The 121,896-nt window shown below is 37.0% G+C and overlaps 6 protein-coding genes and 1 non-coding gene across 12 annotated transcripts; 3 read left to right on the forward strand and 4 right to left on the reverse strand.

Annotated features, from left to right (window-relative positions):
- Positions 1-38,357: 38,357 nt before the first annotated feature.
- On the reverse strand, positions 38,358-42,256 carry LOC114469816 (zinc finger protein OZF-like). Its single transcript, XM_028457640.1, has 2 exons — positions 41,819-42,256; positions 38,358-40,226 (listed from the first exon to the last, which is right to left on the reverse strand). The coding sequence occupies exons 1-2, from the start codon at positions 41,997-41,999 to the stop codon at positions 39,016-39,018; spliced, it is 1,392 nt and encodes a 463-aa protein (XP_028313441.1). The 5' UTR covers positions 42,000-42,256; the 3' UTR covers positions 38,358-39,015.
- A 474-nt stretch (positions 42,257-42,730) lies between these two features.
- Positions 42,731-42,802, reverse strand: trnam-cau (transfer RNA methionine (anticodon CAU)). The gene has a single exon. It is a non-coding gene; the product is annotated as a tRNA-Met (tRNA).
- Positions 42,803-43,415: 613 nt separating this feature from the next.
- Positions 43,416-46,020, reverse strand: LOC114469818 (zinc finger protein 529-like). Its single transcript, XM_028457641.1, has 2 exons — positions 45,807-46,020; positions 43,416-44,417 (listed from the first exon to the last, which is right to left on the reverse strand). Exons 1-2 carry the CDS (start codon positions 45,958-45,960, stop codon positions 43,609-43,611), a joined length of 963 nt encoding a protein of 320 aa, XP_028313442.1. The 5' UTR covers positions 45,961-46,020; the 3' UTR covers positions 43,416-43,608.
- A 1,505-nt stretch (positions 46,021-47,525) lies between these two features.
- cenatac (centrosomal AT-AC splicing factor) lies at positions 47,526-56,950 on the forward strand. Its single transcript, XM_028457618.1, has 11 exons — positions 47,526-47,717; positions 49,021-49,187; positions 50,099-50,197; positions 50,278-50,344; positions 52,440-52,502; positions 52,788-52,855; positions 52,955-53,063; positions 53,141-53,171; positions 54,796-54,897; positions 55,165-55,297; positions 56,650-56,950. The coding sequence occupies exons 1-11, from the start codon at positions 47,601-47,603 to the stop codon at positions 56,741-56,743; spliced, it is 1,050 nt and encodes a 349-aa protein (XP_028313419.1). The 5' UTR covers positions 47,526-47,600; the 3' UTR covers positions 56,744-56,950.
- Positions 56,951-59,040: 2,090 nt separating this feature from the next.
- Positions 59,041-86,373, forward strand: atosb (atos homolog b). Of its 3 annotated transcripts, none has more exons than XM_028457757.1 (10): positions 59,041-59,364; positions 77,540-77,740; positions 77,835-78,047; positions 78,492-79,840; positions 81,361-81,419; positions 82,863-82,953; positions 83,496-83,654; positions 84,055-84,123; positions 85,006-85,211; positions 85,562-86,373. In XM_028457757.1, the coding sequence occupies exons 4-10, from the start codon at positions 78,665-78,667 to the stop codon at positions 85,713-85,715; spliced, it is 1,914 nt and encodes a 637-aa protein (XP_028313558.1). In that variant the 5' UTR covers positions 59,041-59,364; positions 77,540-77,740; positions 77,835-78,047; positions 78,492-78,664; the 3' UTR covers positions 85,716-86,373. The 3 variants fall into 3 exon arrangements, with proteins under 3 accessions (XP_028313558.1, XP_028313556.1, XP_028313557.1); XM_028457755.1 differs by having other exon boundaries at positions 77,540-77,726; XM_028457756.1 differs by lacking the exon at positions 59,041-59,364 and adding an exon at positions 72,496-73,493 and having other exon boundaries at positions 77,540-77,726.
- Positions 86,374-87,330: 957 nt separating this feature from the next.
- naaladl1 (N-acetylated alpha-linked acidic dipeptidase like 1) lies at positions 87,331-102,486 on the reverse strand. Its single transcript, XM_028458614.1, has 19 exons — positions 102,287-102,486; positions 102,009-102,181; positions 99,339-99,460; positions 96,135-96,254; positions 94,815-95,007; positions 94,639-94,732; positions 94,459-94,563; positions 93,084-93,169; positions 92,886-93,005; positions 91,716-91,801; positions 91,423-91,486; positions 91,211-91,278; positions 90,995-91,086; positions 90,097-90,190; positions 89,836-89,917; positions 89,127-89,300; positions 88,913-89,000; positions 88,725-88,817; positions 87,331-87,673 (listed from the first exon to the last, which is right to left on the reverse strand). Exons 1-19 carry the CDS (start codon positions 102,484-102,486, stop codon positions 87,496-87,498), a joined length of 2,232 nt encoding a protein of 743 aa, XP_028314415.1. The 3' UTR covers positions 87,331-87,495.
- A 1,189-nt stretch (positions 102,487-103,675) lies between these two features.
- On the forward strand, positions 103,676-121,549 carry LOC114469735 (protein transport protein Sec24C). Of its 4 annotated transcripts, XM_028457512.1 has the most exons (22): positions 103,714-103,756; positions 103,876-103,946; positions 104,188-104,839; positions 106,512-106,570; positions 107,231-107,284; positions 109,770-109,881; positions 109,994-110,121; positions 111,114-111,249; positions 112,716-112,825; positions 114,326-114,438; positions 114,532-114,714; positions 115,296-115,392; positions 115,486-115,590; positions 116,693-116,860; positions 116,990-117,086; positions 117,169-117,317; positions 117,422-117,560; positions 119,089-119,210; positions 119,380-119,559; positions 119,668-119,838; positions 120,989-121,078; positions 121,252-121,549. In XM_028457512.1, the coding sequence occupies exons 3-22, from the start codon at positions 104,266-104,268 to the stop codon at positions 121,390-121,392; spliced, it is 2,928 nt and encodes a 975-aa protein (XP_028313313.1). In that variant the 5' UTR covers positions 103,714-103,756; positions 103,876-103,946; positions 104,188-104,265; the 3' UTR covers positions 121,393-121,549. The 4 variants fall into 4 exon arrangements, with proteins under 4 accessions (XP_028313311.1, XP_028313313.1, XP_028313312.1 ...); XM_028457510.1 differs by lacking the exon at positions 103,876-103,946 and having other exon boundaries at positions 103,676-103,756; XM_028457511.1 differs by lacking the exon at positions 103,714-103,756 and having other exon boundaries at positions 103,763-103,946.
- The last annotated feature ends 347 nt before the right edge of the window (positions 121,550-121,896 follow it).

The raw sequence follows: 121,896 nt of genomic DNA on the forward strand, positions 1-121,896 counted from the left end.
ACATTTTTGGTGGCTGTAATTTGGGTGCATCACTAGTTGTGATCCGTAAAAATTGATAGCTCGTCATCTTGGAGGACTCTTTCTTGGGATAAAAAATCCATTTTTATTTTGGACACCAACTTTGGTGCTATTTCACCACTCACCAACATTGAAAATCCTTTACATGAGGCCATTGTAGCTTGCCTCTGTATCTTATAATCATTTCCCAAAATATCGCATCGTATCATTATCGCGAGTCCATTATCGTCAATTGTATTGTATCGTGAACTCAGTGTATCGCATTATAAAAGTAACTGATGCTAAATGGAGCAGAGTAAAGTTTTTTTTATGTTTCTAAACTACAAAAACTCTCAGTAAACACAACGTAAATGGTTCCATCAGGAGTCTCGGACTAGACATGAGTTATGGGGGCACTAATGTGCAGGCTGTTTCACTTTTATCACCTCAATTATAGTTACAAACATGACGCCGGCATAAGTGCCTGTTTGAATTTTCACTGGTCAGATGGGAGAGGCATGGAGAGAAGACGGCTACGGAGGCAAACGTACGCTCAGCGCTTTATGAAGAGCCTATCCACCCAGCAGGAGACGTTTTATTAGTGGTGTTTAAATGACCAGCTTGTTAAACATCAAGCGGCAGGCGGGCAACCCGGCAGCTGAGGCCTCAGGATTTGCTGCGTTGCTACATCGCTGGCTATTTTCACCCTCTTCTCAGCTTTATTTGACATGCTAGTGTGAAGACAGGCTTGTTTCTAGACACAATAATCACTTTCAAATTGAACAGAAGTTCTTACTTATGAGTGAGGGTTGGGTCTGGGGGGCTTCCTGGGTTTAAAGGATTTCTGTGATGTCACGGGTAGGAAAATAGGCTGGGAAAAAGGAGTCAAACCAACAAAGAGTCTTGACTGTAGAAGCCAGGGGACATCAACACTGTCGACATATAACTGCACATTTAAGTGCAAAAGTAGAAGTAATGGGAAATTTAAGTTTAGCAAAAAACTTGGCGGACATGCTTAAAAGAATTTCTTTTGTTTTTCTTTTTTCGGTTTTTTGAGAAATGACTTTTCATTGTGTGAAGTTTATGGAGACACAGGGAAATGATTGATCCCTGGAGACCCCTGAACTGTAGCTTTGAAACCAAAAAAACTCAACTCTTTGAAGAAAATGATGCAGATGGGAAAACTAGAAGATGGGAGTAACCTTTAGATGTTAGTCGCTTTCTACAATTTTTTTTTTTTTTTTTTTTGCATAGTTCTATATTTCCTTTGACTTTTTTCATTGATGTTGCTTTGTATTAGATAAGCAAATATTACTTTCAACTTTACAAGCATTATTATTATTGTTATTAAATATTTTTGTTATTTTTATTAATTTCATTTTTGTTTTAATAATTTTTAATAATGCATTTTTTTTTTTAATTTAGATCCCCAGTTGCTGTACTTCAAAAGCAGTAGCTGTTTTTCCTGGGCTCCACATCACAGACTATACAGTATCTGCATGACAGTTCCTAAGCACAACAAAAATAAGATATAACACAAAAACCAAAGCATACACAATATGTAACATTAACCAAAATACACACAACATAGAAATACAAAAATTCAAGTAAACGAATAATTGATTTTTTTTAAAAACAACAACAATGCAGTTAAATCTGCTTAAAAGGTTGCCACTATCTGTATACATCCTTTTAAAATACATCTTCCACTATTCTATATAACCTGATTTACAGAAAAAATATTTCCCCAAAAGATAACTTATATATGTTTTTAGTCAAAAAACAAACACATTACATACGTTAACCTCATAATCCACTTACATCTCTCCAAATAAAGCCCTGCTACTCTAATGGACACACTGCCTGAAGGCTGACGGCCCATGTTTGCACTGAACACAAAGGACAGGGCTGCTGCTTGTCAGTTACTGCTACGTTATCACCATTTTCCATGTCATGTTTTTTCTTTAATAGAGACAAATATTTGTCTTCATTTGACTTAGAGGTAAAGATAAGGAGAAGCTAGACGGCTTTTTATCCAAGTTCTCACTCAGATAAATCACATTGTCATTGATAAAACCCACAATTTAAACCTAGAGTATAAACATAAAGGGGTTGAAGCGAGATATCGAAATGTTAGGTTTAAACAAATTAGAGTCATATAGTTCAAAATAATCTTTGGTATGATGTATGGAAATGACCTCAAAGGGTTTGTGACACTTTTATCAACGTAACCCTCCACTTGTGGATTAGTGTGTAAATCCACCCTTGTTCAGGTTCATCCAAATGGTCTGGAAGATAAGCATGTAAAATAAATAGAGTCAAGAATAACCATTGTAGCAAATGTATATCTGTGTGTTATAGACTGTCCAGGGAAAACAGTTTCTGCTTTGGGGGGGTAAAGAAACTGTCAGGGGGCCCTCAGTTTGTGTTAAGTTAATCTTATTTTATCCACCTTTATAAAGCAAACACTACTGTATTACTTGATCATGCTAATCCTTTCAAACTAGTGTTTATACAAAGACAGCTCACATTACACCTCCATCTTTCTTAAATCCCAAAACAAACATTTTAGTTTTTCTCTTCCTCAGTTTCTTCTTCTGTTGTTTTTCTGCTGCATATGGATCATTTTATGACTACTGTATGTTTTTTTATTATGTTGAGTTTTCTCATGGGATGATGGGTTCCTGTCAACCATTCCCATCAATGTTATTCCTTTTGTCTGCACATGTTGTCAAAGGTTTACACTGGTGCATTTCTTTTTGCGACAGCTAAGCATGTTTCATTCTTGAAAATTTAAAATAAATAAATACATTCATTATATTGCTTAGTTGTAACCATCACCAGCCCTCCCCAAGGAAGCGTAAGCTAAACTTTATAACAGGGGAACATTTAAAAAGAGGGGCTAGTGTTACACCATAGTGAAAGGGGAAAACAAGGGAGAGGGAGCTTGGGGGGAAATTATACCTGTGTGACTTTGGAGTCCAATGAATTTGACTTATTTAACGCCTCAAAGGAATAAAGACGGGGAAATCTGATTCTCTTCAGATGAGTTTGAGGGGTTCATGGCCTCTTACTGACTCCTGGGGCCCTATGTATTTGCATAGTCCGCTTATAGACAGAAACGTACACGACTCTGCCCTTGTTATCTAGTTGCTCTGTGAACTTGTTAAGAAGGCAGCAGAATACGCTTCTTAAAAGCAGAAAATTGGGTCTTAGTTTTTCTTTTTTTTTCCCTTTATGAAAAGAATTTGAAATGTGATATTGGATAATTCTGAATGATGGTTGGTGATTGGCAATTTGGTTTTCCAGCAAATGTATAAAATAATACATTGTTACATCTATATTTTCATATGTGATGCATACCGTACCTGTTATAAACCTTAAAGAACCCATTTTAAGCTAAATCAACTTTTCTGTGCTTTAAACATCATAAAGTGCTATTTGGGCTTCATACACATTATACAATGAAAAAAGTCTTTTTTTTCATTGATTCCATCAATTGTTAGTCAGAGGGTGATTAGCTCCTTTCTTACTGCAGGGTGAGCACAAACACCTCGCTACAATTTGATGACGCGTTCCCACTTTGATGACGAATTTGATGCAGCACTGAGCTGGTGAAGCCACGCCTCCAGGAAGCTCTCTGCCGTGATTGACATGTAAACAGACACGCCCACAAAGGTGAGCATTTCAGCGTCCTTCGCACAGTGCTATGTATGTATTTTCTACAGTCTATGTATGTACCGGTGAACGCCCCGCCCCCACGCTCTGTCTCGTGTTTATAAAGCAGCATGAGCTCGGCTACGGAGTGGGTGGGAGGAGGGCGGGCCGTCCTCTGGCCCTACGTCACCGTGCCGGGAGGAGGAAGTCACTGTCCCATCTATAGAAAACGCCCACTCAAGAATATGCATAAGTAGGCCGCAAATCAGGCCATTTGTGTTGAGTTGCTCGGAAAGTGACTTTTCAGAGGCTAAAACTCTGGAAAACAGGTGAGTTTGGGAAAATAAACCTCAAATACTATGTTTTTGGGGTTCTTAGAACAAATAGAGATGGGTGAAAAATAGCATGATATATGGGACCTTTAAAAAAAGACACACACATTGAATATCTAACATTAAAAACAAATCATACTCTTGTTGTAAGTGAACTAATAATATGCAGAATGTAAAGATTTATTTTTTTGTATATCTAGTCAAACTTTGCATTGGTTGATAAGATAAAGCCAAATAAGTTCCTGAAAGTAAAGCGACCCATTTATACAACTGTGTTTGTAGCAGGCTGAGAACCTGTTCTATGTAACAGATGCATCTTGATGTCTTTTTTCCTCTGTAATGACGTTTAAATGACTTCTTGCTACGAAAGCTTTAAGACGTGTATTTACACGCTGAAGAGTTTGGCATGAGCACCACCCAAGCTTCTGCTCCGGCAGATTGATTATATACAATCTGGAAATGCCTTCAACTGACATCAATTCATGCAGCAGAGCCACACGCACCATGTGTGAGTGTTCTGGTACTGTAAATATTTCCTTAGCTGTGTGTTTCTCGGCCGCCCTCCGTGCCAGTGCTTACATTTTGACAGGGTGGGCTCGGCTTGATGTACACAGAGGTGGCCCATGTTATAAAGGAGGACAGAGACTGCTGAGGATCATTTGTCAGTTAGAGACACAAGGACTTTGTAGGTGAAGACACTGGACATCTTTATCTTACTTTTATATTCCTGGAGATTGAATTATGGGTACTACTTCCTGTTAGCTAGGGCAGTGGTTATCAAACTCTTGGCTCAAATACCCCATTTTTTCTTATTTATGAATCCAAGTACCCCCTAAAAACAACTACAGAGCATAATGATGGAATGATCTCATTTTATAAATAATTGAAAAGAAATAGTATTTAGTGCAGTGGTTCCCTACCTTTTTTGGATCGTGACCCCATTTGGATATCAAGAATTTCTTGCGACCCCAAAGGCATTTTTTTTGAGAATTAGTTTTTGATCATTTTTGAGCTGAGATTTTTTTTTTTTTACTACGTTTTAGTTGAACTAGATTTATATTTCACAAAGTAAACATAGAAAAACAGTTGTTTAAGATTGTTTTCATTAAAAAAAAAAAAAAATGTTTTAAATACACACAGGGTCCTGACCCCAAGGTTGAAAAACACAGATTTAGTGGCTCCTGAATAGATTGCTTTATATAGTTTTTATCATTAGCCTGACACTTTATTTGTTCATTTTCCACTCTCTCCCTCTCTCTCAAGTACCCCCTGTAGTGGTATCATGTACCCCCTGTCAGTGTCCAATCCTTTCACAGGCCTGATCGTTACTCGCAATCTTTACGACAGAGCTCCTTTGGATGATGGTGATATTTGAATGTAAACCGACCATACAACATTTTGTTGAATATTTTAATAGTACACATGTAAATATGTGACTGTTTTGTGGGGTTTTTAACTGTTGGCTTAAAAAAAAAAAAGGATAAAAACACAATTCCCCAAATTGACCATTAAAAAGCAATCGGAGAATAAAATAAAAACCAAACGAAATCAGAATTCACTCAAAACATAAATTTCTAATTGTTTTTAAATAACACGTGAAAGGATTGGGCACTGACACCCCCGTTTGAGAAACACTGAGCTAAAGTGAGCATACATCCGGTTTTACCCGGACATGTCCTCCTTTCAGGTCTTCTCCAGATTGTCCGGCTGGATTTTACAAACTCATCAAAATGTCCGGGTTTCCCCAAGGACCCTGAACGCATCTCGGGGAACACGTTAATTTCAAGGCAGTGGCTATCCGTACAGTTGCCGTATCAGTATACCGACATTCTATCCGTATGCAGCACCCCTCATTGGCCAGTTTAGGTCACGTGACTAAGACTAAACCTATCCCTAAGAAGCTACGTATGTGTAGTTTGGTAAACGTACCTATAGCACCAAGGGTTGTCCTTACGGCAACCGTACAAATAGACACTTTCTAATTTCAATGACCGTAACTCCACTAATATTTGGTCTATTGGAGAAATTTCACCAGTTTCTGAAAGCTAAGAAGTTGCTCTTTACAGCCATTACCATGTCATTACAGTAATTTTACTCACACATGACAGAATCTTTAAAGATGTTGCTTTGTTTTGACAAAATCGTCACACACGAGAAAGAGAGGCTAAAGTCTAAGATGGATTCAAAGAGATGAAATACTGGTGGATTTAATTAAAAAATAACCCTCCTGAATGATAAAACCTCCATGACGGTTCAGAGAGGATTTTTTTTTTCTCTTCTTTTTACTTCTAGAAGATGTTTTTCATTGTTTCAATGTTTGAGAAATGTTAAAAAGGTATAAACGACATTTTTCAAGGACAGATTATTATGATGCATAATAAATGTGTTTGACTGTCGTCATTTTTGAAAATCTTTCTCATAAATAGAGAAAATCATTTTTAAATCTTATGGACAATAACAGCTACCATATTGTATTTTGCCGTTATAAGGTAAATTAAAAACAAGGTTGAGTAATTTGAGTATGCCAAGGTTTTGAACAACAAAATATGGTCACCCTATGTTAGCAAGTAGCGCATTAATAATGACAAATTAAATTGTGATGCTATTTGCATTATATTGCTGTTTTAATCTATTTTTATGACATGGACAGAAAGATGCATACCTTTACATCTCGTTAGAAGATGACTTTGGATAATATTATATTCACACCTAACCTGCTGTTGTAGATCAGGTAGCCAAAGAAAAGCCTGATCTAAATGGTTATTCCTGCTGTTTAAAGTTGTTAACAATAACACTTTACGTTATAGTGGCTCTTGAATATGCACGACTCAATCATTGCTGCTAAATTGTCGGCTTTTACAACAGTTATGTCTGGTCTGCACTCCAGGAATGTACCACATTAGATCAGCATCAGTGCTTTCAATCTTGGAGAATAGTTAATTACTTTTCCGTGACAGTAGAAAGCACATATGCACTAGATGTTACCTCTGCCAAGGAGATTATATTTTCACCTGCGTTTATTTGTTTTTTGGCAGGATTACGTCAAAACTACTTAACTGATTTTGATCAAATTTGACCAAAGATAGACATTACATCATGGAAGATTCCATTTGATTTTGGAGAGGTTCCAGATCACTATACAGATAATAGATCAGTTTGAATAATTGAAAAAAAACGTATTATCTCTCATCATTGATGAGATTATAAACATTCATATCTCAGTTTGTCATTGATCGATCTTTATGAACTTTGACTCAGTTATGTCGGATTTGTTGCACAATTGCCCAATGGAGTGTCATTCATTTTTGAACAAATATGTTTGTGTGTCCAACTCTGTGTTATAACTAGGGACTGAAATCGAGTGTTTCAATTGCTTGGAATCGTTTGACAACTTTGCAAACGATTGCTATTGATTCTAGTGCGCACAAATGACGTTTCCCTGCACGGTGCATAGCGACGTCATTCACCAGCACAGCCAACTGGTGAATGACGGTGAAAGTTGTTACAGTTCACAAGAAAGGATGACAACAGGGCAACTTGCAACACTAGTAAAGTGGATATTTCATCAAAGTATGCAGAATTATTTGCACACTTAGCAGAACGCTTTTTCAATCTGCTCCGGAGTAGATAGATAGAAGCTTTATTGTCATTGTACTGATAAAACAATACAACAAAACTAGCTGCCACTGCCTATTATGGTAGCGCTGTTTGCCTCATTGTAAAACCTGCTATTACTAACTTAACATTAAATGAATGCCTTCTTATATATTTCATTTAGATGATTGTGACAAAGGACAGAGTTTGACTTGCTCGGAGACTAGCGGTACTCGCTCCAGTTCACGTCATCTGCCTCTAGCTTCTCCTTTCACCAGAGCAGGAAAGCGTAAAATGACACAGGCCAAGAGAGAGAGATATCACCAAGAACTGAGAGACCAGCTGTGTTTGAAATCGCATGCTAAAATACTACTCATACTCAGTCTGACGTCAATATTAGTATGTAGTATGTACACGTTAGATAGTATGAGAAGATTGAATATGCGAAAAAATACCCAGATGCATACTATATCTGGACATTTTAGAAGTATGCACAGTTGGTAAACTAGTCATACTCAACTGTACCATGTTGCATTGCGAGCGCAACGTAAAATAGTCCTGGGACCGGCTTCAAGCTAAAAATCAAACATCCCCCTTTTCAAAACAAAAGCATCTCTTCTTCATTTTTTAAATAGGGCTCTTGTTTTTGAAGTTAATCGGAAGTTTTGTCAGTAGCACAATGTTGGGTCTCGGAAAATCTCAGAAATGTCGCATGAAATGTGTTTCTGTGAGTTTTATGGATCAAATGAGCACTTGTTGATATTCTACTTGGTCACTTTCACTTTCTTTAGTTAAAATGTTTTCAGAACTTTCAAAGGTGGAGAATCAACGTAGATATTTAGCCTCAGTGTGCTTCAGGTTTTAGTCAATGTAGGTTTGAAATGCGTCTTGGGAAACTTTGAAGTATACTTCAGTGGGAACGCTCATCATCATAATCACACTCGTAGTATATACTCATTGAGTTTGTTGTGTATGGTACGGAATGTGCCATTTCCAACACAGCAACTGACTAAATTTGTGTGCTAATTCACCTGTTTGATCTCCTTTTTTCCTTAATAAGAATTAATAAGAGAATCGATAAAGAGACGAATTGTTGAGCAGAATCAAAATTGGAATTGGTAAATTCTTATAAATTCCCATCCCTCGATATAACCCAGAAAAAGTGTATCATCCTGTGTTTGTGGGATGGATGGATGGATGAAATCACCTATGTTTTCTTTGTACTTAATCAAATATTAGAAATAAAATACAAGGAAATTCTCTCTGCAAAAACACAGTTTACATGACTATCAGAGTAAATTATGATTTGGTAGCATTAGACTTGTTTTTGTGTTGAAATACTGTTGTGTTAATGTCTACCTCTGTAAGTTAGTTCACCCTGTGATGCTCTATGCTACTGCGTGTATACCATGCCCTGAGTAAACTGGGATTGGCTGTAATATTGAACAAATATTTTCTTTGCCAAGGCTTTCCACAAATATGCCTTCCACAAAAAGAATAATTTATCTTCTTAGTTTTTTCCCCTTCAGACTTAGTCGTTCCACTTCTTTTTTTTTTTATCATCAGAAAAGTGTAATAAAAACAGTTTACTATGCTAGTCTTGAAAATAATGAGCAGCCATAACATTAGTTGGATAGAGAAATAGATTTCTCACAATAAATAATTAGATGCTCTGGCTTTGCTGAAGGGAAAATATGATGTTGCTGTGTTGGAATGTCTCCTCCGTGTCCTGCCAAATGTGAGCTGGAAACACTTAGTAGGGAACCTGTGTGTACTAGGAACTGCTAATAATTTGCTTAAGGGAGCCCACATCTGGTTGGATGACTGAGACCAGGGTTAAGAGCGTTGAATCTGGGCTGTTCCTCCATCCCAGTTGCAGGCTGAGAATAGAGGCCTAATGTTAAACAATATCTTAACTACAGGAAAGAGGCCTGTTATCATATTAGAACAATTTGCCTTGGCTGACAACCAGACTGAAATTCTTCCTTGTTTACTATTTTTTGAGTAGGGCTTATGGTTTATGGACATTTAAATCTCAGCGCTGCAACTGCCTTCCTTGCCTTCACTCAGCTGTTTATTTTTAGTTTTAGGGCCAGAAAGTAAAGCAAATAGACTGAACAAGTGTGAAAAAAGGCAAGTTTGTTTACACAGCGATCAGCTTTGTTCAAGAGCTTAGATGTTAATCCAAAGAGTTCCCTATTGCTTAATAGGTTCCTGCTTTTTAGGAAACAGGAGCCAAACACAGAAATGTGTAAAAGAAAACACACAATGTGTCTAAAATGATACAAAACGTTTTAAACAGACATTTTCAAAGTTTTTTAAGCAGGGGTCACCAATTTTTCTGAAACCATGAGCGACTTCAAAGTTACTGAATAATCTGAAGGGCTACCAGTTTGATCTACACTGAAATCTCACAGTTTCACCTGAATTAGAGGGAAAAATAATGAAGGATGACTAGCATCATCTTGAAAAGTTAGGAAATACTTAAGTTTCAACATGCAACACTTTATTTTTAAACAACCACTTCTGAAACATTTCATAGGAAATCATAATTATAACTACTTTGAACTAATAGAAACATGTTTTTACAATTTAACAATCATGTAGTTTATTTATATATATAACTCTCCTTTTGGGTTTTTAAAACATCCCGATCTAAATACCAAATCTGAAGCATCTTTACCAAAATCCTATATACTTAAACACATTTGTAACAATGTTTCTGTGAAAATAAACGATTAAAGATGGTTAATTTAATACAAAATCTATATAAAGTCCAACAGTATTTTTACTAAAGCACTGACTACATCTGTTTTTGTCTTTGTGAGAATGGCCATGTTTACATGGGAGCTTTAATTCTTCCTTAATTCAGAATAAAATTTAAATCCTCTTTAAACTGACCATGTAAACACTTAATTCCTAATGCAAATGTAATTCCGTATAAAACCTTAATCCGAATTAAATAATTCCTCTATCTTGTAATCGTTTAATTCTGCTTTAAGTTAATTCCGGTCGTTCTGCGCATGCTCGGCCAGTCACGATGACGCGAGGTGATGACATAATCCAAAATGGCGGCCCGGAGTAGAGCCGAGGCTATTTATTTAATAAGAGCCTTAGAAGATATGGATATTATGAAAAGAGTGGATGGGTGGAAACATAAACGTACAATCACTTATTAACTCAACTCAAACAAAGTCATCTCAGAGCGCTTTACAAAATATAAAGTCTGTAGAAAGAAAGAACCCAACAAGATTCACATGAACAAGCATTTAGCTTCACACACGCACATCAACAAACAGAACAGGCTTCATCAGACGGGTGATACTAAAACCCGGGGACGGAGTAAATGCACCTCAGTACGGTATTCAGAGGCTGTAATATCACCAAATGTATTATTGTACCGGTGGTTAGAGATCTTTACCAGGGAGCAAATATTTATTTCTGGTTATTGTTTTCCAGAGTGTTTACTGGGCTTTATTTACCAGTGATTAGTTCCTATCTCCTTCTCCTGTTCCGCGGACCAAAGTGAAACATTATGTTATTGTCGAGCTGCTGCTTCAAAACTAAAATCAAAATAAAAGTGAAAACAGTTCCCATGTGTGGTCTTCTATGTTGTAGCCGACACTAAAACGTTTGTTTTGTGTTTTTTCCCGATAGACGTGATGACGTCACGTTCGACCCGTGTCCAATCAGAACCCTTCCTAGACCTAAAGAGGAGTTGAATAAAGCCGAATAAACCTGTTTATCACGTAAACCTCAATTCGGAACTACTATTTCCATGTAAGTACAAAGCAGAAGACTTTAATTCAGAATAACTAATTCCGAATTAAAAAAAACATCATGTAACCGTGGCCATTGAAGCAAATAAATCATATTTTAGACAGTGCTCATTGGTGAATTAACAGAGAAAGTGGGAAAGTGTTTGTTTTAGCATGTGTCACTCGTGTTCTCCAAACACATTACAACCCCTGCCGACAAAGCATTGTCACTTATGTAACCAACTCTCTGACAGCAGTTTGACTTCTTATGACTTTTCAAATCTCCTTTGAAAAACCGACTCAGTCCAAAATGAAGCCCCTCGCTGGAAACCAGCAAGAAACATCAAGTCGAAGCACTTTTATTTTGGCAGAGAACCTCGACCCTGCACTGATGGAGTCACTGCTTTGGTTCTTGCATCAGGGTGTACTTTTCCATCAGAAAGGGGGTGAACCACATCCACATGAATTGCTGCATATTTGAGGTTATTAAAACAGGGGCTTAGTGGCCTCTGCTGGCACGTTGATCCCCGGTTCTGCATATGATAAAGTTTTAGGGTCCCGGCAGAGTGCGGCACCTTTGTTACTGCAGCAGACCCTCTGAGAAAGACTAAATGTAGGAAGAAAAGAACAGCTGGGACCAATTAACCCAAAACCCTGCATGTTGGTTTTTCAAAAACAAAAGGAAAGCTACTTCACATATGAGATGTATCTATTAGCTTTAATCTTATTTTTCTTCCACACACTGCTTGTTTTATACGGTTTTTTGCCAAAAAAGAACAAAAGAAAAACAGTTGTAGGGTTATACAGGGTAAAAAAAAAATGAATAGATAAATAAAATGGAGCAAGCACAATATTTAAAAACAATTAAAATTAAAATAACGTAAAACGGCAACTTCCCCATCACCTTCATTAAGTCATGCAATGTAATTCAATTCAATTTTAGTTAGTGAGTTAAAATGTTCCATTATATACATTATGAATTAATAAAGTGTTGTTTAACCAACACCTATGTTATCAGAGTCGCCTGCTAGCACCGCATGCTAACCTGTCAGCCCAGTTTATGGAGGATTGTGAAACTCTGACGTAAATGAATTAATCTATAAGCGTGTGTGCCAATGATTTGTCAATTTTATTTTATTTTTGTGCAGCCTGGAAAGAATTTCAAACAGACGTATTTAAATAGGAGCTTATTTCTCTAACCCTAAACCCCAGCCCTAATCCTAACCAACCCCTTAATATTAGCTGTACCACATCATCTCCTAAAACTTAAGTCAGTGGTCTTTCACACCAGCAGCAGGCAATCGATTCCCAGCTAGATGTTTTTTTTTTTTTCCATCTGATGCATATTTTTAATCTAAGAAGTCGTTCAAAGCAGCACAAAAAAATGATGAAATTGTTTTAAATTGCACGAAACAATTGAATAACAAGTTTCACAATCCCCCGTTTCTCACATGAGGGTACGCGGTGGCACTACAGAGGGTACGTGAGAGAGAAAGAAAAATGAACAAATGAAAGCATTAAAAACATGGGGTTTTATAATGTTTATTTTTAGTTAAAAATAATGATCACACTGAATATTACCAGCAACTCACAAAACAACAACAAAAATACAAAATAAGAGAAAAATAAGCTGAATACACAAAGAACAGGCAAAATACACAAAATGACATCAAAAACACACACGATAAGAGAGAAAAATACTTTTACCAGCAACACACAAAATGACAACAAAGACGCACTAAATGAGAGAAAAATGCACAAGATTACTACGAAATATACAACAAAAACACAGAAACGTACAAAACGACACCAAAAACACACACACTGAGATAGAATGTTTTAAATAATACCAACAACACACAAAAACGACAACAAAAACACACAAAATAAGAGAAAAATATGATACTGAATAATAACAAGAAAAGACAAACAACAACAAAACACGTGAAATGACACAAAAAACACTCAAAATGATGATAAAATTACCTTGATTATAACATGAACTGAAAACACAAGAGTCAGTCTTGGTCTCACTCCAGGAGGGGGATGACCGGAAATTATAAAAACTATAGAAATAAATCTATTCAGGAGGCACTAAATACTGTTTCATTCCATTTATTTACAAAATGAGATTCTTTAGAGTGTGTGTTATCAATCATCTATTCCATCATTATGCACATAGAAAAATGTTGCAGTCGGACATGGAGGGGGGGGGTACGTGCAGTCAAAAGTATGAAAAAGGGGGTAGTTGAGCCAAAAAAGTTTGAGAACCACTGCTGTACAGGATAAGAAGGTAAAGGAGATGGAAAAAAATAATGATTTCAATTAAACATACTTAAGAGATAATTTTAAGAAAGGAAAAGATTAGGTTTTAATATTAAGACTTGACACTTTGTAACTTTTAAAAGCGACACTATTTGTGTACCATTTAATTTTTGAAGTTCATCTAGAATATTAAATAAAATTTGAATGTAAGACTACTACCATACTTGCACCACTTAGATACACTAACAGCTCCAAACTAAACCAGATTCACACTGGATCCCACTCATAATGGGAACCGATGATGGGGAAATCTACTATAAAACATAGAAGCAAAAGTGAGCATTGATGCGGCTGTTTGTCTTTCGTGTTTCTCTGGCAACCTCAGAAGGATATAATTAATGTCTCTGAACAACAGAAAACAGATGTTATTACGTTCATAAAGAGAATAGCCTTTGATTTTTTTTTCCTTTTCTGTTACTCACAAACTTTTGGCTTCAGGCACAGCTACATGCCTCTTACTTTTAAAACCATCTCTGGGCTCAGCATTCTTTCATACTCAAGGTTAACCTGAAAGAAACACGGTTAAACTACAAATAACGCAATGTTCACGGTAATTAGACCAAACAAACATAATGAATTTAGTGCAGAGTCAAAGTCTTTTATTACAGACAGACAGAGACAAAGAGGAGGTATCACATCACACACAGCTCAGTCTTTCATTAGAATACCTTCTTTGTAAAACAGAACACAGGAGATCGTCTACAAAGTCTTTCTTTTGCTCTCAGCTGCTGAGATATTAACACATGTTGGACTATTGGTTGGAAACACTGAACCTTAACAAATACAATTACAAATTAAACATAATTCCAAAATTTCAATTGTAAATTATGAACATTCTGAAAAAGTTTACTTTTAAAGATGTAACATTTTAAATTAAAAATTGAAGACTTCCTGTTTAATTTAGGTTGTAGGTTCAAAATAGATTTTTGCTAGTCACGGTCCAATGCATATGCTGTACTTACCGAATGCCGTCTTGCTAGTTCAAACCACTGGAAAGTTGCAAATGCTAGATGGAGCTGAGTTCCGAAAAAAAAACTATACATTAATTTTTTTCATCAACCTATATCCCTCCTGCTAAATTTCATGAAATTCCACTCCTGGGAAAGGCCTCAAAAATTCATGTAAAGTGGTGGTAAAATAATAATAATAAGAAAAACAATAGGGCATTCACACCACATTTGATGTTCAGGCCCTAATTAAACATAAATCCAAAATTTCAGGTGGAAATTATGAACACTAGGAGAAGTTTGCTTTTAAAGACGCTGTGGTTTGGCCAAAAATTTAAAGGGGCAGTATTATGAAAAAATCCCTTTATAATGGTTTTGCTACAGTGATATACATTCCTTTAGCCTCATTCAGAGGGCCAAACTTGATAAAGATCTGTTTCCTCCCTCCCTTGTTAATCCACATCCACTACATTTTGTAAAAAGTCAGCTCCAAACAGGTGAGTCGATATTTCTCGCTACTTTACGCCACGTAGTGGAAACTCCTCCTCCTGACAATCCTGGCTCCTCCTACCTTATAAGAATGTGAGCTCCTCCCTCTCAAACTAGCTCACAGCTGAAACAAACACTGCGGTTTAACATATATACAATATATATTGTCCTTTATTGTCATATATGTAAAGATACGTACACAAAATGTGTTCTCTGCATTTCACCCCTCCCTGAGGAGCAGTAGGCAGCCACGGAGTAGCACCCGGAGCAGTTCCAGTTTTAGTGTCCATTATACCGCCTTGCTTTGCCTTTGAGATGATCTGATGTTTACGATGCAATGGTTGGACAAAACAATGGACTATCACCTTGAATGGACTATTCCTGTAATAAGTAGTGAAGAGGATGACAAGAAAGCAACGTAGCAGCTCCGGTGAGTGTTTGAAGCAGCTGAAAAAGCCGATGCTGCTGCCGCATACACACCCTGAAACAGTGTTTGTCTGACTCACAATCTCAATAGCCTAATAGATATCCATGTGTTTTACTGTAATGTGCAGTTTTTGGCTGACAACAATAACAAGAGTGTGTGGATACAAAAGAAAATTGCTAGTGATCAGCTGTGTGAACACGCCTACTGTGGGCGCGGCAAATGGCTGTCCCGGTGTGTTGATGTGTGTTTTTTCCAAGTCAAATTCCTAGTATTGTTCTAAATTGTACCTGGCTAATAAAGCATTCTGATTCTGATTTTGATTCATGAATATGCATAAGTAGGCCCCAAAACAGCCCGTTTTTAGAACTGCTCAAAAAGTTACTTTTCAGAGGCTAAAACTCTGGAAAACAGGCGAGTTTGGGAAAAATAAACCTCAAATACTATGTTGTTGGGGTTCCTCAGAACAAATGGAGATGGGTGAAAAATAGCATAATACTGGACCTGTTGAATTTAGGTTGTAGGTCCAAAGAACATTTTTGCTAGTCATAGTCCAGTGCATAAAAACTGCATGTACCTACACAATGCCATCCAGCTAGTTTAAACCACTGGGAAGCTACAAATGCCTGCCCCGAATTCACATTAAAAAAACTAGACATTGAATTTTTCACCAACCTATACACTCCTGCCAAATTTCAAGAAATCTAATAGAAGACAAAGAAGAAGAATGACTTTGTAGTAGGAGAAGAATTACTAGTAGCCGTAGAAGAAGAAGAACTTGTAGTAGTAGTAGTAGAAGAAGTAGAAGAAAAATCCATTCGAAAACAATAGGGCCTTTGGTGCTCGGGCCCAAACAATGGCTGAATTTAATAGAATAGTAGTTTGTTCCTACACAGTTTTCCATTAAATAAGAAATACAAGATTTATGCTCATTAATCAAGTTTTCATCCATATTTACACGTGTGTATTGCTCTGAATCAGATCAATGCTATTGTGACTGATAACATCTGTGAGAAAGTGGCAGTCGTCTTTCTTGTTGAGCTTTTGGTCATTGTGCCTAACATGATGACTCACTTTTTTAATGAGCGAACTCAACAGGTCTTTGAGGCTTACAATTAAATTTAATGAGAGGGATGGTGTTGTAAATTCATGACTTACGGTAACAAATCCTCGTGCACCAGCCCATTCCTATGAGATCATTGCATGCCAACTGGGAAAAGTGTATTATCACATTTGTGTGGGAGATGGTGGAAGCAGAAATCCAGTCCTGTTCTTGCATTACAAAAACATAACATATCCTACACCCAACTGTTAAGTCTCCTTTTAAAACAGTCGTATTTTCCTTCAGGCAAGTTCAGGTAAAAGTCCACATAGGACGAATCAGCATGTTTTTGTCTGCAGGCCTATCTTTAACATCTAAAGGGAACCTAAAGCAGGGGGCTGTACCCAAATCTACAGAGTCTTGTCGGAGTTCATTTCCCCCAAACCTTTCCCTCTCGATGAATTCCAGATGTTTGGGAGACGAAAGTGAATATAAAGGGGTGGAGGGGTGCTCGCAATTGGTTTTGAGCTGCTCTTTTTTTGTACAGTATGTTTAAGAAGGTATGTATGTTGCCTACCTAAAAAAAAAAAAACTGCGCCCCCCTGCACATGGCAGCATTCCAAGTCTCTGTAGAGACATTTTGTCCTTAATCTCTAAAACATGTACCCAAACTGAGCATTGAGTTGCTAAACCAGTTAAATCTTTGTGTTTTGTTTGTTTTTTGTTCTGTGCAACAAATGCATAGTTTGTGACCAATCTGTACGACTCAGTGCTGATCCAATGTTTTCTATCGGAAGTGATGAAGCCCTGACACGCTGCTCTTAAAGATAGAGCAGAGGACGCCTGAAGTTCTGATAGTAGGACATGTAAAGGAGGTGTTTCTCATCAAGTAACTGTGTGTGGTCCGAGGGGATAAAGTCAAGACAGGAAGAAAATAGGCCGCTCTCTATTTTCCTTAAATATCAAATCCTTCTTGTCAGTGGGTAAAAAAGAAAAAGAGAGGAAAAAAGCCTAAATTTAGGGTTCCACTTGAACTCTGATGGGAAGAATGATATAAAACAAAAGCAGTCAGAAAGAGCGCACACCTCAGCTAAATGCCAAATATCCTTTTTGTAGATATTTGCAGATTTCTTTAAAGGCTTGTAAGATATTTCTATTCACGTTAATAACCAGGTCCAAATTTATAGGCAGGCACCGCCAGTTTTTGCCAAATCTCAATTCCAGATCTGATCCTGATGAAACTCGTTGGGGTGATTGAGGAACCAACCTAAAAGAACAGAGAAATTTCATGAAGATCAGTCAATTACAAAGTGAGATAAAAATTTTGCCATTGTTTCTGAAACAGATCCACAACCAACAGAGGTGTAAAGATTACTGATATATCCGACTCAAGTATTGTTACTTGATTGAAATTGTACTCAAGTACAAGTAAGTCATACATAAAACACTCAAGTGCAAGTAAGAAGTAGCTCTCTTGATTTGTACTCAAAGTAAAACTTACTAGTTACTTCATGTGATGCATTTAATTGTTGTCTGGTCATTTCATTTCTTTATGTTTCCCAATGTCTGTTGATCATTTCAAAACGTAAAATAATTATTTACTGAGTAATGGTTGGGTGTAGAAATGTATCTAATTACAAGTACGCATAAAAGCAACTGAATTAACGTAACGTGACTACTTTCACCTCTGACAATCAATATATGTATCTGGATCCCCACCAAAATATGATGGTGTCTTCCATGGAGTATGGTCTGTCTTTGGTTAAAAAAAATTAAAAAATCTGCTGAGATTTGACATAATAAGGTTTGACAAAGTCCTGCTAACAAACAAACAAGTAAATAAATAAATGTCCATAAAAATATGACCTCCTTGGTGGAGGTAAAAATGCGTCAACTGCAGCTTTTTTTTTTTAGTCTGAGAGCAGTTGTAAGGGATAGCCTCCTCTTAATCATTACTAAGCATATTCTTGGGTTTGGCTGCTTGCTGTTGCTGACTGGAGGTATAAATGTTTCACCACGGATTCCTCAAGGTATCCCTCAAACCGCTTCTAGCACCACTAAGCTCAAACAAGCCTGCAAATCATGGTCATGTGCTCGCCACAGTCACTCGGCTAAACTCACTCTCCACTTAGGACTGCAGACTCATTGTTTGCTTTCCTTCCTGTTAGCGGCACACGTTGGCTACCGCGCATGACATTGGCAACAGCTGGCGGGGCCCAGAAAAAATAAACTGGATGGTGATGATGCTGTCCGCAGAAGCTAAATATTGACTTAGCGACCTTTAATCAGATTTACACACATGACAGAATGGAAATAAACAGCGACATTGGACCGCATTGCCTCCGTCGACCCCTCCCACCACAACACAGGAGCCCCAGCTCACTGACGCCTAGGGCTCACTAGACTTACTCAAATGATCTGGTAATGACAGCTTGCCGGGGGTTGGAATCAGAAAACGGGAGATTGTGTCGTGATGTATAATTATTCATCTTACAGTCCTGCCTCCTTCTAGCTATAAAAGCATTCTTTGGCATGGACCCCTGAATAAGTCTTTTATGATTTTCACAGATGTTTCACACTCTCGCAAAAAGGATAAAAACACATTGTTGTTACGATATAATTAAACTAAGTGGTCACTTAGATCGACCTCGGCATATTCAATGTACTCGATGTCTTCTTATATCTACCTTAAATAAATACGTTGTTATCATCAATAAGGTTGAAATAAGTGGTGACTCAAGTCAATCACCTTTATTATGCATTTTAACAATGTTTCTTTGAAATATATCTGATATAAACCTTCTTAAAATCTCTCAATCATTAAAACGATAACAAACATAGCCTCCACGACATTAAAACTATAACAAAAAAATCAAGGCTTACGCCACTGTTTCTCAAATGGGGTACATGATGAATCTACAGGGGATACTTGAGACTGAGAGAGAGGAAAATTACAAATAAAAGCATAAATATATGGGGTTTTATGTTTAGTTGAAAACGATAATCATACTAAATATTACCAGCAACTCACAAAACGACAACAAAAACACACAACACAAGAGAAACACATACTGAATATTAAAAAACAATAACAAAATGCACAAAATTACACCAAAAATAAACTAATAGAGAAAAATACTATTACCACCGACACAAAATGACAACAAATGAGAGAAAACTTCACAAGATATTTCCAAAATGCACAAAAATAACAGAGAAACATACAAAAAGACATACAGTAAGAAACAACCAAACGACACCAAAAAAACACACAGACAGAGAAATATTTAAACAATACCAACAACACACAAAAATGACGACAAAAACACACAAAGTAAGAGAAAAGTATACTGAATAATAAAAAGAACAGACGAACAACAACAAAATACGCAAAATGACACCAAAAACACACAACATGACACAAAAAAAACACACAAAATGATGGAAATGATTTTGATTAGAACATGAACTGAAGGCAGGAAATAACTGTAAATGATAAAAATGATGGAAATAAATCCAAATAGGAAATACGGTTTCATTTGACTTCTTTATAAAATGCGATTCTTTAAAATGTGTGTTTATTATCACTCATTCATTCCATCACTTTGCCCTATAGTTATTTTTTCACAAAATTCTGAGCAAAAGTCTGACAACAGGGGGTACTTGGATTCAAAAATCTCAGTACATGACAATGGTCTTTTCAATTAAAGGGGACAAATCATGCTAAATCCACTTTTTTAGCCCCTAAATGCATTTTGTTGTATATTTACAGTGATTAGAAGCACAGAAAAAATCTAATTTGTCTCTTCAGGTGCTCCGTAAATATCTTTATATTCTGTTTTGGTCATATTTTTCATTCTGTTTCGATTTTTCCATTCTCTATTACGTTTTTTTGAACTATTACATCACAGTATTTGCAGCGGAACTGCCAAATTAGGACATCGCCTCAAGGCCCAACACTTCGAGCAATCCGCCATTTTTATTTCTCGCTGCGATTTTGTAGTCCAAGCTCAAGGATGCCGAAGTTACGAGAGGAGAAATCAAAATGTTCAGTTGTTGGATGTAGAAACCCACACGCTTCATTACACCGTCTCCCAGCATCAGAACCTTTTCGAAGTGCCTGGTTGAGTTTTATTTTTTACGGAAATGTACCCACATCTGTGGGTAAGCTCATTTTTGTGTGCGTGAAGCACTTCAAGGATGACTGCTTCAGCAACCTCCGCCAGTATAAAGAAGGATTTGCCGAAAGACTTTGTCTGATTGAGGGTTCAATTCCTTCTATCTTTGAAGACGACAAACATAGCACTTCGGTAAACTGTAAATAACGCTAAAAAGTGTGACGATAAGACGTCCCTGTCATTGTTTTGTTAGCATTAGCAGCTGCACCGTCTTCAGACTTCATATGTTAGCGCTGTGTGCTCGTTTTAGATCCTTGATGATATGGCCTACGTGATTTAATTTAAGTCTAAAGTTTTCATAAGTCATTTCATTTTGCCGTTTTTGTCTTTGAAAAGACTGTATTAAAATGCATTTCGTGACGTTAGCTTGGCGCTAGCGTTAGCTTGGTGCTTGTGTTAGCTCACTTGTTAGGGTTCTGCAGGTTCATCGTCTTCATTTTCATCTCACTCCGCTGGGTCCGACTCTGGCTCAAACATGTAAGGCTGGATGGACAAGTATTCCGTTGTTGACATTTTGTAAATAACCTCTGAATAAAAAGTTTATGTGCCGCTACATAGCCGTATCGCTTCTATCAAACTACAAAAATGGCCGAGCAGGGTGGAGTTGAACCGAGTGTCACCTGAAGAGGGGGCGGGGTATGGAGTGTCTCATTTGCATTTAAAGAGACCGCACCAAAACGAGTTGCTCTCAGAAGCACATCAGAAAAGGGGTAGAAAAGGGGCCTGTGGAGCTATAATAATGAGGAATTCAGACCCAAGCATTGCAGTTCTGCTCTATATAGACCACAACTGTATGATTTATATCTAAAAAGAAAGGCTTTAAACCATGTCCCCTTTAATGTGTTCCCGAGATGCGTTCGAAATCCCTGGGAAATCCGGTCAATTTCATGAATTTGTAAAATATCCCCCAAACAAGCCGTGAAAAGAGGACATGTCCGTGTGAAACCGGACGTATGGCCACCCTAATTAAACAAACACTTTCTTTAAAGATCCTCTGATTCACATTTAGTTTAAAATAATAAAAAAAGTGCCTGCTTAAGAGACAAACCTTCCCCCTCATCTGTTTATTAGATCAATGTGTATCGCATCATCTGTGAGACGTGAATGGAAAAAAAGTTCAATAAATTAAGGCTCCAAACATCAGACCTTCATGTGGTTGGAATCTGGATTAAACAATGCCTGTAAATCAGACACATCTGGGGGGCAATAAATTGCTTCTGTAACTTTTGGCTCATCCTGGACCTGATTCACATCCACAAGAATTCACAAGTGGCTAAAGTAGAAGGAGGGAACACTTGGAAAGGAAGATTATCTCGCACAGGTCTTTGCTGGTACGCAAAAATCTTAGTGCGATTTGGGAAAGAACACATAATTAAATGATTGTGAGTTTAAGAAATAATAATAAAACAAAATAATAACAGTATTTACAAATGGTAAATGATATGTCATGTCTGTTTATTGCATTATTAGTCTCCGTAATCCCAAAAATATAAACCACAACTAAAGATCATGAAGGGTCGCAGGCAGTGCCTCTGCCTCCTCCTAGGGGGCAGAATAAGACACGTCATTCCGAGGTTTACATCCTTAAAATCACAAAATGTAGGGCATGATGGAACCCCTACTGTATTTTACAGCTGCTAAGATACCATCAAATATAATATAACTTGAATGTCTCAATAACGAATCTGGATTGAGAACTATTTAAAAAGAAAAACACATGCTTTTGTTGAGTTGAACTATTTAGTTGTGCATTTTGGGGGATTTTGTCTAAACCCTTTTAAATACTTTCTTTAAAATGTTAAACTAACACACAGTTCTCAAAATCTAATTCCAAAAGAATGTTTTCAAACTGGCCTTTTTTTTTTCTTTAACCTCTTCATAAACTGTAATTGTTTAGTTTTTTTAAATGTGGTTTTTATTTTCTTTGGCAATATTTTATACACATAAATGAAAAATGTGGTTTTCTCAGCCGTTTTTTGTGTCACTGAAAAACAGATGCTTTTTATAGTATCAAGTTTGTTTACTTCTTTCTTACACTTCTTTTCTGGGGGTATTGTTTTGTTATGAAAATAATAATGCATGAAGTTGATTCAGTGGAAGAACGAGAACTAGTATTGCAACATCGTGGAATGACTAGTGTTTGTAAATTTGACAGCCTTCTGTTTGCAAAAATGGAAAACAACTGTAAATGCAGAAGAATGCATTTTACAAAATGTGACTGTATTACCAGCATTAGAATTTAAAATAACAGATTATGGTCATAGTCTGAGCTAATGAAAGTGTGTGTGTCGGTTTGTATGCAACTTTTGTGGAAATTTTTAATTTAGGCTGTACTGTATACAGTATGTGTTGGTTTTTTATATATAATAGGTATGATATTCATCAGTGCCTCTTCTCCAAAGTAATTTTTCCAACTAGAAGACTAAACCAAGTTATTCAAAGTTACACCCATCACGACAGTTTTTTGAACGAGCCTCAGGTACGACTGCTAATTTTTGTTTGGTTTAAACTGAACTAAAAGTGTTACAGCTTTTCTTCTCTGGTGAAACATAAACAAACCTATCTAAAGTGTTGTTTGTGACTTCTGCAGGATGTGGTAATCGTCAGATGCCTCGATAAAGCGTCATCACTGACCGATCTCTTCCGCAGCCATCTGGAAGGTTCACAATTTGGCCCATTAGTTCTCCTTCACTGCACATATTTGGCATCACAACACAGCAGAGGAGATAACGGCTCATGTGAAGCTGAAGGTAATCGCGGAGCCTTGACTGAGCTCCTGCCATTAGGAGTCTGATATGTTGGCTAAAGTACACACTGGTGGTTGGCGACGAGCTTTTATTCTGGCTAATTTCTGCTGGTCAGCGGACGGGCTGGTAGATTGTCGGCAGATCAAGATGGCAGAAAACACACCCTGGTTATTCCTTTGAAGAAACACATTAGGCAAAGGAAAGTTTTTCAAGCAAAACATACTGTACTTCCCAAACACTCCCATCTGTTGTTTTATCTCTTTATTCCGTCATTTGGAATCACAGATGGTTACATGCTCAAATATTACCAATCATTTAAATAACTGCTACTCCCTCAATTAAGACAAAATGCCATTTGGTGATGAGTTATAACTCAAGATATATTTGCATTATTTTGGTAGCACTTCCCATTAGTGTGTAGAGGCAGCTGTAGGACACCAGAGGCGTCCGACAGACGTTGTAAATCTTCGTCGGCTCGCACACTGTTTGCCTGGTGACAGTTCTTCAAAGAGAAGCTGTTTAGTTTGTCCAGCTGTTTAAAGCTCTGCTGGTAAATGAGGCACTTTTTATGTGTCATTGAACTCCTCTAATGTAATGAACAGAATGTGGAACATGTGGGCTGTTTCAATTATTTCCTAAAGATGTTGAAATAGTCTGAATTTCAGCTTAGAAAGTGTTTGACGCACTTCATATTTTCCTTCTCCGGTCATTTCATTCTTCTAAATTCCATTGCGCTCGAGTCCGAAAGAAGACCAAGACTGGTCTTGATTACTACAATAGAGCTCACTGAACATTTCTCTAGAAGTGTATTTTAAAAGTTTGGCAATAGTGTTGGATGAGAAGGCCCGGTTCAAACTCTGATTCATGCTAAAGATGTTCGGCCAGCTTGAGATCAGTTCGTCCTTACCTAAACAATTCATCCATCTTTATAAATGAAACCAAAGAAAAACCAGAGAGTTACGAGAATTCAAGGTGGGTCGAAATGAATCATCATACTTAGTATTACAAACACCACGCTCAAAACTATTGCCAACGCTGGATCGGCTTTAGAAGTGTCATCACTCAAGAGTTTATTCACTATAAAAAAATCTTATCTAATATTAATATTAATATATATAATATATAATAACATATTATAACGTGGATGGCTGTTCATCATAGGAATGGGATCCACACAAGGTTCCTGCTGCTTAACAGAAGGTTTTCCTTGCCGCCATGATGAATTCATGTTGGGTGTGGGATACATATGTATGTGTATATACGTATATATGCATATGTGTGTATCCATAAAATGAAGAGTCCGTCCTTAAGACTGCTCTACTGTAAAGTGCCTTGAGATACCATTGGTTATGATTTGGCGCTATACAAATAAAGATTGATTGATTGATTGATTGATTAGTTTAAAGGGGCGGTGTTATGAAAAAAACCCTTTATAATGGTTTTGCTACAGTGATGTACATCCCTTTAGCCTCATTCAGAGGGCCAAACTTGGAAAAGTTCTGTTTCAGCTCCAAAATGGGCAAGTTGGATTGACGTCAGCGAGCGGGGAAAATCCTCTGGAGCAGTTCCATTTTTAGTACCCGTTATATCACCTTTGACTTGATCTGATGTGTTTGTGACCCAATGTGATTCAGCGGTTGGACAAAACAAATGATTTTCACCTTAAATTGACTATTCCTGTGGTTAGGAGAGGAGAGGAGGAGAAAGTGATTTAGCAGCTCTGGTGAGTCAGTGTTTGAAGCAGCAGCGGCAGCAGCTGACTGACTCCACTGCTGCTGCCGCTTACACACAATGAAACAGTGTTTGTCTGACTCACAATCACAATAGCCACTTAAATAGCCATGTGTTTTACTGTAATGTGCAGTTTTTTGGTTGAAAACAGTGTGTGGATAGCAAAATAATATCGCTTTGGTGATCACTGATCTCCTTTGCGGAGGCAAGAAGTCAGCGTCTGCAGACACGCCTACTCATGAATATGCGTAAGTGGGCCAAAAACAGCCCGTTTTTAGAACTGCTCAGAAAGTCACTTTTCAGAGGTTTGGGAAAGTTTGGGAAAATAAACCTCAAATACTATGTTGTTGGGGTTCTTAGAACAAATGGAGATGGGTGAAAAATAGCATAATACTGCCCCTTTAAAGTCCTTCTCACAGTGGAAAAAGATTTTGAACTGTATGTATTACCAAAAGCCCTATGAACATTTAAACTTAATTTAACAATAATTACTTTGCAATCAAGGTGATTCAAGACCGATTAATCCAAATCGACTCTCTTTCCAAACTGGGAGTGCCGTCAGAAATCCAATTATGTCCGAGACTAAAGTTGTTGTTTGTTCTTCTGCTTTCTCCATGGCAGTGAGAGTATGCCAACAAGGTTCCCATTGTAAAGGAACAGACGTTCTTTGTGCGTACAGCCTCTTGCTGCTGTGTTTCCATAGCCCTGCACACCTCACCCTCTAAATCATACAATATCGTTGAATTACAATGACATGTGGTGGACAGGTTTTCCACTTTCTCAGATGTTTCTGTCTAATTCTGAGTGACAAGTTTCGTCTTGGCCATAAAATCCAAGCCTGATTCCAATTACACTTGACGTACTGAGTTAAAGATGATGCGTTTTGAGCCTTATTAGGTTTCAACAAGATTCTTGGTAAAAGCAAGAAAAAGAAACAAAGGAGTGTATTTTAATGTGTTTAATGTGTCAAAGCTAAATTTCGTCAACAAAGGTTATGTTAAGTTTGTATTGGGTTTGTTTGGTAAAATAACTTCACCAAGAGTACATATGATTATTACAACCACACAACAAACAAAAACGTGTTGAGGATTTGCTAGAAAACTTGACTTCAAAAAAGCAATAAGCACATGCAGTTTGTCTCGATCACATGTGTCAAACTCATGGCCCAGGGGCCAAATCCGGCCCTGTGGAGCATCTAATTCAGCCTGTAGGAGAAAGTGAAAATGACAGAGAAAACATGAATCATTGTGTAAATGAAACTCAACAATATTTGCAGGGACTCAAAGTTTCCCCGGTGCATGTATTCCATGACTGCAGTCATTTATAATGTTAAACAGTGTTAAAAACTCAAAATTACAAAAAGATGCTTCAATTTTCCTCAAATTATGACATTTCTCTCAATTAATTAGAAATTTCTCACAAAATCTAGGAAATGTAAAGTGAAGATCCTGTTGGGACTGATATCTATCACTTATTGCTTGGATATTGTTGGTTTCTTATATTTTTTTTTGTATTTTATGTATACTAAGTATACATAAAATGGATACGAAGTGAAAACTAGAGCACAATAATGTTGAAATTACTCATTTTTCAGTATAAAATCTGTGACCCACTTGAGATCAAACTCCTCTGTGTTTGGCCCCTGAACTAAAATGAGTTTGATACCCCTGGTTTAGGTATTAGTGTTGTCATACTCAAGACCAATCTTGGTCTCAAGACCACATTTTGAAGGTCTTGGTCTTGTTTTTGTCTCAGACTGGCGAGGCTCAGGATTTTCTGTCAAGACCAGTAGAGACCAGCACTGATCTGCTTTTCTTCAACTTCATTAATGAGATTATAAGGAGAAGCACTTGGAACTGTTCCTGATTAATATATGTTGTAATTTGACTTGAAATATTTAGCGTTAGCTCTCTAATTGTTCAGCCTTCATGGAAATCTTTCCAGTGTCTTATGTGTCGACACCTGCAAAAACTCTGACATCAGTCCTTCTTTTACTAGTCAGAAATACTTCTGAACATTTACTTTAAGCCTCATTCACCCGACAAATAAACACCTTGTTATGAGATATTTAAAATAATTCTGGACTTATCAGTGGCTTTTAAACAAATACAAGGATTTACTTTTTGCAAGAACTTTTAAGATTTGACTCGGTCTCGACTCCCATTAGTGTTGGTCTTGTCTTGGTCTCAGTGCATTCTGGTCTTGGGCAAGACTTTGTCTCGGATAGTGTGGCAGGACTAGGTAATGCATCGGTTAGACTGGATAAAAAGCAAATGTTATGTGTTCTCAGGAATGGTTTAAACCCTCACTTAGGTACAGTGCATAGAGAACTGAAAATACATAAACATTTGAAGGTTGAGGGTTGGCCACTCTGCATCTCAATGTGATGGATTCAAACCAGATGATGACTTTTTCTTGCATGGAGCTTGGCTGTTCTCAGAAAGCATGTCTGGTTTTTTTTTTTTTTCCAGGTGCTCTGGATTACTCAGATTTAAAAAACGTATGCATTTGTGTCATTGGATATATAAGACAATCCATATGGTGCTACAGTCGGAAAAACAAAGTCCACATTCTGGTCCAAAGCAACTTTTTGCTGCTTGATCTGAAGCCTAAATTCTGACCAACTAAGAAAAAGATTGTAAAATGAATTGAGCATTGTGTGGAAAACGTAAACACTGCGTCTTAGTTTGTCCAGATATAATAAATCCTATAAGAAAGAAAGGCCATGAGCGGATTGCAAAATGCACCAAAAGACAAAATGTGGGTTTTTTTTTTTTTTGGCACACATAATCCACATGGTTTAACATTTTGGTGGAACAGACTGTTCACTTGTGCTTTTATTTCCTCCTTTTCATTCTCCCAGCAGCTCTCCTTTCACTCCTACCTCCCCTCGGCTCCCTTCGCTTGTCAGAAACGTGTCTGTGGTTCTGTGGGATCCTCCCACACAAACATTCACGTTGTACCGACAGCAGACTGCCAAAACCCCTTAATTTGTCACTTCCCCCAAGTCAGTGAATGTTTTGTGGCTTGAAAGGTGCGAGCAAAGGTAGTTAGAGGCAAAACCTCATGCAATGTAGAGCCAGTGATGGGAGATGTGTGGTTGATGGTCTGGACTGGATCTCAGGTGTGTTGAAAAGTAGAAACCACCAGACAGCGAATGAAAAAAACAGCAATGACATTAGACTTCACTGTTAGTTTTACTGTCATTTAATTAAGCTGTAATGATTGGATTATATCCATGGGCCACATTTATTAACATTCATGTCAGCATCTATTAGAATAATCATCTAAGCATTATTACAGTATAAAAATGGTTTGTGTGTTTTTGAGGTATTTTTTTCTATATAAGTTAAGATTTCTCTCTCATTTTGTGTCTTTCTGTTGTTGTTTTTGTACTTTTGGAGTCGTTTTGTTTTTCTGCTATTGTTTTGTGTATTTTACTGTCATGTTGTGTGTTAGGGTCATTTTTCTCTTAATGTGTACTTTTGGAGTCGTGTATTTTTAGAGTGATTATGTGTATTTCTGCTTCCGTTTTCTGTTTTGTTGTCGTTTTGTATATATTTGTCATTTTGTGTGTTTTTGGAGACATTTCATTTATTTTTGCTATTGCTTTGTGTTTATCATTTTGTGTGTTTTGAGGCCATTTTGTGTTTTTCTGTTTTAGTTTTTTGTATTTCTCCTGTCATTTTGTGTCTTTTTATTTTTGTGTATTTTTTGTTATCATTTAGTGTATTGTATTTCTTGGGGGTCATGTTTTCTATTTAATTTGTCATTTCTCTTTAATTGAATGTGGTTTTGGAGTCACTTTGTGTATTTCTGTTTTATTTTTTTGTATTTCTCTTGTCGCTTTGTGTACTTTTTGTCATTTTGTGTGTTTTTGGAGTCATTTGGCGTATTTTTCTGCAATTTTGTATTTTTGTGGGGTTCGTTTTGTGTGTGTTGTTGTTGTTGTTGTTGCATTTTTGGAGTCATTTTGTGCAATATTTTGGAGCCGCAAAAAATTTGATTGCGAGTCACCCGTGCATGGCCCCTAGGGCCCCAGTTGTCCATATCTGCATGAATTCCACCAGTATAAACAGTATACACTCTTACGCAGCTTTCCTACCCAGGTTTCACTCAGTGAGACGGAGACAAAAAGATGCAGCCAAACACTCAGTTAATCCATTTATTAATGCTACTGTGTATTTGTTAATCTATACAAAGACAGAATTCAAACAGTTTAGCGAGTCAAGTGTCAGTGATTTCATGGTCTGCTTAGTGTGGGTAAAGAACTAAACAGACCTTACACACACACACACACACAGATGGGACATGATTGCCTTTGTCATTTCTGTGAACTCGCGAGCAGATGTTTAGAGCCAATCCTACGCATTCCACACACAAACGCTCCTTCGCTCCTCATAATAAATAGTCTGTTTTTCAATACAGCTTGTGTTCGACAGATGCTCGAAGCAACAGATGAGAGACAGGAACACAGACAGAAACACACGCACAGATGGAATATTCCCGTCAACTGATGATTCTTCAGATTCAATGGAATTAGATGAAAGTACGTGAAGCATGACTAAGAAAATAATTGGGATTTATTAATCACTGCATGTTAGGAAAAAGTTAGTGAGATGGAAGAGAGCTTCATTTGGGCAGTTTGGAGTGTTGACATCATTTTGTTGAGCTAAAAAAAAAAACAAATAAAAGATAAAGATAACCTTTATTAGTCCCACAAAGGGGACATTTGTAGAGTTTCAGCAGCAGATAAATAAAACCGCATAGTAGAATTTTAAAAAATGGGTAAAAAAAATGAAGATATATACACACATGGGCCACAAATGTTTCTATTCACAAAGTTTTCCATTACAGTATTTATTAACCATTAAAATATCCCTATATTTTTACTTTTCTACATCCCTGACAGTGGTATAAAGCAGGGGGTTTGAAACTCATTTAAGTTTAGCAGCCACTTCAGGCCCAGTTCAGTTTTAAGTGGGCCAAACTATTAAAATATTTATATTAAATAGTAATGTTATTATTGCCTTCATTTTTGACATATCACTGCATCTAAATTTGCTAATTTGAAAGAGAAAATGAGAGGAAAAACAGGAATTATGCAGTAAAATTCTAAATAGTAAAGTTATAGATGTTTGTGCATTTCCACTTTGTTTTTAAATAGATTATTTTCTCATGCTTAAGTAGTAATTTACATTGATTAATGTCAATGTGTGCACAATTATGGTATAATTCTTGTTTTCTTATATATATATATATATATATATATATATATATTTTTTTATATCAAACTCAATATTGCAGTATAGATAGATAGATAGATTATCCTTTATTCTATCCCACAGTGGGGAAATTAACATATTACAGCAGCCAAAGACACAAAAAGCAAGCAAAAATGCTAAATACAAATAAGGTAAATTAAGGAAAAAATTAAATAAATGATAGGTATATCGATAGAGTTTTTGAGAAAAATCATCCTGGGGGCTGAATTGGATGTTCAGGTGGGCCTGATTTGACCCACGATCCTTGAGTTTGACACAAAGTCAAGGATGGATTTCATCCAATAATAGCATGAAAGAAATATGGATTGAACTGATGGAACAATCATCAGCCATGACACTCCCTACGACCCTATAATTCATGAGTTGAGTTCCAGTTAAAGGTTAGGAAGTTTGTCTGGATTTCAACCATTTTTAAACTGAAGATTTACTGTTACTGTAAATTAGAATCTCAAAAAAAGACAATAACACATCTTCTCTAATGCATTAATTGAAAAATGATCATCCCTAAAATCCCATTTTAGTACAAATATGCAACAAGAATGGTAAAAATATGAACATGTTTCCATCCTGAATCCATATTCCTTATGGGAAAAGCCAAAGGTATCCCATAATATTCACTCCCCATTACACGAGGCCCAAGGTCAAACCAGAACACAGAAAAAGCCCAGAAGCCTCCTGCAGATATCCTGAGAATGCCGAATGTGGCGAACAAATGAAGACGCAGCTGCTCTGATCTGAGAGTTCCCAGTCTCTGAGGAACGTGAAGTTATGGGGCCGCTCACACACGACTGTGTTTGCTTAGTCTCTGACACGGAAAGAAAACCAGAACCCAAGATGGAAGGAAAAAAGAGAGATACCAGGAATGGGGGATGGAGATCTTCGTTTGAACAAAGACTCCTGCTGAAGAAAGATAAAACACTACCTAATATGAGACAAATTAAATTACAACGTTTGACCACCTCTCTAGTGTAAAATATTCTGGGTAGATGCAAATCCTGATGATTTTTTTGCATTAAAAATGTATTAAAAACCATCCAAAATTCATACTGTAGACCCGAACGTTCCAAGTGATTAAATAAATGTAGTAGTTTATACTCAAAGTGATAGAAAAAGTTCTACTAACTTAATTGTGTCGAGTTGGTGTAACATATTCTTCCTTTTTTGAGCAACTTTAACTAATAAACAAATATGGTTCCATTCATGTCAAAAATTATCAGTAAACTTTACTTAAAAACTTAAATACAACTTAATAGAATTGAGTAATTTCATGCTATGAATGATAACGTCCCATTATTTCAAAATAAACTTTAATCATATCACACTTTAATTGAACTGTTATCAAAAAATACAAGTAGCCAGTCATCCAACCTTTAAAGTTCTGAAAAATGTTGACTTTTAAGTGAATCAACTTGAAAAATTGAGGGAATTGATTGATTTTTTTTTTTTAGTTTTGGTAACTTATTTGGCTTTAAAGTGTCATGTAACCAACATCTAATCTTGTCTTTTGAAACCAAAGGGTACAAATGGATATTTAACTTTTTGGAAAAATACCATCAAACTTGTGGCGTTTGTTCCCATTTTATTAAAGTAATACAAATATGATCGAAGAGGGAAGGAAGTATGGAAAACTGGAAAATTCAACAACATTTTCTCCCTTTGACCCCAAGCTTTCATGGCTTGTACACTGTAGTTTTGTAGTTGCATATTTGTCTTGTATTTCCATGCATATGTACTGTAATCTTGATTATTCATGAAGTCATTTGTCCTAAAGAAAGTCATTTTTCTGTCGTATTTAGAAGTAATTCTGATAAATTATCAGAATCAGATGCGTGTTCATTTCAACCTCGGCCATCATACCTGGCTCTGCAATGGATGGACAAACTAACTTTTCAAAAACATCCATAGGTGCAAATGAACGTTGCCTTGAAATAAAGATAAACTTGAAGTACTTGATATCTGAGACATTACAACATGTGTCAAACTCAAGGCCTGGGGGCCAAATCCGGCCCTTTAGAACATCAAATATGCCCTGCTCAAAAGTAAAAATGATAGAAAAAACTTTTATTGTTGTATTGCTTTATTGTTGTATTGTTTTACGTAAACTTGATGTGTGTTTTTATCACCTCGCTTCATAGTGTCAAATGTTTCCCTTTGAATTTTTACTGTTAATTTATTTTGTCTATTTTGGTGTTTGTTGTTGCTGTCTCTGGTGCATATTGGTGTATTTTTCCACAAATATTCCAATGTGGTTTCCTTTCACCGCAAATGGCAAAAAAATGTAACTTGATATCTTAGTCCCTCCAAATACACAAATTTAATAAAATCAGTTTTGTAGTTCTTATATCACATGACAGCAGTCATTTTTTTTTTTTTTTTTTTTTAATCTCAAATTGTTGAAAGATTTCTAAATATTTCCGAAATCTGGCATATTTTTTGCTAATTATTCAAAGTAATGTTCCCAAATTCCCAAAATCGGGGACATTTAAGTGAAGATCCTTCAGGGACTGATATACTCACATACAAACCCTTTCCAGGAATCAAGGTCCAAAGATTTGGAGGGAGACGGCTGAGGAACAGAACAGAGCATTGCACCTCAAATCATAACTGACTGGATATTTCACACTGGACCTCATACATCTTGGGTTCTGTTCCTTAGCCGTCTTCCTCCAAACCCTTGGACCTTGATTCCTGAATGAAAGACACACTTTACTTTGATCAGAAAAGAGGACCATGGACCACTGGCCAACAGTCCAGTCCTTCTCCTCCTCTTTTTTCTGCAAAAACTGAAAAGTAAATGGTGATTTCTTCACAGTATTCTAATTTTTTGAATTCCTGTTTTTGTGGGTTTTATGAGCTGGAAACCCAAATTATGTCAAAATAAACAAATAAAAACTTGAAATTGTTCAAATTGTGGGCCCTGAATCTATAATCTATGAAAGTTTAACTTTTTGAATGGAATTATGAAAATTAAACATATTTTCCATGATATTCTAATTTTTTGGAAAGGGTCTGTACTTTATATATCATTTGCACAGAGCACATTCATGTTGAATTTGCTCTTATTCCCACTTAAAATGTGTGGCCCACTTAAGCTTAAACTGGTCCGTATTTGGCCCCTGAACCAAAATGAGTTTGACAACCTTGCATTAAAACATCTTTTTAAAAATAATCCACAAAAAAAAAAACTGTTTATTGAGAACTTTAGTAGGACTGGAGCGAATCCTTAAAGAACATAGATCTAAGGTCAATAGATTAGATCATAATCACATGAATGGGTTATATTTGGCCCAAAGCTTTTTGTGCTCATTGTTAAAAAACACAAATGAGTGATGGAACTTCAATGGAGGCTTTAAAGAACCAAACAGTGACTTGGAGGATAAACCAATAATGTTGTAAAAGCTGTGTGTGGCCACACACACACACACACACACACACTAGGTGCTTTCTCTTTGAAGGCCAACCTTTGGTCAGTGCTGTGAGGGGGATTTACAGGTTCTCCTGCTCACTTTTCCCACAGCTGCTCCAACACTATGTGCTGGTGACAGCCTGAAGCACATTACTGATAAAACATCCCATAAATACCTGGAATACCACCTCCAAGCACTCACTTTAAACGTGTTAATATGGTTTATTTCAGTTCAGTTACCTTTATTACAACTGGTTGATGTGACCATGAATAAATCTGTTATTTATAACTTTAATTATCTTCATTTTTTTTTTTGCTAAAGTTCAATATAAAGATTGTTTTATTTTATAGATGTTTAAGGGAAACAAAGGTTCATTATACATTAGGATAGCGCCCTCTGTTGGATGTTAGAAGTATTGACACCAAGAGAAATGAAATAAGATCCTTGGTCAGTGACGTCATACTCTTTTTTTCTCTGGGGCCAAAAACAGAGAAGTTTGATCTCAAGTGGGCCACACATTATATGTGACAGGTGTCAGTCCCTGCTGGATCTTCACCAGAGTAATTACAATTACAAGTACTGTTACTTGATTGAAATTGTATTCAAATACAACTACAAGTAATGTAAGTTATACATAAAATACTCAAGTACAAGTAAAAAGTACATTAAACCAGTTAAAGTGATTTAGTGTGGATTAAACTTGGCACCAGTTGTGCCAAGTTAGACGGAATTAAACCAAATCCAATAAAATAAACCAGATAAAACCAAATGAAGGCGAATTGGACCAAATTAGATATTTATTAGATGTTTATATCAGTAGAGCTAGTAGTGTAAAATATGCATGAGTGAAGATATTGTGGGTGTTGTCAGTAGGGGTGTAAAAAAAAATAATAAAATCGATTTCACGATATATCACGATAATTTTTTGGGTGCCAATTATAAATTGATTTTTTTATTTAAAAAAATCGATTATTATTTTATTTTTTAATCAATATTTGTGTGTATTGTGTGCAATATTGCAGTGATTACAATGCTTTCAATGTGTTGCAATGGTTATTTCATGCACTTTATTTTATGATGACAGTGTGTAATACCTGTAATATGTATGTATGCAGACATTTTATTTTCATATAATTTGTTCAGATCTGTCTTTAAACTGTTACAATTATTTTTTCTTATTTTTGTGCATCGTCAGTAACGCAGAGTGATTTATCCTTAATGTTCTCACTTACAGTTGTTACAATGCCGTCATTATGTTGTCATGGTTACTTTGAGACTTCTACACAGTAGTTTCAGTGAAAGGAAACTTGTTGCACTTTATTTTATGATGGCAGTGTGTAACACTGTATTTTCTTTTTTTCAGTGAAAATGAGCAAAAACACTAATAATAAATAATAAATAGGATGTTTTGAAGCAAATAGTTTTGACTCAGTTTGTCCTCTGAATGATCAATATCTTCTGATGAACATATACAGCAACTTGATTCTTCATCTCTACATTTAATTTTGATATTAACTGGGTAGAATATATCGCGATAATATCGTATTGCGACTCAAGTGTCGTGATAAGTGTCGTATTGCAACATCCTTGCCAATCCTCATTTTTGGTAATAAAGCGTGATATGGTTCCCTTACATACAGTAAACATATCATGTATAAACTTAAAAAGGTAGAGACCAAATCTTGCACATTCGGAGCTTCATTTATTCTTAACAAAGGCATCTGTAAAAAATAAAAGGTTTGTCAAAATGTACAATTATTTTTTCAATAAAATATTACCAGTAAATTCAATTCAAAATAAAGACATTCTCAAGCTTTAAGTATAGTTACATTTATAAACTCTTATAATAACAGTGCCATGCCAAATGTGCCATGTGGGTAACAACGTAATAGGTAGAAACCCCGCCCCCACCTGAACCCAAGAAAGTGGGTGGGTGTTGGTCAGAAATGGCACGACTATGGATTACGTTCATATCAAACATCATTTAGAACAATAACCAATCTGAGCATTAGTACAGGGAAGAACAAAGCATCTATGTGTTTTATGTTGTCATTTTGTGTATTTTTGTCATAATTTTGTTTGTTTCTCTATTTGATTAATTTTGTATATTTTTGTTATTTTGAAGTCATGCTTTGTATGTCAGTTGTTTTCTGTTATGTCATTGAATTTCTTATGTTGTCTTTTTGTGTGTTTTTGTTGTTCTTATGAATATTTTATCATCATTTTGTATGGGTTTTTTTTTTATTGTTTTTTGCAGTGATTTTCTGCAGTAACTTTGGGGGCCCCGCACAAAATTAATCCGAGGGCTAGATGTGGCCCCAGGGGCTCCAGGGGCATGTCAGTCAGTTTGCATCCAACACAAACCATGAATATTTCCTTCCTACCAGATTTACACCTGCTGCTTTATATGCAAATACTTTTTAAACATAAGATTTACAAAAATCCCACAACCTGTTAAAATAAAAGCTAATGCATAATTTCTTACACAAAAAACAAACAAACATAGCCTGAGCGAAGTTAGGGTCTCCAATTTGCTGCGCTGGCAACCATCAAATTACAAGGCAACTTTACGGTTTATAAAACTATAAAAACGTAATGACCTGCTGCGGCTTTATGGTTTTCAAAGTTAGGTTCCCTTGGAATAGCTAAATACCTTTCTGTTAATTTGTTTCTTTTTTTTCCCTAAACCTTTGATTTGACCGCTGCGGTGAGATAAATGTTTATAAATCACAGGGTTTTGCAGGAGAAACACTTTCCCAGTGCACACAAGTGTGGTTTGCATGTGGAGCGTGTGCCAAAGCTTCAGCCAATGCCAATCATCAGTGAGAGCCTGTGAAACCCATGATGGATTTCACAGACATGCTTTTTTTCAACATGGGGTTTCTTAACAAATCCATTTAAGCCTTTATGTAGTGGGGTTAAATATACAGCAATGGTTTATCTTGTATTGGTCCATTTTGGGCCCAGTGGGCTTTACTGGAAAGTATGATACAGTATATATAATAAGGCAGAATTTCCCATTGGTATAGTCCTCCTTTATAAAGACATTAATGGTCAGGTGACTATATTTGAGCACTTTGAAGGTTTTAAAAATAATCTCTTGCAGCCGTTTAAAAATGATCAAAGAGTTGTTGCCACTGCAAATTAGCATTAATCTACTTTTCAGACACAATCTGAAAAAAATGTGACCAGAATTCTTCTAGAAAGAATTTATTCCTTTATGCAACAGTAAATCCAACTGGTTCAGCCATACTGGAATTTGTTACTTTTGTTTTATTTGTTCACTTTTAATCCTTATTCAATATAGTCATTGTTTTGCTTTCTTGTTTTTACTTTTACTTACTAATAATGTTTGCATCTTTTTTTTTTTTTTTTTAAGTTTTTCTTAACTTCTGTTAATAATGATAATCTTCACTTGGAGCCACTAAAACAATTTACCATTAAAGAAAGTAATATCTCTCAAAGGATTTCTAATTCTGATGAAATCTCAGAATTTTATTATTTTTTTGTGAAATGAGAACTGGCACAAAAACTAACAAATATGTTAACAAATAAAGCAAAAACTGTTTGGTTTTTTTTTAAACCATATAATTAGTTCTTAAATTATTTTTTATATTGTCTCCCTCATAGCATTTTTTTAATGCCATTTTGATGTTTTACAACAAGTTCATGTATTTTTATATAATAAATGTATATATATTTTAAAATTTAGAATTAAAAAAAATATTGTGAAAATAAATGTGTGGGCATAAAATGTCAAAATGGCCGCAAAAAAAAAAAAAAAAAAAAATGTAGGCACTTTTGTTATAAGGGTAAAGATAAACAGATTTTTGAGCAATCCAACATTTTGCCATCCCATCCAGCTATGGACATTGAAAAGCATACATTTGAGTATAATGCAAGTAGAATCAAACTAAATTGGATCAACAAATATTTTCAGATATTAAAATATTACTGTTTTTTTACTGTTTTACTATGTTCAAATAAAAAAAACTAGTTTTTCGATCAATAATAACGTCGTAATATTGCATTTTCCTACCAAATAAGTCTTAAAACTATTCCCATCGGTGACAGAACTGCCATGCAATGTACCTCAATTAATTTGCATTTATTAACAAATTCATTATTATTTAATATATTATTAATTTAAGGACATTTTGACACCATTTAATCGACCACATGAGTCATGTAAGATATTAAGATAATACTCCTCATTGAGACAAAGTGATGGAAAGAAAAGACACAACAATAACCCATAAAAAACTGGTCAATCAGTCGATTTGTGGATGGTTTGTTGTGTTTATTTGTCATTAAATAAACTGACATTTCTATTCTATTATTAAATTAAACAAAAACAAATCAAGAGAATCTTTGTATGACTTTCTCCATCAGTCCTTACTTGTTCATTGCATTCTTTCATACTCTGTAAGGACAAGAAGACAGATACAAATTTGTTTAGATTTAATAGTTCTATAGAAAAACATGTCGACTAACTCACAGTTCCCCTAAAAAAGCAGCTACACTAAAAAAAACAAAAACAAAAAAACACCTAAATTACAGTTCAAATTTGCACTCAATCTGTGGAAGTCATTTTTACCCAAAAACCATCGCACATGAACTTGACAGATGCAAGTATAAAATGAAAATAATAAATAAAATCAAGTTTGAAAAACGCATTTACCCTCTATTATTGTTAATATTCAGTAAGAAACCACCAACCTGCAAAGCATTCTGGGAAAGTTTAACACCACTCAGTTTTTTTTTGCTTCAAAATTACTTTAAAAATGTGAGTAAAAATAGATCAATTTAACCCACATTTAGTCATTTTACTCAGTTGTCATTTTACAGTTACATGAAAACTGAGTGAATTACAGTATAATTTTGTAGCCAAAGTAATAATAATTACTACACCTATACTACTTAATGAGTTTTTATAGTGAGTTTCAGGGACCTACACACACCTTCCATCTAATTGATCCTTTATCGAAAGCTTTTGAGGCTGATTTTCTATTATCCTGGTTGGAACATGCCATGAACCTCAAGGAAAATCTTATAATCACAACAATTTCTTAATAACTAAAACATGTTTTGAATAGTTTTCCTCACACACAGTTGGTCACGTGGGTTTGTGATGTGTGTGTCATTCTGTGCACACTCAGTGACGTGCTGTTAGAAAAACTCTTTCCACACTCGTTACACTTATACGGTCGTTCTCCTGTGTGGATTCTGGTGTGCGTCTTCAATGAGAACTTGAGAGCAAATCTTTTCCCACACCACATACACATGTACGGTTTCTCCCCCGTGTGTGTGAGCAGGTGGTTTTTCAGCGAGGTGTGGTATGGGAACTCCTGGCTGCAGTATTTGCAGCGGTACGGCTTTTCTCCGGTGTGACTGCGTAGGTGGCGCCGCAGGTCGGCGTTGCGGCTGAAGCTTTTCCCACACGTGGAGCAAACGTGCGGCTTCTCGTCGCTGTGGGTTTTCATGTGCGTGAACCGGTTTGAGGAACAGGCGAACGTTTTCCCGCACACTCCGCAGGTGAACGGTTTGGAGCCGGTGTGAGTGCGGTAGTGCCTGGTCAGGTCGGCGCCGCGGATGAATCCTTTCCCGCAGATCGTGCAGACGTGCGGTCTCTCATCGCTGTGGGTCTTCATGTGCGTTTCGCAGTTCGACGAACAATTGAAAGTCTTCCCGCAGACGTCGCACGCGAACGGCCTCAACCCCGTGTGTGTGATCATGTGCCTCTTCACCAGCTCCTTGGTGGAGAAGCTTTTCCCGCACGTGTCGCAGTTAAATGGCTTCTCGCCGCCGTGGCTCCACATGTGAATTTGGCAAGTCGTGAAATCTGGAAAGGTCTCGGCACAATAAGAACATTGGACATGTTCGTTCTCCTCGCCTTGGTCCATGCTTGTTGTGATCTCTCTGCTTACGCTCTCCTCCTTTAATCGTTCATTCTTTTCAAAGTTGTTAGAAAAGTCGTCTTCACAATAATCCTCCACCTGAACAGATTCAGCTTTGATGACGACTAGTGACACGTTTCCTGCAGGGTCGTCTTTCGTCGTGCACACTAGGCTTCTCACAAAGGGGGACTGATCCTTCCCATGGTCGCTTTTCTGCATGTTAGGCTCAGACACAAGCTCCTCCTCCTTCTCCTCACCAATGCTGAGCTGCACTTTTTGATCTACGATCAGATTAATATTTGGCTCACACTGGATCCCGGTGGACTTTGTCTGAAGAAATGTGTTTGGTTGCTGCGGTTGTTGGAGCTGCTGCCATGACTGCCCATCCAGCTGCTCCTCATCACCAGCAAATATCTCTAAACAGAAAATAAATCAAACATTTTGGGATTATTTGATGACTTCAGCTAAGGCAGTGCAATTAATCAAAATGTAATTATGATTTCATTTAACGATTACAAAAATAATAATCAAGAAAAAATGATTATTTGTATATATTGTAACACTTAACTTGAAGTTTTATACATAAGGTTGGCATTGCTCTGTCATTAGCATGAATAAGGTGTCAAATTATGACACCTTTGGAGCTATGTTGGCATTTTTTGGGTTCGGTGGAGGGATTTAGTGGGGTTAAGGTGTTAGGGTAACGAACGACACTTAATGACAGCATTCATGACACTTTATTCATGCTAATGACAGGTGTCATGTCAATATAATGACAGCCTTTATGTATAAAACTTAGAGTAAAATGTGACCTTTTTCTTTTTTCCAATTATACATGTTTTATTTGCTAAAAAAAAAAAAAGACTTCCACTATTTAGGATATCTACAAAGAATAAAGCTTGACACACACGAGAAAACATTTATTAACACCAACTTTGTTGTTTAACGCATTACACGCATATGCAAGTTCCTCCGTCCCACCCCTCTTAAAGCTAAAAAAGCCCTGCAGGCCAACACGAGGAAAATTGTTGTTGTGAACATACTTGGTTTTAGTGTTTAAATTATTTAAATGATTAAATGACATTTTTGGTTGACAAGTTATGCTGATTTCAATTATGACTAAATTAATCGTGTTATTTTATCGAGCAGCCCTAACTTCAGCAAAGTACAAGCAAGTATATAAAGCAATGTGTCTTTCCAAAGCACCTTATAGGGTCCGATAATTTCCACATTAACAGAATCGCGGACAGAATCATTAAAAATCGACCAAAAAAAAAAAAAAAAAAAAGAAATTCACTGTTAAACTCAAAGTGACATAATGTAAAATGAGCAGTCAGAATAATTCAAGCCAGTGCAACTTGTATTTACCTTTCTTATTTTTTTTGTTTCCTCACAGAACTTGAAAACCAATATATTCTGAAAACGTTGATGAATTATTTCTAAAAAATAATAATAATAATAATAATAATAATAATAATAATAATAGTAATAATAATAATAGTAATAATAACAATAATAATAATAATGTATAGGGTCCTAATCTTACAACAAAGCAGGATACAGTACAATACAACCAATAGACTAGAAAGGTTAACTATGGACTCAAAATCAAGTTAAAACAGGCGGAAACCTCACAAATTCAAAAAAAAAGTAAAAGCAGAAAAAAAATTTAAAAATATTTCAAGCTATTTTTTACACATAATGGGAAGAAACTTTATAGTTTAGGAGCCACAGCAATATAATCCACAGACTTGATTTGAATAGCACTGATCTATTTTTAAAACTAAAATAAACACATTTTGGCAGCAAAATTTACTTTGAAAATTACAATTTTATTCAACTAGCTTTATTCAACTGGGTTTTCTTTAAACTGTTCGAATAAATAAACGAATGCATGTTGTATCATTATTATTGGCCAGGAGAATAAAATCATAGTTTCTGATCACTTTAAACAAAAAAATAATAATAATTTCTTTAAATATGTTTTAAAATAATTGGCATGGCAAACCTGTTCTTTGTGGTTGTATGTGAGACTCAGGCTTTAATAAGCCGATGCTCAGCAGTCTCTGTTGTCGGTTGATTTCCTCTTCGTATCGAAGCACAGTTTGTTCAAAAAGTCTGAATATTTCCTCACCAGCAGCTGTGAGTCGCTCATTCACAAACTCTTTGAAAAACTGAGATTGAGTCATTTTATTCCAGTGTTTAAATAAAATAAGGACGCGTATGGTGTCTAAACTCCAACTACGGAACAATGCGAGGCTACCCGGAAGTGCACGAGCTTTGGTCCGTCTGTGTTTACTGTCCGGAGAGTACGGAAGCGTTTTGCATTCACTAATTTTTTTTAAATAAATCAGTTTTTCTGAATAATCCTTTTTTTCGGGGCTATTTTTTCTTGTGTTTTTCGGATATTTTTCCCCTGTTTTTCGGACTATTTTTTTTCTGAGTTTAGAGGGCATTTGAAACAACCGATGCATTTATTTATTTATTGAGAGCAAACAACTTTCAACTTGGTGTAAGACACTGGGAAATAGTTCTATCTTTAAGCCATATATTGATGGCATTACAATTAGACTCATACTACTTTGGATATTACTCCGAAAAACAGGGAAAAACAGAAAAGAAAATATTAGAACAGAAGAAAAAAATTACTCTGAAAAACATAAGAAACATTTTCTGTCCGAAAAACAGAAAAAAAGAGCGCCAAAAAACAAAACAAGAAAAAGTATTATTTGTTATTCAGAAAGAAAAAAAAATCTTACCAGTGAAAGCAATACGCTTCCGTGGAATTTAGAAGAAGAAAAAAACTGTTGGCCGAATATACACCAAAAACGAATAATTCGGACGCACAAAATAATATTTATGACTAAAACAAAAAGAGAAATCGTGTTTCTTTGTAAAAGTGCAAACGATGAAAAACGTTTAGCAGAGGATGGTTTCGATCCATCGACCTCTGGGTTATGGGCCCAGCACGCTTCCGCTGCGCCACTCTGCTCCCTGTTTGAAATTGGTGCAACATTTGATTATAAGGAAAATAATAATCATATTACTATATGACATTTGAGACCGTAATGTTTTACTAAAATTGAGATACTAACATAGATAGTTGACTTATTAAAACATTTTTTTCCCGTTTTCTTATTTTTGACATATACTAGCCAAGGATGGTAATTTACTGCCCCCTGCTTTTCATTGAGCATTATTGACTGGGCAAGTTTTCCAATTTTGCTCCCTCTCGTAAATAAATATAATTTGCATCAGAATTCCAGTTTTTGACACTGTTTACATGATTACTTTTAATTTAGTTTAACAGAAATATCTGCTAATTGTAGAAAAATATTGCCGTTACAATTAGTTTATTGTTGAGACAAGATATTCTCATGAAAAGAACAGATGACACTATTATTTAATAGTCATGCTCAGTTTTATTAGGCACTTTTACTTCTCATCCTCTTGATTTTGTGACCAAAATTTCATGTAATTTAGAATTATTTTGAGGGATTGTTCTAAATTTGGCCAATATTTAGAAAATTTGAGAGGTTTTTCACACATTGTGATTACAAATAACTTCAATCATGTGATATAGGCATGGAAAAAGTGCAGGCCCCTGAAAAATATTGTAGAGTTTCATTAAATTTGTGAATTTGAGATATCTACAACTGGATCATTTGGTCATTCACATATTGAATCATGATTTCTTTGCTATTTTCACTTTCTCCTGTGGACCATATTGGATGCACTAAAGAGCCGGATTTGGCCCCCGAGCCTTGAGTTTGACACGTGCATGATATATTGTTTCTTTTACACTGGTGTAAGAGCTTCTCTGTGTGTTCGAATGTGTGCTGATAAGTTGCTTCGCGATCGAAACACCTTTCCACACCGATCGCACGAATAAGGCTTTTCACCTGTATGAATTCTGGTGTGTTTCTTTAAATCCTGCACCAGACCAAAAGCTTTCCCACACGTTTTACACTGGTACGGCTTTTCCCCAGTGTGTATCCGCATGTGGCGCTTCAGAATGGAAACGTCTTTGAAGCTTTTCCCACATGTGGTGCAGGTGTACGGTGTCTCACCAGTGTGCGTTCTCATGTGGATCGACAGTCCAGAATGAGTTCTGAGACACTTCCCACACGTTTTACAGACGTACGGCTTCTCACCAGTGTGGATTCTCATGTGCGTCATCAAGTTAAACTTAGAGGTAAAAACTTTATTGCAAGTTTGGCATTTTAAGGATTTTGCGTCAGTGCAAATTTTGGGTTTATCTGGATTTCTTTTACCTGATACCTTATTACAAAGATTTTGGTTTTGGAAGTTTTTCTGTGCTACTCCAGAGTATTTAACTGATGTGTTGCCTTGTGAGTTCAATTCTGTTGCATTCTGAGACTGATCAGGCTTTAAGGTATACATAATATCTTCCCTCGGGGGACTTTTATCATATGAATAAGTCAGCATGTCGTTATCAGTTTCTAAGTTTTCATTCAGGCGGATGCTGAGATCTTCTTCTTCTTCTTTAATCCTTGGAGGCTCAGAGTCGTGTGTGTTTACACATGAGCTGCTCCCCTGGTGACAGAGTTCCTCCTCCTGGTGAAAGTCCTCTGTCTGCTGCAGCTCTAGAGTAGAAGCAAAAAGAATATAAAGTAATAAAGCAGTGAAAGCAAGTAAAAAACAAGTCCTAAAATTAGGAATATATGACTTAAAATAAGCTAAATAATCTGCCAAAAGAACAGGAAAAATAGGCTTACCAGGATTTTTTTTTAAAACAAGTAAAAAAAAAAAACTTATATTGCCTTAATTTAAAGTATTGTAGCACAATCAAAAACACGCACTTCCCTTTTTTTGAGGCAGTGTGCTGGATCAAAAAGTCCAAAGATTCTAAGAAAAAAGGTCCGCACAACTGCGTGGTTAGCTCCCAATTTCAGTTTTAATTTACATAAAAAAACCGTGACATGTCTGATGAAGGGCGGTCAGCCCGAAACGTCATGGTTTTTTGGTGTAAATTAAAACTGAAATTGGGAGCTAACCACGCAGTTGTGCTGACCTTTTTTCTTAGCATCTTAATTTAAGATACATCATCTTATTTAGATTTCCCCCAAAATATCTAATTGCCTCTGCCAACCTACCTCAAATTAAAGTTACTTAATTTAAATGTGTTATTTTATTTTATTTTTATTTTTAACTTGCATAAATGTTACAAAAAGATTGCACTATATATGTATGGCAATTGTTGACAACATATGCAGGAGGGAGGTTGGGGTTATAGCAACAAACCACGATTAAAAAACATGTCAATTAATTTATAGTATTTTTGACCAGATTTACTGCAATAGTTGGGAAATTTGTGATATTTACTTTTCTCGTAAAATTATAACATCAACGTTAAATCTAAAAGTTAGTTATTGTATGATCTAAATCTAAATACTAAATGTTAAATCTAAATGTGACGGGTGAAACTAAATATTTAGCAATTATACAAATTCACCGGAAGTGCCAAAATAAAAGCTCATTGACGCTATATATTTATATAAACTTGTATTTATCTGTATCATATTTACATATTTGTATTATATTTTCTTGGAGGTTTGCACTAGCATTTAATCCCTATTTAATTAAAAGTATTTTATTTAATTTTATTATTTAGTTTTCTTTTCCAAGTTTTAGAGTTTCTTCTTTTCATTCTAAATATTCTGAAACATCTGTAAAAAAAAAGAATAATAATTAAAATGAAATTAAAAAAAAGAAGCGATTCCCAACTGCGATAAATAAAGTATATCTGATTCTGATACTGAAAGGTTTCATATGACGAGATAAACACAGTTTGAGTGTTTTTAGGTAGTTTTGGGGGTCAGAATAATACTTTATTACTATGATATTAATTGTGTTACAGTATGAAGGGGTTAGGTTATTTGGGGCTAAATTTAAGGTTAGGTTAGCAGTATTTTAGAATTAATGATGGGATGTATTTTTGAGCATTTTAGTGGCTACAGACTGTGATTTCTTACCTTCATGTTTCCAAACACCGTCCATCAGTGAGCGCTGGCGTCTGATCTCCTCTTCATACTGAACCACAGTTTTCTCAAACACTCGGAAGATTTCCTCCGCAGCAACAGTTAGCCTCTCGCTGACAAACTCTCTGAAATAGTGGGATAAATACATTTTAGCGTGATTTACGAGTAGGAGTGAGAATATTTCGTGTCAACGATAGGAGCATCTTCTTCTGTGGTGAGTCAGACTAGACGCTTCATCAGGAACATGGCTGCCCTCTGCCGGTGGAGAATGATATCTTACTCTCTGTTAGCTCTAATTTAGCATTCTCTTTACTCTCAATGTCAGAACTACGTCGGCTACGTTGTCCGTGCAGTGATTTAATCGAGTTAAAGCAAAAACATTTATTTAGGACATCTTTATTCACTTTTGAGGGAAAATACACATTTCCAACAGGGATTTGTTTACTCTTATCTCGTGGCCATACCTTCAGTAAATACTAGAGTTGGGACAATACACTGAGTTCACGATACAATAGACGATAATGGGCTGACGATACAATATCATATTTTATTGAAAAGGAAAAAAAGACAAAAAAGAAAAAAAATGCTGTTGGAAAACTAACCACGCTTTTAATTGACTATAACTCTGGACACACATAGGTCTACTTGTATTTGTGTTGTATAAGTTGAATTGACTCAAACTTACTCAGGGTATGACTTTTTCAACTCAATTTGAATATAACAAAAAATTAATTAAAAAAAAACATAATTAATCTGGTGTCGCAAACATTAATCAGATGTTAAATGATTCAGTCTTCCATTATTATTGACAAACAGGTTTGGATTTTGGGCTTAAAGCAGTTTAATGTCCAACTCAACACTCATTGGCTAAAACTGTCCCCTCAGAGCATCCCACTCAGCCTATGGGCTTAATTAAAAACTAAAGAGAAATTATGAATCAGATTCTCACTTCTTAAACAGAGATGTAGTCCCCCTCATGAAACCACATGCCAGCGGTTTGGGGTCTGCCTATTAATTAATAAAAATACAAATAAAAAATCTGGTGCATCAATAGCAAAAGCATAAGCATGTCGCTAAGCAAAATACTTAAATACATATTTTAATCTCAAATATTAAGAAAAATTAAAACTTTGGCCTGAATAAATTAAAAAAGTTGAATTAAACTGAATACAATTTTAATATTTCATACGGGGGCAAAAAATCCTTGTTTTCTTTATGCTTTGATTTGCAGCAATCTGTTGCACAACGAATAAAAATGTTCTCACAGACACTTTATTGGCTTTTAGAAATAATAGGAATATATATATATGTATATTTTAATTCTCTCTGAATTTTGTTTTATGAAAGAGAACTTGTAAACACCAAAGGCATCTATTTACTTTATTATTTCATCTGTCAAATTGTGTTGTATAAAAAAATAAAATAATAATAATAATAATAATAATAATAATAATAATAATAATAATAATAATACAATTACATTAGTTGTTTTTTGTGTGCGAAAATATGTATTAAAAAAAACATTTTACTTAATTAATCTGAATCTGCAATTTTTATTTATTTATTTAGAAGTTGGATAATTCCTCAGATTTACCGCAAACTTGTTAACATAATGATCAAAATTTTCCCAATGTACCGCATCCTTTTTGCAGTGCACTACTTCTCCAGTACGGTAGGTGGCGCTATATCCAGCTACTCTTTGTTAATGTAAGAACAGAAAAAGACAGATGAAAGCTAACAGTGAATAGCTTAGCTTCAGCGAGTGTTAAACCCTCATAAAGTGTCTTAATGGGAGCTTTTTACTGTTCAGTTTGTAGACAGACAACTTTTACAGGCAAGGGACATATTTTCGGGAAAAGCCATCAGAGTAGACTCAGAGTGGTTCTGCTCAAATTTCTGGAAAAGGTAAAACATTATTTGTATTTCCCGTCGTGTTCGACCATCCAAGCTCAGCCACATTTATTATCTATCTGTGAACTGAGATATTTAGTTTTATACATTTACGCCTTCGTACTTACATGTACTCACCGAGAACTATTTTGGATTTTTGATATGGTTTCGTTATCATTTCTGTCCACACGTTGCCATTTAAAAACAAGGAAGTGTCTATTGATACGGAAACAACAACAAATAAAACCACATTAACAAAATATACAAAGACGGAATCAAAACTGACTAAATAAGCAACATTTTCAAGGAAAACGGAACAGATTATATAAAGCTATAATCTAAATAATACAGAGGTCACTCAAAAGTCAAATTTACAGTAATTTGGGACTTTTTAAAAGCAGGTTTGGATTGGACTAATTTTACATTGATTAAAAAATATTTACAAAATGTGGGGGAAATGGTGTCGTTTTTAAATATTTACATTTCTGAATAAAAAAAAAAAATGTGCTAAAACATAAATTAAGTTGAAAACAATTTTAATTTGACAAAACTCAAGAAAAAGAATAATCCTGTAATGAAATCCAAAACAATTTTGTGTGCTCATATGAAAAATAAATGCTCAACAGTCACGCTATGGATTTCACAAAAAGAATAATTACTCAAATCAATATTTATATTATAATACAGAAAGTATTACACAGGCAGATTATATTTAATAATTTAAAATGTATTTATTTCACCTTTGGAGCTACAGCAAACACAAAGATCTTGTCTGAATTTATTTAATAATTTATTTTCATCAAAATCCTTTTTTTTTTTTTTTCAAAGAAGCCGAAAAATATCTGGCTTCCTAATGAATTTCCCTTTTTTAAATTTTGGAAAATGAACATTTATATAAAGTAAACAAGGCTATTCAAGTGCGATGCAGTGACTGTCCTTCCACTGTTCTCACAATATGTGCCGAAAATGCATATTTTAGATCCTTTTATATTGTTTTAGATAACAAACCCAATCAAATTTATTCCTAAATTTATCTCTACTTCACACAAACACAGAATTTGGGTTTTTTGATGACAACATGAAAAAAAAAGTTGTTAAATAGCTTGCACTGAGCTAAAAAAAAAAAACCCGATATAGTCCACAGAAAAGATTATCATTATGTAGTATTTATCATCATATTCTAGTGGGGAAAAAAAAACACAGAGAAATGACCATCATTAGAAGGTACCAACATTAAATATTTAATATCATGTAGTTGGCCTTTAAAGCTTTTACTTTGTTTGAAGTTCATTTTTAATATATTCTTTCATATCTACAGGTAAAAGAAGCCCGTCGCACATTGAAGAAACCAGAAGTAGAGAAGTTTGATCCCATCAAACACAATCAGACATTCTGGTGTTACTGCTGCAGCTGTGAAATCCAAAGAAACGTCACAGATGGAAACATGACTGTCCTTTACGGAGGGCTGCTGGAACACATGGCCACGTAAGATTTATTTAATTACTTTTAAGTCAACGGTGCAGATATTATTATTATTATTATTATCAACGTATATAAATGTGAGCATTAAAGCATGTTAGTGGATTACCCCCTGCTTAACTAGTAGATTAAGGGATAAATAGCAGATAACGGATAAGGATATGCTCACGTTACTGGATAAAGTAACACACACCGTTAATCTCCAGGTTCAATTATATTAATTCCATTTCATCCAACGATGTGGAATTAGAGAAAGTATGTTTGAAATAAATAAATAGAATAAAATACTTTTAAACTTAATTTATTTTTGTTGTAGTAAATTAAATTAATGAATTAAATATAACTTTAGGACATATGATTGTACAGTGATGAGTGAAAAATGAGGAATTGATTTTTGGAGTTCAAGCTTGGATGATAAATTTAACGTTAAACAACAACAATGAAGAAAGCTATTTTTGTGATATTGCTATGAATTTATACTGCTGCTGCATTTTTGAGATTTCTAAACAGCAAGCTTAGGCAAAAAGGTAACTTATGGATTTAATTTTTTAAGGTTTGAGTTTCTCCTAGCTGTAAATATCATGTATAAACTCAGCTAATTATGATCATGGTGGAGGGAAAGGGAAGTTAGAAGCCCTAAGTGAGATAGAAAGCACACAGAAGTTTCAACAATGTTGAAAATATTGTCAATAATGCAGTTATTGACACCAAATTACCAAAAATTCCGGTGATGTCATTTGATTTGAATAGGCTGCCAGTGACTTCCGGGGTACAAATTCAGTCTTGCATGAATCACGTGATAGTGAAGGGTTTTGGACTTCCGCTGTCACAACTCTCTCTCTATACGGCTCTGGTTAGAAGTATTTCCAGTGCTCCTTGGTTATTGATTTTTGAATTTTTTTGTTTTACATTTTCAGTGCAGACCACAGAAAAAACACGCACAAGTTCTGGTGGGAAAATAAGGCTCATCCTAAGATCAGAGACAAGTTCATCGTTGCAGAAGAGGAAACAGAAAAGTAAGTCTGACGTGACAGTTAGAAACATTTTCAAAACTTGTAAACTTTTGTTTAAATGAACTATTTATATTTTTCTCAAGATTTAAAGCTGAGGTGTCAAAAGTGCTGGAATCATTTGTGGAAAAGGAGGATGACTACATCAAAGAGGTAAAAGAACACCAAATGTTTGTTGTTTTTTCAACTGAAGCATTTGTGAAGAACTTACTGCTCTTATGCATAAAAACTAATTTATCTCTTAAAAGGTTTTTTAAATAATGCAGTACATATTTGAATATTTAGACATGCTTGCTCAACTGTTTAATGCTCAGGTGTTATTTACTCATTTCATACAAGAAACATATATAAAGTTTAGTTATTTCAAGAGAATTAGTTGTGTTTTAAACTGTCTGAAGCAAACCCAAGCAGCTGATCTGACAGCTGCATTGTCTTGTGTACATGACTGGCTTAGGGATTTATGTCTCCTGTTGAACACCAAAAAAATGGATTGCATGTATTTCTCAAAACGTTACACCAAAAAAAAGTCGATCAAATGTTTTTCTTAATGGTATGGAACTGGATCTTGTCCAGGAATTCAAGTATCTTGGGGTTATCTATGATCCAACACTGTCGTTCAAAAGTCACCTAAAAAGTCGCATTATTTAATATAATAATAGGAATTTCCGTCACATTCGGAACAACCTGAATTTAAACGCTTTAAACATATTTTTATTCCTTGATAATTTCTCATATTGATTACTGCCTAACTAGGTCACTTGCGTACCCCATAACACTTAAAACCATAGAAACTGATTAAACTTAAAAGAGCATGTCTAATTTACAAGGTCCTGCATTCCCTCGCTCCCTCGCCTGTAAAGGAGTTTATTAAACATAAAGAATATTCTGAAAGGTCAACACGAGCCACCACCAGAGGGGACATGGTGATACCTCATAGACGTATTACCTTTGGCCGAACTGTACTATCTGTTCAAGGTGGAAACCTGTGGAATAGTCTACCAATAACACTGAGAGAATGCCCAACATTCGGCTCTTTTAAAGCTCAAATGAAAAACTGGTTCTGGTCAAATCAAATCTGTTCTCACTCATAGCAACACTGGGTTGAGTGCAATAGTAGAGCGATGTGTGCAATAGTAGGGTATGTGCAATAGTGAGTAGACTGCAATAGTGAGTAGTGTCTGGTTTGTGAATATGTTTTTTTTTTTTTTTTTGTATGAATGAAATGAAGTAACCTCATGTGTGGCATTATGAACTTTTGGTATTTGTGTGTTGTTTACTGTCTTAACAGATGGAAATTAGCCACTGGCTACAATCTGGTGTGTTTACATTCATGTATTTTTTTATTCATCTATGTCCATTAACATGCACTGTCCTGGTCACATAAATAAATAAATAAAACCCTCATTAGGCTGAAAAATGTAAACTAAATGGACAAAGTGTGGGGAGACATTAGCTGTTTAATACATTCTTAGAACTAAAAGGCTAGTGATCTCAAATGCCAAAATAAAATGCATAGGACATTTTTTTTTTTTTAAGGAAACAGATGTAGATTATTTGAACACATTCTGAAACATTCTACTAAGTATCAGAGTAACTGAAGTAACTGTGAATTTCCTCTCTGGCGGGCTTTTCTTTTGAAAGCACGTTTTCGAAATGTTTAGGATTTCTATGGATGAAGCACAATAAAGATTTGCATGAAATCCTGCACAGCCATGTGATTAAGTAGCGCAAGAGTTTGAACAAGATTAGGAGTGAAATTTAAGTTAAATTCTTCACAGTTTGCCATATTCACTAGCTAGACATTTAGTCAGCTGTTTTGTGGTGAAAAATATCATTTAAATGCATGATACTGTCCCAAAACACGCATGCTTGGTATTTCTGTTATATTGGGGCCTGATTTTTTAAATGGAGAGAAATATCAGGTTAAAATTGCTTTTTTCGGTCAGTATGTTCAGATAGCCGTTGCATCCATCTCTCTCCAAATTAGGGGAGGTATTTTATTTTTGAAAGAAACTTTTATTTTGACAGGCATGCTGTGAAATACATATATAGATTTTTGTTTTTAAAAAGATTATACATGTGTGTTTTGTTGGTTGAATTAAAAAAAATGTGGGTTGTGATTTCATGACCGAGTCCCAGGGTAAGCCCAGTTGAGAACCCCTGATTTAAGCGATGGAAAAGATCAAGTTTCGTGAACAACTTTCCTAATTGTTTTCTTCTTTTTTTTCTTTCTTGTGCTTGACGACAGGCTGCCGATCACATCCGAGCGCAGGAAAAGCACCGTCAGGAGGTTCTGCAGTCTCTATCAGAGGTTTGTTTTCCATGGAAGCTGTAGCAGTATCCATCACTGTGGCTTTGAACTTCATTTTTTATGTACAATTCCAACAATGCAGGTTTAGAGTAATCCAATAGAAATCCGTGGGTTATGTAACAGGGATGACTGCTGAGACCATGTGTGTTGGTTTAGGAGCTAAGTAAGGTTTAAATGTTACGCTATTGTAGTGTTTAATGGTGATAACAGTGAAAGCTTAGCTGGACATGGTTAGATGTTTCTTCCTCTGTGAAACCCTGTTGGCGTTTCCTGAATCAATGTCAGCATGAAGCAGTGCTGGAGAGATTAAATGGAGGCAACACCATTGCTACATCAGTGGAGGATTCTTCAAGGTAGGAAATACTAATCTTTTAATGACGTGTGTCATCAATGGAACTGGAGGTAAATTGTGGTTTGTTTGGGTGGTGGTGGTGTTGTCATCCTGAGAGCAGCACTCCATTTATGACCCAAGAAACTAATCAGAGGGCAGGAAGCAGCTTCATCAGCAGGGCAAGTGAAGGACCGTGGACTGCAGCAGGCTTGACTTTCATTGGTTACCAGGTGGGCTTATTACAGCTTGTGATAATAACTTAGGAAATTCATTCTGTAATACTTAAACAAGCTTTCTTCTGTCACAGGATTCATCAAGCAGTGGAAATGTTCATACAGGTATACTGTTTTGACTTTGTGTTATGATGATGAATGATATGATAATGCATGGTTCTTGCTGATGTTGTGATGTCGAAACACAGCGTAGGGGGGCTTTTCTGTTGTTGTTTTTTTTTTAATTGGTACCGTTGTAATAATTGTTGCACACTTGGACACAAAAGGGACTTCCAGGCGTGCACGGGTTTAAACTCTCTTTTTAATCTGCATAGCCGTGAAACACATTCATCAGTGGCACCTTCTATTTACTAATGGCGATTTGCTCAGATACCTTCCCCTGATGACCCGAGGACCCCTGCAGCCACACTTTGTAACCGTAATTACTGTCCAATACAAACAGTGCTTCAAATTGTACGTAACATGTAACGACACATCAAGCTGCTCGCAACTGATCGTTCCACATCCGGGCGCACCATAGACTGTAAAAAGAATGGACGATGCACGCTCACGGGGAACTGAAGCTTTTTTTTTTAGAGCTCCCCCTGCTGACTGGCTGCATTATAGGCCATAAGCCCCGCCTCCTCAATATTAACAGATGGGATGTTGGTCAAACTGTAAAGTTAAAATACTCATCACATAATTTTTTTTCAAACTTAAACTCTGCTGTGATCATTTGTTATCACCCTACATTGTGTTCAAATGCAAATTTTTCTGTGAAGTTTGTTTTAAATAAGTTATTTGAGGTTGAAAAACAGGTTTTGACATCATATATGACTGATTGACAGCCGATGATTGGGCAGTACGCAAAATGGGCGGGGCGTGCTACTAGTGCTCCTCCCGCCGGACCCTGCTGCGCAGACTCTGATTCCAAATTACATAAAAATTGCAAGATGGAAGCGCCCCTACGCACCGTATTTTGTCTTCAAGAACATTGAGTGGGAACAGCTACAGTGCACGCCCACTGGGGCGCACGAATGTAAATAATGTCAGGTTAAAACGGGTTTCGACTTAAAGAGACATAGACTTTATTTGGGTCGAACGGGTTCGGGTCCTGTTCTGTCGAGCTCGGACCTGGTTAGGTCTTGTTTTTTCGGCCCAATTAAAGTTTTACTGTGTGCATTCTCCGCTTTGTAACCCATAATTACCATCAAATATATACGGTGAGCTTCATAATCTAAGAAAAACGACCAGCAAAATTAAACAATAGAAAAATATTTAATGAATGAGTTGGGGGTGTCTCCATAACATTCCCAGTATAACTGTGGGTCCCACAGAACACCCAATTTAAATGTGAAAAAATGGGCAAATGAGCTGCTATTGTGTAGCACTTTGGGACTACATTGGTGGTAGCTCTGTATAAATCAAGTTCATTTATCAATTCAGCAAAAAATGTTTTGGCTTTAAAGTAAGGTTGCAACAAAGTTCTAAAAAAAATGTATCTTTACTTCACAAAATGCAGTGTTTTAGATGGTTCTAAATTTCAAAATTCTCTGGGTGCAATGCCCCCGGAACCCCCTACAACACTCGGGCCAACGGTGCTCGCTCGCTCGCCACACAATCTCTCTACTCTGTGAAAAATTATAGGTGAGAACTCTGTAATGGATGAATGTACTGCATATGTATAGATATATCGGTTTAAATTGTAAAAATTAGTATAAGTAAATATTTAACATTAATGTGTTTCAAGGTGCTGTTCCTCCATGGCTGCAGGAAGATCCTGGAGAGGGAACTTCCAACTCTGCGGCACAGGCTGAGATCGGCCCATCTCTCCAAGACTTCCTCAGACAGAGTAATCCATTCATTTACTGCTTTTACCTGCCAATCATAATAAAGGGCATGTGTGTTGGAGCCAGTCTTTAAACAGGGCAACAAGCCAAGACACAACTGGATGGCTGGGCGGAGCTAACTTTCGGACAAGCATAAATGCGTCATTTAACGATTCCAAACTGTGTAACATACAGACTCACAGAAGATAATGTGTTTAAGTCTTGCTGTACTTATCAAGTAATCTTTTATGTAAAGTCTGGTTTTTTTTGCCCGTTTTGTGTTTAACCAGAGGCGCAGGAGAAGCTGAAGAAGCTTCCTCCTAACAGAGTCGGGGCCAAATTTGATCACAGCTCTCACACAGACGCCAACTGGCTCCCTTCCTTTGGTCGAGTGTGGAACAGTGGCCGACGCTGGCAGTCCAGGTGAGTCAATACAACTCCTGTTGACTCGTGTCAAATTAAGTTCAACACCATGCAAGATCCTTTTCTAATATCAGCATATAAATATGTCGTCAAAGGCTAATAAGTGTGGAAAGCTGTTCATCAGTGATGTCAACCATAGTTAAGTTACTACTGCTCAAACTTGGTGCACATGTACTCATGATACTTTTAAAACTCGTTTAAAAATCCTTTTATATGCTGTGGCTTTTAAACCGGACTGAGAACAGGCATTTCTGTATTTTTTATTTATTTGATCTCATTTCCTTTACTTACTTACTTATGACCTCTGTACAGCACTTTGGTCAATGTCTGTTGTTGTAAAATGTGCTCTATAAATAAAATTGACTTTACAATTTTGTTACAATGATAATAATGGCTTAGATTTATATAGCTGTCATACTGGTGGTGGTAGGCTACAATGTAGCCACAGCTGTCCATACTGACGTGGCTGCCATTTCGCGCCTACGGCCCTCTGAACATTCATGCACAATTCATACCCATTCATATGAGGCAATGTGGGTAAAGTGCTTTGCCCAAGGACACAACGACAATGACTTGATTAGAGCGGGATTTTAACCCCCAATGACCCACTCTACCACTGAGCCATGGTCGCCCCATGTTATTGGTAGTATAAGGAGACTTGAAATATGTTACCAGTAAGAACTCAAAGATTTACGAGTACCTAGTACTAGTAAAGTGTTTTTAGTGTACTATTATAGCTAAAAGATTCACCACTATTACTAGTAGGAGGGATTATAACCAAATCCAGCTCTCTGATTGGTTGTAATGTCTACGAAAGCCAATGGCAAGCCTGAACTAGCTTTTCACAGCCCCCTGATTACAATATAAAACTTACGAGTGACATGTTTTGCTTCTTTTGTACAAGTGACACATTTCTTTTTCACTCGTCACACTTTTAAAATTACGAGTAAAATGGATTTGCGCACTAGTGAACCAAAATTGAGTACATGTACTCCAAATTTGAGCTTAACTGTGTTTGATTTTAAATTTATACTCAAAAGGCTTTCCATAAATAAGCTCACATTTGTTAGGAAATATATAGTATAAAGGCGCTTAAGAGTGCAAATATAACACATTTATTTAGTTGAAGTATTTAAATGCTATAAATAAAGATTCATTTTAAAAAAACAACCCATTTGTATTCTGCTATGGTGCTGTATGTTGCATTTGAAAAGTAATGTACCTTCATTTAGTTATCTATAATGCTGAAGTGCCAGATTTTCTAGAGTTTCTGATGGGGTTTTTTTATTTCCACCCATCTTAGTAATCTTTGCTCATCTCTTTGTGTGAATGTAATTTTCTCCCTTGTCTAGGCATCAATTCAGACAAGAAGAAGGACAGAAGAGCAGACAGAAGAAGAAGAGGGAGCACAGCACTGAAGGCTCAAAGAAAGCTAAATTTAACTAACAATTGTGTTCTTTTGACACTTGACTGACAATTCTGTGTGAGGATGAATTCTCCTTGAATTTGTTTGGAGTTGAAAAACGTATGAATCAGTCAGTAACATTGTAAATTGATGTTAATGTTTTTTTTTTTTTTAAATGTTTTTTATTGTTTTGCATTAAGAGAATTTGTGTAACGCAGACATTTGAGCAACTCTGTTACTTTGTACTTATCAATCTGCACTATTTAAACATTATGTGAATCAGAAGTTTGAATCTATTCTTGGATTTGGTGCTTACTTTTTTTTTCTTCCCACACTGAAAAAAACAAGTATTTTAGGTGAAAGTTCTAAATTGATCAGAGGAGGGAGTGTGTTTTTATACGCTTTATTAATAGGTAAATGCAGTACTGCAGCTTCATATGATTTTTCTTATCAATAAATCAATTTCTTTTTTTTTTTTAGTTGGATGTGATCCAAATAAATGATTATTTAACTAGGTAGCGAACATGATATTGTGGTATGAAAATAACATGTAAATTACAATTTAACCAAAAATAATCTGGAACCAGAAGAGACTATTTATACAGTATAAAGGGAAGGACATATCTATAAAATGAACAATAGTAAGAACAGGGCACTTTGTGATTATCTTGATGCTAACACTAAGTAGCAACATGGTAAATGGAACGGGCGTCTGTATTATACATTTCTATCAACTTTCAAATCTTCATTTGTTTCCTGAAAAGTTTAACTTCCCTTATGGGAAGACTAACCTTTTTCAGTGAAGCTTCAAGTAATTCCTGTTTCCACCATACATTTAGCTAGGGTAATGCTGGGTATGACCAAAAATACACATTATATACAATATAAACCAACACATTAATCAGCCTACAAAGATATTCTGGAATAACCAGAAAGAACACTGAACTTTCTCATCCAACAACAGTGTCTGACATAACAAAGCACTTCAGAATATTTTTTTTTTTTAAATCCCATAAACAATATACTGGGAAAACTCTTAGCAAAAATAAGACACCTTAAATGCAGAGGGTGGTCTGAATTTCAGGCAAACCCAACTGATTAAGTTAGTAAAGTGCAGGTTTTGTTTAAAAGGCATTATGTCCCATTATGTTGAGCGTAAAAATGGTAGCCCCTTTCAAATACACAGGTTCATTGTGTAGTAAGTGCATTACTCCCCTTCCCAATGGAGTGTATCAAGTAGGGGTGGGACGTTATATCATGCAACAAGATATCGCAATATTAAAATTCTATTGTTGATAGTACAGAAGCGGTATTGCGATAAAGGGGAAGTTGAAGCATACCTTTTAGTCTGGTCTGTATGAGGAAGAATTATACAAATTTATCTACAACCATCATATTTGGCATACTAGTAGTTTTTGACCTGCTGAATTCAAATCTGCAAGGAGCTGGAGATAATTCCCAATAGGGTCGCCATGTTGGACACGTCAAAATGTTGCACCCAAAAACAGGTTTTTATGTTACTAGCTAACCAAAAGTCCATAATTAAAATCAAAAACACTTTTCTAAAGTTTTGGACCTCAGGGATTCTAAATATGATGCCTAATTGATAGTAGGCAGTACTGGCATCACCATATTGGAAATTCCAATATGGCCACCTGTGAATATTTATCGTTGAACATTTACGACCAAAAATATCTTTGATTTTACAATAAAATAAAAGCATTAATTTTTTCCTCCAATCAAAAAAATATGTCTTGTGTCGTGAGCGTGAGCCCAGTATCGTGAACTTTATCATCCCACCTCTAATATGTAGGTTTCAGTCTGCTTCAGGTAAATGGGCGTGGGGCTCAGAGCAGCTGCCATGGAGAGATAGAAGATGCAGATGAGCTATTATTAGATCTGACAACATGGCTATGGGGAACTCAGTAAGAAAACATTTAAAAAGATGCTGAAAACAAAAAAATACAAATGTCAAAAATCCTAAATCAGTTTAATGGTGTGTTTTATTTTCATTATTGGGAAGTTTTTCCTTCACATTTCAGTGGATTTCTTGTACAATGTGAATAGATGTGGTGAATGTCATAAGCTACAGCACAAAAGCCATCCTTCACTGAAGCCTGGGAGGGGACAAAATACACGTGTACTGGGAGGAGCCAAGGCTAATCTATTAGCCAATAAGAGTGGCGAATCGTTGAATAAATCTGCATGCTTCTACAGGGACGTCCGTTCTAAACGTTGATTGGCTACGTGAAAGGAAGCCGACCAATCGGGTAAATGACAGGAGCTCAGCTGGAAGCGTAGCCCCGCCTTTTTTTTTACATGTACCAGCAAACCCCGGAAATGCTGGCACTTAAAGCGACAGAGGAGGAATTTGAGGCGAAGGTTGGAACAACGAAAACAGCTGCGAGAAAAAAAAAAGAAAGAGAGAGAGTCAAAGAAAGGAAAGGACGGTGTCCAGTCAACCTTCGAGCGAGATTGGAGACACGACAGAGAGGAAGAACTGAGCTGAAAGTGTCCTGGTGTGATTTTTAACAAACAACGACTTTATGTAGCTAGAAACTGTTAACGCAGCAGCGATAAGGTAAAGGCCAAACCAGTAAACGGAAGGGACGCGTCACCTCTCTCTGTGCTTTACTTCACAACGAGCATCTTTATTTTCCAGGTAAGCATGGTCGTCTTTTGTAATCACATCTGCTATACTGACAACCTTTGTCTAGTTGATAGTATCTTCGACATATTTAATTTTTCCTCTTAAAAATATGGGTGCATCATTACGTTTTACACTTGTAGACTTGTTATTTCCCAATAATGACTGTCTGTGGCTGATGAAACGTAAAAAAAAAAATCCATGCTGATCCAGCTATGGAGCTGACAGCAGCTTGCAGGGTGTACAGGGGGCGTTCCCTTTGCTTTGTCTGCTTCCCTCATGTCTGCACTGATGGAAGACAAAGTGATCGGAGATTAGAATGCCATAATCAATCGCCAAGGCACATATTTTACAGTTATTCAAGTGCATTTCCCTCATAACTGTCCTCCTGGGATGGTGCATATTATGTGTGCTATGAAGGAAGGAGGGGTCAAACAGCCCCCTGTGTGTGTGTGTGTGTGTGTGTGTGTGTGTGTGTGTGTGTGTGTGTGTGTGTGTGTGTGTGTGTGTGTGTGTGTGTGTGTGTGTGTGTGTGTGTGTGTGTGTGTGTGGATTCATGTCATTGTAGCTCAGTGGGTGGAGTGTGCTGATGATCACTGTAGAGAGGATGGCTAGGGATGGTATTGTTCTCATAGATTGGATGTGGGACTAGTTGCATTGCATCATGGACACCCACTGCCATGTATGGATTTCACATTCAGAGTATGTTATAATTACTCTGTTACCATGTTCATCTGCAGTGCACTGACACCCTATTGTGTTGAGGATGACATTGACACACATAAAGCACACGTGGATCTTGTCTCCTACTGCACCCCCCACCCCCACCCCTTACAGCACATGTCCAAGTGGGAATCCACCAGCTGTCTCACATGTATGCAAATACCTGCATTGCACAGTGCACATCATCTATATGTATTCATTCACACTGCAGCATCCATCTTTGAATCATCTTCTTTTTTCCACTTCTCTCGTGCTTGTTCATGCATTGAATGCTCTGACCCCCACCATCTCTCTGTGTGAGTCTGGGAGAAAGCAGTGGGCTTTGTCCTCAGCTGAGTGTGACGTCATAAGGCTTTTCTGTAACCAACCTGGAAAGAGAGGCCCTTAACTGTTCAGCAGCATAGCAGGTCTGGCTTTAGATCCACACACATGAAATACTGATTCAGAGCATTCACAGCTAAAGGGATGGAAGGAGAGACTGAGCTGCTCAGAAATAGCTTTTCTTTTCTAATAGAAAGTGGCTGAGGAGTTTGGTTTAAAAAAAAGTGTAATAAACAGTGTTATCATTAATTAAAAGGTATTAATACGTAAGTATTAAACCTAAAGTTGGATAGAAATAACTTTTGTGTATACTCTCTTTAGACACGGGCGCTATACAAAACCTATACCCAATGGTGGTTATATAGATTAAAGATACCCATATTACACACAACCTGTGCACACATTATATTAGGGCTGGACGATATGGACCAAAACTCATATCTCAATATGTTTTTCTCAAAATGGAAATATACGCTATGAATAACGAAATTTTTAATTAAAAAAAACTTCTGGGTTAAATTTGCTGATGCAAAACACTACAAAGGCACATTTATTAACAACCAGTGGCACTATATGTGCCATTTTTGGCTTTTTCTTCTATATGGGACAGCTGTGTGAGTGAGTTCTGTAGTGTGGCTTGTTTAGGGGAAAGTCTGGGTTAACATGCACTGAGTCAGTAAACTATCTAACTGAGCTTTTCATGCTGTTCTGAGTAGATGCAAAAGCAGCGACTCCTAAAACAAGTATTTTAATACAAAATAAGCTATAAAAAATATATAGGTGATATATATCTTGAATCTCGATATATAGCCCAGCCCTACATTGTATATAGTATATACATACAAAATAGTATTTTGAAACATATCCCCCCCCCACCCCTTCAAAAAGGTCTCTGAGAGGCTCTTGACATCTGCTCATAGAATATCCATGTCAAATTACAGCCCAGTTCAATGAGTATTAACAGAGGATTTGTCATTTGAAGAATGGGGCCCCCGTGCCCACGTAATGGGCCCCATTCATGTATTGGTATGTATCAATGATTCGGTACCACCAACTGTCGCAATATTTGACTGACAAATAATTGAGAAAATTACTTTAATGGAAATTGCCAAAAAAAAGGGGGTGGCCCCCTAATCGAATTGTGCAAGGCATAATCAGAATCTACGTTGAATTACCTTTGAAACCATATATCACACGACTATGTTCCCATTAATTTGGAAATTACCAGAAACAAGGGGTGGGCCCCCGGGCTCCAGTTTAGAAAAAAAAGGACTCAGAGCATTTCGTCATATTCATACCAAACTGCATACCGATCTAACGAGAACTAATGGAGGAGTAGTAGAATGGTATGTGTCAATGATTCGGTATCATCAACCGTCGTAATATTTGACTCGCAATAAATGAGAAATGGACTTTCTTTTATTTTACTTAAATCGAGCTCCGAGTGTTGATTTCAGCCCGATCCGTTCATGAATAACAGAGGAGAAGCGATTTTAACAAGTGCACACTACCAGAAGACGAACAACAACAAAGTGAGTGGTGTTTTGAGTCCGGTAGTCCAGCCTGAAAAAAAGCTAAAGTTGGCTTCTCTTACCGTATCTGCAATTCATAATTATAATAATTTCTACTTCATCTGCTCATTTGTGACAAGCCTATTTTTAAGGCAAATGAATACACCTCCACTGCCACATGTCGTCCCACTTTGTGTGATCTGGAGTAGGGATTCTCATCCGTACCTGGCACTTGATTAGTGTGTGTTGTATGAAGTGGGGGTGGCTTTGAAAGGCCTCAATTTGATGAAGGCTTGATGTAAGCTCTCCAATGGCTCTCTGCAGGATTTGATGTCAGAGATTACAGATGATTATGTAGGTTAGGTCTCTGTACTCAACACTGCTCATAGGCACTATATTGATCCCGCCATGTGTATTAGTAACTGTATGTGCCAGCACATGTTACTATTATTATGAGAACAAAATTACCTCTCCTGATTGCAGAGCAATTTAAACATGAAAGATAGTAGTACAGTACAGTAGATGTGCTGGCACATCAATGACAGTGAATCTGCATGCTTCTACACTTGTTTAAAAAGCAGCTTGCAAAATGGTGCCAAGTCACCCACATGGACCAGGATGTCTTTGATTAAAATGTTGTTTTCCTTGATCTTTTTGATAGAAAAAAAATCAATTGTGTCTTTAATTCAAAGGATTGCTGCAGAACAACGTATGCACTGGGGCTTAATATCTATATCGGGGTTGGGGTCAATTACATTATTCAGGTACAATTACGTTTTCAATTACCCACGTACAATTACAGTTACCAGCATTTTTCCAATTACAATAAATTATAATTATATTTTTATCCTCAGAAAGTCAATTACAATTATGTTTTCAATTACAAAAGTTCAATTACAATTAATCACAATTACTGAGCATGAAATAAATTCCCTAATAAAAGTTAGCCTTCCTCTTGTGTTAGCTTTCTGTTAGCATATTTTATGATAACGGGTCCTTAATCAGCTGCAAAATACACTAAAAACTAAAATACCCCTCGATTTAAATTTTTTTTTTAAATGGTAAAATGTAGGAAAGCTGGATATGAAACGCATTTTAATAATTGGTAAGCAAAATATGTGTAGAACTGTACATAGAACTGTAACATGGTTCCCAGTTTTGCGTTAAATCATAATTGACAATTTTAATAGAATCTTCGTACCAATTACAATTTAATTATGATTACAAAAGCAACATCATTTTTCATTTGCAATTATTATGCCATAAATGTAAATAATTATCAATTTTGCGATTACAATTATAAATGACCCCAACCCTGATCTATATACCATTGACTTTTTCATACCTCATTTGTCCAATTCAGATAACCCGGTACTCTTTAGAATTGTTCTTTTTCAAATAAAATTAAACGCATACAAATAAATGATCACAAATATTGTGGTTTTATATTTAGCTGTAAAGGTCAGGTGATTGAATTAACAGTCTGTATCTATAATAAGACTATCTGCCAATTCTTATTGACAAACAGGAACACTTCTGTATTTCCTGTCTATTTGTGCTTGGTAATTCTCACTCATTATTACTCAAGCCAGGAAAAGCTATCCGAATCATGGAGGGTTGGAGTCTTGGGTGATTTATCATAAAATATTTAACAGAGGTTTATCTCTATTTTAATGACTTTCACGGATGCAAAAGCTGTTTGGTTAGACCTCTTGTGAGTACCAATTCTTATTCCTCTGTCAAATTAAACAGGTTGGTCATACTTTGAGCTGATTGCCACTTTAAAGATGCTTTAAAGTAGTGTACTAATTGATTATTTGCTATTACGAGTGATAGAAACTGTTGAAAGGAATGGAAAAAAGGTGTTTCATGAGTCATCAGATACTTGATATTTAATAGGAAAAACTTCTTGTTGTTTCAATTGTTCATGGAAGTTAAAAGCACTTCTTCATGGAAATGTATTCCTTAAAAATACCCATAACACACTGGCACAAAGTGACAGTGAGGATATTGTATATTTCATCTTTACTGTAACCAAGCTGACAACAGCAGTTCAGAGAGGAAGAAGGGAAGAATGGCCAAACCTCGAGGCCACCTGCTGAATAAATCAGTGTGGTTTGACATTACACCCTGACAAGTAAAGCACGGTTAGATCCACTTTTATCTCTGGCTTGAACAAACTTTGCTAGCACTGCTTGTACATGCACATGTATACGTGTCATTGGTAGAATAGTGGGAACACCAGGTTATTGCTTTACTCATCTCGACTCAGTTGACAATGAAGAAGAAGAAGAAGAAGAATCTTCTGGATCTGATTTGGTGTGAAATGTTTGGTTTTGTTTGTAACTTGGATGAATACATGCATTATTATCACATGTAGGCTAGTGGTAGTTGGTTTGTTAGACACGACTTAACAGAAATGACTGGATTTGGGTTTAAGTTTTAATTAGACATTTTGGAAAATGTAGGTCAAAGCAGAGTTTTCTGAAACATGCTCAAGAAACTGACACTGCTTACTTCTCATTCTGTTGTGTATTGTAATCTAAACTCATACCAACCCTGAGGCTGGGCTAGGGTTTAGTGGGGCCACACCATCTGTTCTGGGGCACCCTTTTCTTATTGTTCACTGAGGGTAGATTTTCACAGGCACTACTCGATTGAATACTTTGGGGAGTTATGCTGAGAGGAACCATCAACTGAACCAAGATGCAAGAATAAGATTGCTGAAAGTCCTCTGATACCTATTCATATTTTCTTTTTTTAATAATTCCATTGATGCTATTTTATCCATTATATATTAGATTTACTTGAGGGAAGTTGTCGGACATCAAAGAAATCACAATGAACCAGACTTGTGTACCTCGCCGAGATTTCCTCCTTGCTATTCTACTCAATCTTCCCCCTCTTGTTTATTAATATGTGCAATTTATTTCACCCCCTCCCTCACCACCGGACCCTTCCATCTTTCATCTAAAATTCTACTTTCTGTATTGTTTGCCACACCTCTCCATTTCATAGGGTTTCAATGACAAGCCTGCGTCTTTGTATGCTTCATTTGTCACATAAATTGACTTCCCCTCAGAAAGATGGACGGTAGTCTTTAGGATTAACAAAACGCAAGTAATGACTTTTAGTTAGTGAACCAGAATATAAATGAAGTTTGGTTTTTTTTTTTTTTTTTTTTTTTGCATTGATATCTGCATTTTGGATACCTGGAAGAGCGGATGGAAGTCTGTTTTTTTCTGGCTATTTATCTTGTTTCAATGACTGTCAAGTGGACACATCCTTTTCTATCAATATAAAAATGCAAGATTTTTTGGGATTTCAGTTGTAAAAAAAAATTGCCACCACAGTGTGAGTGAGTAAGGGAGTAGTTTTATAGATTCCATTAAATGGTAAATGGTAAATGGACTTGATTTTATATAGCGCTTTATCCCCACACTGAAGCAGTCTCAAAGTGCTTTACATATCAGCTCATTCACCCAATCACTCTCACATTCACACACCAGTGGGACAGGACTGCCATGCAAGGCGCTAGTCGACCATTGGGAGCAACTAAGGTCCGTGGGATCCTTAGTGTGGAGCTACAGAGTCTCAGCGGCTCTGTCTCCACCCTCTCCTCTGCACACACCCAACACAGCATAACGTGGATGGCTGTTCATCATAGGAATGGGATCCACACAAGGTTCCTGCTGCTTAACAGAAGGTTTTCCTTGCCGCCATGATGAATTCATGTTGGGTGTGGGATACATATGTATGTGTATATACGTATATATGCATATGTGTGTATCCATAAAATGAAGAGTCCGTCCTTAAGACTGCTCTACTGTAAAGTGCCTTGAGATACCATTGGTTATGATTTGGCGCTATACAAATAAAGATTGATTGATTGATTGATTGAACTTAGGGTTCAGTGTCTTGCCCAAGGACACTTCGACACATAGTCAGGTACTGGGATCGAACTCCCAACCTCTCGATCAGAAGACGACCCACTACCACCTGAGCCATGGTCGCATTAGAGCCAAACAAGTCTTTCTTTTTTTCCCAAGCAGAAGAGTCCTTTTTTAATTTGTGTCTTCATGACACACACACACACACACACACACACACACACACACACACACACACACACACACACACACACACACACACACACACACACACACGTTCATTGCTTGTTTGGTCATTCTCTATCTCGACTGTATGTTTAATTTAGTGTTGCAATAGTTTACACTAGGGTTTGGGTCAGATGCAGGACGTTAAGTCCTTGTATAGATCGTAAGAGGCGAATGGATGTGTGTTTGTGGGATTGACCTCGGGGATTAACCCTTGTCAGACCTCTTTGTGTTCTTCATTCTGAAATACCTCCAAGAGGTTTGTGGATGAGACGCTTCATTATCCGGCATCATTTATGCTGTTGAATTGAATTGATCATTTGCTGTGAAGACTATTGAGAAAGTGTTTCGCTCTGGTCCATCACACAGACATGTGAATGAGCTCTAAATACGATTGTGATATTCAATTTTTTTACCTTTAGTAAGCATGAGGCAGGGTAATTAAATAATTTACAGCAGTGTTCTCATGACTCATTGGAAAGAATTTGGCAAAACCATCCAACAGCAAATTACTGTGTTGTATTTTGCTTGTAGTACTACTCTGACCTATTAATGTGGAGAGGTTTATTCTACCAGTCAATAGGGAGGCCGAAGTAACTGATGTTCATCGATACTACAAATAAGAAATACTGCCACTTTTTCTTTTTTCTCAATACAAATGTAGATTTTTACTTGCCACGCCTGATGAGAATGATCAGCCATTGATTGGATAATCACTGATTTACTTAATTTTACTTACTTTAATTATTTAGTTTTCTGTTTCAAGATTTCCCCAATTCTGTTGCAGTCGAACCATAACACGCTTCAGATTTTGAAAGAGATTGTGTCATATGTTTCTATAGACATTCAGTCACCTGTTTTCCGCTGAAAAATAGCATTTAAATGCGTGATATTGTCCTAAATCATGCATGTGGGGCATTTCCGTGCCATGCCAAACAAAAAGAAACTGGTGAGATTGCTTTTTTTTGTTTCAGAACATGAATTCGGTTTTTTTCCCCACGATCACGGAAAGTAATAAATAATAATAGAAATGATTGGATTTCTATAGTGCTTCAAGGAGACTAAAAGTGCTTCACAGAAACCATTATTCATTCACACCAATCATACAGGTGGTGGTAAGCTACATTGTAGCCATAGCTGCCCTGGGGTATACTGACAGAAGCGTGGCTGCCATTTTGCATTTCGGCCCTTCTGACCACCACCAACATGCGTGTACAATTCATACCCATTCATTCGAGGAAATGTGGGTAAAGTGCCTTGCCCAAGGACACAGTCAATAGCTGGGTTTCCATTAGAGTATTTTGCCAAATAATGTTTTCTCGGAGAGCAGTGGTCCTGACCATGTACGTCACGTCCTGTGACGTTTATTTGTGGAAAAAGTGTCTCCATAGCACTTTTGCGACACATTTCAATATCAAAGCGCCTGAAATACCTACTCATGAAAGCGTAAAATCTTGTTTGAGATATTTGAGTGTTTTTCGAAATTCAGGTGTTTCCATTACCAGTTTTTATTGCACTATTGACATTTTGCGCATTTCCGAAAGGAAATGGAAATGCAGCTACAGACTTGGATACAGCGGGACTCGAACCTCCAACCCTTCAGTTATTGGACAACCCACTCTACCACCAACCTATTACATATCAAGCAAGACAGCAAAGAGCCATTTCCTTAATAATGTCATTTTCCAGAATACACCTTCAGTGACTACTGTCAGATCAGCACTAAATCATCACCATGCTGAGCGAAACTCCAAACACATGAATAAAAAGATTGGTTTAACCTGAACAAAGCGGAATGAGGAAATGTAAATTAAAGGAGAGCTTGTGAAAAAGATGTAGTGCCTTAGCTGAAGAGAGTGAGAAATAATTGTAATATATGCAGCATGAAAAGAGAAATGCCTGGAGGTACATAGAGTAACAGACATGCAGTATAGTCTGTTCTCCTTGAATAGGCAACATATTTGTTTGGAACATTCCATCCTCAGAGCTGGCCGGGCTTGTCACCAAGACTCTGGGTGCCATATTCCTCCCCATCTCTGCATTTTGTCTTCCTGCAGCACTCCCAAGTGTATGAATCACTGCTTAATATAGCTCCTCTCTACTATTTTATTCTGCCCCATGGTCAAAGTTGAAGTAAATGGGATTGTGTTAAACCTTTTAAACTGAGATTTATGTATAAAAAAAAAAAAAGGTTGAGGAGGAAACTAATAACTGTTATGGGGTGAAATCTAAAATTATAAAGAGCTTAGACAAATTGTACATATAATTAGTGGAGCACTGGCCATGTAATGAATGATTGATTTGGTGAAACATCCAAAATGTGATGATAGAGCCTCAGTATACAAGGATTATCCTGAAACTTTGTCCTTTTCAGATGTAACTGAAAAAAGAAAATGACAACCAGCCTCATAAAAATGGTGCTTTATTTAAATCAATTTAGAGTTGTAGCAAATATTAATATGCCTTATTCTACTAAGTATTTTAATATATTATGTAAGACCTTTTTTATGCACACAATGCACTGCAGCACTAAAGTTAAATTCTTACACTTGAGTGTCGTCTACTCAGTTTGCTGAGCTTTTTTTTGCCATCACACAGCTGGTCAAACATAGAAGGAGAGAGATCCACACTCAATAGTATTTTTGTACATCAGAAATATAAATACACTGAAGCCATACTCGGTGGGGAATCCTTGCGTTTTGATGTGGGGGAAGTCATATACTGCATTCTAGCTGAAATTGCAACCATGTGTGGTTTTATTTTGAAATCCCAATAACAGAAGAACAGTGGAATGCGCAGGGCACAAAGAGTTAAGAGTGTCAAAGTAATTTCAGCTCTGAGGCTATGTATAGGGTCCAGTCTGATCTGAAGTGAGATAGAACAGGAAAAACTCTGCATATTGTCTTTATGTGGTGTTCACAAACACTTTTTGTTATACTGGGTGCAATGGTCCTTCCATCCTGAGAGTAGTCAATACATTATGTATTCAGAATATGGATGGAGCCCTGACGGGAGCATACGGAAGGGGGAGGAGGGGCTGGACCTTAGAGCTAGCTCAAATCTTGCTTGCTTCCAACATTGCATTCTACACCTTTTAGAAATAATAATAAACAGATGGTACACGTGGTCAAGTCACAACCTGTCAGACTATGGGATGCAATGGTCCATGTCCAAATTAAAATAAATGTATTTGCTTTGAGAGATTAACCTTACTGAGCAGCCAGGTAACAAAAAGTTGGAGCCTCTGCATAAACCTTCATAACGTCAACGCCTGATCTCAAACCGAAATAATGACGTTCTGACAAAACTAATCAGTAACACTGTACTTGAAGTTTTATACGTGAGCCTAACGCTGTCATTATCTGTCATTAGCATGAATAAGGTGTCATGAAGGCTGTCATTTGCCATATTATGACCTTTTGCTAAATTATGACACCTTTGGAGCTATGTTGGTATTTTTTTGGTTAGGTGGAGGGATCTAGTCGGGTTAGGTAGGGTTAGGGTTAGAGTAACGAATGACTTTTATTAACAGCCTTCATGACACCTAATTAATGCTAATGACCAGTGCCATGTCATAATAATGACAGCGTAATGTCAGCGTTATGTATAAAACTTAAAGTAAAGTGTTACCATCTAATCCAACTACCGTTTACACATTAAGTTTAACATCCAACATTTGCCTTTTTCTGTATTGCATTCATAGGCAAACGAGGTGTCAGCAAAACATGTCTGCGAATATGTGCATTTCTCCCTGGTAGAGTCAGAACTACGCCCACTAGAGACAAAACACACAATCGCGGTGCAAAAAAAGTGCTCATTTTATGCAAAATGTGGCACCAAAGGACATATTTTATCCTCCCCGAGTCTGAATATGTGGTTTGTTTTCAGCTAGGGGCCGAATTGCGCACGCTGGAGGATGCGGAAGTTTGGTGTGCTTCAGCAGCAGGGTTGGGTTTATGCTAATGATGGCTCCGTTAGGTAATGCGGCTATGATTTCTTACCCGTCCATTAAATCCTGAACACACAGAAATTTGAAACAGTTTGTGAAGCCGAGCTCCACATATTAAATTATAAATGGTTGAATGGATTTTTACATGTTTTAAGGAATACATTTATCACCTATTTAATGTGTGTAAAGCAAATTCAGCCATTTCCTTCTTAACAGTCTTTAAAGTCCCAACACCCCCATCCCACCCCTAGAACTAAAAATCAAAATAAATTACTTTTCTCAAGTTGTTTGTTTAGATCGGTGCAGTGAGCTCCTGAATCCAAGCCCTTGACTTTTCAAACTAAATGCTATGACTGTTTTGGTGCTGATGAGTGAAAAATCCTTCCTCCTCCACACCCAACATTCAGAAAACACAGCTGGTGTCACTTTGAGAGGCCTAAAAAAAAAAAAACAGATATGGGTGAGGCTGTGTTGACACATCGTGGCTAAGAATCGTACCCTTTCGTTGTCATACAGATATCAAAACAAACACCTCCATGTGCCCCAGTCAAGACTGCATCCATGTGAGTGTGTGAAAGAATGCAGCAGCATGTGCTTGTGTGCGTTTCAATGCAATTCTCCTCAGCTGCACGCACACACACAGCTCTTGAATGAGGAGGGTTTTCATAGAGAGGGACACACCTCTTCTTCCCTTTTATGGAAGGAAAATGCTAGCTTTTAAAGGGACAGAGTTGTATTATGTGTGTTTTCTTTTGCATGCATATTTGAACTCCAATACAGGGCTACTTGCCTGCCATGGCTTGGATATTTTTGTGAGAAGTATCGGCAGAGCATTTTGAACAACAGGAGCTTTGCTTAATTTCCATATCATCCTGGCAGCTTGTTAAACTGTCATTCTCAGTTCCTCCTTCCACCGCTCTATTTCCACAGCTCTATATTTGGAGGTATGTAGGCAAAGATATGTCTTGTTTTTCAAGCCTGCTTTCTGCTCTCAAACGCTCTTCTCACATACCTGTAAAACAAGGTTCTTGTGATGCTTACTGCTTCTGTCTGCAAGTTTCTCATGATGAGTATGTTTATGGTTGATTTATATACATATTAGATTTGAATAAAGCCGAATGCATCATGACATTTGTTCTTCATAAAGCAGGGGTATCAAACTCATTTTAGTTCAAGGGCCACATATGACCTAGTTTGACCTCAAGTGGGCCGGACGTGGAGAAAAATCCACGTTTTTGTGAAGTAAAAAAGCACAAAATCCAGAATGTCTAATGCGTATAAATTCTTTGCAACTAATTTTCTAGAAATTTGCCAGAATTCTTTGGGATAAATTGGGGGAATTTCCCAGCTTTTAAAACCCCATCATATTTTATCTACAACATATTTGGTATGGTAATTTACAAAAAGTCCTGTTTTTGCAGTAATTTCTACTTGGAACAAAATTTTCCTGCGAACCCGACTAGATGATCTGGTGGGCCTTGAGTTTGACATGTATACAGAATGTATACAGAATTCTGTGAATCATAAATAGCCACAGAATTTGTTGGATCAACTAATAGTTGAAAATCGAGCAGGCGATAAACATCAGAGTCACAAGATAACAGTGACTGAAACATAAAAAGACGGGGGAGCTGCCAGCCATGTTATCTCACATGTCTCAACCAGCACACAGCTGATAACTACTCCGAGACCCTGTATGAGAAAACACCCCAAGCAGACAGGTATGCATGTGTGACGCTCTGACAGGAAGCCCAAGTTGTGCTAAAAATGTGCTAAATATGTGTTTTTGACAGCTTTGACTTTAGGCTTTGTGTAACTGTGTAACAGCTGGGGTGAGACGCCAACTACTTACATGAGTGTCAAGCTGTGTGTACTTGACCCACACTGTTCTGAATCTGAAATAGTTCCTTGCGATGTCAACATGCTACTCCTTATTAGCTCACAGAAACCAAAATACTTCTAGCTGGGGAACTGCCTCTGCTGCTTTGCTGATAAACCTCTTCCCTCTTTATCTGATGCCCGCCACATTAAAGCCCTCTGCCTTTGTGCTTGTGTACATTTAACCCTTTATTATCCTTAAATATTATGAACACAATCTGACCCCAAGGATATTTGCTTCCATAAAATGTTTTTTTTTTTTATTTATTTTTTTTTTATTGTTGACCAAGTTTTTGTTGAGTTTGTTGAAATTAGGACACACACACACACACACACACACACACACACACACACACACACACACACACACACACACACACACACACACACACACACACACAAAATAGTATCAACTATGCACCTGTAGGTGTGGGGATGTAAGGTCACACACAGAGAGAATTTTTTCCATCTAAAACAGCTTGGGGTCAAATTGACCCCAGAGGAACACCAATGGATGCAATCCGTGTCCAGCACATTGAAAAAATATCGTCATGATAATTTTATGTCTAATCAATTGTACCCATCAAATTAGGAAAAGTCATGAAATATGAAGCAAAAAAATTTACTTATTATTTTTTGAATGATAAACATTGAATAGGGTGAAATTGACCCCAAGGATAATAAGAGGGTTAATGCTACACAGACTGCCTCTCTGTGTGGTTGTGTGTGTGTGTGCGTGTATGTGTTTGTGTGTGTGAGAAGGCGACACACTGAAAAAAAGAAGAGGGTAAAAAGCACCGAAGAATTGATCTTGTTCAAAGTCTGAGTACATTTTGGATGTGAGTTGAGAGCAGTTTGAGGACGGCACAATTTTCTAAAGCTCTGGTAAACAGGACAAGTAAGAGCAGGTGGGCGGGCTTTAAAGTCCTCGGTGCTTCCTCAAAGCAGTCAGAGCTCCAACCACTCCTGCTGAGCCCCCTTTTCCTCCAGCCAATCAGTCGGCACCATTCACTCACACACACACACACATTTTCGTTCTGTTCACTGCTGAGCGAGCAAAGCACGCCTAGCTCTATCAGCTGAGAGGAAACCAACACACATACATGCCAACAGACAGAGCGAGAGCAGAAGAGAACGCTTCAGAAAGGGGGGGCCTGAGCGGAGAGTGGATGGATGAAGTGAGGAGAGGCTGTGAAAGCGGAGGAATGGAAGGAGAGGGAGAACTATAGCATATGAAGGGTCTTTTGTGTCCAAAATACTTTGGAGGTGCTCAAAGAAGGGGGAAGGGGAAAGGCAGAGAGAGAGAGGGAGGGAAGGAGCGAGACTAATGGGGGCAGAGTTTGTTGATGAGCTTTTGATTTGTGCATGACAAGAGGGTGGAGAGCAAGACGGGAAGAGAAGCGAAGAGATTGTTCGAGTGTAGGGTAGGGTGGACACCCTGAAACAACAAGCAAAGGGGACGCAGCCCAGCTGAACTCTGTTCTCTCAACGCTACCTATTCAGGAGGAAGGAAGCAGGGAGAGGCAACAAGTTGAGGGTGTGGAGAGAGCCAATGTAGAGAGAAACAGTGGAGGAGAGAAGGCAGCCATCATCCATACAATCCTCTGACTAAAGAGGGATCGACGTAAACTTTGTCTTACTCGGAGGGTGAGTGTGACAACTATCAAACAGTGTGTGCTAACGTTGCTCCTGTTGATCAGCGTCATGTTGTCAGCTGGCCTCAGATGACTCACTGTTTCCTAAAATGGTTAGACAGATAAGCAGGCCAACGCACAGACAAGAGAGACGCAGTGCAGCCAGAAAGAGACCCTGTGTCAAACAGCATTCTCAGCAACTATGTCACTGAGCCAGCTTAGTTTAGACTGCCATTACCCCCCCCCCCCCCCCCCCCCCCTGCTTCCCAGCCGCTAATGGACTGACACCCTGTAGCTCCAAGGGTTATTGGATCCAATCGGGATAACTTTTACCGTGAACACTTCCTGATTTCTATAGCTGTACTTTTCTGGGGAAAAAAGTCATTCAATCAGCTGATGCCGCATGCATTTGTGCACTAGCCCTCATGTGGTCATTTGCAGAGCAACTTTTTGTGTTCATGTCCGCTTGCATGGCTTTATCAGCCTCCAGGCACGGTACAGGCACCAGGAGGAGCTCGGGTGGAAACCTGTTAAAACCTGAGATCGTCGAGTGCCTTTGGGAGGCTGCTAACTTGGCTGGAATGAGGACATGGAAGGGCAAAGGGAGCTGCAAATGTTGCTAAAGAGGCTAATTTAAAATGACAAAGTCAAAGATTGAAACTTTTACATCCCTAACAGGGTGTTGTCGTGCTACAAATGCCCTGTTAGCTATTGAATTGCTAATAAGCCAGCATGGTTTGATGGCACATTCTTTTGTGTTGCGTTCCAGATCAACTAGGTCTGTGATGCAGCTTGTGCAGTTATACAAACCTGCTCGAGGGATGAGGGTCCAATCTGGCCCTAAAAAAGATTTTATAATTTTTGAGAACCACAAATGCAAAATTGCAAAAAGTGTTAATAAACTATCAGGAGAAATTAAAATTTACTTCAATTGCCACAGGTCTACACCTCCTTGTGCAAGGGAAAACCACCAAAGCATTGGCATTCGTCCCATCACTACTGTTTTCCAGAGCACTAGAGACATTTTCTCTGGGCTCATAAATCAAATTTCTCTTTGTGAAAAAAGTCTGGTTTTGGATGGAGAATAGTACTTCCCTTAAAGTTGAGTTGGATATGGTGAGGTCTTAATTTTTAGGGCCTAGCTTGGCTTATACAAGGTCCTTAAAGACTTTACTTAAAGGTAGTAATATGACAAGATTTTCAAGCTATTTTTGATTAAATCTAAACACAACGCAGGCAGTCAGCGGAAATAGGCGAACATACTGATACAGTAGTTGTCATGGTTTAAATACACACAGCTGTGAATGAACCAGCTGTATTCCACCAAGATATTCAGTCTTAAAGGATTATCTTTCCTTAAACGTTTAAAATCTGTATTTTTTTGTTTTGTTTTGGTTGTGTTCCTGAGTGTCTTTATTTTTTTTACTGTTACTTTTTCAAAGGCGAGATTTTTTTTTTTTTTTTTTAAACAATAGAGAAAAAATATTGTTTATCTGAACGTAATCCACTTTGTGCATCTGTCGTGTCTGCACTCGTGTGAGACCTTCAGCTGCAGTGCCGACTATACAAAGGGCAAACTGCAGGATTCTTTCTGAGGATGGATACTGGCTGTCAACTCGGCACCAGAACACCTCCATAGATCGAACTAAGGACCTGTTTGTATAGGTCAGAGCCAGAAGCAGCACAGGCGTTGACTTGTTTCTGTAGACGTTTGTGTGTCAAAGTGTGCTTTTTTTCTCTCACACATGCAACTTTTTGGAGTCCACATGGAACTACATGCGTTTTATGTTTACTATGTTTTTGCCTAAATCTAAGAACAGTGGTCTGTTCAGTCGCTTCAGAGCAGTGTATTTGCTTTTACACTTTTATGCCACTTCTTTCTTCTGATGAAATCAACACCCTTGTGCATCTCGATGAGGAATGGGTCATGTGACCTAAAGACAAGTGGTCTTTGACCTCCTGTCAGTCTTTGTGACCCAATGAGGTCTAGTGTGGACTGTTGTGATTTTGTATGAATGCAGAGGTTTTGTCACACACCTTTGCTTCTTTTTTTAATGGTTCAAATGAGATCAGTTTCCTTCTTCCTTTTCAGTACAGAACAGCTTTGAGTATTTTTGGGATTTTTTTTCTCATAGAAACCACTTTACTAAGCAGGGCTATGGAGAAAATGTTTTTATTAGCTGACGTCTCCATTTTGTGCATCTTAACTGAGAGAACATGAAACCTTTGTATCTTTCTTAAAAGCAATGAACACTACAGGTCAGCCGTGACTCTTGGAGTGCAACATACTTCTCTTCTAGTCACACTTTCTTCAAGGTTTTTGGTCTTATTCGAAATGTTTAGTTTTTCCTCATCGTTTCCAGCCTCCATCTCTTAAAAGAGTAACTAAGCCCCAGGTTTAGCGGGTAAATCATGCACAGTCTATACTATAAAATCTGCAGAGAACAATCTGTTATGCTAACTAGCTACTCAGTACTCACCATACTATACCCCTCTATTGGAATATCTCTCAATCCAACCTACTTGCCAGAGATTGCAGAGTCCACAGATTGGTAGTTTTTATAGGAGGGGTGGGGCTAACAGTGGTGGTCCGTGATGTAAGAAGCCACCAAAACATTATAAACCACCTTTCTTAGCCAATGGCAAAATTAAATTGTAATTGCGGGGTTTCATCCCATAGAGGGCAGTCACACACACTCTTACATTTTTATGAACAAATACGGCAAATTTATATTTGAAATAAATACAATGTGCAGTTGCATTAAAAAGATGGACGCACCAGATTTAGCACTATGCTAAACAGGGGTGGGAACCTCTGGGTACCTCACGATACGATTATCTATGACAAGAAAAATTAAGTGAAAGAATTAAATTTTCATTTTATATCTCTGAAAGACAATAAATTGAAAAAGTGTCATGAAGAGTGACACTATTTTAATGCAACATTTCTGTAAATAAGTGTCTCCATTGTTGTTTTCTGTAAGCAATAAATAGGGTCTTTCTTACCAGTGACACCATTATAGTGCAATATTCCAATAAACAATATATTGGTTCCTTCAACAAATAGTGACAACATTTCTGTGAAGACCTACCTGCACATATGAGTGAAAAAGCAGAAAAGGTTTTAAAAAAAAAAAAAATTTACAAAAAAAATTGATACTTAGCGTGAGCATATCGGTAATCGATCGTGCAAATAAATGTTGCGATATATCGCGGTATCGAGATATCGTCACACTCCTAATGCTAAATTCCATCTGTAAAAAACACTTTGACTAAAATGTCAAGAGTCAATCGACAACACTAGTTCATACATAAATACATCTGTTTTCAGTAGAAAAAAGTAGTTTAGTTGAACTTTAATATTTCCTTTAGGTTGCCAGAAATATTTGTCTCCTGTGATAGAGTTGGTAGTCTTCCAATTAGGGGGAGGGAAATTAGATCATGTCCTCTGCCTGACCATGTGTTGAATAGTTCTTGGGGCACAAAACCAAGCTGCCTAGTATGTATTACACAGTACTACTGTAATGTGGAGATGTGCTAGAGAAAAGCCATTTTGCGGCATTAATATTCATTGATTAATTAATTCAAGAGGAGCATCTTTGCTGATTGCCCCCACCTCCACCCTCCTCCTCCTCTCGTTTTCTCTCTCCAGCTCTGTCTGTCTTTCTTCCTCTTTGTAGATAGGCACAAAAGAGCTGTTATCCTGGGGCTACTGGTTGCCACAGTAATGGCTCACAGCAAGTTCCCTCATCTCACCCCACATTCCCAAATCCTGGTCCAAGTGGGTTGGGAAACAGCCTGTTTCTTTTGCCGTTGCACTACCATTATTGCGAGTTAGCTCCGGGAGTCACCGCTCTACGATTGAGCATTACTTCCAGTAAAGTGCAGGTCTAGTGCACTTAATCAGCACTTATAGTTCATTTGAATAGTTGTTTTCTTTACGACAACAATCCAACAATAAGAAGTCGGTCCATGCAAATATCTTCTGCATCAAACAACAAAAATCGAGAAAGTGACTCACTGATTGCTTGTCTCATGGAAGTATTTGTTCCTTTTCAGGCATTTTTGGTGGAATGTTCCTGCCATGATGTCAGAACTATGCCGCACCTCACGCCCAGGTGATCAGGGAGGGCGTGCCTGGCTATCAGCCAATCAGAGAGGGATCCCCAACAGGGAAATTACCAATACTGGTATAGAGTTGTTTCTCCTCCAGAAGCTGCTGCATCGCTGACTCACGTCTACTTTGGTAGGTTCAAATCTGTATGTCCTTCCTTCCCTTCCTTGCACACTTACTTAAACTACTGTATCTTTACAATGGGTGTAGTTTAATATTTTTTTGCTTTACTTCCCACAGGTTTTAGAGATCCTGCCCATCTTCCCCATTCCCGCTCCCTCAGGAATCCCTCGCTGTTTTGTGTTCCTGTCTTGGGATGTTGGCATACTGTCACGGCAGCTGCCATGGGCATGAAAGGGTTCCTTCCGTAGGATATTTTAGATACAGCTTTCAGATGTTGTGCCAGACCCAACTGGTATATGCGGGGAGTGTTCAACAAGGAAGGGCACAGAGGTACGAACTGTTTGCGTGCATCGTCCTGTGCATAATAAGTATTAAGCCATTCAAGCTTTTGACTGATGCACCGTGTCAATTTATAGTATCACATTACAAAGTTCAAATAGAGTTGTCTTAAAACTGTTTTTTTATTGTGCTAATGCAGTCGAAAAGAGGATTTTTTTTTTTCCCTCCGTTACTGAGTAGATATGTTTCCCATTAAATGAGAATTTTGCATTTTGTCAAGGTTGTTTTCAAATAACCCTCTATGATCTATTTTAAAGGTATCAGTTTATCTCATCAGACAATTGATTTCATTAGGGCCCGTGTGAATGGGCCCTTCTTGTGTGGACTTTGAAACAGACTTTGAGTAAAGGGTCTCTGATTGCAAGTAAATTCTGGTTCAGTTTGAATGCAACTTGAGAAAAATGTGTCTAAATGTCTCTCATTTCGTATATTTAGGTGCTGTATGGCAGAACTTCCCTAATCACACAGACTTCACTACCGGAGGAGGAAACAGAGGACACCCAATCCTTGTGAAAGACCTTGCTCTTCCTCTGGGCACTTGTGAGGGACTGCTAACCTTTTCTTTGCACAAAAGCTAGTTAGGACTCTATCCCTTCAGCAGTGAAAACATGCGGCACATTCATGTGGAATTAGCCCACAAAAAGGCTCCACTGGACCTTCCAGCACAGGAGGGGGACCTTCCCCCTTCCACGTCCCCAACACAGGGACTCGAACCTGGGGCCATGCCAGGGACACCTAAGCACTATAGCCAGGAGGAGTTGAGGCTCCAAAAAGTCTACCAGCTTTCAATTTTCTCCCAATTGGGAGGATTTTCTACCTCCACCACAGAATCTCACACCGAAGCCCAACAGAGACCAGTTCGCTTTGGTGTTAAAAGGGGTTTAGAGGAGCCTCAGTTGACTCCGAAGCGTCCCCACTTGGGGGATCCCTCGGACAGGGACATTTTCAAGGGAGGGGTGTTGTGTGGGCCAGCCCCAGCTCAAGGTGTTGGGATGGGGTTAGCTGTTGGTCCAGGTGGGCCAAACCCTTTATATTCGTGCATACAGATGGAGCACAGAGACTCAGAGGGAGGACTGTCACCAAGATCTCCACCCCTCTCCCCTAATAATAATAATAATTCCCGACGCCCAGCTCAGCACAATCATGACAGGCCCATTCCTGATGTCTTTGCCCCTCTCTCACCAAAATCACCCCCCATGTGTGACCCACATGGGTATCCCTGTGAAATGAGCCATTCCCTCGGAGGCTCGGCCAGAAGCGAGTCACTCAATAGTGGACGCACACCAACGCACTCAACAGGAAGTCCTGGACATGACTGCTTCAGCAATGGTTCTTCTGGGGGCCAACCCAGTCCACACTTGTATGAAATGCCCACATATGAAACTCCCAGCCCTACCAGTCCTCCAGGCCCTTTCTCCCCACCACACCACACAGAGCTGCAAGAACCAGGAGAAGCCACAGAATGGGACGTGGGACTGGAATCCTCCCCGCCCGAGAGAAGCGCTACCCAGACTGCCTCCTCCTCTTTCTCAAAGAGTCCAACGTCCTGTGAGAAAACTCCCAGCACAAACGGCCATCGTCTGTTTACAGGAGGCCACTGGCCGGCCAAAAAGAGGTTGTTGTCCCCGAGCGACACCGGGGAGTCCTGCTCAGACGACGAGGGGCCGTCTACTTCTAAGAGAAGCAGGTTGTCACTCCTGGCTCCAGGACTTGGCCCTGCTTCATGTCGTAGCACTGACTCTAAAGCTGCTCCCTACTGGAACCACCTGCTTCCTTCTGCTAAGGTTAGCCCACATACCTTTGCTTTTGTCAATAAATACCTTGAAGTCATTAACAAAACATCTGTTCAGCATTTTGATCAATCTATGGTTTAACAAACTAATGAAGCAAAACTAACAAGCACGTTATTATAATTCAGAAAAACAAAGTTTCCATCTGTTCCATTTTAGTTAAATAAAATCTGACATAGAAGATAAGCAGCAGTGTAGGGCTGCTCTATTATGGCCAAAATGATAATCACCATTATTTTTTTACCAATATTGTAATCACAATTTGACAATTTATCATATTAGGGAAAAATTTGTGTTTTATTGCACTACTTTTAAACAAACTATATGTGTACAGTTCACAGTACAAAATTAAGCTTTAAAATTGAATTATAATTGAAAAAGATCATTAAAATAAAACAAGAATTAAAAATGTACTAAAGGCTAATTGAATAAATACACTAGTACAGAGTGCAAAGCCCATATTTTAAATATTGCAGACGATCAGGTTATTTTAATCATGGCAACCAAAATGGTGATCACAATTAAAATTTGATTAATTGTGCAGCTCTACAGCAGTGTAATTTAAACAAAAAGTGTTTAGGAGGATGAATAAAAGACAAAAGAATGAAATGTCAACTAGCTTGTAATAATCATGCTACACGGGAACAGGCAGAGCAGCTCCAGAAGGAAGCTCATTGTGATGTCGGGCCCATTGTTTTCCCAGTGTGCTTTTGCTATGTCTTTCATACACACACACACACACACACACACACACACACACACACACACACACACACACACACACACACACAGAGAGAGACACACATGTGCTTACACCTCGCTGTAAATTTGTTCTGGAAGTGAATTAGTCATTTTTTGTGTCAAAAGGCTAGAAAGTGCTTTGGGTTGGGAAAAAATGTTGTTGGTTGCATAGGTTTAATTTAAGGTGAGACTATTATGTTTAGTGTTTAGGATAATTGTAAAGCAAGAGATAGGTAGAGGACAAAGGAAAAGAAAACATTTTGATTAGTGAGTGAAGTGAGAATTAAAAGTATGACACTGAGGAACTCTGGTTTGGCTTGGGATCGAGACACCAAACTGTTCTGCATTAGTTAGACAAAGTTCACGGATTAGTAGACAAGCTAACAAATTAGTGCCTGGGTGAGTAGCTCTCACTGAGAATCAGTTGGTGACAGTTGACTATGACTAAAGGGTTTGCTGCTAGCAAATGGCTAACAGGTAACCTAACATTGGCTGGTAATGACAGTGGATTTGTCTACACTTTGAAAAGTCTGGAAATGGGGAATCTTGTTCCCTATGACAGAGCATCAGATAGCCCCTGTTCAGTAAGTAAAAACATCTCCAAGCATGCTTTGTGCAGTGTTAAAAAAAAAAAAAACACTCAAACACTAAGGTGTCTTCTGAGAGTTATAGCTTCTTTAACATATCACATTTGTTTCTGCATTTACATGTCAGTTTCTTTAGATGGCTCAATGAATATCCTAAAAAACCATGAATTGTGTCACTTTTTCTAGACTGCTGCAGACTGCACGAGATCCGGGCGGCGACTTAAGAACGGGCTGCGTCTAAAAAGGTTGGTTATCCATAAGATTTGTGTTTTAAGATGTGATTAAGAATAAAATAAAGCTGAATTTTAGTGCCAACTTGAAATTCTTAGTCATAAAAATCTATAGCTGTGGACATTATGATCAGAGACATTTCTTGCTCTATGCCACATATGTCAAACTCAAGGCCCGGAGGCCAAATCTGACCCTTGAGAGCATCCACTTCGGCCCACAGGAGACAGTAAATTTGACAAAGATAAATAATCCAGTTGTAGATATCTCAAATTCACCTATTTAACAATACTCTGTAATATTTTTAGGGTCTTGCAGTTTTCCTTTGTTTATATCGCCTGAATGCAGTCATTTTTAATTACAAATTGTGGAAATTACTCTCAATTTTTCCAGAAATTTTGCAATTTCTTTCAAACGATTGCACAAAATTTCTTTAAATTGCACAAAAATTGGTTACAAAATCAAGAATTTTTGAAGTGGCAATTTGGTAGGGACTAGAATGGAAAAACTAAGGCACAAATGATGTTTAAAAAAAAAAAAAAAATTCCCGCATAAAATCTGTGGCCCACTTTCACATCCCTGCTCTATGCAGACTATGTGGGTGCATAGGCCTCTGCAGCCAGCAGGGGGCACTCACACCACAGCATTCATTAGTTTCCTTGTTGTTGAAATCATAGGCTTTTGCTGATTTTTCTTAATCTTGCTTTTTTTCTGCCTAAACTGTCAGACTTTGTTCTACATTATACAGAGAAACTGATCTAATATGGTACAAAGGGCTTTGCAGTGTCACATGTGGAATCATTAAACACGGAACGTGATGTGAAATTGTCATTTGTGCCAAAAGATCGGAGTAACGTGAGATTTACCATTTGAGAGTGGCTTGGGAGCTATGTCTCAGATATGTGAGGGATGTCAATTTTGGAACGCATCATCAGTAGTGTTGCTTTGAATCAGTCCCTAGGAAATGTCTGTTTTTTCATTCATTTAAGTAAGTAATGGATTTTAGACTCATTTGTATCAGTAAGGAGAGCTCATTTTGCTTATCAAAGTGTCAACATTTTTTTTTACAACAGTGCATTTTAGTGCAAGATCCAGCATTTATTACATTCATTATTGCACACATTTTACAGATTTGTCCATTTATGCTCCTCAGAGCTTGAAAAATAGAGGCTGTCTGTGCATTTTCCTGAGTGCTGCCAAAGAGCTATAAATTACTCTGAATGTGGGGATTATTACCACACTTCACTCGCTCAGACAAACTTAGGAAATTCAGTTAGAGGAGAGTAGGTGGTAATGAGAGGAGGTTTATTTTGCATCTACATTAAAAGGCTTTTTATTCTCCTATTTTCAAATTCGTAGTCCAACCACTTTGGGGAAAATGATTATCTGCTCAGACAGATTTAGTGTAATCATAAACACTCATCATTTGCCTCCGTGTGTTTGTTTGTGGTTGTGTTCAGTCGGCTGCGCAGTGGTCGTCAGACAGACACCAGCCGCTCCACTCGTTCCAGCTCGTCCTCCATCAGCAGATCGCTGCTCGGTAACTTTGAGGTATGCAGTTTTTAAACATTATGCTGTGAAAATGAGCTCATTATTTTTCATTTTAATTTCTTTATTCTAATATGTATCTTACTTTTTATTCAAATATTTAGCGTGGTTGGTTTCTTAGAATAGCAATTTCATTTATCTACGTATAATCCCACTTTTATCATCTTAGAAATACATCTCATTATGTTTGTTTTAGCACATTGTTTGTTTGATTGAATTATGTAATAAAAGGTTAATTTGCATTCTCGATTCCTCTGATTTATTACGGCTGTGATGATGGCGTAGATTGCTGTTTGAATTCACTTTTTCCTGGTTGCAAATTAATGGGTTTAGTCTAAAAACTTTTTCCTTTCTCCTGTCAAAAAGGAGTGGCACCCTGGCATCTTTTTAAGTAATATTAATAATCATAATTAATATCATCATTCATATAACCCATTATTAATAACTCATCCTAGTACAAAAGTGTCAGGTGGAACTGAAGAGGAGCTATTGAGCTTCCTTTAAAAATAATATATATATATATATATCTTTATTTATAACCACAGGAATCCATTCTGAAGGGACGGTTCTCCCCATCCGGCCGGATCGAAGGCTTCACGGCAGAGATCGGCGCCAGCGGCTCTTACTGCCCTCAACATGTCACCTTACCTGTGCAGGTTACGTACTACGACATCTCGGAGCACAGCGCGCCCTCTCCCTTCCTGGTCAGTCTGTGTGTGTGAGATACAAATGCATTATGACATACGTTCTTTGTGTTAAAGCACTTTTTAGTCTCACCCCTCATGTTGACTCTGAACTGTTATGTATAAATAAGAGGGTCTGCATTCTTGTTTCTAATCTCTTTGAACTGACTCCTCGTACAGATAATATGACTCATCATGGTTGTTTTTGTAATAAGTAATAACAATGTGTCCAATGGAGCAAAAAAAGAGATTTTTCCTTGATGGAGGGAATGTAATCACAAGACGGAAATACTAGCATTGCTTTGTTTATTTGGTCCTGAAATATTCTAGAAAGCTGATTTTATTATAAAAGTTTGTGGAATCTAACAGAGTAATTGTAGAAGTTGCTGATAGTGTTGACTGTTCTCCACTTTCCTCATAGGGAGTGATTTCCCTCGAGCCTCTTGGAAAGAAAGGATACAGCATACCCAAAGCAGGGACCATTCAAGTGGTAAGTTGATTGATTTCTTCTCAGGAATTTCTTTTGTTTGTTTTTTTTTTTTGCATTCTTGCAACTATTAAGACCACGTTATGTCTCTGCCTGATGTAATGTAGGGTCTAGCATTAGCAGCTGTTACAGAGAGCATGTTCTGAAGCCTTTTTTTTTTTTAAATGTAGTGGGCCTTTATATTGTACTTATATTATACTTGTATATTGGAGCACATTGAACCACATGGCAAATGCATGTTTATGAATAAGCCTTGATAATGTCCCTGCTATTATCTTATACAAAGTCACTGGTTACGCCAAACACTATCAATCTAACTTACTTTAACTTGTTTTTCTTACTCACATCACATCAACATTACTGACTAAATGTTTGTCAGATAATAAACAATTTCCACTTACCTAAAGACGTGATGTTGTTTTTTAATTATTATAACAGTGTTGTGATCTCCAATGTGGGGTCACCTGGAGTTTAAATGGAGCCACCCGAAAGTTCTGAAAAATTATAATAGCTTTTTGATATCTTTAAGTATTATTCTTTTTTTTAATGAAACAACTGTATTTCTTTCACTGTGTGAAATATAAATTTAGTTAAACTAAAATGCAGTAATAAAAAAATAATCTGAGCTCGAAAAAAAAAAAAAAATGTTTTTGGAGTCGTCAAAAATTCTTGATCAAAATGGATCACGATCCAAAAACGTTTGGGAAGCACTGCATTATAGATAATCCCTGCTCAAAATGTCATGTTTGAGCAATAAATGCCTCTTGTAGGGATGACAACTTTTTCATTTCCGATATGATACCGATATTGTTTTAATGTGACGGATTCATCTTTGCTTCTGTTTTCTTGATTAACTGGGTTTGGGCGTTTGATTTTCATTCTCAGACCTTATTTAATCCCAACAAAACTGTGGTGAAGATGTTCCTGGTGACCTACAACTTCGGGGACATGCCCGTCAATCACATAACCTTCCTGCGCCACCGCATCTTTCTGATGCCAGTGGAGGAGGCGCTGGAGGGAAAAGGTGGTGCGTCTTCAGGGATTGGACTATCGGATCGAAAGAAGATTCTTTGCTACCTAATACATCTCAGGTAAAGCTTCAGGCTCATTTCCTCTTTAAAATCAGATGTGTATTTGTAAGGTCACATGTTTAATACCTTCTGTTTATACATTTAAAGAGCATACGTCTTTAGTTGTTTTTCCTGTAACCACCCAAATAATATAAATAATAAAAGCTATATTTAAAAAATTTGGCCTGTAGAAAATATCTTCTTGGTTTCCAGTCTTTAAACTGGATACAATAATGGGTAAAATCAGTAATCTTATTGCATTTGATGGTTGGTAATGAGTGTCCACATGTAGTGTGACACGTTCCCACATACTACCATACACAATACTGTCACATCATGTTTTGCTAACAAGGGTTTGGGTCCTTTCTCAGATTCCAGAGCTCCAAATCTGGGAAGATCTACTTGCACAACGATATCCGGCTGCTATTCTCCCGTAAACCCATCGAAGTGGACACAGGGATCCCATATGAGTTGAAATCTTTCACCGAGGTGCCAAGAAACCCCAAGTACTCCTCCCGCTTGTGACCCCCTGACCTGATGCCAATGCAGCTCCCCTCCAATGCTTCCTGGGGGAGGGGCCAGAATAACTCAATAAATGATGATAAAACTTGATCACATCAACCTTCTGTGACCGTCACACAGGAAAATAAATTGTAATTGGTGCAAAACAAAAAAAAAAAGTATACTTGTGAAAACATATTTGAAAACAGAGTGGTAATACACTCTTCTCATCCAAAAAAAAAAAAAAAACACTCGTGGTGGCATCGCTCTGGGTTCAATGTTAACATGCATGCCTTGTGACATAAAAACACCTGAATATTTCTCTAGTACCGAGTCACACTGTCCTTCATTCTGCCTGCACCTCCAACTGCCTCATTAAACCCAGATTTGAACAAGTAGAAGTCACATTAACCCCAAAAAAATAAATAAATGAGGCGATGGCGATGAGGACTAGATGTTTTACAGTATACGGTCAAATTTGGTCTCTTTTCTCATTGCAAAACCATATGACCGAATCCAGGTTTGCAGTCTCTGTCTTCTCTATTTTCACTTTACTGCAGTATAAACCACTGTGCACAAAAACAACACGGGAACCCCTATGAAAAGCATATGTAGCCAGACTGAGGGACACTGTGCTGTTTTCATTCTCTTTCTTTCAAAGTTTCTTTTATTAGATTCTGTTGAAAAAAAAAAAGAGCCTCATGTTTTAATCAGAAAATTGACAAAAAAAACAGAAAAAAAACAATGCAATATGTAGAATTTTTTTTTTTTTAATTTATCTTTTTCGCAAATGTCTTAAAAAGCAATATGCTGCACAAAGTAGGAGTGTGTTTTTTCCAGTCGGACAAGCTTTCTCATCCGAGAGGCGAGTGAAGATGGGGAAGGGCGAGTTAGGGGTGGGAGGGTATTTAATATGATGTTGGGGCGGGTGGGGAGGGGGGGAAAGTATGTATATTTAAAAGAATAAACTCTGCGACTGGTACAACCTGGTTGTTGGTTTTCACTGGTCTGGTCTGGCCTGGCCTCGCCTCGCCTCGGACACTGAATTTGTGTTTTCACACTGCATTACTAATGATTGCTTGGCTGAGTAGGTATTTCCCAGCTAAGATAAAAGAGATGATCAATACTTATTTACATACTGCTGTCTTCTAATAGAACAAAGATAATAAAAAGTGATAATTTGTTAAAAATTAATTTAAAAAATCCATCTGACATAATTTTATGCAAACAGTCGTTCGTAAAGTTGACACTCATAAGAATAGCGTCTGTGTTTTAATAAAAAAAACTGACTCATTGGTTGATTTGATGTCTTGTTTCGCCCTTTCACACAAATAACTAAATATTACCTCTGATTTGATTAAGTGTTTAGGGCCGATCCAGTCATCCTGTCTTTTTTATTCAATTTTCATATTAGTAATTTTGCCAGGTTAATGAGTGAAAACAATGATACAAACTAAAGTTTAAATAACAATAAATATGAGGCTTCAGGAAACCTAACAAACATATGTTCAGCTTTTATTTATATATAACTGTTCATTATTGTCTGAATAAATGAAACCTTAACAAATAAATAAATAAAAATCTTGCTGGAATCAAACCTGTGCATGTAGGATTATAAAAAAAAAAAAAAGTCAAACCACAACTTTGGATTTTTTTATTTAAAATAAATGTGATGCACTTTTTATTTCCTCATTAGCAAATACACAATATACATATTATTGTATTTTTTTTTTTCTTCTATCAAATCTTAACATCTATTGCTGTAATATATTATTATAGGTGTGTCGTAGGTGCTGTATTTCCCTCATATGACATTTTCCAGCATCCCAGCAGCACCATCAATGGCCTGACTCAGCATGGACATATGGTGGTGCACCTTTTCCCAGTCACCAGTCTGTCCTGAAGAGTCGGCTTTAGCAAAGGCGTCGGCTAGGCCCGGAAAAGTTCCCACATTAGCGCTGCTCGAAGCCCAAATCACATGCCTGCACAAACAAACATGGAGGAAAAAAATAGTGGACATTTGATGTATCAACATATATATCATAAGCCATACCCTTGTTGGCATAGAAACTTCATGTAAATCACCTACATACAGGGGTGTCAAACTCATTTTATTTCAGGGGCCAAATACAGAGCAGTTTAATCATTGTGCCCTAGTTTATGCTTCTATGTATACGTAAAATACTAAATATGTAAGAAACTAACAATATTCCAGCAATAAGTGACACATCAGTTCCAACAGGATCTTCAATTCAAAATTTACTAGATTTCGTGACCAATTTCTATTTAATTAGGGGAATGTTATGTAATAATTTGAGGAAAATTGAAGGATTTTGTAAGAAATTTAAAGATTCTCAACAGTTTGACTTTAAAAATGTCTGCAATCATGCATTATACAGTAAACACCTGTGAGCCCCTGCAAATATTGTTGAGTTTAATTTACGAAATTATTCATGTTTTCTCTGTCTTTACTTTCTCCTGCGGGCCGAATTGGACGGTCTAAAGGGACAGGTTTGGCCCCTGGGCTTTGAGTTTGTTTGACACCTGTGACCTACTGTACAATATCCAAGCAATTAATGACAGGTATCAGTGCTGTATCTTCTCTTCAACCTTCCTTAATTTTGTGATCATTGTTTGTGTAGTCTAGGGCAATTTTTTGTGATTTTTTTTTTTTTTTTTTTTCTTTAATAAGAAATTTTAGGATTTCAGAAGAGTGGAGCATCTTTTTTGTACAATTAGATTGTGTTTAAAAATGACGGTGATCTTGTGACATAAGGATGGGAAAACAGTATGTCTCTGCAAATACTGTGGAGTTTCAATGAATTTATGAGCTTTAATGGACTGAGGTATTTACATCTAACTTTGACCCTTATTGGGCCTTCATTTTGACATGTGCCCCAGTTAGAATCCAGAGGATGTTTCTGTAACTTTGCTGGAAAAGCAACGTAATCCCTTCATTGCAATACCAAAGAAGACAACAATGACTGACAGTTTAAGTTAGGAGAGAAAAAACTAAAGTCTGGTGCTCCTCACCTGTAAGCGTATTTATCTGGGAAGGCCAGAGGGTTTAAAAAGGCTCGATCCAGCAACATGAGCTGATCGTTGATCCTTCGTACCTTTAGTGGCCTGTGAGAGAAGATGAACAATGAATGAAAGCTCATGGTTATGTACGGTAAAGAATAGATGTAAAATAATGTGATTATAAATGAAGGAGTGTATACGTCTCATTTTTCAGGTCTGAACTGAGGATTTCTTCGTCCAGTCGTTTGGCTGCTCTGCGAAAGTTGGTGGCGGCATTTTTTAGCGGCTCTGAAATACAACACGGTAAATGTAAACGTCAAAAAGCTTTTGTCCTGTCGGACTGTGGCAACTCTGGTGAAAAACACAAGAAGCCAAAGGAACTAAAAGTGGATTTAAACTCTAGCAGACTTCTACCCATTGAGATGTTCCTGCTGCTCAGTTTCTCCTGGTACAGATCCACTGCTTTGTTCAGGTAGTCCTCCAGACTCTCAGCGTAGTCACTGCAGTTCAAAGGCAGCACCAAACTGTCAGCCAATCGGATCAGGACATTCCCTGCTGTCCTGGCAACAGCCTGGTGGCTGAAGAATCCTGGGATCAGGAGAGAGTTCTGATTAGAATGCATGTGGGACCTGTACTGCGTAGCTGAATTTCCTCTCATCGCGCCAACTTTCGGTAATTATTTTGTGTGTCCTGTACTATGACGTTGGCTAACTTCTTACTGGGGTAAATCACCATGGTAACTTAGGCTGGATGACTAACCTGGTTGGGACCCTTAACAGTGTCGTCAGCTTCCTGCCTGCATTCCGTCCTTCCTTCATTCCTGATTTTTCTGCCGCAACAGTGTTGTTTTTGATCTGAATTATGGATTTTAATTATTCATATTTTGAAAGAATTATTCCTTAATTGTGACGTAAGTTGCTCTACAGAGTTTGTTCGTGATTGTGATTGGTCTGACGCTGTAATTTCCACAGGTGTCACCCGCCTTAACGTGTTTATATCCAGCTTCGTAGGACAGGGGCTCTGGCTGAGAATGTTTGGATAGGTGAAGCCTGGATATACTTATCCAGCTTTGTAGTACAGGCCTGTAAATAGAACACACAGGATGACTAGCAGTACTGCTCACCTGGATCAATGAAGTTCGAGGCATAGTGAAAGGTGTCGTACGCTGTGTGGTAGGCAGGATAGATCCGAGCGTTTGTTTTACTCTGAGGAAACAAATGAGAAGTTTGAGCTGAGGAAAATCATTGGAAAATAAAACAACATTTTTTTATTTTTTTTCCAAGCTCATTTAGATTGAAAAAAAAAAAAAAAAAACGTTGAAAATGTAAACTTTTGTCACATGCACTGTAAGTTATACAATCAGAAGCAGCTTTTCTGTAATTACCCTGTCGTATGTGTATGACAGGTCCATTGAGGCGATGCCCAGGTAGTGGACAAATGGAGCGTAGTCACTTCCTGCTCCTGACAGATATCCTACCCTATTACACAGACATAAGGACAAAAATAAGGAGGGAGCACATTGGGACTGCTTTCTGTTTAAAAAAGGATGAAAAAAAAGTAGATTCATTTCTAGTGATCTCGTCATTTTGAAAAATAATATATGCTTCTTTTTTTTTTAAATATGTTGGTTTATTTGTAACATATGAGGCATAGTAAAGCAAACTGCATTTGTATAGCGCATTTCATACACAAGGCAATTTAATGTGCTTCACATGATTAGAAAACAAACTGATAATTATTTATTTAAATATTCAGAATAAGATGATAATCAAATCTAAATGCATAAGATTTAATGTCATTATTATTATTTCCCCAAGAAGGTAATATTTTTAGCTGCATTTATTGTTTATTGTTGTTTGGCTGGTAGCACTGGATTCTGTACTTAAAAGATTTTTACAGACTTTTGACCAAAGATAGATCTTACACTATGGAGGATTCCAGAACATTTTGGAGGGGATCTGGAACATTATATTGATTTTGGATAATTAAAAATCCCTATATTGCTCATTATTGGTGAAATTTAAAAAAAGCATATCTTTATTCCTAATTGACCGAACTTTATGAAATTTGACTCGGTTATGTTGGGTTGGTTCCTCAATTATCCCACCTCGTTTCATTGAGATCAGATTTGGATTTTGCATTTCATCGGGATTTTTTGGAAAAAATGGGGGTACGCATACCTTTGTATTGTTATTAATGGGGATAGAATTTTTTTCCAAGCGTAAAGTGTTGGTATCATGGAAGATTATTTGTCGCTCTGACTGCGTTCATTAGTGCGTTACCTTGGAATGACTCCATGGGTGGGACTTGTTCTGTTGCTGAATTGAACCCAGTTGTCGTATACAGATGTGGAGTCCAGTCCAGGTGCGCTGACCTAGAAAACAGATGCATTTCTTCATTTGGTGTTATGAGGACAATATTCTTGTTTGTACTGATAATCTAATCAACTCATTAGTTAACTTTTCTATATGTAGCTCGCTATAACATTAGGAGTTTACCTGTCTGGTGGCTGTAAATAGGATGTTCTGTAAGGACGGCATAGCAGAAGCCCTTAGCGTAGCATTAGCTGAAGAGATAAATGCATGTATTTGTCATCATGATTAACTCGTAAATCATAGTAGAAAAATCATATTTTGTTCCAATTGAATGCTATTGATTGGCTTTATTTTTAAGGTGGATTAAGAAAGTGAAGGAACTCAAGGCTTCTTACCAAAAACAGCAATGTCCACGTTTATGTAAGCGATAGTCCTCTCACTGAGCATGGTGAAGTATTGCTGGGAGAGAGAGTGAAAATTACCGAAAGAACATTTTTTTTATGTCTGTAAGAAACAGCACTGTTACAATTTAAGTTTCTGAAATAGTCACACAAAAGATAAACTAAATATGTTCTTTTGTATGCTGAAAGAACTCACCACTGAGTTTGGTTCTGAATGCATACACACACACACACACACACACACACACACACATGTAAAAAATGACTTTTAAAAAATGTAAACAAACCTCTGTGTATTCTGCAGACCCGATCAGACCAAACTCCTCCGCTCCCCAGCTCCCAAAAATAATAGACCTTCGAGGCCTCCACTTGCCTGCAGCGGAGAGATGCAAGAACCAGAATCCATCACCAGGGGTGGACTGGGACAAACATTCAGACCTGGCATTTTTTTTTTTTTTTTTTCTTTTCTAAAGGATTTTTTTGGCTCTAGTGGCCTTTATATGACAGTTGCTTGACAGGAAAGGGGTCAGAGAGAGCAGGGAATGACACGCAGGAAAGGGTCCCAGGCCGGGAATCGAACCTGGACCCGCTGCAGGTGAGGAACTATAGCCTCTGTACATGGGGCGGGCGCTCAACCCACTGACCTAAACACCGCCCCAAGACCTGGCATTTTATGTCCAGACCAGTTCACCACATTTTCAAAGGACAACATGTAGAAGCCATTATTTAATCAGTGATGCTCAACATGGGGCTTTTTTTGTTATCATTTTCATTATAATTCTTCCAGAAAACCTTAAAAGGGGGACATTTTTAACCCCTTTTTACCTATTTCCTTTGGCCATTTTACAACTTCCTTGGTCCCATTTTTGCCCCTTTTCAAAAAGTTCTGACACCTTTTTCAGACTTTAGCTTCCTTTTGCCAATAAATACCTCTTTTTTCCCCTTATTTTTTGTCCATTTTTGCAAGTTTAATTTGACACTTTTGTCCAATTTTTGTCCTCCTTAATTTTTTTTGGGCAACTTTTCATCCAAATAAGCAAACTTTGCCCAACAAATACCACTTATTTCCCTTTTTCTCTTCATTTTGTCTCTTATTTTCCACATTTTTGCACTTTGTAGCTATTGTTTGCCACGTTTTGCTAATCAAAGCTACCCTTTGCCATTAAATACCACTTAGTTCCTCTTTATTTGCCCATTTTTTTTTGCCCACTCTTGACTGCTTTTGGCCCATTTCAGTCACTTTACACTCTTTTCTTGCCATGTTTTTGCCACTTTTGGACCATTTTTGGCCATCTGTTACCATGTCTGCCATCACTTGCTCTTTGAAAAAGTAGCGGGGTCGACGGCCCACTGGGATGATTGCCCGGTGTGCCAGATGGCCAGTCCACAACTGGACATCACCAGTGTAGTGAAAATAACCAGACAGACATTTCATCAGAGCTAGAGGTTCTCCTCACCCTCCTTCACCATCTTGCCCAGCACCCTGGACAGTTCTAACATGACCGACGTCCCACTGCTTGGGTCGATGGCACCGTGAACCCAGCTGTCCCTGTGGTTCCCATAGATCACATATCTGTCTGTACACACACACACACACACACACAGTTACAGTGGGTCAATGCACAGTCAATGCTCACATACATTACGTGTCTCACCTGGCTCAACGCTCCCTCTGATGACTCCCATCACATTAGATGAGTTTTTTATTACGTCTTGGTTAAAGATGGCCATTTTAACATCACTGAACGAAAGGTGAAAGTGTGAGTCAAACAAGATGAGAAAAGGTGTTCCTTATATAACAACTCAATGTGAAATGTTGGCGGAAAAACAAGTGCAAAAGCAGATTATTATTGCTCTGCCTTTAATTGGAAGCACATGAAATCATCATGTAGTTTGAGAAAAAACATTATCACAATGTAAGGATGGTAGATGTATGTTTTTGGTGTCATTTAGAGTACAATATTTGTGTTGCCATTTTGTCTATTTTTTATTTTGTGTCTTTTTGGAGTCATTATGTGTATTTTTGATGCCATTTTGTGTCTTTAGAGTCATTCATGTGTATTCATTGTGTTGTTTTATTTATTTTTTGTTGTATTTTTGTGTATTTTGTCTCATTCTGTGTCTTTGGGGTCATTGTGTCTTTTTGGAGTCATTATGTGTATTTTTGTTGACATTTTGTGTCTTTTTGGAGTCATTATGTGTATTTTTGTTGATATTTTTTGTCTTTAGAGTCATTCATGTGTGTTTATTGTGTCGTTTTGTAAATTTTTTGTTAGATTCATGTGTATCTGTAGTCGTCGTGTGTGTTTTTGGAGTAAATTTGTGTATTGTTCATGTTTTGTTGGTTTTTCTGTCATTTTGTGTGTTTTTGCAACCACTTAATGTCTTTTTGTCATCATTTTGTGTTTTTGGAGTCATTATGTGTGTTTTCTGGGTGATTTTGTATATTTCTGTTTCCATGTTGTGTATTTGTGCTCCTATTGTGTCTTTTTGGAGTCAATATGTGTATTTTTGTTGCAATTCTGTGTCTTTAGAGTCATTTATGTGTTTTTATTGTGTTGTTTTGTAGATTTTTTGTTGGAGTAAATTTGTTTTGTGGGTTTTTCTGTCACTTAGGTGTATTTTTGCTGTAGTTTTGTATATTTCAGTTGGTTTTTTTTCAAATGTTTTTGTAGTTGTCTTGTGTGTTATGGGAGTCATTTTGTATATATTCCATATTTTGTTTGGTTTTCTGTCATTTTGGAGCCATTGTTTGTCTTTTTGGCGTAATTTTGTGCTTTAAAAGTCATTTTGTGCATTTACTTTGGTGGCTGCACAAAATTAGACTGAACGCTGCATGTGGTTCATGTCTTTTGTAGATTATAAGTAAAAAAAAAAAGACGAGATCTAAGAATATCAATCGTCATATCAGAAATAACACAAAACAGTACAAACAAAAAAAATACAATTGTGTTACAGATTGACCAGATTTATGTTTGTCTAGTGTATACACAATAGTGCTGTTGTTTTAAAGGTGTCACTATTTCATACCTGTTGTTGAAAGCAGACTCAGGTTTAAATCCCGGCCCTCCAAAGTTGTAGGTACAGTTGAAAGCTCCCTTCCATTCTGTTGGAGCTCCTTCACCACCCAGCTCACTGTAAACACGATAGAAAGAAATAACCTAAAGAAAGTCATACCCACGTTATCTATTCAACCAACAGATTACGCACCAGATTAATCGATAGGCATCCTCAAACCCAATTGGCTGAATTGGAATGGGTGGGACTCCAGTAACATTCTTGAATGGGATTCTGTAGGTTTCCTCTGCAACACATTTCAGACCATATTTAAACCCTTTAGAACATGCATGTGGGATTTGAGCCAAAGCGTAACTATTTCTAATCACCTTTAGCTGCGAGGTAGGGGGTCAGCATGTCTCCATACTGACTCCCAAAGGCTCCTCGTTCGACCCCAGAGGGCGGAAGGTACCAGGAGTGAGGATACGTCTCGTTGATGTCAGACATGAGGCCGTCATTGATGTCAAGAGGGTCTGTGTAGACGAGCACTCCAATGACTCCATAGGGGGCTGCATTAATGGCCTTTAGAGGAAACACACACGATGAGAACACCTTTAAATGGAAACCCATGAACATTTCTTGAATGTGCCATAATCTATGGAGGGAGATAGATTTGTATGTTTATTCTTCTTTTTTTTTCTTCTTTTTTTTCTTTTTTTTTAACTTTCCAATAAAATAAATAAATAAATAAAAATCACTTCAATAGAAAAAGTGTTCAAATACACAACAAATATTTGAGATGCAAATAATTACATTTGAACCTTTTTTTTCCTTGTTTAAAAAAGTTTCTTTGATTGTAGTAAACTTTTTTGATTAAGAAGTTTTTTTCTTTGTTTTTTTCTTTGATTGATTTTTTTTTACTTTTTGATTGAATAATAAAGACACAAATGTGTTACCCATAATATTGCCCAAATACAAAAAAGATAACTTTCTTTTTTTTTTTTTTTAGAAAAAACCCCCTTTTCAATAAAAAAAAGTTTACTTCAATCAAAATAAATATTTTCAAAGAAAAAGTGTTCAAATGCACAAAAAATATTTGAGATGCAAATAATTACATTTGAACCTTTTTTTTCCCTTTTTAAAAAAAGTGTTTTTGATTTTATTTTTTATTTTTTTTGATTGAAACATTTTTCTTAGAATATTTTTTCTTTGATTGAATTTTTTTCTTTTTGATTGAATAATAAAGACACAAATGTATTACCCATAATATTGGCCAAATACAAAAAAGATAACTTCATTAAAAAAAATTTAAATAAACTTTTTAATCACAGAAAAAAGTGTTCAAATGCAATTATTTGGTTGTCAAATATTTTTTTTTTAGCATTTGAACACTTTTTTTCTCTGATTGAAAATATTTATTTTGATTGAAAAAGTTTTTTTTTTTTTGATTGATTTAAAAAAAAAAAAAAAAGAATAATAAAGACACTAATCTACCTCCATAGTAATATTCCTTAATTCATGACCCTAATCTTTAATATTTACATTTGTTTCTCTTTCCTTTTATATTCCCTTAATGTGAACTTGAAACCACACACCGTGGTTACACATTTATACGCACAGAACATTTGTCTCATTTCGGTTTAAAAGTAAATCTATGTGAGTGTAAAGAGACAATTGAGCAGCTTCAGTAAAATAAAATGGAGACTCACTTTGGCTCCTCTTCCTGCTCCACCGTATCTCGTGATGGCAATAGTTCCTCTAAGGTCCACCGTGCGGTTCAGAAGCTCATAGTCACTTGGTTTCCCTTGATTGGCATAAACCAACTTCCCCTAAAACAGTCAAAGATAAACCGTCAACGTAACAAACAAAAGAGAACAATTAACATAATCGACTTGGTTTAAATTATCACACTATAGCTTTAGCACACAATGATTCTGTGCGGATGTGCATTTCTAATCATTTTGTACATTTCTATTCCTTTTTCTCTCCATGTGATTGAAGAACGCAAACTGTAATAATAAAGACACCCCCGTAAAACAAGAATAAAAAACAAAATGTGATAATTTTTTATATTCTTCTTGTTTTTAAAATAAAATAGCAATTCATATATTGCTTTGTGATTAAGTGAAAATCTACAAAGTTACTGTATACCACAGTAGCAGTACCAGGAATTAATTGACTTGTTTGAAGTGAGGGTTTTCCTGCATTTCTCTAACGTAGAAAAAAAGAACACATGTGGTCAAACATTGACAGTGTGCCAACAAATAGTGAATAACAGATAACATGTGACTTATCTGAGTGTACAGGTGAATGAGCCACATAAATCCTATTGTTCATCATTATAGGTGTTTTTTATGGCTCATGGCTCATTTGATCACAAGGTCCCATAAACACTGTGTTTAGAGTGCACAGAATGACTCGGTCATTATAAAGTGACACAACTAAAATCTACTCAACATTGTTCCAGAATAATCTCATCTTTCTCATTTGTAATCAAGTCCGTTGTCTGCCCGCCAGCAATTTTATTTCATTGTTTGTTTGCGAATCAGTTTATTTCTTCGTTGATTGTTGAGCTCAAAAGCATCCATCAATAGATCATATATTCACTGTTTTATGTGGCTCAGAATTGAGCCTGTGCGCCTTCCTTGAGGAAATGACTATTACTATATTATATTATATTATATTACTATTACTATTACTCTCCAACTCTTATTAATAGTTGAATATTTTGAGGATTCTTGAGTGCTTTTAGATCCTGTAACAACAATTGTCCAACAACGGGCCCTTTAATGTGACCCTATGTTTCTGTTTAGATGAGTATTTTTCCAACAAATATTCAGACTTTCCATCTAGCGTTAGGAAAAAGCACAGTTCAACTACAGCAGCTGTAAAAGCAGTAAGTGATTTTATGACTTTTTAGATAAGAGCAGAAAGATAAAAGCGCTGTACAACTCATTTTTATTGTTTGTCCAAGGCCTTTGACAGTAAAAGTAACGATATCAGGATGCAGAAGCTTTCCAGTATCACTAGAGTTGGTTTCCAGTCCTCAGTGGGAACAAGCAGAAGATCATATCTTTCTGTTTTTCATGTTAACTAAATGTTCAATCTACTACTTTCTATTTGGTTATATCAAAATAAAGCACAGAATGTCACTTTCATGCACATGTTCCATTTATTTACTGTGCTGCCTTCCACACCAACCAATCTCAGTGTCATGAATTCTACTTTTAAAGGTGCAGTCTGCAACTCTTATAAAAGTGTCTTTTTGTCATATTTGCTAAAGCTGTCACTATGTACGCTTTACATCAGACTAGTAGTTTGTGTGAAAAATAACAGACTCATTGAGTCCCCCCTTCTGCTCCTGCAACCTTTGGCAGATTGCCAGAATGCACCGTGACCGAGCAAAAAGAACCAATCAGAGCCAGGATTGTGTTTGATGGACTGTCTGACAGCTGTTGCTCACAGGGCCCGCCCCTTTCCCAGAGCTAGAGCGCCGTCTTTTTTTTACAGTGTATGGTCTGGAGGAGTAGAAGATGGAATTGGTGACTTTTCTGCTTGAAAGGTATTTACTGCTGCTTGATTTACATTATGTTTGATGTGTAATTGTTGCACTAGAACTCTGTGGTGCATGTGTTGTTTATGTGCGCGCTGTAGCCTTCGTGTGGCTGCTGTAAGTGACACTGTGTTGTTGCTGCTGCTGAGGTGTGTGCACATTGAGAGAGAGAGAGAAGCGCTGCAGTAATATGCTTTTAACAGAGCATGTTATATTACTGTGATGTTGCTGTCGGTCTAACGTTAGCTTGTTAGCTTCTCTGAGGGAGGGACTTTGGAAAGTTTGGAGGCAGGACAAGAGAGCAGCGGGGAGGGAGGGGGAGAGAGGGATCTGAAAGTTGCGGACTGCACCTTTAAATTTCTTCACACCAGTTTAGAATTGAGAACTCTGGATTCAAGTGGGTAGCAAACCATGTGAATCTTTAGAAACTCTATTAAATTATTTATACTGCAGTCAATAAACAGTTAAAAGGCTTGGATTTTCTTTAACAGTTAAAAGACTGAATATTCTTATATATAGGGGTGTCCCGATCCGATATTGATATTGAATATCGATCCAATATTAGCCTGAAAATGAATATCGGATATTGGATTCAAATTTCTGAACTCTCCGATTTTTATATTTTTATTTTTGTCCCTCAATTAATTTTTGTATGTATTTTATTCAATTGTAGAATACTGTAGATATTATGTTGAAGGTTAACATTTATGTAACCAATTGGTTAATAATAAATGGGTCAGTTTTTCTCATACCGACTGTTGTTGACTATTGTTCTCTGTTTGAGTAACTTGATCAAGCATTTTCTAACATTCCACACTATAAAATAAGAAATATTTATTTAAAGAAAAAAAAAAATAGTGTAGAATATGGTAAAGTTACATTTTTTAATGTTTATTTGCAAATTTAAATTAAAAATAATTTTCTCACAATTGTGACTTTCTGATAATTATGACTTTACCAACTTTACTACTCATAATTATTTATGACTTTTTCCTCATATTTATGACTTTCTTTCTCATAGTTATGACTTTACTGACTCATAATTATGACTTTACTGACTCATAATTATGATTTTACTAACTCATAATTATGACTTGCCAAAGTGATTTTCCTATTTTTTCAGTGGCAGAAATGGGCTTCCATGTCAGATTTTTTTTTTTTTTTTTTAAAGATCAACAATAAGTGATTTATTTTACAGTGTAAATGACTCCGATAGTGACTTATGGATATTTTTTGTAGTACAGTTCAGTGCATGATTATAAGTTGTATTTTTAATTCCTTTAATGCATCATCAGTAATAAAACTTCCATTGCATTTGTTCAAACTTGATTTGTGTGCATGTTCACACATTATTTCATACCTTTGGTTGTCCTGCAGGGGAGTATGCAGCGTAGGGCTGAACTATGTCTGGATCTTCTTGGTCTTTAGTGTAGTTCTTTTCCTTCTCTCTGAGGGTGTATAGCACAGTGTCGGACGAGCTCACTGAAATAGAACAAGATGCTGTCTGTTTAGAAAAATAAACACCCTTGGCAATTACAGGACACAAATCAAAGATGTCTGATGTTTGAGTGTTGACATGCTACTGTTGGTAACAGGGGTGGACTGGCCATCTGGCAAACCGGGCATCGCCCTGGTGGCAAACAATAGTGAAATACGGCAAAAATATGGATCAAAAGGCGGCCAAATGTAGGAAGAAAAGGAAGCAAGCGTTATTTTTGTGCAAAAGGTAGATTACTAGGATGGAAAGTGTCCAAAAATGGTTAAAGAAAGGGCAAAAATTGGATGTTGTCATAAACCATTTGCAAAAATATGAAAAAAAAGGGGGCATTTATTGATAAACGTTTGCTGAAATCTGAAAAAAAAAAAAAAAAAAAAAAAAAGGCTCAAAAAATGGTTAAAAGGAGCAAAAATGGACAAAGGAAGAAGTGATATTTTTGGGGAAAAAGGTAGCATATTAGGATGAAAAATGTCCAAAAATGGTTAAAGAAAGGGCAAAAATTGGATAAAAGTGTCGTAAACAATTTGCAAAAATGGACAACAAATAGGAAAAAAGGGCAAACGGTAGCTAAAATCTGAAAAAGGTGTCAAGAAAAATGTAAAAAAAAAATCAAATAAAAAAGGGGCAAAAATGGGACAAACGAAGTTGGAAAAATGCCCAAAATAAATTGCTAAAAATGGGTTAAAAGTTTTAAGGTTTTCTGTGATTACAATTAAGACATTAAGAGCCACATATGGAGCATTACCGACTTAATAATGGTTTTGTCATGGTTTTAATACATATTTTCAAATCTAATGATAGCAGAGTACACAAATTAACGCCTGACTCAGTCTGATGTTTTAGTGTCATCATGTTACTGTTGGTAACAGGGGTGGACTGGCCAACTGGCATACTGCGCATCATCCCGGTGGGCCGGTCCGGTGGCAAACAATAGTGAAATAGGGCAAAAATCTGAAATCAAGAAGAGGCCAAATGTAGGAAGAAGCAATATTTTTGTGAAAAAAGATAGCTTATTAGGATGAAAAGTGTCCAAAAATGGTTAAAGAAAGGGCAAAAATTGGATAAAAGTGTCATAAACAACAAATAGGAAAAAAGAAAGCTAAAATCTGAGAAAGGTGTCAAGAAAAATGGTAAAAAAATAAAAAAAAAAGGGGCAAAAATGAGACAAAGGAAGTTGGAAAAATGCCCAAAATAAATTGCTAATAAGGAGTTAAAAAGTTTCAAGGTTTTATGTGGGATTATTAATTAAAATTAAGAAATAAATAACCACATGTTGAACATTACCGACTTAATAACGGCTTTGTCATGGTTTTAATAAATATTTGCAAATCTAATTTTGGTTGCCTCACAGCAGACAAGGCCTTGCACCCCCCTTCAGATCTTTGGCTCCCACCCTCGGGACCCCAGGTTGAGATCTAATGGATCTCTATCGTAATAGAGGCCCCCAAACAGCATCTTGCGTTTGGGCCCCCACAAAGCTAGAAACGGCCCTGCCCATTAATCTCGTCTCACTCCTCGTCATGACATAACTTGTGATCTGACATCAGGGTTGGGGTCAATTACATATTTCCATTACAATTACGTCTTCAATTATCCATGTTCAAATACAACAAAATTATGATTACGGTGACCGGCATTTTTTCCAATTACAATTATGTTCTCAGTTACTTAAGTTCAAATTCAATTATCAGTAATCACAATTACTGAGCCTTTCATAAATAAGTGTTAGCTTTCTGTTAGCATCTCTTATGATAACAGGTCAGTTTGACCCCATGTCTTAAATCAACTGTAAAAAAATACTAAAAAATATTATCTATCATCTAATTTGTTTCTCCGCAACCCTGAAATATGACAAAGTGGGTCTAAAAATAGATGGATGGATCTAATTTGTTTCTCATCTCTTGGTTACCTTGTTAGACTTTCCTAATCAATGAAAATATTGGTATTAATATTTTTGGTGTGGGCTTCTGAGCCTGTTTTTTTGTCAGTACCCTCGATTTTAAAAAGATAAAATGATAAACAATAGAACTGAAATGCAGTGGGAAAAGTTGATCTGAAACAATTTCTAATAATTGTTAACTACGTACTGTATGTGTAATCCATAGAACTGTAACATAGCTCCCCAGTTTTAAATTTTGATTAAATTGTAGTTGTGATAGAATTTCCATGCCATTTACAATTACATCTGAACTCAATTACAACAGACAACAGATTTTTAAATTTTTTTAGTTACAATCATAATTACGCCATCATTTTAATTCATTTTAAATTACACCAATAAAATTATAATTGACCCCAACCCTGCCTGACACTTTAATAATCAATAAAGATCGATTGATCGCTATAGCTGTCCATTTTAATCATTGAGCTACATGCATTTGTTAATTACTCTGCTGCTACGCATCGAGATGTAAGGACTTCTACTTGGTGTCCTATGATAATCTAGTGAACTGGTCTGGATACAAAATACCAAGGCTGAATATTTGTCCCAGTCCACCCGTGGTTTGTAATATTCACCCAAGAATGACTCACCTACAGTGACTTTATTTGGGTTTTTGGCATCTGGAAATGACAGGTAAACCTCATACTCTTCTCTCCAGGCTTTGTCCAGACCACTTTCAGGGTCCTGCCATCTCTTCAACATAAACTGCACTGTCTGCTCATCTCCTTCACTAGTGGCCAAATGGGGCACCTTAGTCAGCTCTCTATGGGAGAAAACAAAGTCTGCGGTTCATATATTTAAATCAGGACAAGTATATGAACATGATTCAGTGACAAACAAACATATAGTAACTTACTGATTCTCTTACCTCAGATTTTCTTCAATATTTAAACGATCCACTTCAGAGAGAAACTTCTCAACTATGTTTTCATCCACATCTTTCCCAATGTCATTAATCCATGATGGTGCTGAGCTGCTGTTGTTGGTGATGCCAAAGTGACCGATAAGAACACCTAGAGTCAGTGCAACTGCACCACAGACCAGCCCTACCAGCACTGTCTTTATCATCCTCCCTGCTCTCTCTGGTTTGTTCACTACTTCACAATGTGCTTTCTCCAAAAGTAAAGGGAGTTTTAAGGCCTGGAAAATCTTTAGAAACACAAACTTACATAAGAGAACACCTTTGCCTCTGGATCCCAAGTGCAACAGGAAAGACCTCCCATTTTTAAGTTAATCATTGATTTTTTTTAACTTTTTGTATTTTTATTTTTAATTGAAAGAAATGTATTTATTTCAACACACTCGTCTGATGGCGAGCAAGTTTCTAACTTGTGAAATTATTGTTCTCACATTTTTTTTTTGTGTTAGTTAGACCTAAAAATATCAACTTTATGATGAGTTTTAGTGTACGTGGGTCACAAGAGAGCAACGATTTTTATTAGGGTCCTTTTGATTTGAAATGCCTGGTTTAAAACCAGTTCTTCAATTATGTAAATTATTCTGTTTGTTAGGAGAAAAAAAATCCAAATTCCAAAGTTATACATTAACAAGTGCAGTTTGGCGTATTAAGTAGTGTACTCTTCAATATACAGACACACTACTTTTGTTTTTTTTTTTTTTTTTTTTATTATGGAAATAGAAGCAAATGGATCAAGGCTTTTTAATGCAATATCCAAATTGTTTTCATACTACAAGTTTAACAATTTATTATTTGACTTCCAAATTTCACCATTCAACATCAGCTTAAACTTTATCATCTGCCTGACTAACTATTGGAAGTGTTTTACGCACTAAAAAAAAAAAAAAAAAAAAACAGTGACAAGTGTAAGGAATAATATTTTTCATTGAAGTTTGAATGTGAACGGAATATAATGGAGCCTTTAAAAAAAAATCAAAAAAAATCATATATATATGTGTGTGTATAAATACACGTTACAAAAAAGATTTGTTTGGACCTTATGTAAAAGTGTTTAAGTAATTTGTAAATGTGTTTTCAGTATTTGTAAAAGTATTGCATTAATTTACAGAAATTTACTCCAAAGAAATTGTGTACAAATATGCAAAAAAACCAAAAAATAAACAAAAGAAGAACAAAAATAACTCCCAAACACAAAATGAAAAAAAAAAAAAAATGACAACACGAATACACAAAACAACAACGAAAATAGAGCAAGTGAACAAAACTGCCCATCCCAGCAACAGCGACAGCAGACTGGTGTCCTTTTTACGACCAGTTTTTTTTTTTTTAAATTATTATTATTTTGGTGGGAAACAGGAAGTAGTAACTGAGTAAATGTTGTTTTTAGACTGAACCGGAAGAATGCGTATAGAGAGACAGGTAATTTATGTGACACACAGCGTTGTTTACGGCAGGAAACACAAACTGCACAATGCGTTTTTCTCCGTTTTTGTAGCAGATTGTTTTATTGTATCGTTGCTTTATTTTTTGTTCTGCAGAAGCAGAAATTAAAGCGTTTACGTCTTTTACGTGATTGGTCAAATGCTCGTGTTTCCGACGAAGCACACGGGTAAATAATATTTATTTATTTATTTTAATTCACAACAAGCTAATAAATTGTAATGTCATGATTTACCGTAATTTATTGTTGTAATTCAGTAATGAGTTTCTCGGCCTCGGTGTTTTTGACTTGAATTACTCGCCTTTGCATTTATGCGACAGTTAATGTATCGTTACATAATTTAGTTTTTAAGGGGATGTACATTGTCACGGTTTTAAAATACGTTTTATTTTATTTTTTTTAAACGCAGCTTTGTATAATTAAAGACGACCTTTATGGTGAAATTCGGCTCCATAAGAAACGCACCAATCACTGACGGGGATGGAGGATGATGGACGTCCCTCCAGCCAATCAGAACCAGTCTTCATCCCAGCTGTGGGCTGGTCAGAAGGACTGGTCCCCTGCCTCACCTCAGGGACCTTTGAGCAATCCACTGCCCAGCTTCCATCAGCTCAGGCTGGGGTCTCCCTCTGAAATCCCCCCCAACAACCACCATGTATTCTGGGCAAACTCCTCCAACTATTCATCCCAAATGAACGTCCATCCGGGTCTCCTTTACAATAATCATGTTGAGCAATGTGGCCAGCAAGTTTCTTCTAGTTATCCTCAGAATTTATCCACGATTCAAGTTACAAATCAAAGAAAAATTCCCTCATATTCTCTGCCTTTAGTGAAAGAAAGCACTTCTCATGGTTCTTACCAATCATCCTCTGCCCAAAATCCAAATCATCACCATTATCCCCCCACAAGCCCCTCGTCCTTTGGACAATGTCCAACCCTGAGTCCCCCTCAGTCTTCTCCCAAAGGCCCGGGTCATGGTCCCTGTGATGGATTTACTCATTTTTCTCCCACTTCTACTGTGAAACAACAGCCTCAGTGTGCGCTTCCACTTAACTCCATTGGTAAGTGTGTTTATTCTTTACGTAAAATTTATAATTTCTTGTGTTTTAAATATTGTGGCCAATCAAAGCACTTTTTTTTCATCTAAAAGTAGTCAAATCTGAGCCATAAACTAATCAATTATTACATAATGCCCTGTGTAAAATAATGAATAATATATGGATCATCTCTTTATCATGTCGTCTTTAAGTAAATTGGCCTTTTGTGTGTGACAGACAGGTTTCTTCAACAAACTAAGAATTCTTTCTAACCCTAACTTTAACAATTTGAGCCCATTTTTGCTCATTTTTACCCTTTTTCAGTTGCAGGTTAGTTTTACACTACTGATGATGTGTTGTTGCAATAGTAATTTCCTTTTAATGCATTTCTGCCACTTCTTCATCAAATTTAAGTGCTTTTTCTGCACATTCTTTCTACTTTCAAGACATTTTCAGCACTTTTCAACTCTTTCCATCACTTTTCCCACCTAACGTCACATATGTTGACCCATTATTATCACTTTTAACCTCTTTTCACCATGTTTAATGCTTATTTTTGACAATTTAACCACATTCAACATTTGTCATGCCCATTATTTGCCAGTTTAAACTAATTATTCCTACATTACCCCAACGCTCCAACACCTTGAACCTTTTTTTTTTTAAAACCACTTTTTCTGTCTGATATTTTGGCCACTCTAATTGGCAACTTTTAACCAATTTCTGCTTCTCATTCTTTTCGCCACCTTTTCCACCATTTTTGGTCACATTTAACCCATTTTAATAAAACAAGGATTTTAATCTTTAAGATGACTAAATAGTAGGGCACATATAAACAATAAACTTCCAGAATATCAGTGGATATAATTCAGATAAATAAATAAATATATAAATGTGGTTATTACAGATTCATAGAACAATGGACCATCATTTTGCTGACTTTATGGATGGACCCCAAAAAACTCTCCCCTTTATTCACCCTTATAGATGGCCCTGTCTCCACATGACTGTTCTTTAATGTTCATGTCTGTGTTCAACCACCTTCAACCACGGGCGACCGTGGCTCAGGTGGTCTTGGGTCGTCTTCTGATCGAGAGGTTGGGGGTTCGATCCCAGTACCTGACTATGTGTCGAAGTGTCCTTGGGCAAGACACTGAACCCTAAGTTGCTCCCAGTGGTCGACTAGCGCCTTGCATGGCAGTCCTGTCCCACTGGTGTGTGAATGAGCTGGTATGTAAAGCGCTTTGAGACTGCTTCAGTGTGGTGATAAAGCGCTATATAAATCAAGTCCATTTACCATTTACCTTCAGGTACAGTGGGGGGTCGTGGGCTGAACAGTTTGAGAACCACTGCTTTAGAGCTTCTAATTATAGAAAGTAAAAACGACACAGAAAACATGAATCATTGTGTAAATTCCAAACTAATTCAGTTGTAGAAATCTCCTAATACACAAATTAAATAAAAATCCCAGTTTTCCCGTGCTTATATAAACACATGATGGCCGTAATTTGTAAACGTAAATTGTTGAAAGAAATCACATTTTTTTCCAAAATCCTGCAATTTCACTTAATTTATTTTACAAAATGTCCCTAAATGAAATGATATCAATATTAATATTATGATATATTATATTGTGGACAACTTTTGTCATTTACTTCATTTTTAAATGAATTGCTGTGCTGTTGTCTATTCGCAGGAAGTATAAATGGATTCACTCCCAATGCAACAGCACTGGATGGAAAAATGTCACCACAGGTAAAAACACCACACTGACTTTGTACTAAAGAAATGAAAACTTTAGTTTTCAGACTTTATCACATCTGGTTGCACTCTCTTATCACAAATGCGTCAAAGTGTTTTTACTTCATTCATGTCATGATTTCTTATGAGGATAGTGATTTGCTTGACACTATTTTTCTTCTAGTTTGTTCCCAATATTCCCTGTGAAATCAATTCACTTCCCCAGATATTCAATTTAGGGATCTTTTTTTGTAAACCCTAAAATAAAAAAAAAACTGAACTTAAACTTTCAGTTCATGAAAACACCAGAAATTCTATGGAAGTCACTTTGGCAGAGTTGTTTTTTGTTGAAAACACAAGAGATTACGATAAGAATGGAGTGAAAAACGCTTCTATGCATCCGCTTCCCAGACTCCACATCCCACAATGCAATGCACGAAACTTTTCCGACAATGGAAATAAGAGAATGTTCAAAACAAACTTTCAAGCGGCAATTTCAAACCTCTACATCTTTATTTTGTTAATAAACAATCTTCGATTCGTTTATTTACTGTATGTGGCTTACACTGTCTTCATCTGAGAATTATTTTTTTGTCTTTTGCAGCTTTAATTTAATTTTGTATTTAAATTCTGCTAATGTGTATTAATGATGTGTTCCATGTCCTCTCTGTGCAGTCCCCTTCCTCTGAGTCTCGTTACGGCCTGGACCCAGAGTTCCTGCCCAGTGCTGTAGGTTCATCTGCTACATATCCTCCCTGTAACCTGCTTCATTCTGTCCAATGTGTCATTTTCTTTCTCTGGTTACACACACTGACACGACTCTGCAACATCGCGTGGACATCGGGGGCAGTGCCTCTGGATTGGCAGACCGGGGTGGTGGTCCCCCTTTTTAAGAAGGGGGACCGGAGGGTGTGTTCCACTTATAGAGGGATCACACTCCTCAGCCTCCCCGGTAAGGTCTATTCAGGGGTACTGGAGAGGAGGGTCCACCGGATAGTTGAACCTCGGATTCAGGAGGAGCAATGTGGTTTTCGTCCTGGCCGTGGAACTGTGGACCAAGTCTACACCCTCAGCAGGGTCCTTGAGGGGTCATGGGAATTTTCCCAACCAGTCCACATGTGTTTTGTGGACCTGGAAAAGGCATTTGACCGTGTCCCTCGGGGATTCCTGTGGGGGGTCCTACGGGAGTATGGGGTATCGAACCTCCTGATAGGAGCTGTTCGTTCCCTGTATGACCGGAGTCAGAGTCTCGAAATCGTTTCCGGTGAGGGTTGGACTCCGCCAGGGCTGCCCTTTGTCACCGATTCTGTTCATAACTTTTATGGACAGAATTTCTAGGCGCAGTCAGGGCGTTGAGGGGGTCCGGTTCGGGGGCCTCAGTATTGCATCACTGCTTTTTGCAGATGATGTGGTCCTGTTGGCTCCAACATACCGTGACCTTCAACTCTCACTGGATCGGTTCGCAGCCGAGTGTGAAGCGGCCGGAATGAGAATCAGCGCCTCCAAATCCAAGTCCATGGTTCTCGACCAGAAAAAGGTGGAGTGCCTTCTCCGGGTTGGAGATGAGGTTCTGCCCCAGGTGGAGGAGTTCAAGTACCTCGGGGTCTTGTTCACGAGTGAGGGAAGGATGGAGCGAGAGATCGACAGGCGGATTGGTGCGGCGTCTGCAGTGATGCGGAGTCTGCACCGGTCCGTCATAGTAAAAACGGAGCTGAGCCAAAAAGCGAAGCTCTCGATTTACAGGTCGGTCTACGTTCCAACCCTCACCTATGGTCATGAACTTTGGGTCATGACCGAAAGAACAAGATCACGGGTACAAGCGGCCGAAATGAGTTTCCTCCGTAGGGTGGCTGGGCTCTCCCTTAGAGATAGGGTGAGAAGCTCAGTCATTCGGGAGGGGCTCAAAGTAGAGTCGCTGCTCCTCTGCATTGAGAAGAGCCAGATGAGGTGGCTCGGACACCTAATTAGGATGCCCCCTGAACGCCTCCCTAGTGAGGCGTTCAGGGCACGTCCCTCCGGATGGAGGCCCCGGGGAAGACCCAGGACACGCTGGAGAGACTATGTCTCTCGGCTGGCCTGGGAAAGTCTCGGGGTCCCCCCGGAAGAGCTGGAGGAAGTGGCCGGGGAGAGGGAAGTCTGGGCCTCCCTACTGAGGATGCTGCCCCCGCGACCCGGAAACGGCTAAGCGGGAGAAGATGGATGGATGGATGGTTACTAGGGATGTAACGATTAATCGTAAGGCAGTTAAAAATCGATTCATAGGTACCACGGTTCACATCGATGCTCTGAAAATTGAATCGCAGTACTTTTTTTAACCAGCAGAGGGCGCTATATATTAATCCTTCCAGAAGCGGACGTGACGGGCGGAATCTGCTACTATTTTCTTTCTGGCCACCATTTACTGTTAAACATGCTCATAAATAATTATTTACTCCTTTAGCACCAAAAGTATATCTGTAATATTACGTGAATATCTGTAAAAGTCATGTCTTTCTATTAACTCTGTCTGCTAGCATAGCTTCTCTTCTTCACTGGTGGAATAACTGCATGCCAACCGACTACTGGGTTACCAGCGCCCTCTGCTGGTCTAAACAAATATCTGACGTAAATACAGTAAAATGACTTTTTTTTTTTTTTTTTTTAAAGTCCAATCGTTAAGGCACAAAATACATTTTCAGTTGCACTTTTAAAAAGAAAAAGAACTATTACGCAGTTTTGAATTGTTTATTATAGAACCAGAATTTAAATTAATAGGCTTCTTCATTTGTATTACTCCTTTATTTATTTCATTCAAGATTTATTTTTAGTTAAATTGCATCATTTTGAATAGTTTATCAAGGGATTCTTTTGACAATGAAAAATAAAAGGAAAATAGTACAGTATTTTCCCCAAAAAAATAAAGGAATATTTTTCAGTCATTTGTCAACATTCCCATATTGTAAAATAAATCGTGAGAAAATCGTATCGTGAACCCAGAATCGTGAATCGAATCGTATCGGGAGTTGAGTGAATCGTTACATCCCTAATGGTTACACACAACCACAACATGAGAAGCATAGCATTATTGTTGAATTCACACATAATGTTAGAGCCGGTAATAAGCGCCAAACAGGGACTTCGTCCATGAGTTAGTTTTGCAGTGTTCTCTTCAACTCTTGTGCTGAATAACACAACTGTCATCCAAATGTTTGTGCTGTTTTTTGTGCACCTTTAGGTCAAAGTGATGGCAGAGGATGAGGCAGAGTGGGAGGGTAAGGTCTACACCTCAGAGCCTTTTGCACGTCTTCCTCCTCTGGCGACTACTTCCTGTACAGTAGAGGACAGAGGTAAACCCAACCACCAACATGTATCTTCCACCTTACAGTGATTAGAACATAGTGCATGACCAAATGTCATGTATTTCTACTGCTGCTGTCTGTCTGTTGCTGTTTATTACAGGGAATGCTAGTCCTTTAGCTATTCGCTCCACGTGCTACTGCGTCCCCTGTGATGGTCAGACTTCTTTGCTCAGCCGTCTGCCACTAGGAGCTCTGGTTACTCCTCTAGCAGAACTGAATACTGCAGAGGTCAGTGGTTAGTTAGTTCCTGTGTTTTTACTATGTTTAGTGACTGGGGATGTAACGATTCACTCAACTCCCGATACGATTCGATTCACGATACTGGGTTCTCGATACGATTCTCTCACGATTTATTTTACAAAATGGGACTGTAGACAAATGATGACTGAAAAATATTCCTTTATTTTTTTCAGGAAAAAAACTAGAAAAGACTGTTCTATTTTCCTTTTGTTTTTCATTGTCAAAAGAATCCCTTGATAAACTATTCAAAACAATGCAATTTAACTAAAAATAAATCTTGAATGAAATAATAAAGGAATAATACAAATGAAAATGAAGCCTATTAATTTAAATTCTGGTTCTATAGTAAATAATGCAAAACTGCACAATAGTTCCTTTTATTTTTAAAAGTGCAACTGCAAATGTATTTTGTGCCTTAACAATTGGACTTTAAAAAAAAAAAAACAGTCATTGCACTGTATTTACATCAGATATTTGTTTGGACCAGCAGAGGGCGTTGGTAACCCAGTGGTCAGTTGGCATGCAGATATTCTTGCAGTGAAGAAGAGATGCTATGCGCTAGCAGACAGAGCTATTAGAAAAATGTGACTTTTACAGATATTCACATAATATTACAGATATTCTTTCGGTGCTAAAGGGGTAAGGAATCATTTATGAACATGTTTAAGAGTAGAAGGCGGCCAGAAAGAGAGTAGTAGGCGATTCCGCCCGCCGCCTACGCTTCTGGACAAGAGAAGGATAAATAGATAGTGCCCTCTGCTATTTAAAAAAAGCGCTGCGATTCAATTTTTGGAGTATCGATATGAACTGTGATACCTATGAATCGATTTTTAACTGCCTTACGATTAATCGTTACATCCCTATTAGTGACAAATTCACAGATTTACTGATATTGTAGAAACCTATCACCAGCACTAACATAGTTCAGTTAGTATATTTACTTGTTTTTTAACTTGTATCTTGTATGTTTTTGGCTCTAGAATTCTCTCCCTTTGTGCAAAGAGACGGACTACGTCGGTGGCTGCAGTTGGTGCGGCGCCTCCATGTGTCCAGCAATGAGTTGGAAGGATTGTGGTCAAAGGTTTTATTGCCCCTTCTGTGGTAAACTCTCAGAAGGTAGGATTCATCATATGAGAGCCCAAAACTACACAATTCTGGTGTAATGTCATAATATAGGCTTCAAAAATCAATAAATCAAAGGTCATTTTCCTCGAATAAAAGGTTGAAAAAGCCTCGCGACAGTTTGTTTTCATCTTCACTGTTAACACTTTTTTATTGTCATCATCGGAAAAGCTTTACACATTGCATTGTGGGATGTGGAGTCCTATAGACAAATGTATATATGTGTTTTTACTTAATTCTTACTGTGATTTCAACACATTTCTGGTGTTTTCACAGACTTGGAGTAGCGGCAAAACAATGATGGATGTTTATTTTGCGGTTTACACTTAAAGATTTACAATAAATCCCCCGGAATGATATGTCTCCCAGAGTCAGGTGATATCACAGGGAATACAGGACACAAACTACAACAAAAACTGGTCTAAAGTGAATCATTTTTGTTCTTGTCTGGTAAAGAAACACAAGAAATCACAGTAAAAATGAAGAAAAATCACTTCTATGCATCCATCTAAGGGACTCCACATCCCACAATGCAACGGGTGAAACTTTTCCGACAATGCACATTAAACAGTGTTTACAGTGGAGATGAAAACTAAGTTTCGAGCAGCAATTTCAACCTTCTACATGTTTTTTGTAAGCAAATAATTTTTTATTTATTGATGTTTTATCTATTCAAAGTTTTTTTTTTTGTCTCAGCAGTTTAAAGTATTATTTGAGCAGCTGATTTAACTTAAACTATACTACATTTCTCATTGAGGAACATTTTTTGATTCACACATATCCTTCCTTCATCTGCAGGATTTATGTGCAGTAGTCATACTTTTTCTCATAGTTTTTTTTTTTAACATCAGAGACTAAGAGGAAATGTAAACGAAGGCTGGATGGTTTAAACTGGAATAGATTAGATGAAGCTAAATGAGCTAGTCAGAAGTAATTGGTTTGGTATGGAGCTGTTTATTATGATGCTGTATTAGGGCCACATTAAAATAAAAATACATCTGAGCACTACAAGATTAAAGTTGTAATATTTCGACATTAAAGACATAATATTTTGATAAGTCATAATTTTATGAGAATAAAGCCCCATCTTAAAAAAACAGCCAGTTCCTCCTTTACAAAAGAAGCTATTTGCTCCAAATCAGTCCAAGTCCTCAAAGTGATAACAGTGTGATGATGATGGGCCAAAAGCCTCAGTATTTTGCCATGTGTGAAACCTAAAGAGAAGAATAACCTCACTAAATGCTCCACAACGCAACACACACAATGTCCTGTTTGTATTTCAATTTTATTTTCATGAAATTACAAGTTTTTTTCTCAAAATATTAAGACTTTATTCTCAAAGCATTACAACTTTAATCTCGTAGTGCCCACATTTTTTTTTATTTTAATGTGGCCCTAATACGCCGACGTAGTTTGTGTTGTTTGCACCAACAGTTTTACTTACTTCTCTTGTTTACCAGTGTCATGGCAACAGTATCAGCCAACCAGAGGGGCCGAGGGTCCTCGTGTCGACAGTGATAGGAGGCCAGAGCTCAGCCTGGGCTCATATGAAATACTCCACTCTCATCAGGTTTTTCTCATTCTCTTATTATCTTTTGTTTATATATGTTTATATACTGTATATATATATAACTTTCAAAGAGAGCAACACGCTATACATAACGCTAGATATGTGGATCATACCAACCCATTGTTCCTCAAGTCAAAGTTACTTTAGTTTGCAGATTTATTGGTTTTTCCAAACTATTCAAGTTGTATTTAAGGTCACGAATAAATTATTACCGGAAAACATTTAAAAGCTCTCATTGAGAGGGAATTTTGGGTCTGTGAGTGTGCGGATAACTAGGAAAAGCTTTTATGTTTCAGTATGTGGAACATGATAGTGTGTACACATATCAAGCAATTTAAAAGAAAAGATCTTTGTTGTATGACAATTTTGAAAGTGTAGACTATTTTTTTGTGATATAATCAAAATCCTATAGAGATGAGACTAAATTAATTTATTATACACAGCAATGGTTAGAAAACAGGATGCTGAAAATTAGATTTAGTTTAGTTTACAGTAATGTAGTAAAATGGGTTGGACTAATACTAATTTTGTTTAATGTAATATTGTTTCTTGTATTATTGCATTTGCAATTTGTTTGAAATAAAACAGTATATCTATCTGTCTGTATGTGTCTATCTATCTATCTATCTATCTATCTATGTGTTTATCTATGTGTGTATCTATCTATCTATCTATCTGTGTATCTATGTGTCTGTCTGTCTATCTATCTATCTATCTATCTATCTATCTATCTATGTGTTTATCTATCTATCTATCTATCTATCTATCTATCTATCTATCTATCTATGTGTTTATCTATCTGTCTATCTATCTATCTATGTGTGTATCGATCTATCTATCTGTAGGAAGACCCTCTTCCTAGCAGGAATTAACCAAGGAGCCTGTTTCTTTATCACAAACTGTTTACACAATAACTGCCCCCGCAACTTTGAGGTTCATAGCTAATTCCACTATGCGGCCTTTGAACACAATATTCTCCTAGAATAGTGATTTCACTTTATTACATATAATACTCACTTTTATTAGCCTAGAAATGCATTTTATGATGATTTAATAGTCCCATTTCAATTGATATTTTGACTGTGTTAATTGTTGACTTTTGAATAAAAAGTTAAACATAATCTTTGATTCCTCTGATTCATTAAAGCTGTGATTATGGTATAGATTTGCTGTTAGAATTCACTTTTCCCTGGTTTCACATTGATGAGTTTAGTCTAAAAACTTAGACATATTTCTCCTGTTAAAAGGAGTGGCACCCCGCAAAATTTGAAGTAATATTAATAATCATAATTAATATTCTTAGTTATATAACCCATTAATAATAACTCATCCTCCTACATATCTATCGATCTATCTATCTATCTGTCTATCTATGTGTGTATCTATCTATCTATCTATATGTGTATCTATATCTATTTATATCTATATATTTTTTGAAGATATGTCAGTAATAAAATATGATGTATAGCAGTGACTCATCCATGTTTTTCTCTCTCTCAGGAAGAACCTGCTGTGCTGTTTCTGGCCATTGACGTGTCCACCTCTGCGTTGATAGGAGGACATTTAGAGTTTGTAACACAACAATTACAAACGTTGCTTAACTCTCTCAACAGGTAGAACATGCTGCATTAATGTTGAGCACACATGCACTGCTCTGTACGTGGTAATCCTTTGTTTGTTAAATATCATCTCTGTTGTGATTCTAGTAATTCTCGGCCCACCCTCCGTGTGGGTTTGATGACGTACGACAGAAGGATTCATCTCTACAACCTCAGTGCTAACCTGTCCCGGCCTCACATGATGGTCATCACCGAGACCGAAGAGCTGCAGCTTCCTGTGAGGGAGGGGCTTCTAGTGTCCCTCAACGACTGTTTAGACACAGTCAGCAGGTAACAATTAATGTCAGTTATGCTTCTGTCTGAAGTTTGCATGTTCTCCCTGTTCAACAACATGTACTGTATATCCTGTACTCCAGACACTGGTGGCCTGGGGGCCCATATGTGAACCTCGGTCTAAAAACATAAAATGGCAACAAAAAATTACATTTAAAATTATTCATAACACACAAAACAACAAAAATACACAGAATGACAGAAAATGATTCAAATAAAACAGAAAAGATTTCAAAAATACATAAAATGACAAAAAAATAACACAAAGTTATCCAAAAAAAGATGCTAGATTACATAAAAATACACATAACTCATAAGATACAAAACAACAACATATAGTAAAAATATATAAAACAACAAAAACGCACAAACCGAAAGAGAAATATATATATAGCTCATATTATTTTTCATATTCAAAATTCAAACTCCTTAAAACTATATGAAATACTGCCTGCAAACAGATCTGCACACAACACTAATTCTCAACAAATACAATTGGTAATGGGATGAATGTTTATTCTGTTCTATTTAAAATATTCCCATGTGGATGAAGTGTGTGTTCTCACTCGTCTGTGCAGTGTGCTGCAGCTCATCCCTCAGTTCATCGCAGAGTGTGACGATGTCAGTGGAGTTCCTGTGGAGCTTCCTGTCAAAGCAGGGCTAGCTGTTCTCCAGGTTAGCATGTGCTGCACAAACTCTGTTGTCTCTGTTGCTGCTCACGTGATTACAGACGGTTTGATGAAATATGAATATGAATAATGTTCTCAGGAGCTGGGTTGTCCTGGAAAGTTGCTGGTATTCCATGCGGCCCCACTGATAGAGACGGGAAACACTGGCTCATCATCAGGGCTCTTTGGCACCAACAAACCAAAGGTACAGAATTACACCTGTTCACCTGCATGATTAGAAAGAAACAGGTTGTCTGCCTTTATTACCCTCGGCCTTAGCCGAAGGGTATTGTCATCAGTTCATCGTCCGTCTGTGTGTATAGAGTGGTGTAGGTCTTTTAATGCAATACCCACCAACAATTGTCACACCAAAACATTGGTACTAATGGGGGGATTCCAGGTAATGAAAAAGAAATTCTGGTTGGTTGATTTTTGACGAAAAAACAGCGTTTTTGAGGATTTTGAAAAAAACCATGTCATGGACAGATTTTAAAGAAGGAAAGGAGGTGGCCATTGATACCTTAATGTAAGGTGACATTCACTCAGGGCTTTAGATTAGTGCTGAAATCTTTCCGATCTGATCATTTTTGACAAAAAAAATTGCATTTTTTTTTAAAAAAGTGTCTGTTTTTGAACTCTGATATTCATGTAGGTGTAAATCTGAATTCATAACCCAGCAACAATTCATGCGTCATAAAGAACATTTTCCAGTCTGACAATTTTTGGTGAAAAACCGCGTTTTTGAGGATTTTGAAAAAAACTGAATTTAAAGAAGGAAAGGAGGCGGAGCATTGATACCTTAATGTAAGGTGACATTCACTCAGGGCTCTTGATTAGTGGCATAAAGTTTTATTTTTGTGTTTGTCACAGAAACTACTACGTAATAAAACTCTATGCATAAACATAATCATATTTAATAATGGTTTATCCCCCTACCAGTATTATAAATGTAATGGATGAATCATTTCCAACTATAAATTCACTGAAGTGCTCAGCTTGGTCACAATAAATCAGTGTAAATTATTTTTTGTGACATTTAATATTTGGAGGATTTCTCAAATGTCAGGCCGAGGGTTTTCAAGTGCGGGCATGTTATGTTATGTTTTGTATTAGAGTGAGATGATCGACAGAGTTCACCATACGTTACAGTATTTTTGGAAAGCAAATAAAGGCAAAAAATCTTGGGTATGACCTTTTCAACTCAATAAGACTATAAAGGTGTAAGAAAAAATCGGTGATATATCACCGAGAATCAGCTCCAGTCATTTCTGTGGCTGACGTTCTTCTTCTTCTTTGGTTCTTTTTAGTCCATCTATCAACCGTCAGAACTGGCCGTCTCATTGGCTAAAGACTGTGTGAGTCAGGGCTGTGGCGTGCACCTGTTTGTTGTGTCTCCGCAAGATGTGGGCGGGGCCTGGCCGGGACACCTTCCTTATCTAACAGGTGGCGCTCTGCATACCTACAGCCACCTGCAGGTACATCTCACACACACACACACACACACACACACACAAATTAAAAGAACAGGGCAGGATGTGAGTGTTAACTGCAACTGGATTATTAAAAATGGATAAGAAAAAAAGCATTCAATTCCTCTGCCATAGGGAGAAAAGGACAAAGAGCGTTTCCACTCTGATCTGAGGAGAATCGTAGAGACGGAGGCTGCCTTTAAGGCTAAACTCAGGGTATTTGTCAGCAAAGGTGAGTCAGATGTTCAAAGCTTTAGCTACAAACTTACCATTTCCACCTCCACATAATCTAATTTTAATAATGCCCATCACAGATCTACGTGTGTCTGCCTGTTATGGACTCTTTGTCCCTGGTCATAACCCTGAAAGTGTCGCCATGGCAACGCTTGACAAGTTCACAACAATGGCCGTGGAGCTGGCATACACCAAAGCACTGGATGAGAAGAAAGGCGTCGGCATACAGGTTAGTTAATGAATTGAAAAGCATTGTTATTATATTATTATTGGTTTTGTTCATGTGATGGTTGGATGTTTATGAGATTCTATTTGTTTCTCTTCTGTGTTTAGGTTGTGTTGACCTACAGCAGCCAGGCAGGAGATCAGAGGACCAGGGTTCACACTGTAACCCTGCAATGCTCACGCCACCTACAGGAGGCTTTCAGGAACTATCAGGCCCAAACGCTCCTCGCCTTCTACTGCAAAAAGAGTACGTTACTATTAGAATTAAGCAGTTAGCAAATATCACAATTATTGGAGACCAGGCAGATTAAGCTGCTTGTTATTCTGCATGTTCTTCTTCTTCTCCTACTTTCCATCCACGAACAATCACCAAATTTTGCACAAAGGTTCAGTCTCATAGCAGATTGCCTCAGCAAATCTCTAAATCTCAACATTTTGAAAATTCCAAACAAATCAACCATATTTGCTACAGATCTGCAACTTTCCCCCACATGTGGCCCCATTCAAATTATTATTATTATTATTCAAATTATGAATTTCATCACTCTGTTTTTTTTCAAAATCTATAAAACTTTTTGCTCACTCAGTTGACGCCAATTTGCTACATCACATCTTCAGACTAACTACATGATCCATCCATACGTATTTCTGATTTGTCAAAGGTTTAACTGGAAACAGTATTCTAAACATATACTTGTAAATTCTTGCTAAATAATTTTCAGTGGATATTAAAAGATGAGAACATTCCTTTGGGAGGGCTGGTGATGGTCACAATTATGCAATAAAATAAATTCATTTATTTAATTGCAGTAACAAAACATGAATTTCTGTCTTAAAAAGATTGCACTTCTTGTAGTGTTGACCTCTGACAGGATGTGCAGACAAAGAGGAAAGAAAAAGAAAAATGATAACATTTTAGATTCATTGTAGTTGTTTGGAAAAATATCAGAGTTTTATCTGAAAAACAGATTTTTTTTTACAGCATTTTTTTTTCCCGCTCTCATGCAAACAATTTGAGTCAATGCAAAACATCATTAATGGAGCAAATAAATCAGTGTTTAAAACAAATGACCAACATCTCCATGCTTTGAATTTTTGTCTTAATAACTGAATTTTTGACAGCCATTTGAAAGCTGCTTTTAAACGTGAGCTACATGTGACATATACATTTGTTAATACCTCCGTCATCAAGAACATCGTCTCTTGTGCCACTCATTTTAAGTTTAATCCTTAACTGATAGAAAATGTACATTAGAATGCCACCTTTTCATCTTCCTACACTTTGCTAGTTGCTCAGAATTGCCTAATGTTGCCTACAACAGTGATTCTCAACTGGTGGGTCGGGACCCAAAAGTGGGTCGCGAACAGCTGGTCAAAAATAAATAAATAATAAATAAATACTTAATGTTTCATGTTGTGTTGGACTGTCTTATTTTGAAGGAAACTTTTCTTTCGACAGGCCTGTTGTGAAATGCTTGTTGGACAGGCAAATATATTGATTGAAAAAAAGATTAATAAGATTAACTTTGGTTGGTTGAATTCCTTAAAAAGAAAATGAATAAAGTGGGTCGCGATTTAAGGACGGTGGCAAAATTGGGTGGCAGGGTGAGACCAGTTGAGAACCACTGGCCTAAAATTGCCCAACCATTGCAGCAATATTTATATTAACTTGCATTTTCATTATAATAATATGTTACTATTCTTATAAAGAGTGTTGTTGTTTTCTTTTCAATTCTGTTTTGTACAAGTGATCCTATAGTGTTTTGTGTTTCCAGTGTATTGTGCAGTAGTGGAGCGCCCCCTGCAGGAGCTGAGGGAGGAACTACAGACAGAAATAACAGAAGCACTGGCATCGTACCGCAAACATGGCAGCTCTGCTTCAGTGTCAGGTGGACAGGTAAAAATAATAAAATATGCACACAGATATTATCTGCTCTTTGTTCATAGTGAGGAGTTAAATTAGATTATATAACTTTAATTTAGAGTTGACTGCATTGCAGTAAAAATCTAATTTGACATATTTTTCAGGTTCAACTAATTTCTCTTTTTTTTAATTATTTTTACAGCTGGTGATCCCTCAACATCTGCGAGCTCTTCCTGTTTACATGAACAGTCTGAGGAAGAGTGAGGTGCTACTTCCTGGTCTGAGGAGCTCCATCCACCAGCGTCTGCTGCAGCGTTGCCAGGTTCTCAGCATGGACGCCTGCAGCACCGTCACACACTTCTACCCTCTGCTGCTGCCTCTGGTCTGTGTCACGTTCACGTTCAATCCTAGTCCATAAAATAATCTAGAGGCATGTGTGATGTACGGGTTTGTGTGTTCACTAGAGATATTTTATGTTGTTATACTTTAGTCACACCCAGAGAAGGCTCTACGCTGCTCTGCTACCAGTCTGAAGCCCGACGGTCTGTATCTGCTTCACAGCCCCCTCACTCTGCTGCTGTGGGTGGGACTCCAAGTCCCAGCATGCACTCTGATGGAGCTCTTCAACATCAGCTGCTTATCCTCGCTGCCTTCAGGAGAGGTGAAAGGTTCAGACTTCAAAGCAAAGACCTTTAATGTTTACATCTTAATGTCTTGTCAGGTGTTTTTAATGCATGGAGATTTTTTAACATTGATATTGTCATTTTTGTATAATTTTTGTTGTTTTGTGTGTGTTTGTTGTCATAATGTGTTTTTTTTTTTATTGGTTATTTTGTGTATTTGTCTCTCATTTTGTGTGGTTTTGTCATTCAGTGTGTTTTTGGAATCATCTGTGTATTCTTTTTGTTGCTTGTGTGCTTTTGGTATTATTTCACATATTTTTCTTTAATTGTGTGTGTTTTTGGAATCATTTTGTGTATTTTTGCTGTTTGTATGTTTTTTATATTGTTTAGTATTTTTTAAATCTCAGTTTGTGTTGTTTTTTTTTTTTTAGTGTTTGTTCCTCTCATTTTTTGTGGTTTTGTGTGTTTTTGGAGTCATCTGTGTGTTCTTGTTGTTTGTGTGCTTTTGGTACTGTTTTGTATATTTTTCTTTATTTTTGTGTGTTTTACAGTCATTTTGTGTTTTTTATTGTTGATTTTGTGTTTTTGATATAATTTAGTATTTTTTTCTTTCATTTTGAATGTTTTTTTTGTCGTTTTATGTCTTTTTTGAATCATCCGTGTGTTTTGGTTGTTTGTGTTTTTGGTGTCATTTAATGTATTTTTTTCTCTCATTTTGTGTATTTTTTTTGTTTTGTGTGTTTTTGGATTCATTTTGTGTGTTTTTGTTGTCATTTGTGTTTTTTTGTAGTTAGCTTGTGTATTTATTTGTCATTTTGTTCATTTACATTCTGAGGGCCGCCAGTTGCCCATGTCTCATATACAAAGTTATATTATGCCAATGCAAAGTTAATCTCAATCTATAATCCATAGTTAATCTCTGTTCAAGTCTTTCAAAGGCGGCATGAAGGTAAACTGATTTCAAAAGCACAAAGAAATGTTCTTTTTTTCTTCTTTTTTTTTGTAAGAATGACTAAAATAATGATGATGATGAGTGTTGCATTGTGTGAGGAATGAATAAAAGTGTTTCTTTTCAAAAGAATATGAAGGCAATAATGACGGTTTGTTCCTGATTGTGATGTCAGAGAGGACAGATGTGCTTTTATTTAGTCAATAACACATTTGTCCTTTGATCTTGTTCTCTCTCAGACTAAGCTTCCACTTCTAGAAAACGCTTTGTCCATCAGTGTTCGATCACTCATCAACACACTGAATCTACAGGCATCCTGCACTCGACAGGTTATTAATATCATCATAATAATAATAATAGTATTATGTGTTCTAACAAAGCTGTAGAAAACAGTGTTGTACTTTGTTCAGAACATTTTGTCGAAGTGAAAAGTCTGCACAGCCTCTCATACTCGTGTCATGAGACAAATAAGAGACACTGAGCTACTTTGTCTGTGCTTTAGCTGCTGGTGGTGAAACAGGGCGACTCCTGCCAAGAGGTCCTACAGCGCCACCTTGTGGAAGAAAAAAGCCCAAATGGAGGAGCGTCCTATGCAGACTTTGTTTACCATCTCCATGTGAACTCAGTGCGGTTGATGCAGTGACTCTCACTGGAGTAACTTCTTCTAACTGGTTTGTTTGTTCACTGGAAAGGCTGCAGCTTTATCCAATAGACACTTAAAGAGAAATATATCAGACTGTACTGTATAGGAAATATAATAAGAACAAAACTTGTTCAATAACTTGGTGCATGAAGACATTTCAGAAGAGACTGTTAACACAACTTTGATGTCATGTTTGGGTAATGCGTGATGTCTGTTTCTCAACAATGTGATACACTACACATGGGCTACGGCGGCTCTTATATGCACAAATTGACTCTAAAAACATACAAAATAAGGAAAAAACTAACAAAATAACAAACAAAAAAAGACGCAAAATTATAAAAATATAGGGCAACAAAAACACAAAAAGGACAACAAAAATACACAAAACAACTAAAAAAAAAACACAAAGAACTCCAAAAACAAAATCAAAATTTAAGCAAAAACACTAAAATTGACATCAAAACCAAAATAAAATGAATTTAAAAAAATGTCAGCAGAAAT

Source organism: Gouania willdenowi, chromosome 9, assembly GCF_900634775.1.
Source record: "Gouania willdenowi chromosome 9, fGouWil2.1, whole genome shotgun sequence".
NCBI classification, from domain to species: Eukaryota; Metazoa; Chordata; class Actinopteri; order Blenniiformes; family Gobiesocidae; genus Gouania; species Gouania willdenowi.

Coding starts and splice junctions, on each gene's coding strand:
- cenatac (XM_028457618.1), top strand. CDS start 47,601: ATGGGAGCTTTTTACTGTTCAGTTTGTAGACAGACAACTTTTACAGGC. Junction 53,172..54,795: donor CAGTGGAAATGTTCATACAG/GTATACTGTTTT, acceptor ATGTGTTTCAAG/GTGCTGTTCCTCCATGGCTG. Junction 55,298..56,649: donor GGCCGACGCTGGCAGTCCAG/GTGAGTCAATAC, acceptor TCCCTTGTCTAG/GCATCAATTCAGACAAGAAG.
- LOC114469816 (XM_028457640.1), bottom strand. CDS start 41,999: ATGACTCAATCTCAGTTTTTCAAAGAGTTTGTGAATGAGCGACTCACA. Junction 40,227..41,818: donor CATACAACCACAAAGAACAG/GTTTGCCATGCC, acceptor TTTTCTGTTTAG/AGATATTTGCTGGTGATGAG.
- LOC114469735 (XM_028457510.1), top strand. CDS start 104,266: ATGATGGACGTCCCTCCAGCCAATCAGAACCAGTCTTCATCCCAGCTG. Junction 106,571..107,230: donor ATGGAAAAATGTCACCACAG/GTAAAAACACCA, acceptor CTCTCTGTGCAG/TCCCCTTCCTCTGAGTCTCG. Junction 111,250..112,715: donor CTGTGGTAAACTCTCAGAAG/GTAGGATTCATC, acceptor CTTGTTTACCAG/TGTCATGGCAACAGTATCAG.
- naaladl1 (XM_028458614.1), bottom strand. CDS start 102,486: ATGATAAAGACAGTGCTGGTAGGGCTGGTCTGTGGTGCAGTTGCACTG. Junction 102,182..102,286: donor AATATTGAAGAAAATCTGAG/GTAAGAGAATCA, acceptor TTTCTCCCATAG/AGAGCTGACTAAGGTGCCCC. Junction 99,461..102,008: donor CCCAAATAAAGTCACTGTAG/GTGAGTCATTCT, acceptor GTTCTATTTCAG/TGAGCTCGTCCGACACTGTG.
- atosb (XM_028457757.1), top strand. CDS start 78,665: ATGCGGCACATTCATGTGGAATTAGCCCACAAAAAGGCTCCACTGGAC. Junction 79,841..81,360: donor ACCTGCTTCCTTCTGCTAAG/GTTAGCCCACAT, acceptor CACTTTTTCTAG/ACTGCTGCAGACTGCACGAG. Junction 85,212..85,561: donor TGCTACCTAATACATCTCAG/GTAAAGCTTCAG, acceptor GTCCTTTCTCAG/ATTCCAGAGCTCCAAATCTG.
- LOC114469818 (XM_028457641.1), bottom strand. CDS start 45,960: ATGTATTTATCCCACTATTTCAGAGAGTTTGTCAGCGAGAGGCTAACT. Junction 44,418..45,806: donor CGGTGTTTGGAAACATGAAG/GTAAGAAATCAC, acceptor CTTCTACTCTAG/AGCTGCAGCAGACAGAGGAC.